Consider the following 141,530-nt stretch of genomic DNA (forward strand, 5'->3'; position numbering starts at 1 on the left):
AAAGGAAATTATCAGAGCCTGATTTGGAAATATTTCAGACCAAGAACCTGACTTGGACAGAAGGTGGGAGATTCTGCTGCGAGATTCTGCTGTGGTGGAGTCTCCTTCTTTGGAGGTCTTTAAGCAGAGGCTTGACAACCATATGTCAGGAGTGGTCTGATGGTGTTTCCTGCTTGGCAGGGGGTTGGACTCGATGGCCCTTGTGGTCTATTCCAACTCTATGATTCTATGATTTTATGATTCATAAGGTTATCAATGACCACTAGTCATGATGGCCATTTTCTACCTCACAGCCAGAGGCTCTATGCCGCACAATATCTTTTGCTGGAAATGGCAAGAGGGCAGAGTGCCCTTGCGCTCAATTCCGGCTTGCTGGTCTCCCACAAAGATCTGGCTGGCCACTGTGAGAACAGGATGCTAGACTACATGGACCATTGGCCGGATCCAGTAGGGCTTCTCTTGTGTTCTTTCATCGTCTACTAGAGTTAAGGATACAAACACTTGCGTTCTACTGTGGGATAACCAGCTTCATGTAACCAACTTGCTAGTGCATGAAGGCGTTAATACTATAGAGTAAGCTGTCCTGCCTGGCTTAGCTAAGTCCACTCCCTCTCACCTTGGAAGGAACTAGACAATCAAGCCTTTGTTTCCCTTCCAGTCTCCCTGATGAGCTCAGCTCTCTCAAGCCATTCTTGTGTTCCTATGCCCATAATTTAGGATCTTTTACCACTTTCCGACTAGGTCAGGTTTTATTGCCTGTGCAACTTTTCTGACTGATGCATGGAAAAGCACATGAACCTGACCTTTGAAGAGTTTGTAAGTAAAACATTTTTTAAACTTGCAAAACGTGTGGTCTTTTCCTGTGGGAAGAGGGAAGTTTTGGAGCTCACAAAGGCATAGTTTAAAGGTCTAACAACCTATAGTTCCACACTTTGTGATTTTAAATCTCTGCTGGGGTTCTCTCACCATAGAGTACTTGCCCTAAACCGGGATCTTGTCACCCAGGGAATTCTCCTTTTTTATATATGTATAATACATTTCCCCCTCCTCCTGCACCAACACCTACAACCTCTTGTTAACTTGATAACTTGTGGGTATCTTCAGGCAGATAACCATTGCACAGCCTCAAAAGTACAGCTTACCGCTGTTGGGGGAGCGTCTCGAACCCTTCCAGACTCTTTCCTGGTGACCTTCCACAAGCTGGTTCTTGCTGTTATAAAGACACCGGACCCCAGCACCGTACTTGTTTGGGGCAGAGGAATACAGCATGGTTAAGCGAGAGTCCGGCAAACCTGCAAAGGTTAAAGATGTTAGTTCTGTGTTACAGATCTTCAGGAGGGGGTGGGTGTGCAGGAAAAGAAAGGGACCGTTCTTAAACCCTTCAAATTTCCCCAGCTGAAAAGACCCCTCTTGTACACCTCTATCCTTACACCATGGATGACTGCTTCAAACATCCCCCAATTCCATTATTACACAACACTGATAGGCCATACCTTCAGGTATATTGGGCCTCAGCCCAGTATACCTGAAGGAGCGTCTCCACCCCCATCGTTCTGCCCGGACGCTGAGGTCCAGCTCCGAGGGCCTTCTGGCGGTTCCCTCACTGTGAGAAGCAAAGCTACAGGGAATCAGGCAGAAGGCCTTCTCGGTGGTGGCGCCCGCCCTGTGGAACGCCCTCCCATCAGATGTCAAGGAAATAAACAACTATATGACCTTTAGAAGACATCTTAAGGCAGCATTGTTTAGGGAAGATTTTTATGTTTGATTCTATTTTGAATCGTCTGCTGGGAACCGCCCAGAGTGGCTGGGGAAACCCAGCCAGATGGGCCAGGTTTAAATAATAAATTATTATTATTATTATTATTATTATTATTATTATTATTATTATTATTATTTACAAGGCAGGAGGACCCATGTAGGGGCATCAGAAATTATGACAATGCAGAGAGAAATTGATTAGGTCCAGTCGTGGCCGACACTGGGGTTGCGGCACTCATCTCACATTACTGGCCGAGAGAGCCGGCGTACAGGTCATGTGGCCAGCATGACTAATTCGCTTCTGGTGAACCAGAGCAGCGCATGGAAACACCATTTACCTTCCCGCCGGAGCGGTACCTATTTATCTACTTGCACTTTGACGTGCTTTCGAACCACTAGGTTGGCAGGAGCAGGGACCGAGCAACGGGAACTCACCCCGTCATTGCGGGGATTCGAACCGCCAACCTTCTGATCGGCAAGTCCTAGGCTCTGTGGTTTAACCCACAGCGCCACCCGCGTCCCTAAAGCTGCCTTACACCAAGCCAAAACACTGGTCCATCTCACTCAGCATTGTCTACAGTGGTTCTCCAAGGTTTCTTGCACTTCGCAGGGGTGGACGCTGCACGAAAACATGCTTCGCCATGGAGCTATGGGGTCGACGTCATTTGAGCCACACAGCAACCGAACTGGAGAGCTGCTTTCGATGCATTCAGTGGTCCGAGATTGGCTTAAATCCAAGCAGTGTGTCCGAGTCACAGGGCTGGCCACGCACCTTTTTTGCTGCGGGAGAAGCGATCGTCCGACAGCCCCTGTTGCAGAGAGCAAGGGCAGGGAGGCAGGTCCTTGTTCCAGGCAGATGGCTGCCCCTCATGGCTAAGCCAGTCGAGGCACCGCTGCCTGTAGTTCACCCGGATGCGGCTGTCCAACTTGTATACCCAGAGACCACGCACACCTGGAAGGAGGGTGCAAGAAAACGGGAGGGAAATCAAGGGCGTGAAGCTTAATTTACTTACCGTATTTTTTGCTCTATAAGACTCACTTTCCCCCTCCTAAACAGGGGAACTGTGTGTGCGTCTTATGGAGCGAATGCAGGCTTGGGCAGCTATCCCAGAAGCCAGAACAGCAAGAGGGATTGCTGCTTTCACTGCGCAGCGATCCCTCTTGCTGTTCTGGCTTCTGAGATTCAGAATATTTTTTTTCTTGTTTTCCTCCTCCAAAAACTAGGTGCGTCTTGTGGTCTGGTGCGTCTTATAGAGCGAAAAATACGGTGCATCCCCACCTAGCGGCCCTAAGTCTATCAAACTCCTTCCTGATCTCTGCCATCATCCTGGTATAACGTAACGGAATAATCTAAGTGTGTGTTGGGACTCCCGTCCTGACCTGGACCACGATTTTAGTGAGAAGCTTTTAACCGCTCTGAAAAGTTTCAGAAGACGCCAGCCATAATGATCAAGGGGGTGAAGGAATTCCCCTTCGAGGAACAGTTGCAGCATTTGGGACTTTGTGGTTTAAAGAAAAAGGGAGCGAGAGAAGACATAATAGAAGTTCACGAAATGATGCAAAGCTTTTTCTATCTCTCTCTCTCACGATGCTAAAATTTGTGGGCACTCAAGGAAGCTGAATGTTGGAAGGACAGAGAAAAGGAAGTCCTCCTTCACGCAGCTTGAGCGTTTCCCTTAGGGGCATCTTTTGGGTCACTGTGGGGACAGGATGCTGGACTAGGTGGGCCATTGGCCTGATCCAGCAGGCACTTCTTATGTTCTTAAAGGCCAATGGTTGCAACTCTGCACCCCAATCCTAGAACCAGAAAACAAAAGCACATTTGAAAGAGGCCGTTTAGAACAGGGGTCAGCAACCTTTTTCAGCCGTGGGCCGGTCCACTGTCCCTCAGAGCATGTGGTGGGCCGGACTATATTTTGGGGGGGCGGGGGGGGGAATGAAGGAGTTTTTATGCCCCACAAATAACCCAGGGATGCATTTTAAATAAAAACACACATTCTACTCATGTAAAAACACCAGGCAGGCCCCACAAATAACCCAGAGGTGCATTTTCTACTCATGTAAAAACACGCTGATTCCCGGACCATCCGCCGGCCAGATTGAGAAGGCAATTGGGCCGCATCCGGCCCCCAAGCCTTAGGTTTCCTACCCCTGGTTTAGAAGCTTCTAGTTTTCAGACCCTCTAAATGTCCCTATTTTCCAGGGACAGTCCTGGATTTACAGAAGCTGTTCCAGTTTCTGATTTGGTCCCAGAATGTCCTGCTTTTCCTTAGGACATCCCTATTTTCATCTGAGAAAAGTCGGAGGGCACGGAGTTACACGACCCCTGAACCAAGGAGATAAATAACTCTCCAATCTTTAGAAGACATCGGAAGCCAGCCCTGTATAGGAAAGGGTTTTTTTTTTAATGTTTAATGTTTTATTATGTTTTTATATGTGTTGGAAGCCACCCAGAGGTGGCTGGGACAACCCAGTCAGTTGGGCAGGTTATAAATAATAAAATTGCTATGATGATGTTGATGGAATAGAACATCCCTATTTTCATCAGAGAAAAGTTGGAGGGTATGAGTTTTGCTTTCTGCAAGCGCAAAGGGGCTTTCAGACCCCTGACAGGATATCATGGGGGGCCTTTCTGAGCAACCTTCGGGGGGCCACATGTCAGTTGTGGTCAGTTGTGATTTATCGGCTACTTTAAAATGAGGCTGCATTTTAAATTGCATTTTAACCTGTATTTTAAATTGGTTTCCCCCCCTCCCTTCTCTTTTTCCCCTATTATGTTTTTACTGTGATTTTATTGGTGTTAGCCGCCCTGAGCCCAGCTCTGGCCAGGGAGGGCGGGGTATAAATAAAATTTATTATTATTATTAGTATTATGGGCAATGCAAGTATCTTGCTTCTCTTTAACCCCTTTGCAGCCTCGCAGGCGGACAAGAATCTGGTTTGTTTGTGCTAGTGGGTTTCTAGCGATGCGTCGACCGTACCTGTGTTGTAGCCCTCAGTTTGATCTGGCCGGTATTTCTCAGCTGGCGTTTTAGTTATCAGGTCGTCGTTTTTAAAATATCCGTCACCGCTGTGGGAGAAAAGAAGAAGAAGAAAGCGGATTTTTAAATTTTTCCAAGGATACACAATATTTTCCCTTCTCAAACCAGGAGATCGTTCAGATCTCAAGTAGCTGAATGCAATCCTTTCAAAGAAGAGATCATCCCCACATTACATTTTGGGAGAGCTAGCCTTCCACACGCTTGACATCTCACAGTAGTCATAGCCAACTCATCCACCTCCCCCCCCTACTGTTTGTAAAGGTGTAAAAAGCAGCAGTTGGGATCAGGGCCAGATTTAGGTTTGATGAGGCCCTAAGCTACTGAAGGTAATGGGGCCCTTTATATGTCCAGCTGTCCTTTGTCAACAACAAATTGTCGCTGTTTTTTGTGTTGAATATATCCTATATGGTAATTTATGGACCTCATAGGTATCTCAAGCCATTTGCACACACCAAAATATGTATTTTATCAAAGTAATTGTTGAACTTATTTTATATTTTGGAAATGTACATCCAGCTTTTTTCCCCTTTAAATTTTTTTGGGGGGCCCAAGAGAGAGGGGCCCTAAGCTATAGCTTGTTTAGCTTATACATAAATCCGGCACCAGTTGGGACTTTTGACAAGAAATTGGTGAATATGTAGTTTGGCCCCATGATTTCAAGTCCATGTGCAGGAGCCAAAGTCTCCCTCTTCACACACACACACACACACACACACACACACACACACACACACATATATGTAAAGGGACCCCTGACCATTAGGTCCAGTCCTGGCCGACTCTGGGGTTGCGGCACTCATCTCACTTTAGTGGCCGAGGGAGCCGGCGTACAGCTTCCGGGTCATGTGGCCAACATGACTAAGCTGCTTCTGGCGAACCAGAGCAGCACACGGAGACGCCGTTTACCTTCCCACCGGTGTGGTACCTATTTATCTATTTGCACTTTGTGTTTTCGAACTGCTAGGTTGGCAGGAGCTGGGACCGAACAATGGGAGCTCACTCCATCGCAGGAATTTGAACTACCGACCTTCTGATCAGCAAGTCCTAGGCTCTGTGGTTTAACCCACAGCGCCACCTACGTCCCTATATTAATTGGCAAATCTGAAAATTTCCCATTCATTGCAGTGGAGGAAGCAGTTCCAGGTGTACATTCCTTTGCTCTCTCAAGTGGCTACCACTATCCAAAACATACCCATATTTCAACATGCACAGGTCTCTGAATCATGGCAACAGGGGTTTGACCACCAGTGACAAATCCTCCTATTCCTGGCTCGCCCACCCATGTCCCTTTGGTTAAGGAACTGCACATACCTGGTCCACCCGATCAGCACATTTGCAGGAGCGATTCTTCTGTAATCCCATTGCATTCCACCGTTTTGATAAAGGAACAGCGTGTATGTTCTGTATCCATCAGTGGTTAGGATGGCTTGGTACGTGTTGGTCTGGAAGATACACAAATAAGAGGTGAGACAGTTTTCCCACCGTACTATCCAGGTGCACATTCAAGGCTCAGGAAACACTTTTCTTATTCTACCTTCACAAATAAAAAAGGAACAGGGAAGTCTATGCATATTAAGCAGCCACCACAAGTCAAATGCAAATTGCTGCTTTAAAAAAAGTTCTCTCCATCTCCTTTCCACATCTGGAGGGCACTACGTTGGCTAATTCTGCTCAAGAATGACTCTTTTTTTCCACAAAATCTCCAAAGAAGAATGAGGTTTTGAGCTATTTTTTTGGAAATTCGCCAAAGAATCAACATTGGCTGCCATACGACCAGGTTTTCCTAGGCATTTTAACCAATTTTTGAAATTTCCGCCCGGACGCTATTTTCAGTGGACGAATCCACAATATGTCCAGAAAATCCCAGACGTATGGCAGCCCCATGAAATATAAGCGGTGATATGTCCCATGGAAGAGGGAGCAAGCTTGTTTTCTGCTGCTCCAGAGGGCAGGATCTGAACCAAAGGATTCAAGTTACAGGAAGGGAGATTCAGGCTCAACATCAGGCAGAATGTTCTGACTGTAAGAGCTGTTGGACGTTGGAATGGTCAGTGGAATGGAGTCTCCTTCGTATAGGAGCCAACTCCTAGGGGTCGAGGTCCCTTTGAACCCCCCCAATAAAATATTTGAGGGGGCTGCTACTCCAAGTTGATGGGCATCGGCAAGGAGTAGTAGTAGTATTGTAGCTATTATTATTATTGGTTTTTATTGATTTATTGGTTTGCCTGTTGCTTGTACAGTCATACCTTGGGTTACAGACGCTTCAGGTTGCGCATTTTTGGGTTGCGCACCGTGCTGAACCCGGAAGTACCGGAATTGGCTACTTCCAGGTTTTGGCGCTCGCACAGAGACACTAAGTCGCACTTTGCACATGCACAGAAGCGCCAAATCGCAACCTGCACGTGCACAGACACGGCGCTGTGGGTTGCAAACGTGCCCCCCGCACAGATCACATTTGCAACCCGAGTGTCCACTGTATAGGATACCTTTTTAAAAAAATGTTTGGTGTTTTGTTGTGTTTTATATGTTGTAAGCTGCCCAGAGTGTCTTGGGGAAACCCAGCCAGATGGACAGGATATAGATTTAAAAAAAATTATTATTCAAATGGCATATACACCCCCCCCAATATTTTATTCAAATTGGCACCCTTGCTCCTTGCTTGGAGATTTTAAAGCAAAGGCTGGAGGGATGCTTTAGATGAGATTCCTGCATTGCAGCGGGCTGGACTGGATGACCCTTGGGGGTCCCTTTCAACTCTGCACTTCTAGGATTCTACAAAATAATGAAACAAGATGCCACGGAATATATTTGCAAGGCTCCTTAAAATAAGGCACTTCATTAAAAAGCGTTAATTGGATCTTTCTTAGAATACCAAAGTACAGTGATAGCAGTGTTCTACTGCTGGAGACAACTCACTCTGCCGTTCTGTCCCTGCGCTGGGTAAGGTTGCGCTTTCACCCAGGTGATCTTGAGTGTCCAGGTGGCTGAATAGGAACACTTCAAATATTGCTGAATTTTTGCTTCCACATCACGGACAACGGGGTGTTTTGCAGAGGTCTGGGTAACATATTCCTGCATGCAACAGAGCAGTGTATTACAGATGGGAATCTCACACACACGTTTAAACTTATGCCATGGAAATAACACACAAGGACACATGTAGCTCCAGAACCACATCTAAAGTTACAAAGTTTCCACCTATGAACACTTATGAGTATCTTAGTACAGTGGTACCTTGGTTTAAGAACAGCTTTGTTTATGAACAACTTGGATTAAGGACACTGCAAATCCGGAAGTAGGTATTTTGGTTTGTGAACTTTGCCTTGGATTAAGAACATGTTCCGCTTCCTGTTGAGTGTGTTCCTTTTGTAAACTGAGTTCCCCGCTGCTATGGGAAAGCACGCCTTGGTTTAAGAACGCTTTGGTTTAAGCACGGACTTCCGGAATGGATTAAGTTCGTAAACCAAGGTACCACTGTATAGATATAATAGGTAAAGGTAAAGGTACCCCTGCCCGTACTGGCCAGTCTTGACAGACTCTGGGGTTGTGCGCCCATCTCACTCAAGAGGCCGGGGGCCAGCGCTGTCCGGAGACACTTCCGGGTCACGTGGCCAGCGTGACATCGCTGCTCTGGCGAGCCAGAGCCGCACACGGAACGGCGTTTACCTTCCCGCCAGTAAGCGGTCCCTATTTATCTACTAGCACCCGGGGGTGCTTTCGAACTGCTAGGTTGGCAGGCGCTGGGACCGAGCAACGGGAGCGCACCCCGCCGCGGGGATTCGAACCGCCGACCTTTGGATCGGCAAGCCCTAGGTGCTGAGGCTTTTACCCACAGCGCCACCCGTGTCCCTATATAGATATAATAAACCACCCCAAATACTCACCTGGTAAAAGATGGTTCCTTTGCCTCTGGAGAAATCAGCATTGTCCCAAAACACGGCTATCATCGGTACTTTCTCACGGCCATTAAATCCTTCCGGAGGTGGGTTAGGATAGCTGGAAATATCTTTATCAGAAGCTGGGAAAATTATTTGTCCGTTGTCTGTGAACTAAATGAAGGAGAGGTGCAAATGAGGTCCGGCAAGATGCAGCAAAGTAGATGAAGTTCTGCTTTCAGAATTGGGTTTTTCTGTCAAATTCTAATTGTAAATGTCTCACAAATGTAAGCTTCTGCTTTCGTTCTGATTGTTGCTTACATTTTCCCTGTGAAGCACCATGGGCATTCGTGAAAGTTGCCTGATTGTGGCCTAGTTGATCCAAATTGTGTGGATGTATCAAAGGTATTCCATCAACCAGAGCTTGGACCACAGGAAATGTTGCTTATATAAGTTTGTGCTACTGAGACCAGGGATGCACACAGGCAGTTGCAATGCTAAGAAGCATCTCAGCCTAGAATGCCTCGATTTTTGTGTGTGTTTAGTATGTACTAGCGATTGCCAAGTTTATCCAAACTTGGGTTCACAAACCCCCCTGGTGCTACAAAGGTTAAACAGGCAATATATATCTGACAAGGTAAGCAATCTACCACACACACCCTTAAAATATTCTGGCAGTCCTTCCAGGTTCCAAGTGCCAGACTAGCAAATTTGCCAGAGCGCCAAGGAGTGTGGCGTCATCCTGCTTCCTGTCTGCCCATCCAGACCCTCTGCCTCTTTGAAAGAGATAAATGGGGAGGGTGGGTGTTATGTACTGAGTTGAATAGGATCCAAAAGGCAGCAGTCTGATTGGTCCTAGAACAATAGGATTCAGAATGCAGCAGTCTGATTGGTCCTAGAACAATAGGATTCAGAATGCAGCAATCTGATTGGCCCTAGAACAATACGATCCAAAATGCAGCAGTCTGATTGGCCCTAGAATAATGCGATCCAAAATGCAGCAGTCTGATTGGCCCTAGAACAATACGATCCAAAATGCAGCAGTCTGATTGGTCCTAGAACAATAGGATTCAGAATGTAGCAGTCTGATTGGTCCACAGGAGCCACCCAATCCAGCTCCAGGTGGAAGTGAATCCGCAACCTGATTGGCCTACAGGTGAATCCTGGAATTAGCCAATCACGTGGGGCCCATTGTGTAAACGATGTATATAAAGCAGACATTCTGGGGGAACTTCCATTCCTCCTCACCACTATGAGCTGAATAAAGAGCATGAAATCCACTCTCGACTCCGAGTATATTTCATAAAGACTCACATAGAGGGAGTTGCGCAGCGTTTTTCCCAGCGGGATTCCAATCTCGGGCCTGAACAGAGGCGAATTGAAATCCACTTTCCTTTGGACGTATTCTTTGTCGTTCGCACTTGCTCCGTATGGGAAGAGGGACGCCGCTGCACATCAAAACACAAGAACATTACAAGGTGGATCTTTTGACAAGTCCTTCCCATCCCTCCAGAGTCTACCTGCATCCTGTATCCTGGCCCTCACCTGCGACTACTACCGTGTCCATGTCTCTGAGACTGAACTAGACAATTGGTAATATCACCCAGACTCTGTGAGCAGACTCCTCCTGCTCCCCCCCCCCTGCAGATCCACATGAGAGGAACACCCAAGATTTGGGGGAGCGGCAGGAGGGACTGCAAAGTGGGGAGAGGATGCGGGTCCTGTTGCACAAGTGAAAGTCTCTCCCTCGTGTGGATGGCAGTATATCGTGGTGTTTTTCTATTTTGTTAGACACCGCTCACAGTGGCAGGGGCAACCCGGTCGGATGGTTGGGGTGCAATAATAAATTCATTATCATTATAAGTAACAAGATGCCACACATTGTAAGAAGCATGGAACTACCACCAGTCGGAGGGGGCTTACCTGTCACCTCTGCTATAAAACAATACTTGCTGGTGACACCATTGCACTGGGCATCTCCCCAATTCTGTGAACTGCATTCAACTAAGTCACACAAGGACTAATAATAATAATAATAATAATAATAATAATAATATATTTTATTTATACCCCGCCCTCGCCATCCAGAGCAGGGCTCAGGGCGGCTAACACCAATAAAATTACAATAAAACATAATGGGGGGGACAAACAAAACAAAACAAAAACAAAACACCAGTTTATTAAAATATGGGTTAAAATACAATTTAAAATGCAGCCTCATTTTAACATTAATGGGGCTTTTCACCCCCTCTTCTCCTTCTCCTTCTCCCACACACATGCCCCCCCCAAATTGACTTGGGAGGGGTGTCAGGAGATCTCCTGGAACAGCATACAGGGGGAGGAGAGGGCAGATCATCCCATCAGCAAGTGCTTATACTGGTGAAGTCTGAGCAAATGCTTATACTCTGCTTAGTGCTCCGTTGAATCCCCGCCCCCCCAGTAGGCCATCAAATACTACTCCTGCTCAGAGTAAATCCATTGAAAATGACAGGTGTGACTTGGGCCCATTAATTTTAATGGATGTGCTCTGGGTATAACCCGGTTGACGACAACCCTATGCCTCCTGGAATTTTGATCTTCAGCTGTTGGGTTGAGATGCACAGCTTAAGGATTTGCTGAGATAATTAATAATTAGAATACAAAAAAGGGAGGTGTGAGGAGGTCGATGAAACAAGTTAATGAAGATAAGGATATGGGAATATTGGATTTGTTTTTAATTTTTTTTCTTGCTTTTGTTTTTGATTTTGATGTATTGTGTGTTTTGTACTCCTTTTTCTTTTTATTGACTTGTATTGTTTACTTTCTTTTTTCTCTCTCTCTCTTTTCTTTTTTTCTGTAATTTTAAATTCTTAATAAATATCATATTTTTTTTTTAAAAAGAGAGATGCACAGCTGGATCACGCAGCCTTGACCTAATGCTACCACTGTGCACATGTACAGTAAATAATAAATAAATACATGGCATTAAGAAGTGAGCCCCCAAATTCATGGTTGGGCTAAAGACGCTTCCCTGGTCTTGTAAAGGCTGAAGACAACTGACTTAGCTCGTCACAGAGACAAGTATTTGCAGGAGGTTGGGCTAAATGACTATTAGGCTCCCTTCCAACTCCTCCGATCTATGATTTTATGATTCCAGTTTAATAATAATAATAATAATAATAATAATAATAATAATAATAATAATTTATTATTTATACCCAGCCCATCTGGCTGGGTTTCCCCAGCCACTCTGGGCGGCTTCCAACTGCATATTAAAAACAGTACAGCATCAAACATTAAAAACTTCCCTAAAGAGGGCTGCCTTCAGATGACTTTTAAAAGTAAAATAGTTGTTTATTGCTTTGACATCTGAAGGGAGGGCATTCCACAGGGCAGGCGCCACTACTGAGAAGGCCCTCTGTCTGGTTCCCTGTAACCTTACTTCTCGCAATGAGGGAACCGCCAGAAGGCCCTCGGAGCTGGATCTCAGTGTCCAGGCAGAACGATGGGAGTGGAGATGCTCCTTCAGGTCTACTGGACTGAGGCCGTTTAGGGCTTTAAAGGTCAGCACCAACACTTTGAATCGTGCTCGGAAACGTACTGGGAGCCAATGCAGATCTCTCAGAACCGGTGTTATGTGGTCCCGGCGGCCACTCCCAGTCACCAGTCTAGCTGCCGCATTCTGGATTAATTGCAGTTTCCGGGTCACCTTCAAAGGTAGCCCCACGTAGAGCGCGTTGCAGTAGTCCAAGCAAGAGATAACTAGAGCATGCACTACTCTGGCAAGACAGTTTATCACAAGGAGATATTAAATGCACTCACCTGGTGATGATGCAGGAGCTGAAACTGCAGAGACGCGGCCTGACTTGGCTGGGTTTCCATTGGCAGTTGCTGTTTTCCCATCCTTGGAATTCTGGGGTCTTGAATTGGGCTTCTTTGTCTTGCCTTCTGAAGATTTAGTATCTCCTGCGGCGGCAAGGGGGACCTCTGGTTTTCCTTTGCTATTGGCAGGTGCGACTTTGCTCACGCCGACACCCGGCTTTTTCTGCGTGGGGGAAGGAGACAGGGATGAGATGCCGGAACTGGTTGAAGACCCCGACTTGGTGGGCTTAGAAACTGGAGAGTTGCTGCTGGACGTTCCAAGGGCAGAGCTGGGTGCTTTCCCTGCGGAGGAGGTTGCTTTGCTGTTGCCAGATGTGTCTTTGCCCACGCCAACAGCTGGCTTACTCTGGGCGGAGGAAGGAGGCAGGGATGAGATGCTGGAACCAGCGGGAGATGATGGCTTCATGGGTGGTTTTCCTAAAAGTATGGGCTTAACACTTCCTGGGTCTTCAGACTTGGAGGACAGAGGAGACGTCCCTCCTTTGATCTCAGGGCCTGATTCTGCCCCAGAAGGCAGTTTCAGGGTATTCGCTGGACTCAGTTGTGTGCTAGACAGGGAAGGACTTGTTCCACCAGCAGTGGATGTAGTGGCTGGACCCTTGTCAGCTGCCGAAACCGAGCTGTCTGCATCGCCTCTCCCTTCGGATGCTGTGGAAGAGCTCAAAAGCCCGTTGGGTGAGGGTCTGGATTCTTGGGTCTCTGAATCAGAGGGGAAAGAGTCTGTTTTTCCTGCTTCTACGCCAGCTGGTGCCTCCTCTACCTTCTGAGAAGATGAGCCATCAGCAATGACATTTCCTGTGCCTTTGACATATGAGTTGGTGGGTCCAGAGGGCAGTGTGTTACTGGGGGGCGATAAGGCAGAAGGAGATTTCTCTGTATCGAAGGACCCAGGACCAGTCCCCAAATCTCCTCTTAGAATCTCTGCGCTGACTTCTGCCCCTGGAGAGGAAGAATCTGACCCACCCAGGGCATCACTGTTAGAAGGAGCAGGCTGTCCACTTACAGACTTTTCCGAACTTCCTGTGTTATCAAGACCTGCCATGTTGTCACTAACATCTCCACTCCCTGGAGGTGGCTGTGAAGACTCTGTAATGCCAGAGACTTGGTTTGCCCCAGCATTGGTGGCCAAGCTCTCATCAGAATATGCAGAAGCAGAAGGCAAGGTTCCTCCTGAAGCTTTGTCGATCACAGAAGAGGGTTGAGGGAAAGATTCTGCACCAGTTATTGAGCCAGATTTCTCTTCTAGCTCCTCTGCTACGTTTTCTGGGCTCAGGACTGTCTCTGTGGAAGAGGTGGATCCCTTGGTGGCTGTTGATCCCAAACTGGCAGTTTCCACCCCTCCAGTGGGAAGGGAAGGTTCTCCGTCACCAAGTCCTCCAGAAACATCTTCACTTGTCAATGTTCCCGGGGATTGTGATTCTGTGGACAATGGATTAAATGATGCTTCCTTCCCACTCATGCCCTCCTCAGAAGCTCCTGCTGTAGCTGCATTGTCCACAGATGGTTGAGATCCTGCATCTGTTGCTGTCCCCATGCTGGGCGTTTCCAACCCTTCAATGGTGAGGGAGGAATCTCCATCACCAAGTCCTCCAGAAACCTCATTGCTTGCAGATGTCCCAGAAGATTGTGGTGCTGTGGGCAATGCATCCAAAGATGGCTTCTTCCCATTCACAGTGGAAATGTCTTCCGATTCTTCTCCTTCCTCAGAAGCTAAATCCCCGGCTGTATCTGCATTGTCTGCAGATGGTTGAGATCCTGCATTTGTTGCTGTCCCCAAGCTGGGCGTTTCTACCTCTTCAGTTGACAGAGAGTCTGATGGTGACTCTGCAGCCAATGGTGTTGATGATGGTTCCTTCCCATTGGACACTATTGTTGCTGCACCATCTAGTGATGGTTGGGATGCCTTGCTTGCTGCTGACTCTGAGCCGGCTGTTTCCACCCCTTCAGTGGCGAGGGAGGAATCTCCATCACCAAGTCCTTCAGAAACCTCATTGCTTGCAGATGTTCCAGAAGATTGTGAGGCTGTGGGCAATGCATCCAAAGATGGCTCTTTCCCACTCACAGGAGAAACGTCTTCTGATACTCCTCCCTCCTCAGAAGCTACACCCTCTGCTGCACCATCCGGTGATGATTGAGATCCTGTGTTAGTTGCTGAATCCAAAATAGGTGTTTCCACATCTTCAGGGAGGGTGGAAGATTCTCCAAGCCCTCCAGAAACATCTTCACTTGTAGGTGTTCCAGAGGATTGTGACTCTGGTGCCAATGGGGCCAAAGAGGATTTCTTTTCACTTATTATGGATTCTCCTACCTCCTCAGAAGCTACAGCCCCTGTTTCCACACCTTCAGGGAGGGTGGAAGATTCTCCAAGCCCTCCAGAAACATCTTCACTTGTAGGTGTTCCAGAGGATTGTGAATCTGGTGACAATGGGGCCAAAGAGGATTCTTCTCCCTCCTCAGAAGCTACAGCCCCTGCTGTTGCTCCACTATCTATGGATGGTTGAGATCCTGTGTCAGTTGCTGACCCCAAACTGGGCATTTCCACCCCTTCAGTTGACAGAGAGTCTGACTGTGGCTCTGCAGCCGATGGAGTCGATGATGGTTCCTTCCCATTGGACACTCCTGCATTAACTGGTTGAGATCCTTCCCCTGCTGCCTTCTCAAAGCTGGCAGGATCCACCCACTCAGTGGAGAGGGAAGGTCTTCCTTCAGCAAGTCCTTCAGAAACCTCTTCACCTGCAGATGTTTTCGGTGATTCTCCAACCGATGAACCCAAAGGCATTTCCTGCTCACTTGCAGCAGAAGAGTTTTCCCACTGTTCTATGCCTTCAGAAGCTCCAGGTCCTGCAGCATCTTGAGATGGTTGAGATCCTGCACTGGGTTCTGATTCAGAGATGGCAGTTTCCACGCCTTCGGTGGAGGCAGTTGCTGATTGTAACTCTGTGGCCAATGGAGACGATGGTTCCTTTCCACTTTCAGCGGAGATGTCTTCTGATTCTTCTCCCTCCTCATAAGTGACAGGTCCTGCTCTCACTGCATCGTCTGGAGACAGAGTAGGCTCCTCGCTATCGACTGATGGTGATCCATCCATTTGCACCTCTTCAGTGGAAGAAGAGGAAACTGGTGGCTTTGAGGCTGACGGAGCCAAGTATGTTTCCTTGCCGCCGACACTGGAAGAGCCTTCAGATGGTTTTGCTCCCTCATCTGTTGCTGTTGCAGCATCTTCTGGAGAGAGTTGAGACTCCTCACTACCTTCCAAGTCTGAGCCAGTAGCCACTATCCCATCATTGGAGGGGGAGGCCGGTGGTGACCCCATGTCTATTGGAACCAAATCCAATCCTTTCTTACTAAAAGTATCTTCCAATCCCTGGGCCTCCTCAGAGGTTGCAGAGCCTGGATTTAATGCAACATCTGGAGACAGCTGATAGGAGACTGGAGAGCTAGTGGACCCACTAGGCTCAGCTCCTGATGGCTCAAAAACAACGGAAGGAGAGGATTTTTCACTTGGGGTGACTAAGGGAGATTCTTCTCCTGAGGCTGTGTTTCCTACTAATGTCTCGCCATCCTCTACAGGTGGTTGACTTGGGGTTTCTCCACCAGCCACAGCTCCTGGTGGTCCTGCAGGCAGCTCTGATTTTTCAGTGGGGCCAATTTCTGCACCTGAAAGTGGGAGGTCCGTTCCAGCTTGGCCCCCGCTGTTGGTTGTCCCAGCTACTTCATTTTCAACCAATCCAGTGCTGCCCTCACCATCCCTGCTACCTTCTAAAACATCAGTGCCTTGGGGGGAAGGACCAAGGTTGTCAGAAGTTGGGCTTGAGGAAGCTTCGCCTTCTTCGTCTTCCACACTGAAGGACCCAGAAGAAGATGCAGAAGAGGGGGTATTTTCTGATGACTCTTGAGCTTCCGTTGATTTTCCACCACTCTCAGGAAGGGGTGTAAGATCTCCAGATTCTGCATCTGTCACCTCTGCAGAGCTTGGTGGACTGTTCTGTGCTGCACTTCCTGGACCTAGCTGTGGCTCTGGGGGCAGAGTGTTGACTTCGTCCAGAAAGCTGCTGCTATCTGAAGGAGATCCCTCATCAACTGCTGCCTCTGAGGTGGCTCCTACTGTCTCTTCTCTGGAGGGTAAGGCTGATACCTTGCCTGGGTCTTCAGAAACATTTCCATCCTCAGTGGCCTCTGTTTCTGCAGGAGCCAGTTCAGGCTCTCCGGTGGACACTGGGGAAAGAGATGCTTCCTCCCTGTTCACAGCAGCAGAATGTCCTAGTTCCTCTGGCCCCGTGGTGACCTCTGAGCCTGCCCCCATGTCATTGTCTGGGGGTAGGTGGGAGGAAGGTGGAGAGCCAGGTGGTCCATTTGATGGAGCTTCCATTGCATCTGTAGCAGAGGGACCAGAAGGTGACTCATCAGGAGATGTGGAGGGAAAGGTGGCTTGTCCTCCCGATGGATCTGTTACCACCATGTCCTCTGCAGGTGACAGATCTGAAGATTCTTCAGTGTCCAAAATCTCTGATCTTCCCGCAGGTGGGCTAAGCTCCATGCTGGAGAGTGGGGAGCCTGTCTCGCTCTGGCCTTCGCTGCTCGTCTGTGTGACAGCATCAATTGTGGCTGATCCTACTACAACATCTGGTCCTGTAGCTGCCTCACTGCCTTCAGGAGAAGAACCAACAACCTTCCCAGGTGTTTCGCTGGGGGAGATCTCTCCCTCCTCCTGCTGAGAAGGTGTAACACTGAGAGACATAGGAGAGGGTGTTTCTTCAGATGACCCCTGAGCTTCGGATACTGTTTCATCCTCCAGGAGAGAAGGAGGGGATGTTTTGGCGTCGGGCAAAGTCCCTGGTACCTTCTCTGCTACCCCAGCTGAATTTATGGTGGTCATATCTGAAGAGGGCTCACTCTGGGTTGATACTGTGGGCTGCTCATTCTCTGCCACGTCTGAACTATCTGTTTCCACACCAGGATTCAAGGGGGAGGCTGCCCCACTGGCAAGGTCTGCAGAAACTTCTTCTCCAGCAGGGACATCTGTTCCTGAAGAAGCTGCTCCTTGCTCTGGAGACACTGAAGCAAAAGATGCTTCCTTGTTGCTGTCTGGGCTTCCAGAACCTTCCTCTGTCTCTTCGTTAGTTGTGGACGATGCCTGGGTCTCACCATCCTCAGGGAACTGTGAAGCAGAACCCGACCCCAATGGGAGTCCAGCAGGAGAAGACACTTCCATCCTCAGTGAAGGTTCAGAGGGAGCATCACTGGGAGATAAAATGCCGGGTGGACTGTCTAGTGTTGACTCATCTACTGGAAGGGATTCTGCACTCAGCAGGTCTTCTGATTCTCCAGTGGACACATCAGCCGTGTTTTCAGGGCCAACTTCTGGGCCTGCAGAAGAGGGACCTGCAGTTGCCTCCGTATCGCTTCCGGGCTCTCCTGCAGACAGAGAGCTATCTGCATCGCCCCTTCCTTCTCCAGGAGCAGATTCTACATCCAGAGCAGCTTCATCAGCAGGAGGAAGTTGAGTGGAAACTGCAACAAGCTCACCGGGTTCTGATGACTCCGCAGTTGTGTCATCAGATGGCAACGAACCGGATGGGGGCGATTCTGGCAGTGGCGTCACAGCATCTCCCTCTGGAGGTGGTGGAGGAGAGCTTCCATCAGCAGGAGCAGCTTCTTCTTCTTCTACAGGCAGCCCTTCTGTGTGGCTGGAAGGGTCTGCCCCTGGGCTCGAGGACGGGGCTGCAGCCTCACTGCCACCATCTGGAGAAAGATCTGGAGTCTCCTCATCTGCTTCTGGGATGACGTTTGGTGTTTCCTCCCACGAAGCTATGGTGGGGTTGAGCTGGAAACCCACGTCGCTTCCCCCGGTGTCCGCGTCCATTGCCTCCTCGTCTCCAGCAGCTGGTGGCAGAAAACTCATTTCATCAGAAGCAACACTGTTTGCCCCTTCCTCGGAGGGTGATGCCCGTATCCCTTCACCGCCGGTTGCGCTGAGAGGAGATGTGCTCGTTGTGCTGGGCTCCAACTCCATGAGAAGCTCTGTTCCTCCAGGCTGCTCAGAGGCAGAAGCAGAAAGCAAGATGGGCGCCGTGGCTGTTTCTTCGGTCCTCTCCGCGGGGGATTCAGCTGCCTCTTCTTCCTTAGAGAGCAAGGTGACCTGTGTGGCTGCTTCCTTAGACACCACTGCTGCTGTTTTAGCTGTCCCTTCTTCCAAAGAAGAGTTCGTCCTGGCCGGGAAGACGGCCTTTTCTTCGGCATGGACTTCTGTCGTTTCCTTGGCGTTCCCTCCTGCAGGTGTGATTCCTGGGTTCTTGGGACCATCGGTGGAAGAGGCCACGTTTCCTGCAAGAGTGGAGGCCGACGGAGAACCTGACCTTTCTTCCTCCACGGGACTGGAAGAGTTTGCTGAGCTAATAGAACTCAGGTTTCCTTCTGGGTTCCCAAGGAGAGGGCTAGAAGTATAGAATTCTGTGGCTTGGATTTCCTCCGTGAAGACAGGCGCCTGTGTGGTCGGAAGCATGGTGGGGTCAAAATAGTCACTGTCTGTGCCCCAGGAAAGGCCATCACTGGTGGTGGTGAAGTCGCCCAGGTCTCCTTCTTCCCATTCTGTGGGAACTGGGACGGCAACTGTTTTCCCAGGCGCTGCAAGGAGTTGACAAAAGTAAGATGGAAAGTTACACATTTGCATCAACAAAGGACTTGTCTGTCATTCAAGATTGCTTTGTAAAACAGTCAGTGGTTCCAGACCCTACAAGTGTCCCTATTTTCCAGGGACAGTCCTGGATTTACAGAAGCCGTTCTGGTTTCTGATTTGATCCTGGAATGTCCTGCTTTTCCTTAGGATGTCCCTATTTTCATCGTAGAAATGGGAGGGGGTATGGAGTTGTGTGACCCCTGAGCCAAGGAGATAAGGAACTATACAACCTTTAGAAAACACCTGAAGGCAGCCCTGTATATGGAATTTTTAAAATGATTTATTATGTGTGTGTTTTGATAATATTTATTGATTTTTCAATTATAATCCAATGATAGCCTCATTATAACAATGCCAATTTACAATACAATTACTAATATCAATCATTCAAATACCAAATTATATAATTTAGATCAGGTGATCCCCCATGTCCTAGAATTGATTATTTGATGATTTTCTTTATTTCTTCATTCCAAAATCTTATTGATTTCAATGACATTCCAGTCATAATAATAAGCCCTTATACAACAGCTGCAATATTTATAACTTCTATTCATGTTGATACATTAAATGATTTATAAGACTACAAGTGAGGATCTCACACTGTTTCATTGTTCTTCCTGTGTATTACATTTATTCTGTCCATGATGTTGCTTCCTGTCCTTGTAAAATGTTACGTCTAACTTTTCCCGGTTGTTGCTGTTGTCCGTCATGCCTTGAGCAGGGCTGATATCTATTTATTATGTTTTTATCTATGTTAGAAGCTGTGCAGTGTTGCTGGAGCAACCAATTCAGATGGGTGGGGAATAATCATAATAATAGAATAGGACGTCCCTGTTTTCATCAGAGAAATGTTGGAGGATATGTGGTTTTTATTTTCAGATTCAATTTAAATGCAGCTTCCATTTAGCTCAGAGGTTTCCAAGGATGAATCTACGATGAAACTAATGAAGTTTAAGCTTCAGGGACCTTAATCCCAAAGAGCCCCAGAATAATAGTAGTAGTAGTAATAATAATAATAATAATAATAATAATAATAATAATAATAATAATTATACCCCACCCATCTAGCTGGGCTTCCCTAGCCACTCTGGGCAGCTTCCAACAAAATATTAAAATACAGTAGTCCATTAAACATTAAAAGCTTCCCTAAACAGAAGCAACTATAGTCCACATCGCTTAAATTTTTTGGGTCTAGCATACCCAATTTGAGTTGCAACTGTTCGCATCAAACTGAATAATTTTTTGGTTGTATATATTTCAACAATCCCAAAATTTTAGAGTCATTAGCACAGCTGATGCAAAGGTGTGGCAATCTGTCGTGGAATGACCCCTTTGAGGAAGATAACAGCGGTTACCCAGACTCCATTGCTGGTTGCGAATGGGCCCCCATGACAGTCCAAGCTTCTGGGTCCCCCAAATGTAGGTCTGTCACTGGCGGTTGCCAGATTTTTTTCAGGTCAACACCCCCTGGGTTCCATAAGTAAAGGTAAAGGGACCCCTGACCATTAGGTCCAGTCATGGCCGACTCTGGGGTTGCGGCGCTCATCTCGCTTTATTGGCCGAGGGAGCCGGCGTACAGCTTCCGGGTCATGTGGCCAGCAGGACTAAGCCGCTTCTGGCGAACCAGAGCAGCGCACGGAAACACCGTTTACTTTCCTGCTGGAGTGGTACCTATTTATCTACTTGTACTTTGACGTGCTTTTGAACTGCTAGGTTGGCAGGAGCAGGGACTGAGCAACAGGAGCTCACCCCGTCGTGGGGATTCAAACCACCGACCTTCTGATCTGTCCTAGGCTCTGTGGTTTAACCCACAGTGCCACCCACATCCATCATACTCAACCCCAATGTCCCCTACCCTATGAAAATAGCATCATTCCAAACAGCAGTTTGCATGTCCCACTGATGAAGACATTAACACAATAAAATTAAACAATTAATTGCATGGCTATTTAAAATACAGCCCAAACCACTGAGTGCAATTAATTCAACAAAACAGATGAACTTGATCCAGAGACACCAGCTTTTCAAATTCTTGTAGTCATTTACACCCCTAGGTAATCCCCCTTCCCCCTTTGGGAACCACTTGTTGTCAAAGTCATTTAATGTTCCATAAAATGGTGTATAGTTGTAACTGCATTTAAGTTACTGTGAAAAACATGATCATATGATGGAGGCTTGTGTTTTTCCATAGCAACGGTGGGATGGGCTAGATTTTATGACTGAGTCATGGGTTCTCGGATAGGATTCCCAAGGACACAAAACTGTTTTTTTCCAAGGACACACAGATCTCCCTGGGCACTGGCCAAAATTCAAGCAAGCTGTGAATTATTATTATTATTATTATTATTATTATTATTATTATTATTATTATTATTATACTGCTCTTTTCTCTGAAGGTCTCAGAGTGGTGGTTCACAAGATAAAACTACAGGATAAAAAGAAGTGTCAGATTTCTTTTGATTTTTAGCTGAAATACTGGTTTTGGGCAAAGAGATGTTATTGAGGCTCATACCGGGATCAATCTATGCAGGAATGGAAATAAACAACCGAGACGATATATCGTTCATTGTTTCTGCAAGGCTTAAACCAAGTATCTGCAAGCAAAGCTGTAAAACGCTTTTCTTTTGTATTGAGAATTTATTTTTACACAGAAGGTGATGATCCTTAGTGGCTTGTGCAAAGTGCTTTTATGAATAATTTTTGCTAGAGGTTAGGTGACACAAGGGATGTGTTTATGGCAGTGGCTTGAAAATGTTTGGGGACTGCTGGCTTATACCGAATCAGACCCATGGTCTCCTCGCTGGCCCAAATAGGACTAATTTAGCCAGCTATCCCTCGTGATCATCTAATGTTTATTGGATGGATTTTCCCCCAAATGATTTTTGAATTCTGAATTTATTGTTATTCATGTTTTATACTGTATTTTGTTGCATCAATTAAGTGTTTTAATTTGTTGTTAGCCGCCCTGAACCCTGTTTTCTGAACTGGGAAGGGCGGGGTATAAATATAAAAAAAATATTATTATTTATTATGGACCAACCAGATCAGTAGTGTATACTGAGTGTATGATTCGTACCTTGCAGGGGGTTGGACTAGATGACCCTTGGGGTCCCTTCCAACTCTGCAATTCTATGAAATCACAGATTATGAAAACTAAAACAGCAGGAGAAAAAACAACAACATACAAACACACAAACACCCACAATGAGTACCTGAAGCAACACCAGCACCAAACTCACAATCTTGTTCAGAAAGGAAAGTTTCCAATTGTCGGCAAAAAACAGATACAGAGGAAGATTGCCTCCTATTCTTATTACCTTAACATGGTGGGACGTGGTATAACCTGACTTCATTTTATCTTTGCAATAATCTTAGCTTCCCTTCTGACAGCGTATCATCGCAAGAGCTGCTTCCCTGAACAAAGTTGGCAATACACATTCATTTTCATTTAAAACATTAATTGTCAATTCTGAACCCCGGAATACGGATGGATGAGACCTGCCAATCTCAGCTTCTCATTTTTCCAATCTTGAATTCCGGTCTCCAGATTTCCACAGCAGTTTGTGATTTAAACCTCATGAAAACTCATCAGTGCAGTTTGCCCTGACATATATGTTATATGCATTTCTATGTACGCTTTCCTCTGATATATGTACTTTTGTGCACATCACATGGTTGGAGGACGGCATTGTGGATATCGGAGAAGTGTGCATTCCGCAAGGTAATTGTGTTTCACTTCGCGTCTTGGTTCGAGAAGTGAAGTTTAGGTGCTTTCTTGTTAAAATGCAAACAGAATCAAGTTTCTTCCTCCAGCCCTCCCTCGGGCAGCAGTCCCTTGCCTGACTTTCTCCCCAGTCCAAGTCCATTTTCTCCATCTATTTCTATATCAGGTTTGCTAAGTAACTCATAAAGAGTTACTTGGGGAAGGAGGAGGAGGAGAGAGTGTCGTACTGTTGCTCTTAGGCATCTTCTGTTTACTACACAGCCACTGGGTTGAACAACTTCCACCCAAACCAGTGCTTTTCCACAGTGATGCAGAACACTGAAGCTGTCAAGAGGAACTTGGACTTGGCACACACATTGCCAAAAGGATACAAATTTAGCAGGAATTAATGAAAATAATTCTGAGGTCGTAGTACATCCCCAAACCACAGCTATGTGTTTTTAATGAAAGGTGGATCCAGACTGCCACTGCTTTGTAGCAGGGAGTCAAGTGCAAAGCAAATATGACTTTTTAAAGAAAACAACAACAGACTGTTTGCTGGTAGGAAAGTGACAGTGAATGCACTGGAAAGTGTGGGATGGAGAAAGGCAAGCAAACCAGGACGAATGCTCAATGCATTCCTGTATAAAATGGTAAAGAGACCCCTGACCATTAGGTCCAGTCATGGCCGACTCTGGGGTTGCGGTGCGCATCTCGCTTTATTGGCTGAGGGAGCCGGCGTACAGCTTCCGGGTCATGTGGCTGGCATGACTAAGCCGCTTCTGGCGAACCAGAGCAGCGCACGGAAACGCTGTTTACCTTCCCGCCAGAGCGGTACCTATTTATCTACTTGCACTTTGACGTGCTTTCAAACTGCTAGGTTGGCAGGAGCAGGGACCGAGCAACGGGAGCTCACCCAGTTGCGGGGATTTGAACCGCCAACCTTCTGATCGGCAAGTCCTAGGCTCTGTGGCTTAACCCACAGCACCACCCGTGTCCCTTGCATTCCTGTATAATCACCCCATAAACAAACCAGAATGAATGTGCAGTAAAGATCGGACATAGTCTAGACTCCATCCCCTGCATAGGCTTTGTGCAAGCGAATCTAGTGGATGCCGAATAAACAGGAGCCCAAAGAAATTTGGGAGAGAAAGGGGGGGGGGGAAAGGCAGCACCAGTACAGCAGAACCTGTGGCCTGTTATTGCTGGTGTGTGGATGCAAGCAGAAAGTTCTCCTCTTCGCCCAGAGGAAAATGTTTCACTCTTCATCACCAGCTTAATACCTTAAGCTGGCTGAGCTTGCCTCCACCTCTTGATCCTAATTGGAGCAGATTCACAGAGAGCAGCCAAAAGAAGAATAAACTTACCGCACAGAAGCCATGCCCAGAAACCTGCCAGGGCCCAAAGCATCCCTCTCTGTCTCCCCATTTGCCCAGCAAATCGAATTTGTTAAAGGGGGGCTCAGTCCTTTGGCAGGACTTGGCGTGGACTGCCTCTCAGGAGATTCCAGTCATTTATAGGATATGCGTGCGTGGGCTGGAAGCCCTTGACCACTCCCATTCTCTCCCCCCCCCCCACCTTTTGCAGGAAGGCTGGAAGGGGCTGAATTTAATAAGCCAACCTCCTCCCCCTCAGCCCCCCACCTGCAAGACCTTCACTTCCCACTCATATGCAATGCATATCAACCAAATGACACTGTGCCACAAACAAAGAGCTGGAACAAACCAGGTTCACCTTGCTAAAGGTGCCTGGAAGAAACGGAATATGTAATATGAAGTCAGACAGCTGAAACGCAATTGCTCTTAACTGCAAGCCCCTGGGAGATCGGGGAGCAGGAGTACCTCTTTAATTTGGCGAGATGTCTGAGTAATGCCCAAATAGTGTCTTCAGCTAGCATCTTGTTTTTTTAAGAAAAGCACAACATTATTTTATTATTTTCTCACACGTTGTTTAGTCGTTTAGTCATGTCCGACTCTTCGTGACCCCCTGGACCAGAGCACGACAGGCCCTCCTGTCTTCCACTGCCTCCCACAGCTTGGTCAGACTCATGTTTGTAGCTTCGAGAACACTGTCCCACCATCTTGTCCTCCGTCGTCCCCTTCTCCTTGTGCCCTCCATCTTTCCCAACATCAGGGTCTTTTCCAGGGAGTCTTCTCTTCTCATGAGGTGGCCAAAGTCTTGGAGCCTCAGCTTCAGGATGTGTCCTTCCAGTGAGCACTCAGGGCTGATTTCCTCAAGAATGGAGAGGTTTGATCTTCTTGCAGTCCATGGGACTCTCAAGAGTCTCCTCCAATACCGTAATTCAAAAGCATCAATTCTTCGGGGATCAGCCTTCTTTATGGCCCAGCTCTTTCTCACATGTAATGAACATGATTTAAACTACAATAAACAACAACAGTAGCACACCTAGTCCGTTTCTTGGGGAAACGCATAACAGCAGCTTAAAGTTAGACCCACATCAAAGACTCTAATCGAGTCAGTTTCTGCAGAAGTTTCTGTGGATCTGGGGAGTCTGCCTCGGTTGATTGTCGTGTCTCATACGGGAGATGAATGGATGGCAGGTGTTGTAGAAGGATCAAGGCATCGTCCTGACCTGGCAGGTCAGTTTCTCGGCCAGAGCAATGGGCCACATCTGAGCACACCATGAGTCTATTGACAAACCTGTGGCAGAGCTGGCATATTGGGATTTGGCATGGCACATTTCCTTCTCTCCGCATGGATTTCTAAGTTGCCTCAACATGCGTGGGTTAATGCCTGCTGATATAACATCAATTTGCCTCTCGAGAAGGACTTGGAAGCCTCATAATCTCGTGGAGAAAAAGAACTATTGCGGAAATATAATCCTTTCAGGGATGCACGGTCAGAGGTAGCAATGCTTCGAAATGCCCGTTGCTGCAGACCAAGGGAGGGAAAGAGTTTTTGTGCTTGGACTGGCCACTGTAAGAACAGGGTGCTGGACTAAGTGGGCTTGATCCTGCAGGATTGTGCCAGAGAAGTCAGTCTGCTCATGGTCCATAAGCACCTAGAAGTGGCAAACACATCCCTCGTTGGTTCTGGAGCCTTCCATCCCAGACAGGTGTCACTTAGGGACTCTTTGTGCTGGCTTGTGTGTCAAGCGTCAGAAGAATAAAGGAAGCTGCCTTATATGCAAGCCATAGAATCACAGAATGGTAAGACCTGGAAGGGACCTCAAGGATCATCTAGCCCAACCCCCTCCAATGCAATAATATGCAGTTGCCCAGTATGGGGATCGAACCTGCAACCTTGGCATTATCAGCACCACACTCTAACCAACTGAGCTATCCAGGAAGGATATAGTCCCAATGCAGCAATAATCTCACCTGATGTAAAGGTGGAGAAGAAAAAAGCTTGCCGTAACCCAGCCAGATGGGCGGCATAGAAATAATAAATTATTATATTATTATAATGGACGGCTTTTGTAATTCCGGGATGTCCCGGTTGAAACAGGACAGTTGAGATGGGCTTTTGGTTTCATCCAGCAGCCGGGCTCTTCATAGCTTCTTTTGCCCCACTTGTGGGGGTCTTCCCAGAGACGTGGGGTTGGCCATGGTGTGAAATGGGATGTTGGATCATTCAGGAACACCCTTTGGCCCTGATCCAGCAGGGGCTCTTTAGGGAACCCGTGAGCAGGGGCAGACTTTGGAGCCCCGAGTGAGGACCAAATTGGGTGATCCCCCTAAATATTTCTTATTCCCCAGTTTACTCGGAGAGACAAGGCCCCTGTGATTCTGGACAAATAGAAACAATAGAGGATGTGCTTCTCCAGTGCCTATATTATAGAGACATCAGTATTCACCTCATCTCCCCACTACTCCATCAGTACCCAGGGCGCACAGGACAATTCTATACCTCCTTGCTGCTTTGAGATACCAACCCTGCTACAACGTACAGTGTTGCTCAGCAATGTTCAAAACTCGTTGGCTGATGACCTGCGCCACAAACTAGATTTAATGAACAGTCATATTGGAGTGCTTTGTAAATTGATAGCTATACACTTTTATATACTAACCTTTTATGCTCTTCCACATACAGTGGTGCCTCGCAAGACGAAATTAATTCGTTCCGCAAGTTTTTTCTTCTTGCGAGTTTTTCGTCTTGCGAAGCACGGTTTCCCATAGGAATGCATTGAAAATCAACCAATGCGTTCCTATGGAAACCGACTTCAGACCAGGTCCGGGGACAGTCTGTCCCCCGACCTCTTCTGAAGGCTGGGGGGGGGGGCAAGGGCTTTTCTTCCCACCCCCAGCATTTTAAAAAACCCCGGGACAGCGGAGACTTCTGTTTTAATAATCTTAGCTTTCCAAAACGTTTTACGGATTTTAAATGATTGTACCCCAACCTACTTATGCTGGTCTATGACCGTAATAAAGATTTGATTGCTTATTCCCACAATAACTCAGTTTTTTAAATTTCTTTAATATTTTGCACCCCCTGAGCCCTGCCCTAAATCTGTCGCTGCCACAAGATGCTTCCAAGGAATCCAGTAGCCAAAGGTCTCCTAAAGGTAAAGGGACCCCTGACCATTAGGTCCAATCGTGACCGACTCTGGGGCTGCGGCACTCATCTCGCTTTATTGGGCGAGGGAGCCGGCGTACAGCTTCCGGGTCATGTGGCCAGCATGACTAAGCAGCTTCTGGCAAACCAGAGCAGTGCACGGAAACGCCATTTACCTTCCCACCAGAGTGGTACCTATTTATCTACTTGCACTTTGACATGCTTTCAAACTGCTAGGTGGGCAGGAGCAGGGACCGAGCAACGGGAGCTCACCCCGTTGCGGGGATTCGAACCGCCGACCTTTTGACCAGCAAGCTAGGGGTTGGCAAAACCAGTCCCCACCGGGGGTTCAGGGGCACTAAAATCACCTATCAGACTCTGGGTTGTATGACACATATGTGTACCCCACTCTCGTGGAAAGATCAAATGCAGAAGCTTCCCATCCTTCTCACACCACATCACAAAGGTGTGCAATTTTTCCTCCCTTCCTCCTCACCTCACCCTAACTCAGGATGCTTCAAGTACTTGGGTCTTGTAAAATGCAGTAATTTCTAATTTGGCTAGTGGGGTAAAGTGATTTTCTGTGTGTGTCTCTCTGTGTGTGCGTGTCGATACAGCTCCTTGCCAAGGGACCCTTGGCACACCTCTGCCAATAACTCCCCAGGACGTGGTTTCCAAACCACTAGAACAGGCGTCGCATTTTGCTGCGGGACCCTCAAGAATCCCCAAAACGCAGAAGGGGGTCCGGGAAGACGCAGCTTGGCATGCATGCCAGCTGCCAGCCGCCCCTGCTTGCAAGCATCGCCCACTCCAAGAGGGCAAGGAATGTTCGATGGGCCTCTGGTCACACTTGAGGAGCCACAGAGATATAAACATGCTAATTCCGCCACTGCCCACATGGCCCATTAACTCTGCTGATGAGGTCACAGACCGTGGGTCATTAAGGGCTCTCCACTCAGCTGGAACAAACGCCTTGGGTGCGTCTTGCAAAGGGAAAGAGAGGGCATTATGTCACCAGCCAGTAAACGGCAGCATCACTGATAACAGGCACACCTTGTGAGCGGGGTAAACGTCACAGCAGCACCTCGCTGCTATCAAAAGAATTTTGCAAGGTTTAGATCGATGGAGATTGTTATGTACTGAGCTGAATCCTAGATCAATAGGATCCAGAATGCAGCAGTCTGATATAAGAAGGGAAGGTGTGGGGAAGTCAGGGAAATATGTTATAGAAAAATAAGGATTGTAAACTGTATGTGTTTTTAATTTTCTTTTTGTTTTCTTTTTTGACTTTTTAATGTATTAAAGTGGAAAATTTCAATAAATATCTTTTTAAAACAAACAAACAGAATGCAGCAGTCTGATTGGTCTGCAGATCCTACCCAATCTAGCTCCAGGTGGAAGTGAATCAGCGACCTGATTGGCCTGCAGGAGCAGCCAATCAGGCTTCTGGAGGAGGTGAATTGCTGTGAGAGGCCAAGTTACAGGGATCCAGGCATAGGGCCTTCTCGGTGGTGGCACCCTCCCTGTGGAACACCCTCCCACCAGATGTCAAAGAGAAAAGAGAACAACAACTACCAGACTTTTAGAAGACATCTGAAGGCAGCCCTGTTTAGGGAAGCTTTTAATGTTTAATGTTTAATAGACTATTGTATTTTAATATTCTGTTGGAAGCTGCCCAGAGTGGCTGGGGAAACCCAGCCAGATGGGCGGGGTATGTATGTATGTATGTATGTATGTATGTATGTATGTATGAATAAATAAATAAATATTATATATACCCCACCCATCTGGCTGGGTTTGCCCAGTCACTCTGGGTGGCCCCCAACAGAATATTAACAACATGATAAAACATCAAACATAAAAAACTTCCCTAAAGAGGGCTGCCTTCAGATGTCTTCTAAGAGTCAGATAGTTGTTTATTTCCTTGACATCTGATGGGAGGGCATTCCACAGGGCGGGCGCCACCACCAAGAAGGCCCTCTGCCTGGTTCCCTGCAACCTCACTTCTCACAGAGAGGGAACCATCAGAAGGCCCTCGGAGCTGGACCTCAGTGTCTGGGCTGAGCAAGCGGGGTGGAGATGCTCCTTCGGGTATACTCTGAACATCATCATCATGCAATAAAACATCAAACATTAAAAGCTCCCCTGTACAGGGCTGCCTTCAGATGTCTTCTAAGAGTCAGATAGTTGTTTATTTCCTTGACATCTGATGGGAGGGCATTCCACAGGGCGGGCGCCACCACCGAGAAGGCCCTCTGCCTGGTTCCCTGTAACCTCACTTCTCACAGTGAGGGAACCGCCAGAAGGCCCTCGGTGCTGGACCTCAGTGTGCATGTTTTAGAGCCAGACCAGAAGGCTGGGAGAATTCTCCTGAAGGATGGCAGAGAAGATTCTTACTAGGGGGCACCTTCATTGGTTAAATGCAAGTCTCCAATTTATTTTCACCTAGCGCCAGATTGGTTTATTTGTTTGTCATATTCTATGGGGGCGGGGGAGCGATTCATAACAACTTACAACAGGAAAATGCACCTGAATGCAGTTCATAGCCAATATGCCATTTAAAAACAACAATAAAATGTGCCTCTTTTGCTCTCCTTGATAGAATTTGGCTTTTTAAAACTGGTTCATGAAAGAACTGAATAAATAATAATAAATAATAATAATAATAATAATAATAATAATAATAATAATTTTTGCCCACTCTGGGCAGCTTCCAGCATATATAAAAACATAATAAAACAGCAAATCTTAAAAACGGCTGCCTTCAGATGTTTCCTAAATGTGATATAATTTCTCATCTTCTTGCCATCTGATGGGAGGGTGCCACTACCAAGAAGGCCCTCTGCCTGGTTCACTGTAGCTTCACATCTTGCAGTGAGGTTAACACCAGAAGACCCTTGGAGCTGGACCTGAGTGTCCGGGCTGGACGATGGGGGTGGAGACGCTCCTTCAGGTATACAAGGCCCAGGCTGTTTAGGGCTTTAAAGATCAGCACCAACACTTTGAATTGTGCTTGGAAATGCATGGGAAGGAAAAGACCCCATAGCTGTTGATTGAGACAATGAATCTAGGTCCACAGCCCGCAAGCATGTGAGTTTCCCTAGGGAAAATATATCCCATGCAGATATTCCCCTGCCTCTTCCCCATGGAAAACCGTAGGCATCCCATGAGTTGAGGACCTTCTGTGATGATCCTCATTGATTTAGTTTGGGAAGCCTCTCTCAGATATCTTCCCCGAACTTCTTTTCGAAATCTGGAGCTACCACCACAAAGCATTTGACTTTCCTCCAAGGTGACATTTAACCAAATTCAGCTGCACAAAGGTCTATTAGGCTGATTTTACCAAGCTGATTAAAGAGTTAATAGGTGACTAAGCTGTTATGCAACCTGGCATTTGGTGAGGGGGGGGGCACAGGAGGATTGCCTTCAAGCCCTCCAAACAGCTTTCCAAATTAATGAACTGGATACTTGCGGTGGCGTCACAGAGTTAGCAAACTCCTGAAGCGTTGAGCAGGACACTAATGGCCTGAGGTGTTAGAAGGATTTCTAATAAGGAAGAAATTACCAGATGGGACACTGAGCTCTTTGCAGTCCTCCTGGGGCGACTCTTGGGTGGGTGGGTCAGCTGGTCCACACCTGCAATTGTCACAAAAGCACCTCCCCTTGATGGCTTCTAGGGTTGAGGGACGAGTTTGATTCAGTTTGATTTTCCATTCGAAACTACCTAATTTGCAGTCCCTGAAATGCGGGGCTGAAATGCAGCTGCCTTCTGTGATAGGAATTTTGAGGTCTTAGATATATGGTAATGTTCATAAGCGCACCTACATAGATCAGCACAGGAAGACCGACCTGAAGCCATTTTGATTCCTAAACTGAGCAAATGTTTTCTCTGCAAGGTCCAAGTGGAAAAGCCTCCCCATTGTCTTTTCCTTCACAAATCCTGTCTTAAGGGTATGTCTGTCTTTGAATAGGGTGTGAGCCTGTGACCTGGCCCAGGAACTAAGTATTTGTCATTACAAAAGACTGGCCAGGCTCCCCAGGGTATCCAATCAAGTGACCATTAACAGGTTACCATCCAGGCAGGAGGTAAACAACACACTCAGATTTCTGTTGTAGACCGCCCTTTCTGTGATGTAGGTATGATGTATCTGAGGGGTGGTCTTAGGTTACACCCCTTCTGTGATGTATGTATCATGTTTCTGGGGGTGGTCTTGATCTACAGGGTGGCAATTTCAAAGTCTTTATAAGGCCTTGCACGCCATTTTTCTAGGTTCCTCCTCCTCTCCTGCGTGTGAGGGAGTACCCTGTTGCAACAGATCAATAAAGATCAAGCTTACTAGCTGCTTTGCTTCTCAATATTCTCTGGTTGGCCTCTGTTATTCTCTCCTACCAATAGGGAACCTATGTAAGGACTCTATATGGGCTCTTGGATACCCCATAAGGGAAAAGGGCAATTTTTGTTTACAACACTTTCAAAATCTGCACCACTCCTAAATTCTCAAACAAAAAAAATGTGCACTTTTTATTTTTATTTTTTTGTTAAAAGTAAGATTCTGGCGTCTGATATGTGAGGCAACATGTGCAGGCGCCATTTTCCTCGTTAGTTTCCCCAGAAACTAGCTTTCCCTCACGTTTCAGCATTTTGGCCAATGGCAAGAGTCACAGCAGTGGCTGACAATTAAGAGAAGGGAATCTAGCCAATTTGAGATCTTGCCATTTAAGGGAAAAGGATCTGGCCAATTCGAGGCAAGAGTGTGGTTGTTTCTGAAGGACCGGCACAACATAGAACCCAAAACAACCAGTACATTAAAGATAAGGGGCTTGCCTCAGGACCCCTGGTGAATTCATGGCAGGAGTGAAATTTGAGCCAACGACCTTCCGGGTACGTAGCTCAGTCTCTTCACCGCAGTGCTATGCCAACCCTCTGGTCCATTTGCAGATAAGCATAAGGAGCAAACTTTGCAAGCAAGGGGTCTGCACTTAGAGATATCCATTTGCATGTGATGGAAAAACAGAATCAGTTCACACTCTTGTATCAGAACTGGAGCTCAGATGCTACAGAATCTCTCCTTCTCCTTTAGTGGGGCTGATTCTGCCTTCATTTCTGATCAGCCAGCGGCTGCCGTGAGTCTTTTAGAGCTTTACTTCATCTGCTCTATCCATTTCACACTGAAGGCAACGCAGGGGAAGTTGGCTCTCAAGTCGTGACTCAGCTGGAGAGGAAAGGACAAACACGGGTGGGGTGGGGAAATGAATAAGATATATGAATTCATGTTAAGGATATCAGCTTTTAAAGATGACGTGGTGGGTTCAGGGTGGGGTGGGGTTCAGTCTGGATGAGGCCCTGAATTCTTTCCAGTTTGGGGGATCCTATACCCAGGGAGGTTACAATCTAATAGAGGAGTTTACTGAATGGGTGAGACAAATTTCTTTGTAAGACAACAACCTTAGCTGGCCACTTACGTGTCCTCATCTTCGTCCCAAAAGAATTGGCTAAATTGAGAGAGCTTCAACTAAGAGCTGATCTTCATGCAGGAAAAAAAATGCTTTAAATAAGTCAGAAATTTAATCATTGCAACAAAAGGGGGGAAAACGCTATGTAAAAAACACATAGAAAATTTATTTGCTCTCTGGTGCCATCTGGTTTTGCGTGTTTATAATGCATCCAAGGGACGCGGGTGGCGCTGTGGGTTAAACCACAGAGCCTAGGACTTGCTGATCAGAAGGTCGGCGGATCGAATCCCCGTGACGGGGTGAGCTCCTGTTGCTCGTTTCCTGCTCCTGCCAACCTAGCAGTTTGAAAGCACATCAAAGTGCAAGTAGATAAATAGGTACCACTCCAGCGGGAAGGTAAACGGCGTTTCCGTGTGCTGCTCTGGTCCACCAGAAGCGGCTTAGTCATGCTGGCCACATGACCCAGAAGCTGTCTGCGGACAAACGCCGGCTCCCTCGGCCCATAGAGCAAGATGAGCGCCGCAACCCCAGAGTCGGTCACAACTGGACCTAATGGTCAGGGGTACCTTTACCTTTTTACCTTTAATGCATCCAAAATGTTTTTTTGACTCATGTAGCTGAGTCCTAAGTGATGGCTTCTGCCAGGCTAATGAGTGGTCCTTTTCTCCACCACGTTCACCCAACTGCTAGGTAAGAGGGCAATAGCCAGAGTGGTATGCAAACAGAGCTGGAAGCAGCCTGGAAGCTGGAGAAACAGCAACCTGCTTGCTCTGTGATGGATCCAAAGCTGTCACTAATGGCAAAGCAAGCTCTGTTGGAGTGTTAATACTGTGAGCCCCTCTCTCTGATCACCAGTGTCGAAGCAATGTTTCTTCAACATCAACTTTGTTGGACTGGTCATGTTGTTCGGTTGCCTGATTATCATCTTCCAAAGCAACTACTCTATTCCAAAAGGAAAGCGTAATGCTGGTGGTCAACATAAGAAGTTTAAAGACTCTCTCAGGTCAAATCTTAAAAAATGTAGTATAAACACCGATAACCGGGAAACATTGGCCTGCGAGTGCTCCAGTTGGAGAACAACCTTTACCAAAGGTGTTGTGGGTTTTGAAGACGCTCAAACTCAGGACGAAAGGGAGAAACGCGCTAAGAGGAAGGCATGCGTGGCAAATCCACACCATGATCACTTCCCACCTGGAAACATATGTCCCCAGAATGGAAGGACGTGTGGATCCAGAACTGGCCTCCGTAGTCACTTATGGGCTCACTATTAAGACCGTGTTCATGGAAGACAATCTTACTCGGCTACGAGGGATTGCCAAAGAAAGAATATATCCTGTAATCTTTTGGCTTGGATGTGATTCCTTACCTCAAAATTGCTTACATCCCACAGATATTTTGAGACGGTTTAATAATAATAATGGCAATAAAAAGCCCTACCAAGTCGGTGGCCATTGGCCGCTCAGATTCAGACTAAATCTTTCAGAAAACATTATCACATTATTACTAAGAGAAGGAATGATGACTGATCCAAACAGAACTGATATTTGGTTACCAAGCACTTAAAATCGCTCCATGTTAAATCAGAAGCTGCCTGGAGGACTCCGTAGGATAATAATGAACCCTCACCTTGTTCAAAACCATCTCTTGGGTCGTGGGGTCTGAGATATTCAGGGAAGTGGTCAAGCCCATTGACAAGATGACCTGGGTCCCACCTGCCAGCAGAGGAAAAAATCACACACAAACCACATTTGTTCCTTTTCTGCACAAGTTCAGCCACAAGTTGCAGTATTAGCAGACAGGAAGAAAAACCTTTTCTTCACATCATGTGTCCTTGTATAAACGCCTGTCATTTAATTGCTTTACTTATTTAAGACATTTATATCCTGCTTTTCATGACGGGAGGCATTCAACTGCCCCACGTCCCGTCAGGGCAAGGAAGCAGGAAGAGAAATTGCAGAGTCAGGTGAGATTTAGGAAGAGCGACACAGGATGCTTCAGTCCCTGGATGACAAGAGCTTACCTGTATTTGGAGGTAGAGAAGGGCAGGAAGGCCTTGGCGGGGGCCTCTTGGTTCCACCTGGAGCTGCGGAAGGAGCTGGAGGAGCCACAAGAAGACAAGTCAGCTCTTTCCTTGCAAAAGATCCAGCCCCTCCCACATAAGTTGCCCCATCAACCAGCCCAGGCCCTGCTGAGACTAGGGAGAGGGGCTGCTTGTGGGGAACATGAGTAGACCCTTCTCTGTGGTACTGCCCCAGTTGTGAGACTCCCTCCCATGCAGAAATAATAATAATGATGATGATGATGATGATGATGATGTATGTGTTTGTTAATATATTATAAGTTACTTTGAGTTACTTAAAAAGGTAAAGGGACCCCTGACCATTAGGTCCAGTCGTGGCCGACTCTGGGGTTGCGGCACTCATCTCGCTTTATTGGCTGAGGGATCCGGTGTACAGCTTCCGGGTCATGTGGCCAGCAGGACTAAGCCGCTTCTGGCGAACCAGAGCAGCGCACAGAAACGCCGTTTACCTTCCTGCCGGAGCGGTACCTATTTATCTACTTGCACTTTGAGGTGCTTTCGAACTGCTAGATGGGCAGGAGCAGGGACTGAGCAACGGGAGCTCACCCCATCGTGGGGATTCGAACCGCCGACCTTCTGATCGGCAAGTCCTAGGCTCTGTGGTTTAACCCACAGCGCCACACGCATCCCTCTTTTGAGTTACTCACCTTGGTAAAAAAGAGAAATAATAATAATAATAATAATAATAATAATAATAATAATGATGATGATGATGTATGCGTTTGTTAGGGACGCGGGTGGCGCTGTGGGTAAAACCTCAGCACCTAGGACTTGCCAATCGTCAGGTCGGCGGTTCGAATCCCCGCGGCGGGGTGCGCTCCCGTTGCTCGGTCCCAGCGCCTGCCAACCTAGCAGTTTGAAAGCACCCCTGGGTGCAAGTAGATAAATAGGGACCGCTTACTAGCGGGAAGGTAAACGGCATTTCCGTGTGCTGCGCTGGCTCGCCAGATGCAGCTTGTCACGCTGGCCATGTGACCCGGAAGTGTCTTCGGACAGCGCTGGCCCCCGGCCTCTTAAGCGAGATGGGCGCGCAACCCCAGAGTCGGACACAACTGGCCCGTACGGGCAGGGGTACCTTTACCTTTACCTATGTGTTTGTTAATATATTATAAGTAGCTTGGTAAAAAAGAGAAATAATAATAATAACAATAATAATAATAATAATATCAATTTTGATAAAAACCAGCTGTAGTCTGACCTCTGTTTATGTTCTGTGCAAGGTGAATGTTCAATTATCCCACTTCTTAGGGTTAGGATAACGCCAGCCTTATTTGTTTGTTTGTTAAATTTATATACCGCAGCGTATATATGATCTCAGGGCAGTTATCTCAGCCTACAGATACTTGCATTCCTTCCAGCTCTGCCGCTTAGCTCAAAATGCATGTACTTGTGTGCCTAGGAGCCAACTCCCAGGGGCCGAAGTCCCTTCACACACACCCCAAATGTTTGAGGGGGCTTCCCCTCACAAGGGTTGACAGCCACTGCCATTCAAATGGTATGTGAGAGCCACATCATGTGATCAATTCTGTTGGGCAGAACTTAACTGCCCCCCAATATTGTATTCAAGTCGGCCCCCCTGCTTGTGTGAGCCTTCCCTGTTCAGATGAATGTCAAAGTCAGTATGCTTACCTGGCGCTGAAATTGGAACCTTAATAATTTTGGTCACCTTTGTTGACGATGTGGTGGTACCAGTTGTCCTTGTGACATTTGTAGTTAGTGTAGTACCTTGCCGTGAGGTGGTGGGTTTCCCTATTGTCTTTGGTGCTGTAGTGGTTTTGAGCAGTGAAATGGTGGAAGAAGCAACTGTTGAAGTGACCTTGGCAGTTTTACTGGTGGTAGATGAAGCTTCACCTCTGGAGGTGGTTGCGAAGGTCATCTGTGGTCCTGAGGTGAGGGCAGGGGAGCTTCCAGTTGTGGTTGTGAGCTCAGTTGTGGTTGATGTGGTCTGTTTTGGCGATGTGACAACAGGGATGCTACCTTCACCCTTGGTTGCAGCTAGTGATGGGGACAGGAGTGCTGTTGAAGTGGCTTGATAACTTTGGATAAAAGTTGTGAGCTCAGAGGTGGTTTCACCAGGATGGGAAGAAGGAGCTGTTGTTGGGGTGGAGGTTCCTTCTGCAGATGTGGCTTTTTCTGGACTGTGGGATGCCAGCAGTGTTGACCTATTGTCTTCTACTGCAGTGCTGATGAACACAGTTGGTCGTTGGCTGAGTGTTACGTCTGGAACAGTGCTCCTGGACCTCGCTGTTTGACCTGTGATTTCAGTTGATGGGGTGGTGGAAGAGAGGCCTGTTGACGTGGTCTCTTCTGGCGGTGTACCAGCAGTGGTGGTACTTTCATCCGTGATCTTAGCTAGTGATTCTGTTGGAGTGACTGCACTTCTTTGGATAAAAGGTGTAGGCTCAATGCTCATTTCACCAGGATAGGAAGAAGAATGAACTGTTGTTGGGGTGGAGGTTCCTTCTGCAAATGTGGCTTCTTCTGTGTCGTAGGATACTGGCAGCGTTGAGCTATTGTCTTCTACTGCACTGCTAATGGAGGTGGTGATCTCTTCTGTCGTGCTGAAAGTCACAACTGCTGGAGTGCCGGTTTCAGATGTCGTTTCAGTTGGTGAGAGAGAACTGTGTGCTGCAACAGTTGTGAGCTGAGCTGTGGATTTACCTGGAGAGGAAGACGGACTGGAGACTGACAAAGTGTTGAGCCTTGTGGCAGTCACAGCAGTTTCGGATGTGGAGGGCTCAGCTGACGTGGCTGGCAATGTGCTTAGCAATGAGGTGGTGGGTTGGGCTGCTGAGGTTGCCTTTGGTGCTGTAGTAGTGAGACCGGGGCTGGTTGTTGTGGTTTGGAGCAGTGAAATAGTGGAAGAAGCAACTGTTGAAGTGACCTTGGCAGTTTGACTGGTGGTAGATAAAGCTTCACCTCTGGAGGTAGTTGCGAAGGTCATCTGTGGTCCTGAGGTGAGGGCAGGGGAGCTTCCAGTTGTGGCTGTGAGCTCAGTTGTGGTTGATGTGGCCTGTTTTGGCGATGTGACAACAGGGATACTACCTTCACCCTTGGTTGCAGCTAGTGATGGGGACAGGAGTGCTGTCGAAGTGGCTTGATAACTTTGGATAAAAGTTGTGAGCTCAGAGGTGGTTTCACCAGGATGGGAAGAAGGAGCTGTTGTTGGGGTGGAGGTTCCTTCTGCAGATGTGGCTTTTTCTGGACTGTGGGATGCCAGCAGTGTTGGCCTATTGTCTTCTACTGCAATGGTGATGAACATTGGTTGGTTTTTGGCTGGTTTTTGGCTGAGTGTTACTTCTGGAACAGTGCTACTGGACCTCACTGTTTGACCTGTGATTTCAGTTGATGGGGCGGTGGAAGAGAGTCCTGTTGACGTGGTCTCTTCTGGCAGTGTACCAGTAGTAGTGGTACTTTCATCCGTGGTCTTAGCTAGTGATTCTGTTGGAGTGACTGCACTTCTTTGGATAAAAGGTGTAGGTTCAACACTCGTTTCACCAGGATAGGAAGAAGGATGAACTGTTGTTGGGGTGGCAGTTCCTTCTGCAGGGCTGATGGTCACTTCTGAAAAAGCAGTGGTGGTCTCCTCCATTGAAGTCAGTTCTCTACGCTTTGTGGTTTCGAATGTGGTTATGTCTTGAGGAGTTAGCGATTGGGATCTTGAGCTAGTTTCTACTATCATAGTGCTGGTGGCTTCTGGGATTTCAGGTGTAGGGCTGCTAGCCACATCACCTAAAGCACCAGGGCTGGTGGCCATTCCAGATGTTGAACTGCCAGCGGCAACTGTCCGAGGTGAGTTGGTGCGGGGCTGCAGGGCTGCAGAAGGGAATGTGGATGGAGGGGGAACAGTTGAGAGTGTGGATGCAAGGGCTATGGAGGTGACGTCTACAGGGGTGCTGAAGATCGGTGGATGTTCTGTGGAAGAGACAGACGCATGCATGGATCTTTCTGCTCCAGTGTTGGGGGTGGCAAAGCTTTTGGCTGTGGTCGTGGTATGCAAAGTAGCAATAGATTCTGTGATGGGCGTGGCTTTGTCTTGAGAGGCTGAAGATAGGACTGTAGGGCTTGTTTCTTCTTCCAAAGTAGTAGAATCCGTGATTCCAGCTTCTGAAGTGCCAGTGATAGCTGTCGAATCATGCAGTGAAGAGAAGAGGAACGTTGTTGGTTGTTGGCTGAGTGTTGGCTCAGTGCTCCTGGACTTCGCTGCTTGACCTGTGATTTCAGTTGATGTGGTGGTGGAAGAGAGGCCTGTTGACGTGGTCTCTTCTGGCAGTGTGCCAGTAGTGGTGGTACTTTCATCCGTGGTCTTAGCTAGTGATGGGGAAATGAACTCTGTTGAACGGCCAGCGGCAACTGTCCGAGGTGAGTTGGTGCGGGGCTGCAGGGCTGCAGAAGGGAATGTGGATGGAGGGGGAACAGTTGAGAATGTGGATGCAAGGGCTGTGGAGGTGACTTCTACAGAGGTGCTGAAGATTGGTGGATGTTCTGTGGAAGAGACAGACGCATGCATTGATCTTTCTGCTCCAGTGTTGGGGGTGGCAAAGCTTTTGGCTGTGGTCATGGTATGCAAAGTAGCAACAGATTCTGTGATGGGCGTGGCTTTGTCTTGAGAGGCTGAAGATAGGACTGTAGGGCTTGTTTCTTCTTCTAAAGTAGTAGAATCTGTGATTCCAGCTTCTGAAGTGCCAGTGATAGCTGTCGAATCATGCAGTGAAGAGAAGAGGAACGTTGTTGGTTGTTGGCTGAGTGTTGGCTCAGTGCTCCTGGTCCTCGCTGTTTGACCTGTGATTTCCGTTGATGTGGTGGTGGAAGAGAGGCCTGTTGACGCGGTCTCTTCTGGCGGTGTGCCAGTAGTGGTGGTACTTTCATCCGTGGTCTTAGCTAGTGATGGGGAAATGAACTCTGTTGGAGTGGCTGCACTTCTTTGGATAAAAGGTGTGGGCTCAGAGCTCATTTCACCAGAATAGGATGAAGGATGAACTGTTGTTGGGGTGGCGGTTCCTTCTGCAGATGTGGCTTCTTCTGTGCTGTAGGATGCCGCCAGCGTTGAGCTACTGTCTTCTACAGCAGTGCTGATGGAGGTGGAGGAGTCAGCTACTGTGGTGACATCCATGGTTGGCAATGTGCTTAGCAATGGGCCAGTGGTGGGTTGAGTTGCTGAGCTTGCCTTTGGTGCTATAGTAGTGAGACTGGGGCTGGTTGTGGTTTGTGAAATGGTGGGAGCAACAGAATTGGAAGTGACTTTGGCCGTAGTGCTGATGGTAGGAGAGCCTTCACCTGCGAAGGTGGAATGGAAAGTTACCAGGGTGAACCTGGGTGGCCTAGTATTGGTAGAATAGCTTCCAGGTGTGGGTACAGCTGGTGAGGGGACTGGTAATTCTTCTGCGGACATTTTTGCTTGGGAATGGGTGGTTTCTTCTGCAGGGCTGACAGTCCCTTCTGAAACAGCAGTGGTGGTCTCCTCAGCTGTGATCTGAACAGCGCTTTTACCTGCAGAGGATGATGGGTCAGGGGTAGTCCCTGTTGTTGAGGGGTGTGTGGTGGAACTGCTTAGCAATGGAACGGTGGATTTCTCTGATGCATTTGTCTGTGGTGTGGAGGTGAGACTGGAGCTCATTGTGAAGGCAGAGTGAACTGTGGCTGCACCTGAGGAGGAAGAGAAGCGAGATCGAGTTCTGCACTGTGGCACAGAAAGAGCTCACCTTCTCCAGGAACTGAAAATTTCTTTTAGAATTCCATACTTGGCTAGACAGACAAAAATTCTGAGATGGGATATGGCAACATCCTTCACACAGTTTGCACCCCAGCAACTTTTTTTAAAAAGATTGTTTTCTTTTGAAAATATTTATGGATTATAAGCATCCCTTTGTGTCTCTCACTGGGCTCTCCTGTAGTTTAGCACCTCTCCCCCTTCCTTCAAAACTCCCCTTAAAACTCACATTTCCCTGCATGGCCTTTGGCTTATCCTCAGAATCATCAATCCCTCAGTTTCTCCCCGTTTGTCTGCCTTAAACTGTGAGCTCCTTCTGAGTAGACACCTGTCTGTGTACTTCCTATGAAACGCTCATGGTTGTGTACTGACTTGTTTAATGCTAATGATAAAGATTTCTGCTAGCATAGCTTGGGAACGAGTGCAGCTCAGGGTTGGATCATCTGCTTTGCATTCAGGAGGTCCCAGGATCAATCCCTGGTGTCCCCAGGAAGATCTCCGAGGGATCCCAATCTGCAACCTGGAGAGCCAGTGTAGGCAGTACTGAGCCTCATGGCTCAATTGCTCTCTTAATATAAAGAAACCCCCTATGTTCTTAGTTCAGCTGTGCTACAGCTACTCTTGTTCTTAGGCCATTTGCTGGATCCCAAGGTCAGCAACCAGGGACGTGGGTGGCGCTGTGGGTTAAACCACAAAGCCTAGGACTTGCCGATCAGAAGGTCGGCGGTTCGAATCCCCATGACGGGGTGAGCTCCCATTGCTCTGTCCCTGCTCCTGCCAACCTAGCAGTTCAAAGCACATCAAAGTGCAAGTAGATAAATAGGTACCACTCTGGCGGGAAGGTAAACGGCATTTTTGTGCGCTGCTCTGGTTCTCCAGAAGCAGCTTAGTCATGCTGGCCACATGACCCGGAAGCTGTATACCGGCTCCCTCGGCCAATAAAGCGAGATGAGCGCCGCAACCCCAGAGTGGTCCGCGACTGGACCTAATGGTCAGGGGTCCCTTTACCTTTAAGGTCAGCAACCAACTGAATGCGAGGGCCGCTATTAGGAAGGGATGAGAAGATTGCCCACGGGCTACACCTGGGTTATCCTTCTTGGATTTCTAGCGAATCCTGGTGTCAGCTACTACTCCATCCGCACACCACACTTGTCTTTGCATTGGCAACTGTGCAGCAGGTGGACAAGTGGACGCCTCAGGTGGGGGCTGATTTGGCCCCAGGGCTTCCAGTGGCTGACCCTCAATTTGCATGCCTCCCCTCCTCCCCAGAGACCAACTAGAGAAGAAACTGATATGAAATTGACATCCACTCAACTGTTCAAAAGAGATTCCTGAAGCAAGCCTTAGAATCCATGCCAAAAAGACAAAGCAGCAGCAGCAGTTTCTACACTGCGCAGGGTCCAAACTGCCCTGGGGCTTTGCCTGTTACAACACTCCAGCGTATTTCAACAGCTCCCAGGAAAGGAAAAGGAAAATACAACTCTGGTGCTATTCAATTGCCAAAGTGGCTAAAATCGCTAGGGAGCATGGCGCAGTGGAAGTAAACTATGCCACAGACAGAACTGAGTCAGGAAGGTGGTTCTCTTGTGAACTGGTTTCTTCTCTGCCTATTTTACTCCATGCTGCATTGCAAGATTGCTGTCACTGCAGAAGCATTTCATGCCCCTTCTAGCTGAAAGTTATGAGCTACTCCTTGTGGTACAACGGACAAGCTCCCTAGTTTTTCGCTGATCTTGAGTAATTCTGCGCCCATGTTTTTACACGAGCCACAAAAACACACTTTGGTTTTTGCTTTCTTTGGCCAAAGGTTATTAACAGCTGATTTGTGTATGAACCAACGCAAGGATTTGGCTGATTCTGGAACTCCAGCTTTCCTCCAAAGCCACCTTTCTCCCCCCCCCCCCGCAACACGTTGCTATGCATTAGTCAGTGAGACTTGGCAGCAGTCACTCACCATGGCTCCAGCAGGGAAGGCACAATAATAAAAGGGGCACCACAGGGAAATGATAGCAGCCCATTCCGACAATGCTTCTTGCTTGCCCTTCCAATCTGGGACCAGCAGCCCGGTCCGCTCTGTGTGTTGTAAGTCCACAAGTGGTGCTTCTAGAAATCCTTGCTGTTGGTTTACTTCCTTGGCATGGTTTCCTGGTTTGAAAGACAGTTGGAGGGTGGAGTGCCCAAAACCTGCTCCCTTTTTTTCGCTCCAAAGCCTTTGAATAGCTTTCTTACTGTAAGAGCTGTTTGACAGTGGAACAGACTCCCATGGAAAGTGGGGGACTCTCCTACATTGGAGGTTTTTAAGCAGAGGTTGGGTGGGACACCTATCAGAGATTCTTTAGTTGCAATTCCTGCATTGCAGTGGGCTGGACTGGATGATCTTTAGGGGTCCCTTCCAACTCTACAATTCCATCATAGGGAATTGTCATTTTAAATAATAATAATAATAATAGTAATAATAATAGTAAATTTTATTTATACCCCGCCCTCCCCAGCCAGAGCCAGGCTCAGGGCGGCTAACACCAGTAAAATTACAATAAAAACATAACAGGGGGGAAAAACAACAATTTAAAATACAGGTTAAAATGCAATTTAAAATGCAGCCTCATTTTAAAAGTAGCCCATAGATCAAAACCGTAAGGGGAGGGAAAACATAAGGGTCAGACTGAGTCCAAACCAGAGGCCAGGCAGAACAGCTCCATCTTGCAGGCCCTGCGGAAAGATGTCAAGTCCCGCAGGGCCCTAGTCTCTTGTGACAGAGCATTCCACCATGTCGGGGCCAGTGCTGAAAAGGCCCTGGCCCTAGTTGAAACCAATCTAACCTCCTTGAGGCTCGGGACCTCCAAAGTGTTGTTATTTGTGGACCTTAAGGTCCTCCGCAGAGCATACCAGGAGAGGCAGTCCTGTAGGTACGTGGGTCCTAGGCCGCATAGGGCTTTAAAGGTCAAAACCAGGACCTTAAACCTGACCCTGTACTCCACCGGGAGCCAGTCCAGTTGGTAAAGCACTGGATGAATGTGGCAAGGACCCCGTAAGGAGCCTCACTGCGGCATTCTGCACCCGCTGGAGTTTCTGGGTCAGCTTCAAGGGCAGCCCCACATAGAGCGAGTTACAATAATCAAGCCTGGAGGTGACCGCCGCATGGATCATGGTGCCCAGATCAGGGTGAGAAAGGTAAGGAACCAACTGCTTAATACGGTGGAGATGGAATCCAATTTGAAGATCAAGCACAGCAAATGCCTAGCTTAAGCACGGCCAGGAAACCTCAGAGGTTGTCCTGGTGGAGCAGCTGGTCGCCGAAAAAGAGAGACACCAGTGTTCGAGTCTGCCTAAATGCCATATCATCTCACTAGAAGCCAGTCTCCTAAATCCAGATCTGTGTGGAAGGGCATTGTTATGTACTGAAGTTCTCACCCTGGGCCAGCAGGGGGATACTGTAGATAGTTTTCACTCAGGTCCACATATGCAGATAAGGGATTGAAAGTGACGTTCAGTGATTGGATAGTTACAGAAAGTGGTTACTGTTGCGTTCTAGTGGAGCTCTATCTAAGCAGGCTGGCTGAACCCTTCAGTTCAGTTCTGTTCTGGCCTGTGAATAAAGAAGAGCTGTTTGAAGAATCGCTGTGTCGTCTGATATGTTCACCCACAACTTAACAGGCATTAGCAGCAGTGGTTGCTCAATGCTGAGAGGAAATCATTGAAAAACACGCTTAGAAGCCACTTTGCATTGTTTTTCCCGTTTAAGGGCAAAATCTTGTAGAACTGCTCACACAAGCAGGCGTGGCATTTACTGTTTTATTAAGATTGATTTTTTTCATTGACTGCATACTCTGTTTCAGAACCACTGTAATAGGGTAAATCATACTGCAAAAAAAATAAAATGTATTAGGCAAAATCGCATTCAAAAATGTGTATATGAGAAATTAGCACTCAAATGCTGATTAATTTCCATGAGGATTTTTTCCTTTTTTTAATGCAAACTGATGTTGAAATTTGGAGAACTAGAGATTGGAAAAATGAGAAAACATAAATGCTATAAGGCGTATTGTCCACGTCTTCTCATATTGCTGAATACCAAATCCAGACCCCAGACTTGCGTCTTCAGCCGACAGATACGTCAGCCTTGCCTCTGCTGGGACCTCTTTGCCATTTAGCAGGCTCAGCTGATCTTAAGCTCCGAGTTTCAGGAGATTAATTCTTCACATGTATGCCTGTCACTCAAAAACGGAACCCAAGTCCTATTTGATTAGAGCAGAGAGATTAGCAGTGATGAATCTCCTGAGCTGGCCTGACAGCAGACAAATCTCTTGAAATCTAACCAGGTCTCCAGGGACAAAATTCCTCACTAAGTTGTCGATAGGAGGAACTGGAGTTTTGGTTCAGAAGGGGGGGGGGTGGATTGTGGTGTGCATAGAAGGAAAAGCCCCAGTACTGGATCAGACCCAGGCCATGCAAATCCTCAGCCCCACCCTCTTTTGTCAAATTGGCAGGTAAAAGCAGACCAAAAGCCTGTGGAAAACAGAGGCTGTTTTGTCTGAAGTCTTTCTAGCTATTGGCTGAGAGAGTGCCAGGTTTAGTTGGTTGCTGCCATTGACTCAGATGGTGGGGAGATATGTTCATGGACATTCTAAATTCTCAGAACTTTAAGGGGAGAAATTGTCAATACAGATGGGACGGATGGGGCTGGCGCCAGGAAGGAGAGGCGGTAACAGGATCAGTAGTCGTCTTCTTCTGCAATCCCTGCTTTGTTGTTGTTGTTGTTTAGTCGTTTAGTCGTGTCCGACTCTTTGTGGCCCCCTGGACCAGAGCACGCCAGGCCCTCCTGTCTTCCACTGCCTCCCGCAGTTTGGTCAGACTCATGCTGGTAGCTTCGAAGACACTATCCAACCATCTCGTCCTCTGTCATCCCCTTCTCCTTGCGCCCTCCATCTTTCCCAGCATCAGGGTCTTTTCCAGGGAGTCTTCTCTTCTCGTGAGGTGGCCAAAGTCTTGGAGCCTCAGCTTCACGATCTGTCCTTCCAGTGAGCACTCAGGGCTGATTTCCTTCAGAATGGAGAGGTTTGATCTTCTTGCAGTCCATGGGACTCTCAAGAGTCTCCTCCAATACCGTAATTCAAAAGCATCAATTCTTCGGCGATCAGCCTTCTTTATGGTCCAGCTCTCACTTCCATACATCACTACTGGGAAAACCATAGCTTTTACTATGAAGCAGGCGTCTTTTAATTTCGTGTGCATGTACCAGTTCCCTATTTCAAAATGGCCATCCAGGTTACACTGTGTTCTCAGCAAGGCCTCGGCTGTTAGACTAATGAGCAAAACCTGCACGGCTGGGATTTCCCCTCCTTGGTTTGTTTTTAGAGACCTCACTTCCTCCCCCCCCCCCCACGCTGTGTTCCAGTTCATGCACAAAAGGCCAGCCTTTACTGTAAATCGTGCCCCTGTGCCAGGTTCCTCATTCCAGAGATGGGAGGCATTACAGGCATGGGTGAATATCCATCTCCTTGCCAGACAGCCTGTTTACAATACTTATTTATCACAGCGGATCAGCAGATCTGTAGAATAATCAACTGATACAATGTCCAACGCCGCACCACCTTCGAACTCACGCAATCGTATGCCATGTGGTGGCTGTTTAATAGTTTATCTTAGTATGGTTAGCCTCTGACTACACAGTGTGTGTGTGTGTGAGAGAGAGAGAGAGAGAGAGAGAGAGAGAGAGCGCGCCCACGGTTGCCACTCTCCCACAAACACCGATATTTCAGACAACGGGATGGGGGCTGTGTTATAAGAATTTTAAGGTCTTAGATATGTAATAAATGTTGATAAATGTACCAAGCAAACACGTACATAAATATATTCACCACAGGTCTGAAGCAGCACAAGAAAACAGCCATGAAGCCATTTTGGCTCCCAAACTGACCAAATGTTTTCTCTGCAAAGTCAAAGGAAAATGGAAAAGCCCCCCCATTGTCTTTTCCTTACCCAATCCTGTCTTAAGGGCACATTTAAGATATGACTAGGGTGTGAGTCTGTTGTCTTTGTCCATGGAGTTTTCTTGGCAGGGATACTGGAGTGGCTTGCCGGTTCCTCCTCCAGGTGGATCACGTTTGGTCAAAACTCTCCACTATGACCTGTTCATCTTGGTTGCCCTGCTCAGCATAGTTCATAGCTTCTCTGAGTTATTCAAGCCCCTTCGCCACGGCAAGGCAGTGATCAATGAAGGGGATAACAAATAACAAATAACAAGGCCAGTGGAAGTGATGGTATTCCAGCTGAACTATTTAAAATTTTAAAAGATGGTGCTGTTAAGGTGCTACACTCAAAATGCCAGCAAGTTTGGAAAACTCAGCAGTGGCCAGAGGATTGGAGAAGATCAGTCTACATCCCAATCCCAAAGAAGGGCAGTGCCAAAGAATGCTCCAACTACCGCCCAATTGCACTCATTTCACACGCCAAGAAGGTTATGCTTAAAATTCTACAAGGCAGGCTTAAGCAGTATGTGGATCGAGAACTCCCAGAAGTGCAAGCTGGATTTCGAAGGGGCAGAGGAACCAGAGACCAAATTGCAAACATGCGCTGGATTATGGAGAAAGCTAGAGAGTTCCAGAAAGACATCTACTTCTGCTTCATTGACTATGCAAAAGCCTTTGACTGTGTCGACCACAGCAAACTATGGCAAATTCTAAAAGAAATGTGAGTGCCTGATCACCTCATCTGTCTCCTGAGAAATCTCTATGTGGGTCAAGAAGCTACAGTTAGAACTGGATATGGAACAACTGATTGGTTCAAAATTGGGAAAGGAGTACGACAAGGCTGTATTTTGTCTCCCTGCTTATTTAACTTATATGCAGAATTCATCATGGGAAAGGCTGGGCTGGATGAATCCCTAGCCGGAATTAAGATTGCCGGAAGAAATATAAACAACCTCAGATATGCAGATGACACAACCTTGATGGCAGAAAGTGAGGAGGATTTAAAGAACCTTTTAATGAGGGTGAAAGAGGAGAGCGCAAAATATGGTCTGAAGCTCAACATCAAAAAAACGAAGATCATGGCCACTGGGCCCATCACCTGAAGATGCCCTGTGAGTTTTCCTTCTTCTACGTGGGCTTCCTTCCCAGGTGGACAAGCTCCATTTGCCCCTCACTGCTACAGGTAGTCACGGTCCTATTGCCCCGGGGCATGGACGATTTATGTTCGGGGGAGTGTTGGCAGGACACCCACCTGACGCCATCCTCTGTCTTGCTCTGTGCAGCAGATTCGGAATGAAATGTCTCAATACAACAACAGCTGTTTTAAATGATTTTCTTTTGAACAGGAAAACCTGTTAAAATCTTCCGACAATTTTTAATTTTACTTAAGTATTTGTATTTATTTATTTACTTGATGGGGTGCCCCCCTGCCCCCGCCCATGCCGGGGGGGGGAGGATAAAAGGAGAGAGAGGACGACAAGCCCCGGCGGCCAAGGACCATCAACCCGCTGCAGACTAGCCGTAAGGACACCCTCTTTTTTGGGGGGGGGGGAGCTGGAGTGGCGCCCCCCTCCTGCGAAAGGCACCCATCCTTTGGAGGAAAAGCCAGCGAGATTCAGGCGCCCTCCCGCCCCGCCACGTGCTTCAGGCAACAGCGCGTGACGTCAGAGGCCCGCGAGCGTAAAATGTTGCAACGTTCCATCCGCTCGGCGGTTCATTCACAAAAGCGAGTCTGCCGCCCCGAGCCCGGAAAGCGAGGCTGCGGCGGCCCCTGGCGGGGTTCCGCTTCCCCGATGCTGGGAGGAGGAGGAGGAGGAGAAGCGGCCGCGGGAGGGGCTTCCCGGAGCCCAGCCCGCCTCTGTCCCCGCCCAGCCTCCGCCGCCGCCGCGTTGTGTAAGCGGGGCCTGGCGCGCCAGCGGAGGAAGCCCACGCGGAGAGCTCGGCGCCCGGTGAGTGCCGGCGAGGGGGGCCGCTCGCAGCCCCGGGCCTTGCCCCCTTCCATGGAGGGTCTTGCCGCCGCAGGCCCCCCCCCCGCCCCGTTCCGTGGCTGCACAGCATAACTTGTCCTGTTGTGACACTACTTTGCAGGGCCGTTGTGCGAATGAAGGGGGCAAGAAATGCTTGTTCTGTTACACCCCCCCCCCAAAAAAGTGTGGCCAGGATAATAGGGGCTTAGCATTCTCCCCTTTCTCCCCCAGCCTCAAATCCAGGGAACTCCCCCCCCCCACCCCCGTCAAACCCTACAGTCCGAGAGAGAGAGAGAGAGAGAGAGAGGAAAAATAACAGAGCAAACGAGGAATTGAAGCATAGCTGTCAACTTTCAGATTTGAAAATAAGGGATCAGCAGCCTTCGAAAATAAGGGACCAGCAGCCTCACCTGTCCCGGGGACAGTCTACGGGATATCTAACAAACAGGGGATCAGCTGGAAACAGCACTGGAATAAGGGAATTTTCCGCAAAAAAAGGGAAGGTTGACAGCTAAGAATTGAAGGGGAAAGAGGCAGGGATCAGGAGAGAGAAAAAGGAGGAAAACGGAGGCGCCTTGCAAGGGATGGGATGATACATAGGTTATCCATCCATTGTTTCTTCTCCTTTTTCAGAAGCAGTTCCTTAGTCTGGTCCACGGGCCGGACTGCACAAATCATTCGGGTTGCCCTGTTCTCTCTTCCCTCTAACCCACTGCACAGACCTGGTCTAGCTCTGCTCAAGAATGAGCCTGAGCACTGCAGTCCCATGAAGTGACTGAGTGCCGTGTTTTTGCACCCTGCTCTAGAGCAACTTTCGCCAAACTGGTGCTGTAAGGTTTGAACGCAGGAGCTGCCTTAAGTGCCCAGTATTGCCCACTCTGACCGGCAGCAACTGTGAAGGTTGTTTCTCTTTTTTAAGCCAGGATTCTGTGTTCAAAACATACATGACCACATAGCTAGCTACCAGCCACCAAAGAGCTTAGACAGGGCTGGATTTAGGATCGTGTGGTTCCCGAACACAGGGTGCCAAGCTCAGAGGGCACTAAATAACAACAACATAATTTCTGTTTTTTTGTAATAATGCGAAGTTTCAGTGCGCCTGTTAAGAAGATCTATTAAAAGCAACTGTACCAAAAAGAATGATTGTGAAAATAAGGAATATTGAGGGAGGGGGCCGCCAAATCTTCTCCCCGCTCAAGGCACCCTATTTCCAAAGTTCACCTCGGCTTGGAGAACTTCTGGCCTTCCAGATGCTGCTGAACTACAACTCCCATGATCCCTACCCTTTGGCCATGCTGGCAGGGGCTGATGGGAGTTGTAGGCAGAAGCTGGGAGGCCGCATGCTGGACGAAACCAGCTGATTCTTGCCTCCGTGAGGAAGAGGCCTGTAGCCTTGGATGCTAAATGGAGACCCCCATGCCCAGAGACAGCGTACCTCTGTATAGCAGATACTGGCGACAAACCACAGGGGAGGGCTGGTGACGTCACATCCTGATTCCCCAAAGGTATCTAATCGTTCACTTCAGGGGGGAAAGTAAATAGGATTACAGCGTCCAGATGTTCTAGAGTTGTTGTCTAAAATACCGTATTTTTCGCTCTATAGGACACACTTTTCCCCCTCCAAAAATCAAGGGGAAATGTGTGTGTGTCTTATGGAGCGAATGCAGGCTCCTTGGCTTCAGCGATAACAACGCGAAGCCTCCAAAGCGCAGAGGGAGCACTCCCTCCGCGCTCCGGAGGCTTTGCATTGCTTTCGCTGAAGCCTGGAGAGCGAGAGGGGTTGGTGCACACCGACCCCTGTCGCTCTCCAGGCTTCAGGGATAGCCGCCTGGAGCCTTCGGAGCGCAGTGGGAGCTCCCGCTGCGCTCCGGAGGCTTCGGGTTCTTTTTGCTGAAGCCGGGAGAGCAAGACTCTCCTGGCTTCAGCAGAGAGGGAGAGCTGCGCAGCGCCCCTTCAGCGAAGCGGAAGGAGAAATGGAAGGGGCTCTGTTTCTCCTGCTGCTTTGCTGAAGGAGCGCTGAGCGGAGGGGGGGTTTTCTTGTTCTCCCCCTCTAAAACAAGGTGTGTCCTATGGTCAGGTGCGTCCTATAGAGCGAAAATTATGGTACCCAAAGGGCCAGGTATTTATTTATTTTATTGCTGCATTTCTACCCCACATTTTCTCCCTAGGAGCTCCAGGCGCTGCACGGGGTTCTGAGTTTTCTTTTTCGAATTTCTGTGAGGTGGGTCAGGCTGAGGGGAAACGATCTTCATGGCCGAGTGGGGATTTGAACCCAGGTCTCTCCCAGGTCGTGGTCCAGCCACACCAACATGGGCTCTAGTTGGAGACAGATGGAATGGAGGCCCCCATAGCCTGATCCACCAATGATGTTCTTTTTTTAAAATATAATTTTAATTGATTTTAACATATAAATTATAAAATGTACCACACACCTTTATCACTTATACAGTCTTTTTAGACTTCCATCAACACCTCTGAAAATCCACCATTGCAATCACTTCTTCTGCATTTTATATTAACTTTAAGTCTCTTAACAAATCATCCTCCCCTTTATCCATTTTGGTAATAATTCCAATAATACTCCTCACAAAACTTCTTGCAACCCTACAAATGTCGTCGGATCTTCACAAATACTTTTCAAATAGTCTGTAAATTTACTCCAGTCTTCCGTGAATTTCTGGACCTTCGGGTTTCGAATCCTTCCTGTTAATTTATCTAGTTCTGCATAGTCCATTAACTTCATCCTTCATTCTTCGATCATCGGTAGTTCTTCTTGCTTCCGTTTTTGGGCCAATAATATTCTTGCTGCTGTTATTGCATATAAAAAAAGCTTACATCCCTTTCTGTTTATATCACTCCCCACAAAGCCCAATAAAAATGCTTCTGGTTTCTTTATAAATGTATATTTCAACCTTTTTTTCATCTCATTATATATCATCTCCCAGAAGCTCACCAATGATGTTCTTATGTGCTTGCTTGCAGGCCGCTTCTTCCTTCCAGCCTGCTCCCCGGAAGGGTCATCGCTTGCGTCTCTCCCCATTCCGGCCCCGCCTGGGTCTCGTGGTTGGTGCGCAACCTCTCTGCGGTCCCCGGGGCAAGGCCAGCCATGTCCCAGAAGAGGAGAAAGCGGAAGCCAGCCGAGTCTAAGCAGGAAGGGGCAGAAGAGGGAGCATTAGTCCCTGATGGGTTGGAGAGCAACGGGAGGTTGGCATCCGGGGCACCGCCTGGCGCTAAGAAGGCGGCTGGGGGAGGAGATGTGGGCAGCAGAGGCTCTGCCGCCCTGGCCGAGGCCATCAAGCAAGCCCGCCTGGACGCAGCGCCCTCCGTCGCAGAGTTCAAGTACAACAAGAAGCGCGTCCGTCTCATCTCGCAAGATCCCGATCTCAAGGAAGATGCCCGGGGCATCCTCTACTGGATGTCACGAGATCAGAGAGTGCAAGGTGAGAGCTTGGTCGGTGCCCGGGATCTGCAATCTGTCCTGGCTTATTTTTGGGTGGGGAAACCAAACTACAAGAGGTGCATTAATATTTGCAGTAAAATTAGAGCACCAACAGTTCACTACTTGTAGTTGGTTAGACACTGAGGTCCAGCTCCGAGGACCTTCTGGTGCTTCCCTCCCTGCGAGAAGTGAAGTTATAGGGAACCAGGCACAGGGCCTTCTCGGTGGTGGCGCCCGCCCTGTGGAATGCCCTCCCGTCAAATGTCAAGGAAATAAACAACTATCTGACATTTAGAAGACATCTGAAGGCAGCCCTGTTTAGGGAAGCTTTTAATGTTTGATGCTTTTTTGTATTTTTAATACAGTGGTACCTCGTGTTACATACTTAATTCGTTCCGGAGGTCCGTTCTTAACCTGAAACTGTTCTTAACCTGAAGCACCACTTTAGCTAATGCGGCCTCCCGCTGCCGCCGCACTGCCGGAGCACGATTTCTGTGCTCATCCTGAAGCAAAGTTCTTAACCTGAAACACTATTTCTGGGTTAGCGGAGTCTGTAACCTGAAGCGTATGTAACCTGAAGCGTATGTAACCCGAGGTACCACTGTATTTTATTGGAAGCCACCCAGAGCGGCTGGGGAAACCTGGCCAGATGGGTGGGTTACAAATAAATTATTATTATTATTATTATTATTATTATTATTATTATTATGGACCCCCCGGCCCCCTATTCCCTTCTGTGTAATTGGTGGGATGGAGTGGCTGGGGGTGAAGGCTGGCAAAACACTGGGAAAAAGCATCATTGCCATTTATAAAGCATTGTGGCAAATTCAGAAGAATCCCTTCCTGATACAGCCACGCCCCTTCTAAGATTATACAACCTTCCCAAGTTACACAATAATTTTATAATTACGCAATTATACAGTAATAACAACTATAGAGGTGCATTGCAGTAATTAATGCAGGTCCTTCTGTGTTGCCTTTCGGCTAGATCTAATTTTTTGCGTGCAAACAGGGTCTTTTTTTTGTAAAGTTTATTTATTTATTTATTTCATTTTATAATGTGTATTAAACACATGGGAACAACAGACTTTCCTTCCTTGGAGGTTTTTCAGCAGAGGCTGGGTGGCTACCTGTCAGGGATGCTTGAGCTGAGATTCCTGGATTGCAGGGGGTTGGACTAGATGACCCCTAGAGGTCCCTTCCAACTCTGCAATTCTCTGATTCTAACACTGGATGAAAATAAAAACCCCCGAAAACTATAAAATAGGCATGTGGGTTAAAATGACCAAGTGGCAAGTATCAGGTTATCAGGGGGAGCTGATTCAAGGGAGCGCTGCAGTATTTGCTTTCTGGGTGACATTCCTGTGAAGTCCCCTTGTATGGAGTGGAAGTTGCACACCATTCCCTTGAAGCTGAAGCACCTTTCGCTTTCAGTGTTTAGATTGGGAGCATATGGTGGCTAAAAATATCCCCCATTCATGCTGATTGGGCAGCCCTAGGATGCTGGAGATAGGGACCCTCTGAGACCCTGCTGCAGAAATAACAAACAGGCCTCCAGCCACCTGGGGAGGAAGGGAATCTATATTTTTATTTATTTATTTGTTGAATTTATATACCGCACTATACCTGGAGATCTCAGGGCGGTTCACAAAAAAGATCACAGTACATAAAATCAAAATAAAAACAACAACCCAATAATAACCCCCCAAAAGAGCCACATTTTAAAAGGGTATAGGGTGTTGATCAGGCCTGCCAAAGACCTCCTGGTTAAAAAGGAACGTTTTTGCCTGGTGCCTAAAGGTGTATAATGAAGGCGCCAGGTGAACTTCCCTGGGGAGAGCATTCCACAGACGAGGAGCCACTGCAGAGAAGGCCCCGTTCTCGTGCTGCCACCCTCCGGACCTCTTGAGGAGGAGGCACACGAAGGAGGGCCTCAGAAGATGTTCTCAGGGTCCGGGGAGGTTCATAAGGAAAGAGGCACTCCTTGAGGTATTGCGGTCCTGAGCCACACTGTATGCCACCAGGTATGCCCTGCCTTGCCTTCAGAACTGGGGCACTTGCGCTCATCAAGCTGGCACAGAGGTTTGGAGAAGCCCAAACACTGCATGTCTGTTGCGCCCCCTACACTCCCCGCTGCTGACCATCTGTTGCGGAGCCGTTCCGTTAAGCTTTTTCCTGCTCACCACAAAGAACTCATAACCCACCTACTTTCAACAGCCAGAAGCATCATAGCCAGACACTGGAGAGACCTGTAAGGAGTTAGCATGGACCAATGAGCCAGCGTGGTGTAGTGGTTAAGAGCAGTGGACTCGTAATCTGGGGAACCGGGTTCGCGTCTCCGCTCCTCCACATGCAGCTGCTGGGTGACCTTGGGCCAGTCACACTTCTCTGAAGTCTCTCAGCCCCACTCACCTCACAGAGTGTTTGTTGTGGGGGAGGAAGGGAAAGGAGAATGTTAGCCGCTTTGAGACTCCTTAGGGTATTGATTCACTGCAGATGGTGACAGCAGTCACGAAATTAAAAGACGCCTGCTCCTTGGGAGAAAGGCGATGGCAAATCTAGACAACATCTTAAAAAGTAGAGACATCACCTTACCAACAAAGGTCCGTATAGTTAAAGCCATGGTTTTCCCAGTAGTGATGTATGGAAGTGAGAGCTGGACCATAAAGAAGGCTGATCACCAAAGAATTGATGCTTTTGAATTCTGGTGCTGGAGGAGACTCTGGAGAGTCCCATGGACTGCAAGAAGATCAAACCTCTCCATTCTGAACAAAATCAGCCCTGAGTGCTCACTGGAAGAACAGATCGTGAAGTTGAGGCTCCAAGACTTTGGCCACCTCATGAGAAGAGAAGACTCCCTGGAAAAGACCCTGATGTTGGGAAAGATGGAGGGCACAAGGAGAAGGGGACGACAGAGGATGAGATGGTTGGATAGTGTTCTCGAAGCTACCAGCATGAGCCTGACCAAACTGCGGGAGGCAGTGGAAGACAGGAGTGCCTGGCGTGCTCTGGTCCATGGGGTCATGAAGAGTCGGACACGACTAAATGACTAAACAACAACAACAGGGTATTGATAAAGCGGGATATCAAATCCGAACTCTTCTTCTTCTTCTCTTCAATGGTATCAAATAGTATGGGAAACAGCCCTGCTAGAAAAATTAACCAATAAACTGAAACTGACAAGGGGACAAACAGAAGAAGACGCCTTTACCCTGGTATGGGTCCCCTTTATCACATACACAGCCCAACAAGACAATGACAATAATCCACCAACAGCATACAAATCAATATAGCCTGATCCTAAACACCCACCCACCCCACTCACACACGAAAACAAAGATCACCACAGCCAATCACAAACAAACAACCACACCCTAGGCCAAACCCAATTTCTCTCACCACCAAAGGAACACAAGCGAACAGCACAAGCAACGCTGTCACCAAACCCTACATACATTAAGCATAACAGAAACATCGCCACCCGGCCCCACCCATCTTCCCTCCCTCCACCCCTTTTTTTTTCTCCCCCTAATGTCTCAACAAATGAAACGGATTTGTAAAAATGTTTGTAAAAATACGAGAGACATTACACTTACTTCTGTAAAACAAGAAAATCTTTAATAATAATTGGCTTTTTCCTGCTCTTTCTCTCCCCAGATAACTGGGCCTTTCTCTATGCCCAGCGACTGGCCCTGAAGCAGAAGTTGCCGCTGCATGTCTGTTTCTGCCTGGTGCCCAAGTTCCTGGAGGCTACCATCCGCCATTTCGGCTTCCTGATCAGAGGCCTCAAGGAAGTGGCCGAGGTACCGCCGTTGCGTCAGGAAGATGTTGCATCGGTGTCAGAAGTGGTTGTGCACTGGGGAGAGGTTCTAGTGGGCAAGCCGCCTGCAGCATCAATTTGGGCACAGCAGCCTTGCCACACCAGCTTCTTCCCAAATGCCCATCAACTGCAGACGGCATGCCCTGTGGGCAAGGTTGATGGGAGTCTTTGTCCAAATCACCTGAGGGTGCCAGGCTGCGGCCAGCTGTCATAGATAAAGTCATTCGCAGCTGTGTGCCGGATGCTGTAAATAGTAACCAAACAATTAAACCCCTGTGTTGCAAACAATTATCAGTAATATCCAAGGCAACACAATGACCAAGTACAACAATGCAATATCATAACTTTATGACCACTGCTCCTTAGTTATTGTTATTATAGTGGTACCTCGGGTTATATACGCTTCAGGGTACATACGCTTCAGGTTACAGACTCCGTTAACCCAGAAATAGTGCTTCAGGTTAAGAACTTTGCTTCAGGATGAGAACAGAAATCGTGCTCTGGCGCTGCAGCGGCAGCAGCGGGAGGCCCCATTAGCTAAAGTGGTGCTTCAGGTTAAGAACAGTTTCAGGTTAAGAACGGACCTCCGGAACGAATTAAGTACTTAACCCGAGGTACCACTGTATACAATTCCATTCACCATATTGTTGTTGTTGTTTAGTCGTTTAGTTGTGTCCGACTCTTCGTGACCCCCTGGACCAGAGCATGCCAGGCACTCCTGTCTTCCACTGCCTCCCGCAAGTTTGGTCAAACTCATGCTGGTAGCTTCAACAACACTATCCAGCCATCTCGTCCTCTGTCGTCCCCTTCTCCTTGTGCCCTCCATCTTTCCCAACACCAGGGTCTTTTCCAGGGAGTCTTCTCTTCTCATGAGGTGGCCAAAGCCTTGGAGTCTCAGCTTCAGGATCTGTCCTTCCAGTGAGCACTCAGGGCTGATTTCCTTCAGAATGGATAGGTTTGATCTTCTTGCAGTCCATGGGACTCTCAAGAGTCTCCTCCAGCACCATAACTCAAAAGCATCCATTCTTCGGTGATCAGCCTTCTTTATGGTCCAGCTCTCACTTCCATACATCACTACTGGGAAAACCATAGCTTTAACTATACATTCACCATATAGATGGGTTTATGAAGCATTTCTGGATCCTTCTTCTGTGCTGAAGAAGAATTCTATGAAACAGTGGGTATATCCAGAATCACTGTTCACTACATCTGTTTGCGGACCACTTCAGCAGCATTGGACGTCATAAAACAAAGCTTTACAGCTTGTTATCACCAGATAAGAATCTGACCCATTGCTTCTTTCAAAGACTTGCATAGTCCAGTGTTTCCCAACCTTGGGCCTCCAGCTGTTTTTGAACTACAATTCCCATCATCCCTGACCACTGGTCTAGCTAGCTACAAAGACTTTCAGAGACTTGTAAGACTTACGTTTATTTGGTTCTATGTTTTCAGGAGAATCCATCAAAAGTGCAAGTGCACATTTTCTGACTTTCAGAGATTTAAAAAGATTTCTGTTTATTCGGTTTTTCATATTGTTCAATGTTCCAAATAGATTATATAAAGAGTTTATATTGATATTGCATTGTTGTACTTGGTCATCGTGTTGCCTTGGATATTACTGGAAGCTGTAAATAGCCTGCGAGCCCAAAGCAGCTGTAGGCAGAGGAGTCTCCCACAGCAGCTCTGCCTGATTAACTGCTCTGGCCTTTTGTCTTGGGTCTCTGCGTCAGGTGTGGCTGGATCGTTCACTTACCTGGCAGAGCAACCCATTCTCCAAAGAAAATTGATTTTTGGGTCAATGAAAGAGGCAGCGCTCTGGGCTTTCCTCTTTCCGCTCGAGGGGAGTGCTCAGAACAGAGACTTGTGCAGAAGCGCAAGGGTAGGACTCCTCTCGCAGCACAAATATTTCTGTGCTCTTATTCTTTTGCACGCTAAGTCAGCCTTTTGGTGGGTGTTGGTGAAGTGTGCCAACTTCACATTTTTGATGGGGCAGGGGGGATGACTTACCCGTATTTTTCGCTCTATAACACGCACCTGACCATAACACGCACGTAGTTTTTAGAGGAGGAAAATCTGTAGGCATGCCACCTGTAGGCATTTCCTCCATAACACGCACAGACATTTCCCCTTACTTTCTTGGAGGAAAAAAGTGAGTGTTATGGTGCAAAAAATACGGTACACTTTCTGTCTGGGAAACCTAGGAGAGCTTTGGAAAAGCTGGGATTTTATTCGGAGGATGTGGGTGGCGCTGTGGGTTAAACCACAGAGCCTAGGACTTGCCAATCAGAAGGTCGGCGGTTCGAATCCCTGTGACGGGGTGAGCTCCCGTTCCTCAGTGCCTACTCCTGCCAACCTAGCAGTTCGAAAGCACGTCAAAGTGCAAATAGATAAATAGGTACCACTCCGGCAGGAAGGTAAACGGCATTTCCGTGCGCTGCTCTGGTTCGCCAGAAGCGGCTTAGTCATGCTGGCCACATGACCCGGAAGCTGTACGCCAGCTCCCTCGGCCAGTAAAGCGAGATGAGCGCTGCAACCTCAGAGTTGGCCGCGACTGGACCTAATGGTCAGGGGTCCCTTTTCCTTTACCTTTACTTGTGTTGCCGGGCTGGTGCATGACTGCAGCAGTGCAACAGACTTAAAAGAAACAATTGGTACCTGAATAGTTGCACTCGTAGCCAAGATAGTCATGACACAGGCTTGTATGTATGCGTGCAACTAAAAATCTGCAGCTGCTAGAACTTTGTTCCTTTTTGATAGACACATAGCTCAGTGGAAGAGCATGTGCTTGGGATGCAGAAAGTCCCAGATTCAAACCCTGGTATCTCCAGGTAGGGTTGGGAATGACCCCTGTTTGAAAACCTGGAGAGTCACTGCCAGTCAGTGTTGACAATACTCGATGTGAGAGACCACTGGTCTAGTATAAGGCAGCTTATAACATAACCGGCTTCCTATTCAAATTCACCCTTCGTTCAAAACAATGAGGACTGGAAACTTGTATCTTTTAGGGAAGGACCATTACTCAGTGGGGGAGCACATGCCCAGGAGGTGTCCCCTGCCTGAAACCTTGGAGAGCTGCTGCCAACTGAGCTAGACTAACCGGTAGTCTATGAGTCAATATCATGAGCTTCCTGTGTGACCAGATATTCTCTGCTTCCTTTTCGTGTCTCCTAGGAGTGCAAGGAACTAAGTATCCCGTTCCACCTGCTCATCGGCTTCGCAAAGGACGTGCTGCCCCCCTTTGTGACGACCCACGACATTGGCGGGGTGGTGACGGACTTCGCCCCCCTCCGTGTCCCCATGCAGTGGGTGCAAGATGTCCAGGCGAGGCTGCCACCTGATGTGCCCTTTGTCCAGGTAGGGAGGCCTGGAGTCTGGCCGCTGGGGTGTGATCTGGCAGAGCTATGGGGCAGTGGGGGGTGTCTCCATGGTGACACGGATGTTGTGATTCCAAGGAGCATTTCACCATCTTGCCTGGATTCCTGAGTTCATAACCTCCGTCACGTTCACTGAATCTGACAAAGGAAGCTTAATACAGTCATACCTCGGGTTGCAGACGCTTCAGGTTGCGGTTTTTCGGGTTACGGACCGTCAAAACCCAGAAGTACCTGAACGGGTTACTTCTGGGTTTCGGCGGTCGTGCATGCGCAGAAGCACTACATCACTCTTTGCACATGCGCAGAAACGCCGAATTGCAACCCATGCATACGCAGACGCGCTGCTGTGGTTTGCGGACGCTGCGGGTTGCAAATGTGCCTCCCGCACGGATCACGTTCGCAACCTGAGCATCCACTGTAATAATACCTTTATTGTCAATGTACAACCTGTGTACAATGAAATTAACCAAGCCTTGGGTAGAATAAAGAGGGAAAGAAACTGCTGAGCTAATAAATTGAACTGGAATACAAAAAAGGGAGGTATGAGGAGGTCCGAGAACCAAGTAAATGAAAAATAATGTGATGAAAAGATTGATTGTTTTTAACTATTTTTATTTTGTATTTTTTCTTTTTTCTTTTTCTATTTTGTAATGTAAAAATCTTAATAAAAATTATATATATATATATAAAAAATGAAATTAACCAAGCCTCCCTCCCCGCCCACCCAAACACTCAATCTCATTGCACTCCATGTGCTTATCGCACAACACACCACCTCACAAGTCAATTTCGCTGTATTATTTTCCGTTCAACAGCCTAACAGCCCACAGATAGAAGCTAATTTTTAGCCTGTTGGTACGGCTGATTATACTTCTGTATCTCCTGCCCAAGGGTAGAAGATTAAAGAGGTGATGGCCGGGGTGTGAGTCATCCCTGAGAATTTTTCTCGCTCTCCTAAGGCAACGATCCCTTGCGATGTCATCTAGCGGACTCAAGGGACAGCCCATGATATCATGTGCTGTGTTCACCACCCTCTGTAGAGACTTTCTGTCCGTGGCTGTCAGGCCAGCATACCACACTATGATACAATATGAAAGGACACTTTCTACTGTGGACCAGTAAAAGGAGTTCATCAGTTGTTGTTTAACATTATTCTTTCATAAGACCCTGAGGAAATAGTATCTTTGTTGGGCCTTTCTGATCACCTGAGTTTTGTTGATTTTCCAAATGAGGTCCTCACTAAGGTAAACTCCCAGGAATTTTCTCCACACAACGCCCCCAATATACAATGGGGCAGGTTCCCCTCTCTTCCTCCGAAAGTCCAACACCATCTCCTTTGTCTTACTAATATTTAGGTGCAAGTTACTCTCTATGCACCATGTAGATACTTTTTGAACCTCCCCCCTGCACACTGTTTCATCTCCGCCTGCAATTAGACCCATTATGGTAGTATCATCTGCAAACTTAATAATTACTGTGGATGGATCAGATGATATGCAGTCATATGTGTACAATGAGTACAGGTAGGGACTTAGCACACATCCCTGTGTGGTTCCAGTGCTAAGCTTCAGGGAGGTAGATGTAACAGTCCCAATCCTCATTGTTTGTTTCCAATCCCTCAAAAAGTCTTTAATCCAGTCACAGATGGTAGTAGAAGAAGAAGAAGCTTCATCCCAGAAAAGCTGATGCCACAATTAATTGGTGGCTATTAAGAGAGGTCATGGACCAACAGCATCTAGAGGGCACCAGGTGGGCAAGGGCTGCTGTAGAAGTTCCTAGGATCCTTCTTTCCCCTGTCTCTACACGTTAACACAAAGGTCCCGCTATTCAAATACAATACATTCTCAGGAAATCATGTGTTAGGCAAATGTTTGCATAACGAGTCAATCGTTCCTATTGATTCCTATGGGGAAATTTCTAATCCGTTCCCAACCACGGCATTTTACTCTGAAATGACGAGAAAACCCAGGAAAACCCTCTGGAACCTTGCAAAAGGCAAGTAAAGAAGGAAAACGCTGTCTTATTTGCCTGATCTCTCTAGCTCCCTCTCTCCCTCCCATCATGGTTTTTGGCAAAATGGCTGCCCTGAAGCAGGAATACACAAAAATTAAGGTTTGTTCAAGGCTGCTGATTCGTTTACAGTACTACATGCAGGTCTGGGTGTTTGGATATCTGAATCTGCGGTGTACATAGCAATTCTAGGAGGCTTGGGTATTAATTCCTTGGGTTTGGATAAGTGAATTTTTGTATAGCGAGTGTTAGGATAGTGGGAGCTGTGTGCAATTGTAGTTTCTCTTGCTTTGCTTCTCCAGGTCGATGCTCACAACATTGTGCCCTGCTGGGTGGCCTCCGACAAGCAGGAGTACGGGGCCAGAACTATCCGCCGGAAAATCCATGACCGGCTGGCTGAGTTTCTCACCGAATTCCCACCTGTCGTCAGGCACCCTTATCCCGCGGAGTTCCAGGCAGAGGTAGCAGTCGATATTGGGAGCAGGGATCTGGGTTGTTTTTTGTGTTTTGTTTTTTTGACATTTGTAATTATTGGCAAACTGCTGCAGACATTCCAGCAGGTCTCCCTTAGCCCTTCACTGCAGCTGGGACAGAAAAGCTGTGGAAAGTCTGTAGCTCAGCAGTAGAGCATCTGTTTTGCATGCAGAGGGTGCCAGGTTCAAATCTAGCCATCTCCAGGAAGCACTGAGAGAGACACCCTCTCTGAAACCCTGGAGAGCTGCTGGCAGTCAGTGTGGACAGTAGTGAGCTATATGGACCAATGGTCTGACTCGGGGTAAGGGAGCATCCTATGGTGTAAGGGAGCCAACGTGGTGTAGTGGATAAGAGCAGTGTTCTCGTAATCTGGTGAACCGGGTTCGCTTCCCCGCTCCTCCTTCAGCTGCTGGGTGACCTTGGGCCAGTCACACTTCTTTGAAGTCTCTCAGCCTCATTCACCTCACAGAGTGTTTGTGTTGGGGGAGGAAGGGAAAGGAGGTTGTGAGCCGCTTTGAGACTCCTTAAGGGGAGTGAAAGGTGGCATATCTAGTCCAAACTCCTCCTCCTCCTCCTCTTCTGTGCTCCTTTGACATTTACAGAAGGCCACAGGTATGCAATACTCACCCCACAAATGCGCATTTATTTTTTACCATCCGTATTTTAATAGATTTGCTTTTATCTTGTTTTAACCCTGTTGAAGTTTAATTGCATACTAACTATTGCCTTGTATATATGTTTAGCTTTCTTGTATTTTTGTAAGCTGCCGCGAGTCCTGGGGAAAAAGAGGCGCCAGAGCTCATCAGTGGACTTCTCCCTTGTTCTCTTAGAATAGCAAAAAAAGCCCTGAATAATAGTATGTATTATTTTTATTCCATAAAATTTACGCGCTGCTTGATTGTTACAAATCAATCAATCAATCAATCAATCCTCAAAGCAGTTTACAAAAGAACAATAAAATTATAGGCAACAACAGTTAAAAACTATTTAAAACATTCAAAGGATTAAAATCAGCAGTAAACTCTATGTGTCTGGGTAAGCCTGTCTGGTCATTTTTATTATTTTATTCTTTGTAGACTGCTTCGAGGCCTATAAAATTAAAGCGGTGCATGAATTTAAGAAATGAAATAAAAATAAGATAAATGAAAAGCCGAATGATGCCCACGCTCCCGTGAGCTCTGGGATGTTAAGGATTGCTGGAACGTCCCTCGCCTGGAGAGTTGCTCCTTGCTTCTAGCTTTCACCCCTGTTCCCCCTCTGACTCCACAGCCTGTTGACTGGGACGCCTGCTATGCCAGCCTGCAAGTCGACCGCTCCGTGAAGGAGGTGACCTGGGCGCAGCCAGGGACGGCTGCCGGCCTAGCGGTGCTGGAAGAGTTCATCAAGGACCGCCTGAAGTTCTTTGGCACAGACAGGAACAATCCCAACCGGGCGGCTCTGAGCAACCTCTCGCCCTGGTTCCACTTTGGTGAGTGGGGAGGTGGTCCTCTGCAAGGCCTGGGTCAAACCCTTGGGGGGTTCAGGGGTGGCCAAACCCTGGGTGGGTTGCAAATCAGCTGACCGCTCTGCCCAAAAAGTTTAGGGTTGGTAGCAGCCTTTAGAAGAAGAAGTGGCATCTGAAAGAGATCTCCGTTGGTATTAGAAATTGTGCTGAGATGGGAGGAACAGAGGAGGACTCCAAAACTATTTAGGGTTGTGGCTTTACAGATGTTTAGGTTACTGCAGTGTGCTCCATGTGGGGCTACCCTTGGGGTATGATACGGAGGCTGCTAGGTTGGCTGTGGGACAAACCAGCGCCAGCATATAACACCTTGCTTGCTAGATCTGCTCTGGCTACCAGTTTGCTACAGGGCAAATTCAAAGTTTTAGTACCAACATTGTGGCCCTGATCTACAGCCCCAGAGGAGGGAGTATTTGGGGCAGGGGTACCAAAGAAGGATGTCAAAGATGCCAGAGTGATCCATTAGACTGGCATGGGTAGGCAAACTAAGGCCTGGCAGCCTGATCCGGCCCTATCGCCTTCTAACTCTGGCCCGCGGACGGTCCAGGAATCAGCGTGTTTGTCCATGAGTAGAATGTGTCCTTTTATTTAAAATGCATCTCTGGATTATTTGTGGGGCATAGGAATTCGTTCATTCCCCCCCCCCCCCAAAATATAGTCTGGCCCCCGCACAAGGTCTGTGGGACAGTGGACCGGCCCCCTGCTGAAAAAGTTTGCTCACCCCTGCGTTAGAGTAAGCCAGCCTTCCCATTTTCCCAGCCTTTGCAGACATGGGATGGACACTGCAGCAAGGAGATGGTTTGTCCGTACCCAAGGAAACCTTCATCCATTCTTTATACACCTAGCAGCATAATTCCCTTTGGCCAGGCCTTCCCATCACTTCACCTGCCCACATGAGGGCATAGGTGGCAGGTACCCAAATCTTAGAGATAATTCTCCTTTCTAGGCTCAGCCCAGGACCCCAAACTCCACAGATAAGGAGAACTTTAAAAGCAAGCAATTAGCTTATATCAATGCACATGAATATAAGCATATATGAGCTCGTTGTAACAACTGTCAATTAATAGTGGCGTTACCTTGACTACGAAGATGGCAATTGTACAGCTCAAGACCAGGTTACTTGAGAGAGACCCCTTAGGCACCTAGTAGATAATAATAATAATAATAAATAATAATAATAATAATAATAATAATAATAATAATAAATGTATTTATACCCCACCCATCCGGCTGGGTTTCTCCAGCCACTCTGGGTGGCTCCCAACAGAATATTAAAAACACTATAAAACATCAAGCATTAAAAACTTCCCTAAACAGGGCTGCCTTCAGATGTCTTCTAAAAGTCAGATAGTTGTTTATTTCCTTGACATCTGATGGGAGGGCATTTCACAGGGTGGGTGCCACTACCGAGAAGGCCCTCTCTCTGGTTCCCTGCAACCTCACTTCTCGCAACAAAAAAAATTCCTTCCAGTAGCACCTTAAAGACCAACTAAGTTAGTTCTTGGTATGAGCTTTCGTGTGCATGCACACTTCTTCAGACACACTGAAGAAGTGTGCATGCACACGAAAGCTCATACCAAGAACTAACTTAGTTGGTCTTTAAGGTGCTACTGGAAGGAATTTTTTTTGTTTTGACTATGGCAGACCAACATGGCTACCTATCTGTCACTTCTCTCAGGGAGGGAACCCCCAGAAGATTGCTGTGGCCTGCAGGAGAGTCTCTCTTGCAAGTTCCAAACATCTCTGAAGCCCACTGAACAGTAACTGCCCTCCCACAGGTCAGATCTCTGTACAGAGAGCAATCCTGGAGGTTCGCAAGCTCCGTAGCCGGTACAAGGAATCGGCGGAAGCCTTCATTGAAGAGGCCGTGGTGCGGAGGGAGCTGGCGGACAATTTCTGCTACTACAACCCGAACTATGACAAGGTGGAAGGTAAATGGGCTCACCTGTTTTGCCTTTCTCTGCTCTGCAAGGACACCTCTTCTGCGACATTTTATATCATGTGACTATTAGATCATGTGATATAATAATGCAGGGACGCGGGTGGCGCTGTGGTCTAAACCACTGAGCCTCTTGGGCTTGCCGATCAGAAGGTTGGCGGTTTGAATCCCCGCAACGAGGTGAGCTCCTGTTGCTCTGTCCCAGCTTCTGACAACCTGCCAGTTCGAAAGCACGTCAGTGCAAGTAGATAAATAGGTACCAATGCAGTGGGAAGGTAAATGATGTGTCCATGCGCTCTGGCTTTCATCATGGTGTCCCATTGCACCAGAAGCAATTTAGTCCTGCTGGCCACATGACCCGGAAAGCTGTCTGTGGACAAACGCCGGCTCCCTTGGCCTGAAAGCAAGATGAGTGCCGCAACTCCATAGTCGCCTTTGACTGGACTTAACCGTCCAGGGGTCCTTTACCTTTTTACCTTTATGATAATGCTGCATTTTAATAGGGCTCAATTACTTTTTAACCATAATCTTTTATGCCTTATACCATTCAAAGGGGCTTACGACTGGGCCAAGACTACTCTGAAGCTGCACGCCAAAGACAAGCGACCACACCTGTACAAACTGGAACAGCTGGAGGCAGGAAAGACACACGACCCTCTCTGGAACGCTGCGCAGGTAAACCTAAACTCCAAAGGTGTGTGAGGACCTGTCTTTGGATGGGCATGTGCTGGCTTCTGAGCACGTGTCTGTCACGTGCTTGGAGATCTGCATCTCCCTCTCCAATAATGCTAAAATTCTTTGGAGCAGCAGCTCGACCGGAATGGAAAAGTTACACCCTACCTTGTTAAGTGGTACAAATCTCTGCTACCGGATGTTGTGATGGCCGCTGGATTAGATGGCTTTAAAGGGGGATTAGGGTTGGAAATTCCCAGGTGTCAAAAAAGTTATTTATGTGTGCCACTACTGTGGCCCGTGTTTCGTTAGCCCCAAAATGGAAAACGAGCGAGGTCCCAGCTAAAGAAGAATGGCAACTAAAGTTGACAGAATATGCGCAGCTTGCAGATTTTACGCACAGAATAAGAGAACAAGAAGAACATACGTTTAGAGAAGATTGGAAAACGTTTATTGAATATATGGGAAATAATTGTGTACACTTGAAAACGTTGGCAGCATTAAGATAAATTCAGCAGTGTAAATAAGTTTTGATGGATGTAATAATGGAATACTGAATGGTTTAGTTTTTGTAAAATATGCAGGGATTTATGATATGTAAAATGAACCATGGAAAGAGAAGAAGGGAAGTCGTTGATATTTTAAGGATGTTTAAATGCGTATTTTAAATTCTGAAACAGAAAATTAAATAAAAAATTATATACATAAAAATAAAAATAAATATGTTTAGCCATACTAACTAAATGGTGAGCCTCCATGTTCAGTGGCAGCCTACCTTCTGAAGGGCCGTTTCTGAATGTGTACAGTTGTTTTTATTTCCTGCTTGTGGGGTTAAGAGCATAGGGCCCCACTTCATCTCTGTGACTCTCATTAGTTTTAACTCTTTTTGATTCTGAATTTAAAACTGTTGTAACCCACTCTGGGAACTGCTCTTGAAGGGCGTGTGAACAATAGTGATGGAGCAGGAAGAGATGATGGAGAACTTCCTTCTCACTGTGGCCAACCAGCTGCCCCTATGGGATACCCATAAAGTCCCCCCTTTACTCGCCTTTTATCTAAACCAGTGCACCCCACTTTTGGGGGCCACCACCCCTTTGGTTCCATAAGCACATCCCCAGCCACTCTGGGCGGCTTCCAAGAATACACCAAAAGCTTCCTGATACAGGAAGTCATATGATGGTTTATCTGTTTGACATCTGGTGGGATGGCATTCCGCAGGGCGGGTGGCACTTCCCAAGAAGGCCCCATCCGTAGCTCATCCACCTTTCCATCCCTCTTCTTCAGCTCCAGATGGTTCATGAAGGGAAGATGCACGGCTTCCTGAGGATGTATTGGGCCAAGAAAATATTGGAGTGGACCACTTCGCCAGAGGAGGCCCTGAAATTCTCCATCTACCTTAATGACCGCTATGAACTGGATGGCCGGGACCCCAATGGATACGTAGGTCAGTCATGGGAAGAGGCTGGGTGGTTGTATCATAGAGTCATAGGGTTGTAACGGGCCCCAAGAGCCAATCTAGTCCAACCCCCTGCGGAGCTGGAATCACCAGACCTGTGTCTGTGTCTGCGGAGAAAGGTGGGAGGAAGAATGCAAAAGCAGAGACCTGTTTGTTCTTTTTTTCCTCCCATCAGGCTGCATGTGGTCTATCTGTGGGATCCACGACCAAGGCTGGGCAGAGCGGGCTGTGTTTGGCAAGATCCGCTACATGAATTATGCTGGCTGCAAGAGGAAGTTTGACGTGGACCAGTTTGAGCGCAAGTACAGCCCTCAAAAGTTCTCCAAGTAATCCTCAAGTGGCTAAAGGGCAAGGCTTGACGTCGCCTTTTTCACAGCGGCTGAGGCCAGCCTAACGTTACACAACGCCTGTAGTGCAAAAGGGCAGGTTTTGCTCACCCTTTTAAGATGGTGCAGAACAAGAAGTGACAGTAGGTCAAGCTGCGTTCCTGAAGCCTCGCTCTCTACCTGCTATGCAATCCCAAAGCCGCGGGCCACACAGCAGACAGGTTTTTACAATGTTTCTGCATGGCAGAATGGTGGGCAGTGGCAGGAGGAGATAGCAGCCCAGCAAAGCCACAGAGCCTGGAACCTACGAATGAGGAGGCGTTTCACGTTCGACGAAAACAGAGACCACAAAAACAGCATGCTTATTAGTGTAGTTTATTATGGACGGCATTTCTGTGGTTAACAGCAGGTGGATAGCTGCTTTCAAGTCCACCGTTAACTCTTTATAAAGAACTTTCACATACCATTTACAATATGGACAGCAGTCATTCTGCAAAACCGTGGGCATACCAGAAATCAATCACAGCTTCATCAGGGTTGGCCATTTGGCTTCCTAACCATTCAGCTGTGCATTACATTCTCCCTTTGTGCACTTTCCAGGCATTGCAGAAAGGAGACTGCACAATTATCACGTAAAAGGGGAAAAAACCTCCACAAACTACCACCCCCCTTTTGGAACTTAGATCAGTGCATCTAGAACAGCTTTTGCCAACCTGGTGCCTTCAAGATGTTTTGAGCTAGTCTTTCCTCATCAGCCCCCAGGCAGCAGAACTGTACTGCCTGTGGCTGATGGCTATTGTAGTCCCATAGCTAAATGGAGAGCACCAGGCTGGCAGAAGTCTGTCCTGGAAAATAGCTTTTTTAAAGAGGGCCTTACTGACAAACACAAGAAATGTCATCAACAGAAGTGCTGACAATTATATATATAAAAAAAACCCCACCAAATTTCTTCTTAACTGTAAAGGATTGCAGTGTGGATTTACAATCTTTTGAGACTGTTCGTGACACAAGGTTGAGGGCTCGCTCACCTTCGTTTGACGATGGTCACATTTAAAATAAGAAAAAGATACTTTGCCAGGCTGCCACCGTTTGAGAGAGAAAAAAATCACCAGGATTCCATATGACTTTTCTGTTCACGGCACATTTGGGGGCAAATAACCGGGGGGGGGGGTGATATTCAATAGAGAAGACAAATGCCCAGGGGCTGGGTGGGCACTGATCTGGATTGGACGTGTATTTCAGACTGGAGCCCTAAAAACGGGCAAGTCAAGCATGCTTCTTTAAGCACATGATTAGCAGCAAGTGTAGTTGGGCCCTGGAATAAGTAAAAACAATTTTTGAAAGGCAGGGGGGATAGCAAGGGGGAGCTCCAATCCATAAAACAGAGCCATGTAATGTTTTTTGGCAGTCAAGGGAACTGATGTATGTAATCAAGATAAAAGATGTTCTTCTTCAACAGTTATCTATGAGAGAGGCTCTTAATTGAAGCAAGTGAGGGCTTCAGAATGCATGAAATACTCCATGCTGCTGCAAACCTGTCGCTATTGTGTTTTTAAAACCTTAGATCAGGAATTATTTGGGAAGCACTTTCTGTAGAGTTCTGATCTCAAGTAGAGAATAGTAACAGGCTACTGTAGGAATTGTGAAGGCACAGGAAATGGGAGGAGTGGTCCCACAGTTCTCTTTGAGACACAGCAAATCCTGTCTTTGGGGGTGGGGTGGGGTGAGGTGGATGGACTGCCCCACTGCCATCAAACACCAAGAACCCTCTCACGATAATACCCAACCCACAAACACCCAAGGCGTTCAGTCAACAGGGTGCTTGTGGATTGCCCCATCTCCATCTTGCAAGCATCCACCCTGCTGAGTTAACCTGTGTTCCCGGCTCCTTGCTCCTTCACTTCAGCTGGTTCAATCACCCATATTCCAGACTGCTAGTTCACCAAACCACCAACTGTTTCTGAACATACCCCAAGTCAATTATTTCAACATTTCCTTTATAAATTCTGGACGTGGGCATACTCTGAGGAAACTACACGTGGAGCTAAAAAAATAACACAGAGATATTTCAGCCTTGCCAAAAGCAGCAGCAAAAGGCTGAGGCTCTAAGCCGGAGGGCATAAAAAGGGTGCCACTGAATTAAGCAAGTGGAAGCCACAGAGCAACACCTTCCAAGGCCGTGTCTGAGCAGAAGTGGGCAACTTCCTGACACTGCAAACACTCAAATCTTGTTCTTAGAAAAAGCAGATAGAAGGAAGTCTACCTTTATATAGCATTCTTTAAGTAAATCTTCACAGCATCACCGTGTCATTTTGCACGCATGTCAACTGTATGTCCTGCTTATCTAGGTCAGGGTTTTTCTAGTGTATTATGTATAGTTAAAAAAATACAGTAGCCAAAATGACACTGCTATCCATCTTTAGAAAATGGGTCTTGCAGTCTAGGCCAGCACAAAAGGACATATGCTGCCTCCTGCAGGAGATTCTGCTGTGTGCTAGCTGAGTGACCTACGCCAAAAATGCCGCCACCTCCTTCCTCAAGACATCATGCCATTTCTACCTACAGACTACACTGACCCTCACTTACATCCACAAACCAACTGTCCTTTCAGACTGGGCCACTTCAAACGTCCAAGAACCAGCTGACTTTGAAAGTCTGGTCATATTGCAAGGAATACAATCTCCAGCTTCTAGCCAGCAACACAGGAGAGTACTCTGAAGGACCACACCACACAAGGTGCTCTGCTAGGAGGTTGTTACGGAACAGCACCGTATACAGAATTGGGTACACTGCCATACAGTAGCATAGGATAGGAGAAGGCTGCTCTCACCTCCCATTTTATTCTCCCCCTGCACAGGAACTGCCACATAGAGGAGTCTGGGAGAAGTTTGTGAGCACACACCTAGTCGATAAGGGTGTGAAGTGCTTTCACCATAAAAGGAATACCAGCATCAGCGGGGGGGTGAAGTAGCGTAAAATAATCCTGCCAATCACACAGCACAGGCCAGGTCCCAAGTTTCTCCGCCCCTGCAGGCCATTTTGACAAGACGACCCAATGTTGAAAGGGTTCTTTTAAGCGCTCTCAATTGTTTCTTCCTCTGCAGCCTGGCTTTATATCAAAGCCAGACTGCAAAGGGAAGATCTGTGCCAAAAGCAGGGCTGCACCGCAGCGTTCTGGATCCTGCAGGACTTGCTGCCAGTGCTGCCAGCAAGCCCCACAGGCCAGATATTCCCCGATGAAAAAGCCTGGAGATTAAGAGACAAGGTAGACTCCTGGAGATTAAGCAGGGCTGATGAACACCTCTCTGCTGAGGAACAAGGTAGAGGAAGAAGAGGTGGGCAAGAAGGTGCCAGGAAAAAGCGTTGCAAAACAGGAGCAGGGAAGAGACTATATAGACTAGTTGGTGTAGAAGAACCCTACTTGATTATAAAGCACAGCCACATTTCAAGTACCAAATTAAAGGAATCTGACAAAGAGGCTCACCTATTAATATGAGGAAAGGAAGTTTTGTTTGTTTCTGAATGAACCCAAGCCATATTCAGTGCAACAAGTCAGCTAACCCCTAATTCTAGTAGAATGGCTGGTGGTTAACAAGAGAGCACCACCTCACCAGCATGCTAGAAGCCCGTCTTCTCCAGTTTAGCACCCCTTCCAGGACTGCAGCTCCCACTGAGCCTAAACATCAGGAGGATGAAGGCTGCTTTAAGCTCTGCTCCTAGGGACCCTGCCATGCTTCTGCAAGAAGGAGGAAATGAACTTGCAATCTTCAGCACCGTTTTCTGCCCCCCATCCTACTAAATAATTGCCCCTTTCTACCCTCATGGCCTGCTTGATCATGAAACATGACCAGTAATGGGAAATCTCCTGTACCCTAAAACAACAAAAGGCACCTACCAATTTACCATCAAAGCCAGGTAAGTACTAGAGTTTAGGTGTCAACAGCAGAAATATCTGCAGGAAAAGCAAATGCATCGTTGCAAAAGTGTCAGAAATCCATCCCCTTCTCTGATCTAAGGAAGAGCCCAGAGGTTAACTCCCACAATAGGAAAGCCCCAGGCTCTGCCCTATGTAGGCTTTAAAGTGGAATCCCTGCCAAATCCAGCATCCTGGAAGGGTACAGTTATTTCTGCAAGCTGCCAACCCACATTTCCCTTGCAAGGAAAAAGACTTTTTAGGCAAATTGGAAGAAAGGGTGGTAGGGAAGGAAGCAGGCGCTAGGTCCTCTCTAACAGGGCGTTGGGGTGTGTGGGCAGATTATTCTGAGAAGAGTTGTGGGGACCTTGAGTTTGCCAACTATCGCCCCCCCCCTCCTCCGCTTACCCCGCTAGGTACCAGCAGGTTTTCTACACCCCCAGTATTTATTGTAGCTAGGCAGCTCCCGACAAAATAAAAGGGCAGGCTGAATGCCCCTTTCGGTTCTCTGGCTTCCTTCAGGCACAAAAAATTAGGGCCAGATAAATGACATTCAGCAGCGAAGTAGGCAGTGGTTTTGGCAAAAGAAAAACATAAAAGCTGCCTCTTCTGGCACACAGCAGCCAATACAGAAAATAACAAGTTTCCACGTGGGCGTTTTCCCTTTAGGAGTGTTTTGGAACTCGGCCAGGAGCTCAGCCACACAAGCCCACCAGCATCACCCACCGGCTTCTCCCAAGTGGCATGTGGAGAGAAGTTCAGGCGCTCAAGGCAAAGCCAGCTGCTACTTTCTTTGCGGTGGCAGCGAAGCTGGGCTCCACAGTGCATCGAAGTTGGTGGCGGAAACAGCAAGCAAGTCTCTCTCTCCCTCGTCCTCTGGCTCAGACAGAAGGGAAGCACCAAAACCTCCCAAGGCAAGTGCAAAATAACCCTTTGGGGGACTCCCCCCCCCCCAAAGGCTCCCATCATGTTGGCTTATTAGCTGTGGAAGAGTCAGTCTGAGTTCTCTGTCAGTTCAGTCCCTGGAGGCAGAGGCCACGCACCAAGTCACAGTCTCTCATCTGTCACGTGGCTGCTCCTTCAACGGCTGCCTCCTCCTCCTGCTCCTCCTCGTAGTCCGAGATGTCAGCCTCCATGCTCTGCTTGGCCAGCAGCTCCCTCCGCGCTTGCAGCCGCTCGCATTTGGGGCAGGGTCCTGAGCGGAAGCACACCTTGTGGTAGCAGGCTCTGCATTCTGCATGGGAAGAGGGAAATGAGCAACTAGCAAAATCAACTCGGCGTCGCAAACACCCAGCCGCAGGGGATGTGGCTCCCGTTCTCACCTTCGCACGTCCTGCACTTGTTCAGCTCAAAGGGGAAGAGGATGTCCTCCTCGTTCTGGCAGAACTCGCAGATGAAGCCCTTGGCCTGGCACAGCTGAGGGGGAGAAAAGGAAGAAGCGGAGGGGAGTGAAGGAGAACAGCCCAGCAGAAGCTGCAACCCCACTTCTGAAGGAACAGAGAAGACCTGGATCTGCAGCATGTGCACACACAGAGACACACAAACGCCCTGCCAAGGAGTCCTGGCCTCACCCTCAAGCAACCTCCCTGGGCATCTGTTTAGCGCTGGGCACTGTAGCTCCACAAAAGTGGCAAGTGATCTTTAGCAAAGCTACCTGCCATCTCATTAACTACCATCGCCAAGGAATCACAATCTCCCCAATGAAAATCTTGCCTCAGCCATTGAGGGCTTTAGGCAAGCAATTTTGGCCACCCAATCTGCAGCACAGAAATAATTCTGCCACATCTTAACCAGTTGTTGTTGTGTGTGCCCTTATATATGGGTTACAGGTCGTGAAGGTTGGATCCCAGCAAGACTGTGTACAGTGGTGCCTCGCAAGACGAAAAGAATCCGTTCCGCGATTCTCTTCGTCTAGCGGTTTTTTCGTCTTGCGAAGCAACCCTATTAGCGGCTAAGCGGATTCACTCTATTAGCGGTTTAGCGGCTTAGCGGCTATTAAAGGCTTAGCGGCTGAGCTGCTAAAAGGCTATTAGCGGCTTAGCGGCTTAGAAAAAGGGCGGGGGGAAAGCGGGGGAAAAACGCAAGACTTGCAAGACATTTTCGCCTTGCAAAGCAAGCCCATAGGGAAAATCGTCTTGCGAAGCAACTCAAAAACGGAAAACCCTTTCGTCTAGCGGGGTTTCCATCTTGCGAGGCATTCGTCTTGCGGGGCACCACTGTATGTGATTACATACTGTTGTATCGAACAATGGCACTGCACTAGGATTTGCTGTTGTTGCAGTCAATCAATTAAATTATAATTTCAATTTACTACCCAGGGTCCAAGGCTGGTCACAACAATTTATAATTCAGTATTTACAACAGCTGAAACAAATTCCAGTCCCAGGAACAGGGTGGATCCTGAAAATACTTCCCATGTGTCAAGAGCTAGGATAAAGAGGAGCACCTTCAGAATGCCACAGAAACCATAGAACGAAGGTGCCCAACACACCTCTGTGGGGAGGGAATTCCAATGCCGTAGAGAATGACTTTTCCTGGGCCACCCTCCCTATTACCTATTGCAGTCCTCCACACCATACTGTTCTGCAGGGTCCCCATGCCAACACTCCCATGGTTCTGGTGGGGGTGAGGGGAGATGTGGGAGAAGCCATAACAGGTACTGTGTTTCAAATGAGCTTCATCCCAGCTTCAATTTAGCAGTGCAGGTGGTTCTCTATTACAAGAAGTCTACCAAAGTTACCCTCTCCGCTGTGTGCAAGAGCGATTCTAAGTTCCTCCACCGATGTTCTCATAGAGATTGCAGCTCAAGCTCACTAGGAAGGGTTAAGATAAGCCTCCCTGGCACCCAGACACACACCCAGAATACTGCCTGGGAAAATCCAGGTCTCCCTGCATGGCTTTTGTGCGAAACTTGACCCAGTGGAGAAACAAATATAATACAAATTGGGAGGACGGGAAGGGGCTGAAAGGGGGGGAAAGTAAAAAGGTTACCCACCATGCATTTCTCAACGTGCTGGGTACCTGCCTTGAGGAGCTCTGTCAAGCAAGGAACGAGCTCCCCTTTCTTGATGGCACTCAGGTCATTCAAGGAATAGAGGTGGAGGTCCTCTGTCAAATGACCTGGCACGGTGTCAAAGGCATCCAGGAGCCTGCAGGACCAAGTCAGAAATCAGCACCTTGACAAAGCAGCCTTGTTCTGTTCTGAATGCTCCTTGCCCTTACTTAGTGAATATTGCAGCCAGACCAGCTGATGCAAGTGAAGGCTGCTGGCAGAGCTCTTCAAAAGCTCAAGCCTACACATTTCGCACCTAACATCTCACTGCCCTACTGCTCCTTTCCCTTGCAATGGTTATTTTCCATTTGCAAGTTGTATTGCTTTTAATGTTTTGTCAGGAGCTGCTCAGAGTGGCTGGGGCAACCCAGATGGGTGGCATATAAATAATAAAATTGCTGCTGCTGCTGTTGTTACTAAGGTCCATTCCAACAACCCAGCAAGGTCTATGCATCTCTGATGCAGTGTGTGTGTGTGGGAGGGTGTACATTCACATAGTTAGACCCTTGTGTGAATGTCACGCATGACAGTTTGGGCAGCTGAACACTTGCTGGGAATCTGCTGCCGCTCGCAGCTTTCCAACTGGCAAATATAGACAGCTGTGCAATCTTCACATGTGACAAGCAGACACTGGTACACAATGCGCACCCCTATGCACAGAAGCAGAGGAAATGATCCCACAACCCCACTGACCAGGTGGAGTCGGGGGACAGTTGCAACAGACATCTTGTCTTGCTTAAGCCCAGGCCTAGAGGTTAGCAAGGAGTAGAAGAATGCGTCTTCTGCTCAACAAAGGGAGGGTGGAGGAGCCTGAAAGACTAAAAGTGAGGTACAGAAGTTCATATGCTGGTGGTGGCGGCCCAGGTTCCTTGTGGCTCAAGAGCATGTCCTATAGATGTTCTGTAGGAGGAGATGCAGCTATCTGGGAGGAATGCACTGGGAGGAGTCCACTACTCTTTCTGCGCCCCCCCCTCCACCCGCATTGCTGGGCTTCTGTCGTTTTGCCTGCATCCCACAGCACTTACGCTTTCGCTAGGCGGCAGGTCTTGAACATGTTCTTCATGTGGTACAGCTGGATTCTCAGCAGCTGGAAAAGACCAAGTGGAAGGGAAAACCTCAGGTTGGAAGGAGAGTCAGTGTGGTGTAGTGGTTAAGAGCGTTAGTCTCGCAATCTGGGGAACCGGGTTCGATTCTCCGCTCCTCCACATGCAGCTGCTGGGTGACCTTGGGCCAGTCACACTTCTCTGAAGTCTCTCAGCCCCACTCACCTCACAGAGTGTTTGTTGTGGGGGAGGAAGGGAAAGGAGGTTGTGAGCCACTTTGAGACTCCTTAAAGGGAGTGAAAGGCGGGATATCAAATCTAAACTCTTCTTCTTCTTTCTTTCTTTCGTTTTAGAAGTATTAGGTATGTGTGTCACAGCAAGGAGTTGAACAGAAACCCAGGACTTGGCCCTGCCTCAAAAGGGACTTTGGCGTTTCCCCAACCCAGTGGGATGCATGGTTAAAAAGGAAGAGGAAAATGAAAAAGGGAAATTAAAAAACAACAACCAGGTGCAAGAGCTAGAAACAATCGAACTGCCCCAGGCAGGTTTGGGTATGCTTTGTTGCTTTAGAATTGGCAGTCTGTGTAAGTGGCATGCAAATTTGCTGCATCTGACAGTTTTGGCTTAAGTACTCATTTCTGTAGTTCTGGGGTGGAGCAGAGTATTCTGCAGGGCGCTGTAGCTCCACGCCCCAGAAATCCTGACCTTTCTGTTGCTCTGAGATTTCACCAGGCTTCAACCACACACTTTCAAGGTGATCTGCACAGCCTTAAGGGTTGGAACCTTTATATAAATGTAAAAAGGCACTGAGATTCTGAGGATGCGGAATCCTGTGCTCAGTAACAGTTGCTGCACACACATGATTCTAGGGGAAAAGCTACTATAAAAAAGCAATTTACATCAATGGAAGGTTTTGAGCAGAGGTTTAAAGAAAGAAAATGAAAACGAAGGGCTTCTGCAAATGTGCTTGGGGCAGGATTTCTATACATACGGTTGAAGTGAGTGGCAGAGGCGCAGGCTTGGCTTAAAAAAATGGAAAAGATGGACCTGGAGGTTTGCACGCTTGGCTCAGATTCAAACAGTAATTTTCTCTCTCTCAAAAAAGGGGTGCGTGTGTGTGCAAATTGGCCCTTGCATGTAGAACAATATTTCCAGGGTGGTGGGGAGTGGGGCGTACCCTAAGAGCATGTATCTGCTCCTCTCCCACACATATTGGAACCCAGGGAACTGTGGGATTTGCAGTTCTGAATAGGGATATGTAACAGAATTCTTTCCCACTGCAAACAGGCACAGAAAGTGAAAAGATGCTTATGCAATAATGGCAAATACAATTCAACGTACAGTGGTGCCTCGCAAGACGAAATTAATCCGTTCCGCGAGTCTCTTCGTCTTGCGGTTTTTTCGGCTTGTGAAGCACGGCTATTAGCGGCTTAGCGGCTATTAACGGCTTAGCGGCTATTAACGGCTTAGCGGCTTTAAGAAAAAGGAAACGAACTCGCAAGACGTTTGCGAAGCAAGCCCATAGGGAAATTCGTCTTGCGGAACGACTCAAAAAACGGAAAACCCTTTCGTCTAGCGAGTTTTTCATCTTGCGAGGCATTCGTCTTGCGGGGCACCACTGTATGCATATTAAACTATTTAGAAGAACGATGTTTCTTTCTTAGGTGAAGACAAGGAACTTTGCAGGTCCTCATTTGAAACATAAGCTATAAAGTCCCACCAGGTTTCAGAATGTTTTTCTACTTGTTCTTTGTTACAGAATCCCCAAGCTCTCTCACAAATCTACAGTTCCCGAGACAGCTTTGGCAGAAGCCCTGACACTTAAACAGGTATCAAAGCTACACTTGCAGGGTAGGGATGGCCTCACGGGGCACCTCACGCACAGTCTGCCTTACCCTGACTTGGTTGAGTGGCTTGACCTTGCGGTAGAGGGCAGTGTTGATGTCCTGCACATTGAAGAGGGGGTCGCTCCAGATCTTGCTTAGCAGGTCCTTGGAGAAATTGCTGATGCAATATTTGCTGAAGTCCCACTTGCGCAGGATGCGGCTGGGGATGAGCATCTGAGCGTTTTCATGGCAACACTGGCAGAAGTATTTACCCAGGTACTCACAATAGCGCATGCGCTTGATGTAGTCTGAAGGGATGGGGGTTGGGGAGAGGGAGACAGAAAGAGAAAGAGAGAGAGAGAGAATGAATGAATGTGTTCAGACTCCTCCTGGAGAACGGGGGCTGAGCCTATCCACAAGTCATCCTGAGAACAAAAGGAAGATATCCTGCCCAAGGTGCCAGTTTCAACACCCCCAGTGTAGTGCATGTGTACATAAGTATATGGAATGTGAATTTCGTCCCTACCAGTTCATGATTTGAACCACATCAGTTAGTTAGTTGGTTGGTTATATTCTGCTTTTCTGTTCAGAACAAAGTGGCCAACAGTAATTAATACACAGACGCCCCACTCAAATCAGGTTGATACCACCCACCACCTTTTAAGACAAAATCTTTGAAGGTTCAGGCAGTGTTGAAGAAACTGCACTAGTTGCCAAACAGCTACTGGGCTATGTCCAATGACGACTTATTATGTGAAAGACTGCTTCCCCCTGCATTCAGTTAGAAGATCAATTCAGGCCATCTGGGAAAATTCTACACATGCCATTGCACCCTGCAGAATATCTGAGGGTGCTGACCTGAAAATAAGTATTTTTTGCTATTGTCACTTATTTTGGAATGCCCTTCCCTCTGTCATATGTGAAACAGCAGCTATCAGTTGCTTCAGATGTCTTGTGAAGACTTACCTTTCACCTGAGCTTTCCCCAACCTGCAAGTTCAGACCCTGCATGAAATGCTTTGAATCCTACAATTCCTGTTTTATATGCTCCCATATAGTTGTTTTATTGGTTTTACACTGTATTTTTAATTTTAAAAATTGGGTCTTTAAAAATCTTGTACACTGCTTAAGAGATTTCTAAAACATTAAGCTGTCTATAAAGTGCTTTTTTAAAAAACCAAGTAACATAAAATAACATAAACAGGGCCTCAAGAACTCTGCCAAATCCATCACTCACCAGGGTCTGTCCTGATGCCACATCCGGCACAGCGATAGTTCTGCTTGGCCACTGCCACCTTTCTCCTGCAGACACACAAAACATGTGCTATGTATGTGTGCAGACAGAGGATAGATAGATCTCAACCTCCTATCTTGGGGGGCAGGGAGTGGGCTGCTGAGGAAAATGTTATGAGGATTTAACATGCAGCATTTGAATATGCAATAAAAAAAACCCCTCTACATGGGCATGCAATGTTATTATAAAGGACAGAAGACACCTGTCCGTTTCCAAGCCTGTTCTTAAACCACAAGGAGCACTCGATTTCTGAGAAAAGGCCTGTGCTTGCAGAATGCCACCACCCACCAGACATGAGCTAGGGAAGAGGCCACAGAGAGGACAGTTTCACCAGTCGCTGTATTTTGGCTGGTCATCAAGCAACTCATGAGAAAGCCACCTCCCAGCCACTTTCTCATCCTCTGGTTGATGGTGCAACAGTCTGACTCAGCACAAGGCGGCTTCCTTTGTGAGTAAGGCTTCCATTCTTAAAGACAACTTCTAAGGTTTTGTGAAGAGGGAAAAAATCCTCTTGCTGCTGTTGGCAGATTCTAGCAAGGGCATGAATGGGCATATTAGGAAATAGGAAGGGAAAGACAGAGGACACTGCAGGCTTGAAAACCACCTGTCTCCTTACGTTGGTGCGGGATGGATATTGAAGATTATCTGTGGTCGGGGAGGCGCCCACTCCAAGTTCCCTCGGACCCGGATACGGAGTTTATAGATGTCCGCGTGTTCCCCATCGTCGGGAGAGATGGGCACAGAATCGGGAATTGGCAAGAGCTGCAGGAGGAGAACAAGAAGCACAATGCAAACATGCACCTGGGTCCGGGCACAGAGCTTCCATGGTTAGCCAACAAGCAAGTAGGCAAGATCTGGTTACTGCAGAATCTTCTGGAAATAATTTAAGCACTAAGTCAATGCTGCTAAGTAAATGCTGCTATAGCAATCCCGTGGCTATTCCACAATCCTCTGGTAAACTGCTACGTGTGACTGCGTCCTCCATGTTATTTCTGTTGCACAAGTGCAGAATCTCACGTCACGGTCCCCTTCCTGCTCACCACCCTCGCTTTTCAAATTTCACACGTACGTGAAACTTTGTAATGCCAGAGTGCGCACGACCGTAACAAGAGGGCACTTAGGAATTCCTGGCTGCTGAAAGAAGAGCTTCCTTTTGCCATTACCCAAGAGGAAGTCGACAATCAGTGATCCCTTGTGAATAGAGCCCACTGTCAAACTGAGAATGTGAAGTGGGGAGTGGGTGGAGAGCAACAACAGTCCCAAAACTACGTCAAACGGAACAAAGCAGCATCTTGCAGAGCAACTCTGGAGCAGAACCGCAGGTCACCACTGAAGCGCCTTTGTAAAGCCAGCGCAGAACAGATCTGCAAGGCGACCAAGGAGTGGGAGAACAGCCACAGTTGGGGCTCACACCGGTGCTTGTTAGTCACTTCCAGCAGCGCTGAAATGCTTCACTGTCTCCAGCACAGAGTATCAGCGTTGGGTGGGCCCTTACATCCCACTGAAGTATATAAACAGGGCCATTATGCTTGCTGCAATTCCTCCCTGTGTGAATTGCATGACGGCTGCCTCCCTAAAAGGCCTCACGCTCTCACATACAAGCAAAGCCTGTGGTTTGAAATAGACAAAATTAGAAGAACACACAGAACTTGCTTAAGGAGCGATGCAGAGCTCCGATGTTCCACACCCTGACCACACACTCCTGCCCAGCCTTGGTTTAGATTCTGGGATTTCAACCAGCACAGCCCATGTCTACTCAAGTTCCTTATGGCAGCTTTAAGGGCTGGAGGCTTTTTGCTTTGAAAACATACCAAAATTCTCAGGGTGCTGAATTCTGCATCAAAATGCCCTGCTGTGCCCCAGTGCTGTAGGGCTGTAAGCATGCCTAAGACACCTTTCTTCCTCCTGCCATTGACTTCCCACAAATCAAGAAGCTGTCAAATGTCAGCAAAATCACAGCTGAGGTGGAGGCCGAGGCATGTAGCCTGGACCCACACGTTTAGGTGGCTACTGATTGGTGCCAATCACACTAAGCTGGCTTGTATTTGCAGTCTTTTGGCTTCAGGTGTGGCCAGCCCTGGTTATAAACCTGATTTTCTACTGAGCAGCCACAACAAACCACTCTAAACCAAGGCCTTCCATGCAGAGAGCGCAGCCACAGCACTCACACACCCTGGGCCCCTTCAGATGGGCCATTCATAAAGGCTGTTAGAGCACACAGTAAACACAACACTCCCTGGGCACACTTCCCATTTGGGACATACCAGCAGCAACTTTTTGCAAAGCTGTCTTTTCTTATACCACTTGGGCCGCTTAAGAAGCCTTTTAAGAGACAGTCTCGGGCCCTGAAAACCAACAGCAAACGATCTATCAAGGTGGCTCCCTGAACAAGTCTTCCCTGCTCCTGGGAAGAGAAGCGGGAACAGAGGTGGGCCTGGTGAAAGCTTTTGGAGGCACTTCAGATTGCCACGCTCCTCCTATTGAAACATCCGATCTTTTGCTCCTTTTCTCTGCGTTGGCTGCAGAGCAACCTGTCCCAACGCCACAGCTAAATTTCACAGATCACATAGCTCACTTTTAGCAGCCACAACCCTGGTCAGTGGTCAATGCACATGATAGAAAGGGCAAAACACCAATTCCCAGCCTCCTTCATCCAGAAGTTTTGGACTACAACTCCCATCAGTTCCTTGGCCACGTTGGTTCCGGCTCCCTACCAATCCCAGTGTCACTAGTAGTATCTCCCACTGTGTTGCGCAGACGTAGGTCTTGTTGCCCTTGCCACCTGAGCCGCTGGATGGGCTGGCCACATCACCTGGCCTACCTGAAGTACTGGGACTGCTGCCCTTTGCCCTTTTAATCTAGAGTGGTTGCAACCATGCTTAAAAGCCACCACATCCAGCACATTAAGTGTTTGCTGCCCACCGCCATAAAGTGGCTAAGTTTAAACCACCACTAGAGAGGGGAAGGGGGGGCACAGCACAAAATGACTGTGCTGTTCTGGCCCAGGGTAGGTGGGTACTGAACTCAGGAACCCTACCTTCTGCGGGGCGTCTTGCTCCGGCACAAGCCATTCCAGTTCGGAGGCGGCGGGGAGCTGCATCCCTTCAAACTGCTTCAGCAGGCCCATGGCCACAGCCTCCGCCGAGTTGGAGTTGAGGAAAGAGTGGAAGCTGTTGGACAAAGCAGTGGAGATTAGCACAGATACAAAGCAGCAGGAGAGGAGGTCTCTCCTGTACATCCCCTTCACATTCCTCTTGAAACCCCACATGTCCCATGAAGCCTTGGGCTTAATTCCTCACTCTTCGTCTCTTACTGCAGGGACAGGAAACCCGTGGCCCTCCAGAAATTGCTCAACTCCCCAATCCCTTCAGCCCCAGTCAGCATGGCCAACTGGCCCAGGAGCAGTGGGAATTGTCATCCAGCAACGTCTGCAGAGTGAACATCTGGCTCCCCGTTTCTGCCTCACTTAAAAGTGTCCTTAGGACACTTTACTGCACTTTCTCACATCTAGCCCTCATTTGTTATTTCTGCCCCTGTCCCAACCAAAATATAGACACGGCCAGTTGGAGGAGCTAAAACAGATGCTCCTATCAGTCGTGCCTCTGCCTGTGGAAGCAGCCTCTTGGTTAGTCTCCACTGAAGACCCAAGCTGACACCTTTGACACCTCTCTTGGCATAGAAGCAATAAACCACCATTTCTGGCTCGAACCTAGTTGCTTTTATCTACTTGGAACCTGCCCCTGGAGGCAGTATGCTGCCACCATCTGCGAGACTCAGCCTAGCCAGAACCTCAGCAACCTGCAATCTGGTCCTCACCCATTCCTTCACACTGGGAAGCCAACCCAGATGCAGAGCTTTAAATCCTTGTCATCTCTTGGCCCTGATACTACCAGAAATGGCTCCCAAATGGCACAGATTCTACTTACATTTTGGCCCCCAACACCCTTCAGATATATTACTGTTTAGAGCTTTCTTAAATTTGTCCCCCAATTGTCCCTTCTTCAACATCTCAGCCTAAATCTTCCCAGTGTTTCACCCCTAATGAAATGGAGCAGGGGGAGGAATGAGCCATCATGGTGTTCTTATGCTACATCAGAGATACATACGTGGAGCCTGAGGAGTGGAAGGACTTCTTGCTGGGAGCTGCACTCCTCTTGATGTCTGCATCTAAATCACAGCACAAATTAAGCGGGGGAAGGTGAGACGTGGCAAAGGCCATGCCGAACAGATTCTGGATGGGTTAACGCATATCGCAATTTTACAACAAGGAACTGATCTACAGCAGAGATGGGCAAATTCGCCTATGGGCCAAGGCCTTCTCACAATGGACCACTTCAAAGTCTGCCCACTTTCTGCACCATCCACAGAGAGCGCCTCAAGAAGGGTGTCAGAGCCTGCGTTCGAGGTTTCTAAGACTAAAGTAAACACAAGCCACATCTGGCATCTAACCCAATTTTATCTGATCCTCTCCACCCCGATTTGTGCCTGGTTGGAAACATGAGGCATTGTTTCGTAGCTACTTGCATCCTTCCCATTAGGAAGAGAGACGGCGACAGAGACCTCCAAGGTGGCCTCAGTTCCTGAGCCTGTTGGCACATACCAGGAAGGAAGAGGTGCTTTGTTCACACAAAACTCCCAAGGCATGGCTTGATAGGTGGTTCTCCCATCAGAAAATGAGTAGGTTGTTCCCCACTTTAAGCCACATATTCCCTCACCTAACATCATCTACCACAGAATTCTGTGGGGGGCTGTTATAACGAATGGCTTTAAAAAGCAACTACACTCTATATAACTAAATGGCAGATTAGTTGCCCAGTGGCTATTGACGGCCCCCATTTCAGAGAGGAGGAGTTACAGACTACCAGATATTGTGGGTTATTTATCTATGATGTGGAAGTTCACAATCAGGCCCTGTTTGTAAGCTTCCACAGGGCACCTAGTTGTCCACCATTGGCAGAAAGGCCATCCATCTGACCTGGTCTGCCAATTCTTAAAAGGTCCCCAAAAGTTTTGCTAGCCACAGTTGCTCACACTGGCCTAATCCTTCTATCAACACTAGCAAGCAGCTAAGAGAGCGAGAACCGTAGGAAGTGAACATGGCTACCATGGGGTAAGATGGAAAGCTTATAAGCCATGCAGGGAAGTAGCTGCTAGCTGTTTAGCTTACCCGACGAAACACACACACACACACACACACACACACACACACGGAAATAAGTTGGTTATGATGTGTTAGTCACTCAAGAATGTGTGTGTGTGTGTGTGTGTGTGTGAGAGAGAGAGAGAGAGAGAGAGAGAGAGAGAGAGAACGAACACAGTTCAAACTGGTCACTATGCCAGTCAAAATATGACAGTTTGCATTTGATATCCCTGCTTTTGTAGCCTTCAGTGGACTGCAAAAGAAAGGGCTCAGGAAGTCCCAGATAGATTGTAACAGAAATGTCCCTCCCACAGTGGGGCCATGTATGTTGTACAACTGATAGGTTTTTGATGCTTTGTCAAAACTCCCCGGTTTATACCAGACTTTGGCCCGTACGGTTTTTGCTTTCTTTTGCTCTCACCTCTGTTTATGTTCTCAGCACCAAAAGGTGGAAATATACATTGACTATAGAAGGGAGGGAGGGAATTCTGTAACATGCAAACACTACAGGTAAGCACCTAAGGCATGACATGCAATACACCACAAGGGCGATCTAACTAGTTGTGCCCACGTGACACAGACAGGCAGACACGCACAGAGCGAGGTTACTACCTGAAAACAAGGAAGCCATTGAGACAGACAGGCCGTTCTTGGATATTTGAGTCAGGTTAGATCCATCGTTACCATCTGCATGATACGGTGATGACAAAATATTGCATGTCAGCGGAAGAAGGGGGGAAAGAGGGTGTAAGCACAACCAGAGCAAGGATAGGAGAGACTCCCAATAGTACAGGGCCCTTCAAACCAGACCAGTGGCTTTCAAATTTTCTACCCTGAGGGAATTCTTTCCATGTCAAATTTGTCTGCCAAGTAACCCTTGCACATCACAAATTATTCTGGAGCATAGCCGTGCACACGCGCGCACACACACAGTACTGGCCAGGCCCCCACTGTAATCCAAAATGCAGCAGATAATGCAATTGACACCCCCTCCTTGCAGGTGCAAGCTGACTTCATTGGGGAGCCTCTGAGAGGCTTCTGGGGAGTCCCAGGATAGAGTTTGAAAACCACTGAATTATGGGGTTCAGAAGATCCCACCAACTCTGAGCTCTTGATCCTTTCCCCTCCTCCCTCACCCCAACACACAGTATTCCAAGCACAGCCAGGCCACCCGCACAACTGCTCCTCCGGGTCTTGGCTGCTTAGCTATTCCTTGCTTCAAAGTGAGTTTCCAAGTTTCAAACCAGCAGTGTTTTGTGGCTGATGCCAAAAAAAGGTAGATATTTACTTTTGTTTCTCTGATCTCTCTTAAAAAGTTTGATGGGGAACAAACTTGACTAGGAAGCTTCCACAGGGGTTAGGGAGCATCACCCAGGCTACTCTAGTCTACTTTTGTAAGGCTGTTTGCTGGGCTGGTTTCTCTGCCATGCTCTTCTTTGGCAGGAGCAGGGTAATCATGTACAGGCAGAATAAGGATTGCCTCACTTCCCTAATGGCCAAACTCCACACACACTGTGGTCTCCAGCCCTGGTAATATGTGCACTGGGACTGATCCTGCACTCTGCACAACTAGCTTTGGCTGTTCCAAGTGCAAGTACCTCCTCTACACTTCCCATTTTTAAAATTCGGAACTGATCCTTCCTTTCAAAAGCCAGCCCGATTCTGCCATGTGAACATGCCTTTGGAGGGGGTTCAAACAGTAAGTTTCATGTTGGAATAAGCAAGCATGGGCAAGCCTCCCCCAACTGTAACAACAGCCTTCAAATTTGCATTTTCACTGGAAGGACCGATCAGCAAGGACAGTTTCAAGCTGACAGACTAGCAAATGATAATCACAATTATCCTCCCAAGGCCCATAGTGTGTGCTTTTCCATTCCTGTCGGGCCCACTGTTCTGATACTAGAGAACTGTCTCACTCCCATTTTAAGAGCTGGACAATGCAGGCAAAGATTATTGTCTTCAGAGTCGCACACAGAGTCCTGCTGAGAAGGTGCCAGGTTTGGTCCCTGAAATCTGCAGTTAAAAAGGATCTCGGACTTGTGCCTGGAAGCATTTTTGCCAAGGACCTTGGAGAGCTACTGTCAACCTGGGCAAACAATCTTGGGTCAGATGGACCAACTGTCCCAGTATAAGGGAGCTTCGTATGCATAAGGCTCATTATACCAATTACATTTTACCTCTGATCTCATACTCGTCAACCTCTTCTGCTGAACCTGAGTCAGACAAGTGTGTCGAGTCTCGGGAGCTGAAGTGGGATCCACTGTCTGTTGCCATAAGACCTGGGAGAACAGTGGTAGAAAAAGAAAGACCGCAGTGCATGTCAGAATCTGTCTGGTTCAGCCTTGGCCAGCCTGGCACCCTCCATGCTTTGGACTACAGTTCCCATCACCCTCGGCCAGTACATTAATTCAAGCTGGCCATTAAGCACAAGAAGAAGAAGCACATGACTTCACTTATTTCCTTCTCCATCCCTTTCCCCTCTTGTACCATGTCTATTAGTTCCCGCGGGCAAGGACTGCCTTCTTTTAAAATCTGTGCACAATGCTTAGTAAAGGTTTAGGTGTTTTAAAAAGGAATCATAGAAGTTGCAGGAGAAAGTTCTCTCTCGTCACTCAAGTCACCTCATTGCTGAGTTTTGCATGATCAAAAGTTTAACCCAGTGATGAAACAAGGGGAAAGGAAATGCCTGTGGATAACTAGGGGCTCTCAGATAATTCACAGAACCTCTTATGCTGAGACTATAAATACAGATAAACAAGAAGCACGAAAACTTAGGGCCATCTTTTAAATAAATACCTGCATGTTAATGAAGTATGCAAATGATTAGACACTTGCCCATTTCACAACTGATACACATCCTAATAATCAGGCAGCCCTCAAGACAATAAGCCAAACTAAATACACACACACCCTTAGACAACCACAGAAGCTCTATTGGTTTGGATCCTGTATACCTCGGTCCTGTATACCTGAAGGAGCATCTCCACCCCCATCGTTCAGCCCGGACACTGAGATCCAGCGCCGAGGGCCTTCTGGCGGTTCCCTCATTGCGAGAAGTGAGGTTACAGGGAACCAGACAGAGGGCCTTCTCGGGTGTGGTGCCTGCCCTGTGGAACACCCTCCCGTCAGATGTGAAGGAAATAAGCAGCTATCTTCTCTTTAAAAGACATCTGAAGGGAGCCCTGTTTAGGGAAGTTTTTAATATTTAATGCTGTATTGCTTTTAACACTCGATTGGAAGCCGCCCAGAGTGGCTGGGGAAACTCAGCCAGATGGGTGGGGTATAAATAATAAATAATAATAAATAATAATAAATCCAGGATACACATGTGGTAAGAATTCACTTCTACACCACTTTGTTTGTTACCCAAGTGCGAAACCACCTTTTAAATAAACCACAGAACTAAGGAAACTATTTTCAAGTCCAGCATCCAGGAGGGACCCAACGTTTATTTCTGTTGCAACAGGACAGAGCTCAACTTAAGTGCCAGCTGAGAAGAGTGTAGGGCTAAACCTGCAGAATACGAGATCAGCATGGCCCATGTATAGGTCTTCTTGCCTGCTTGGATTGACCAGTCCCTTCTGAGTTAGTCCCAGAGAAAAACGTTTCTCTTTCTGCCTGAAATGCACATAAAGCCTTTTCCATCTTATCAGACTGCCTCCTTTCGTCCTCATTCACATGAATCTGTTACCATGAGCCTCCTTGCCGACTTCTTTAAAAAGGAGATGAAGGGAGCAAGGATGCCCTGAGTGGGGGAGAGTTAGATTTCCAGCAGGCCACTTCCTCCTCCAGCCACTTCCTGCTCCAGCCATTGACTCCTATGACAAAACTAAAAGGCAAGGCTAAACCCTCTAGGTGTTTTGTGACCCTCAGATGCTGCACACACAAACAAAGCCGTAATCTGCACTACAATAGGGTGGAATTTGGTATGGAACATAGACATTAGTCGCGCGCCCTCCTCGCCCCAGGAGTCTCATTTCTATCTCCTTTTCATTGCCAGCTTCTACCAAGGATAGATCCTGAAAAACAACACCCAGATTGAACCGCACTTCCAGGGGTCAGGAAGGAAAGCTTCAGTGCAACTCATTCATGCTCTGACATGATAAGAAGCAGAAGGCCATCCATTAATCTTGCTGAATTGGCACAAGAATAAAGGTTTCTTTGGCAAGAGGATATCAAGCTGTGGCACTATCCGGGATCTGCACCCTCAGAAATAGCCTCAGGGATCCACAGTCACTTAAATCCCCAAAGAAGCCTTCAACACAGCAAAAGGAAGAGCTGGAAGGAAGCACCCACTGTCTGAGCTGATCTCCGGGTACGCTGGGTGCAGGTGCCGCGTCCTGATCTGTTGTCGGCGGATGCGGATTTTCTGTTTGAGCTCCTGGATCTCCTTATCGCTGTCCTCCTCCTCCTCTTCCAGCTGCCTGTTCGTCATGTTGCACTTCATCAGCTCAATGGCAGCAATGAGCGACTCGCAGATGCTGAAGTGAGCATTTTCCTGGGGTGAAGGGAAGAGGAGAAGCAGCAGAGTTAAGTTTTGCACAAGACTCAAAAGGAGGGAGCAGTTCTCTAGAGAAAGAGACAATGGGCTTGCAGGGGGGTGGGATAGGAGGCATGACAGCTGACTAAATATCTTTCAATACTCAAGCCTGGTAAGAAAACCAAAAACAAAAATTTTGGCAGCCCTGCGCAAAATCTACACTGTTGTAGAATATGGTTGTGCACAGAAATCTGTGGCTTGCTTCATTTCCACCAACCCACTCCCAAATATTTTTTTAGCCCTTATGGTTGGGGGAGCGAGTTTTTAAATGTTGCCAAGGCCAGAACTTGTCTATCAACCGCATTAGTAATAACTTTACTGTTTAGCTCAAAGTCATAACAAAAACAAATGGAACATTCAAAAGTGAGCCACAAAGTTAAGTTTCCTGTCTGCCAATGCAAATAAGGAAACACACAGAACACATAGTTCTCAGAAAATAAACCAACAAAAATAAAATTATTCCCGACATTAAACTCTGAGAAATATTTTTCACAAGGATCCTTAAAAAGAGGGCATGTTTAAAACACTGCTAACTTGGGGGCTAGTGTTGATGATTTTATTGTCAGCCCTTCCCTTAATTGCCTGTATCACATAAATAGATACTTTGGACCACAAAGAAAGTGATCACTATCCTCTCTCCAGCTTACATTTCAATACTGCTGGACTTCAGCCAGCTTATCGACCTAACAGGAATAGAAAGGCCTTGGGGATCAGATGACTGAGATGGTCTGCAGCCCTTCCTCACCCTATTCCATAAGGAATCTTATGAGGTGTAAGGAATTGATACTGCCTGAAATAATTGAGTGCCAAAGACATTCCTGTCATCTTAGACAAGCAAGAGACCCCAAGCATATATATGGTTCCCCGGCAGCTACACTCCCACCCAGGCACGGGCCATATATCTTGGGAGTCACTGCTCTCTGTGCTTTTCTCTCACTATTTCATGCAAGCTCCCTGCTAATCTCACATTTCACTTCTCCTATTGCCTACCTTTTCCAAGTCTGCACAGCTGCCAAAATCTTGCTCTGACAAGTAGCTTATCAGGGACTGGCCTTCTGAGGGCCTCCGGAACATCCCTTCCCCAGAGCTTAGATACTGCCCGGTATCTGTTGGAGAAAGAAAAGTTAAAGGAAAATTACTGTTCCATTCCTATGAACTTTGTCAAGGGGTGGCTCACGCAGGACTAGGGCAGTCAGAATCCTTTGGGAATGGTGGAAGATGCAAAGTCATTTGGAAAATCTCGCCAAGGTCTGTGCTGGCTCTAGCTCCTGCTTCTCTGTCGTCAATAGGCCTTGGGTAGCCAATGTGGTACCTTCCAGATTTTGTTGGACTCCAACTTCCATCAGCTCCAGCCAGCATGGCAAATGGCCAGGGGTGATGGGAGTTGTAGTCTAATGACAAATGGGGGGTGCACCACATTGGCTACCCCTGCTGAAGAACATTTGAAGCTGGAGGGGCACAGCTCTTAGCAAAAACCTGCATCAAAAACTGGAAAAGGCTCACACACCATGCTGATGCCCAACACCAAAGGAGAACTGAGAAACAAGCAAAAAATAACCCAACGAAAGCCCTACAGTGCTCACCGTATTCCATGTAAACAGATCCAGGGGTGCTCATCTGGCTGCCCTGCATTGAGCAGGACATGCTGCCTTGGAACCTGGAAATGTCTCCACTGGACTCTAGGGATAATATAAAGAAAGATGGAGTCAATCGCCATGATCAGAACGAGTCACAGGGCGGGGCATGAACAGAATTGAATGGGACAAAGTGATACATCGTGAAATATATGAAAAAAATAAAGTCAACAAGATGGAAGGTGCGGGAACATTTGGGCAAACAGGAGCCCAGAAGGAACCATTGAAGGCAGGCAGGCTGTGGGGTGAACTTTCATGGACAGGAGCAGAAATCATGCATGTGTTCAAGCAGGGGGGTATTCTAACAAGCTAGTCTTCACAACTGGTGCCAATAGATGTCAGGATTGGATCTTGGAGACAGTCAGGTTCAGTATCCCAATTTAACTTGTGGCCCTCCAGTGTATTTAGGAGACCAGCTTCCATCAGTCTCTGCTAGCCTGATCCATGATTAGGGATGTTGAGAGTTCAGCAGCACCTGACAGGTTCCCCATCCCTCCCCGAGGCAAACATAGGCAAGTTTTTGTCTATTGAGTGCCACAATAAAAGCTTTCCTGTGAGACCACCGTAAAGCACTCTGTTGCAAAGCTTGGCTTGATGATTCTCCAGAAGCTTCAGCTACTTACTACGAAGGCCGCTCCAAAATATGCACTGAATCCTTGGCGCACAATTAAACTATGCTGTTTTACATCTATAAAGTGCTGAATGGTTTGGGCTCAACATACCAGGGACCACCTTCACCCACATGGCCACGTCACATTACCATTTCTGAAACTAGATGTTCCTGGGGATCACCAGTGCCTACCAGCAACTCCCACCTCTTGCTACCCTTGGAGACTCAAAAGCACAGCTCAAAAGCTCAAGATCTTTTTATCTAGCCTTGGCACTGAGGAGGAGGGTTATGCCAATACAGAAAAAGAAGCGTGACCATCAGTTACATTTCACCTGGATAATTCAGTTTTGGGGTGTTTTTTTTAATGTCACTATCCTTGTTTCTTAGACTGTTGCACCACTATAAAATCAACTTACATGCATACTATGGTGGTTATCTCTTCTTGAAACATTCCTATGAAGTCACTGCTGAAACTCTGGACCAGGTCACAAGGCCTTGTCCACAGTGGCCGTTCTCCAGCTTCCTGACCACACACAGAAGTCTGTCCTGACCTAGATTTCAAGTTTAGGAACAAGGCAACCTCTGAGAAACAGCTACTATAGGGAAAGGCTTGCATCACTTGGGCCAGAGCGTGGGCTTGACCTCCCTCAACAACTGAAGTTCCAGGGGCAGCGAAGGCTGAATGGGACGGTTTTAGTGCTTTATCCCAGCTGGTAATGGCATGGAAAGAAGGTGATGGAGGGAAATCAACATTTGAGAGTGTGTACATCCAGAACATGCAATGGCAAAGGAGAGGGTTGAACAAGGCAAGGGAGACACTGGTGTCAACTTCAATAGCTCAGAAGGTCAGGCCCAATTTAGGGGCACTTCACAGGTTATAGTCCTTCCCACCCCTGCCCCCCAATATGAAATGCACTTCCATGTAGGAAGCAATGCAGAACCTGCATGTGACAGCTATGCAATGTGAAATATCACTGTCCGATATAAGCTACAGGGAAGTCTTCCTCATCTAGGAAAAATACAACAAATGAGGCAGTCCTTGCAGAGTAGTTTAGACTGGGTAGAACCACTCTATAAATTGACACTTTTGGCATCATAACCAATTTTGACAAAGCTCCAAACGCAGACCAAAATCTCTTTTATCAAAAAACTTTGCCGTATGGGTTGCACCAAAAAGTAGAAAGCCACGATCTTTGCACTTGGACATCTCAGAGCATGCCAAAAAACTGAGCAATGGTGGCTTCTTGGGTCAAAATGGTGAACTGCAAACTCTGCAGGACACAAAACACTCCCCCAAGACCCTTTCACAAGAGCCCACACATGGAGTAGCACCGAGTAGCTTCAAGTAAGGAAGGCCCATATGTACATAGTGCCCTGAATTCAGGCCAAAAGCCACCAGGAATGAATCTCCTTCCCACCACACCTTAAAAACTAGGCAGGTAGACCTCTGAGCTTGCTCACCTTGCAGAAGAAAGCCCAGTAACCAACAATGGGCCAACAAGAATAGTTTAAAAAAACAGAGAACCTGTCGCCCAGAGAATCTTCATTATGGGGTGAAAAGAAATGTTACAAATCAAAATGCTCCAGTTGTTGGAGGCTTCTTGAGGTTGACACCAGGGGGTTTCTATTTTACAAAGACCTTGCAGTCAGTGCAGAAGATGCTGATGAAGGGGTTTGCAATGTGCTGGCTCCCAAACCTGCAACAGGATCTTCTATTATAATGCTGATATCTCTGTGCCCCCCTAAGGACAGGCAGCATAGCAGAAAAGGGAGCGTGAAGGAAGAGAGAGAAAAAGAGAGAGGAAAGTTACTTACCAAGGCAGAATCCTGTCTGCCACACTTTGGAGACGTTGTATTTGTTCTCCCTTTAAAGACCTCCAAAAGGTTCTGCCATTGCCCATACCATGAACAACACAACAGAGTAGAGATCCCAAAACAAGGCCCCAAATTTGGGAGGCCCAGGGGCACACTTGAGAATCTAAGGAACTGTTGTAGGTACCTGAATCCCTCCCCCACCAAAACCAGGCAAAACACCTATACCCCCCAAAAGCAACCTCCCTCACCCCCACCCCTGCAAAAAAGGCAACTGTCCAAAGCACCATTTAAAACAAAAAGCAAAAACAACAATTAAACCCAAGGAACCATGATGCTAATGAGTGCCATGTTTGGGACCCCAACTTTAGAGTCATTTTCTTCAAAAAGAAAGAAAGAAAGAAAGAAAGAAAGAAAGAAAGAAAGAAAGAAAGAAAGGAGCCTATCAGTCATTTCAGGTCCACCAAGTTCTTCTGCCCAATTGTAATTCCCTTTTTCTTTGCCGCTTGCTGTGGCAGCATTATCGTTTTTCCAGCAGCCCCACACAATCTCACCAATATGCTCATGCAGAATACTATAAAGAAACACGGTGACCAAGACTGGTGATCTTGCAGCCACGCAGGAATCAAGTGCATGACACTGATGGCGGCCTCTAGGGTGGCAGGTCAGGCTCTGTGGCTCCATCTTGCAGAATTTTGAGCATAGGAGCAGCTAACTAGTGTGGGATTAACACCTATGCTAAGCATAGTACAGGCATCCCCCTGTACATAGTACCGGGCCCCTGTGCGCATAAGTGAAATCGCGTAAATTGGACAGCAGCCTCTAAAAAGCTTCTAAATGCCTATTTCCCCCTGGTCTACTGCTCTTTCTCCAATCCAGACCAAAATATCTAGAATTAAAGCTCTGGGGCTGGATGGAGGATGCGTAAGAAAGCAGAAGCAGCTGCTGCTGCTGCGCTACCCCACATGTCAGCTATTAAGCAGGGAGGCTGAGCAGCCTAAACAAAGCCCTGCTGCACCTCAGGTCTCTTCAGGGCTTCCTCTGCCCTCATTGACATCCCCTTCAGGCTCTGGGGAGGGTCCCCTCACAAGCCACAAGGACTCTCCAGCTCTCTTCCGCTATTTGCTGGTATGATTTTATTTCTTTCCAGCGGTCACAGAGCAGGGGTCAAGGAATTGGGCCTGCTATCGTGTGTGTAAATTAATTGAGGGTACCATGCCTATGAATGCGCCTTACTACTTGTAGCTTTACAATCCCTTTCTCAGCATGATATGCACTGTCTCGAGAAGTGCATTTCTAGATGTGGGCAAAGTTAAAATACTACTGGCTGAGTGGTGGAAAGAATAATGGTGTTTTGTGTAGCATGATAGATTTCTGGGGAGGGCTCAGCGGCTCAACAAAAGGCTACCAATGTGACTCTGCATCTCCATGGCTACATCAGCAACTATATGAATGCTGTGCGGAGAAGGAAGTTTGACATACAATTTGTTATTTCTGCAGCCTAAGTGTACATAGCACTTTGCAGGATTTCTTGAGCAAGTGAGAGGGGCTCTGTCTCCAAGGAGCCTATAATCCAAATGCCGGCCAGAAAGTCAAGAGAGGGAGAGAGAAGAGCAGCAAGCAAATGTGACCAAGTGCAATTACCTGTACTCAGGTGTGGTTGCACCTGAGGCCAGGGATCAAAAGGTTAAAACAAATGTTGCACAGGGGGGAAAGGAAGGTTTTGAGGGGGGATGTGAAAGAAGGGAGAGAGATGGCCTCTTGTACTTGTCCAGAGAGGGACTTCCACAACTGGATAGCTCAGTTGGTTAGAGCATGGTGCTGATAATGCCAAGGTTGCAGGTTCGATCCCCATATGGGACAGCTGCATATTCCTGCATTGCAGGGGGTTGGACTAGATGATCCTCAGGGTCCATTCCGGCTCTACAAGTCTATGATTCTATTATTCTAACTGAAGGGCGGGAAAGGAGAACAGGCAAAGTTGTGTTAGAAGCTATGGTTAGAAGACCAAAGTCACAGACAGCTCGGTAGGAAACCAAGGGCTGTGGCCAGCTTTAGAGGCAGGAGAGCCAAGGAATTTCTGCTGGAAATGAAAGGGGATGGGAAGGCAGCCAAAGAAAGCATTTGAGAAGGGGCATCACAGGAGATGGCAGACATGGGCAACAGTGGGTTCATGAAATATGGGTTATTCAGCCATGAATTTTGACCACTTGCTTTGGGAGCTCCCCATCTGCTTTTCTCTGATAGATAATTATAACAGCTCATCTTCCCAGCTTGATCTCCTTCTACCACACTGCTCCCCTAAGACCATCTTTGAAGTATGTCACAAATCAAAGGGAAAGGTGAACCAGGTTGACTGACGGGGGCAAAGTGGGACAAGGAGGGGGGATTTTAAAAGGTATTGAGAAGTGCCACACAGCTGCAACTTTCTGTTCACCAAATTTCTAGCTTCCCCCTCAAGACCTGCTTCTTTAACAAAGCCTTTCAAAACTCAGTTCAGAGTTAGTCTTTAATACAACACCATAGGAAGGGCACCAGTTCAGTGGTACAACCTCTGCTTTGCATGCAGATGTAGGGCTTGGAGAAACCCCCCATAAGAAACCATGGAGAGCTGTCAGTATGTAGACATTACTGAGCTGGATGGACCAATAGTCTGAGTCAAGGTAAGGCAACTTCCTCTGTTCCCATGAAAAGGGCTTCCTATATTCCACCCACAACATAGATCAATCCAGTTTGGCTCACAAAACCATTTTCTCTCAAGCCACGCACCCCTGCCCATCAACTGACACCCCTGATGATGTCAGCTGATGGGCAGGAGAAAAAGGTTTGATGCTACATTGGCTGCACACCCTGTTCCAAGCAGGGAACAGGATCCTGCAGCCAAGGAAGCAGGATTTAACCTCCGCTGATCAGATTAGCCTTTTGCTCTTCGGAGCTAGAGCAAGGTTGAAAGGTGGGTGTGAGGCACTTCAGAGTGCTTTACAAAAACACTTTGTGAAACACCTGCCCTCACCTCCATTTTGACATCGCTCCTGCTAGGGATTTTGACAGGTGGGTGGTTCTGAACACCCATCAAATTTGGCCCACAAAGCCAATTCTGATAAGTACGTTTCCGAGCACAATTCAAAGTGTTGGTGCTGACCTTTAAAGCCCTAAACGGCCTATTCCAGTATATCTGAAGGAGCGTCTCCTCCCCCATCGTTCTGCCCGGACACTGAGGTCCAGCTCTGAGGGCCTTCTGGCGGTTCCCTCACTGCGAGAGGCCAAGTTACAGGGAACCAGACAGAGGGCCTTCTCGGTGGTGGCGCCCGCCCTGTGGAACGCCCTCCCATCAGATGTCAAAGCGATAAACAACTACCTGACATTCAGAAGACATCTGAAGGCAGCCCTGTTCAGGGAAGTTTTTAATATGTGACATTTTAGTGTATTTTCCATCTTTGTTGGAAGCCGCCCAGAGTGGCTGGGGAAAAACAGCCAGATGGGCGGGGTACAAATAATAAATTATTATTATTATTATTATTATTATTATTATTATTATTATTATTAGGACCTGGCTCATGGAACCAACCAAAGAGATCCCCCCCCCCCACCGCTGCAAAAGGCTGAGCTATAGCAAGTATGGGTGGGAGGGTAGGGCTTAGCTGCCTTGTACATCACTTCTGCTATTCATTCATTGTAACACCTTTCATGCAAATCCTGTCTTTTCTGTTAAGCGGGCAGGGACCATTACAGAAGTTGAAAGTTTTCCCAGAGGCAGCTGAGTCTGTGCTCAACAGCAGCAGTCGTAATATATCTGCCAACTCTTTTGCCCACACCTTACCGTGAGTTTTCCCAGAGGCCACATTGGTGTCTGAATGGGAGCGTACGTGGCTCCTCTTGAGCGCCCCATAGGAAGCTGACGTCTGACCCTCTGAGAAGCTGGACCTACGGAAGAGGCTCATCCCTCGGCTGCTGCTGCTGCCGCCACTTGCTCCCTGCTCTCCCAAGGAGGAAACGGACTCCTGCTTTTGGGAGCTGCTGGACGAAAACAGGTTGGAGGTGCTGCTCTCAGCACTGTTGCTAGTGGACGTGCCGGACTGGGCTGGGCTACCGCAAGCCCGACTCTGCCGGCCCAGGTTCCCAATTGCCAGGTATTCTGGCCCGTCTGTGTCATCCTGGCTGGCTGCCCACTGGTCATCGTTGGCCGAGGTGCTGGCACTCATCTCGCCAGGAAGGGAGGCATCTTTTGGGGGAGAGACGGTGAGGTGTGGGAGAGGAGGGGCTTGCCACTGGGGGGACCTGCCCTCCAGCTGCCAATGAGATGAGGCACACTGGGAGTTTTCCTGAGGCTGGCTGGTGCCACTGCAAACCCAAGTGTTTGAAGGTCTCCTGTCTGGAAAGAGGTGGGGAAAGAAGGGGAAGCGGGGACTTGAGTATTTTAAGAAACGGAAATGGCAACAGAAAAGCACAACCTAAACTACTGCACTTTGAGGTGCTGGAGCTTTCACCTTGAATGCTGGCAGAGGCGGAGTAAAGACCTGAGAAGGAGCCAAAATACCGGTGGGTCGTGCATTCAGCTGGAGGGGTACATATGGATCCAGGAAGCGCTGTGAGACTTTGGCTCTTGGTCACAGGCACAGAGGACTCGCTCTTCCTGGCAAACTGAAAGAAGGACCTAGTTAATGCACAAGGAATACACAAGGAAGTAGAGCTATGGAACCAGAAATGGAAGGAATCCAGTGGATTATCTGAATCAATCCATATTCAAGGAACAGGGTCCACATTTATTTATTTAGCCTGTGAACCCCAGATCAGCTGCCGTGGAATCCCTGGGTGTTGCAGAGGGCACATTCTAGGGGCACTAACATATCAGCTGTGCCTCATCAACACTGTTGTCCTATGTTAAGTGTTGCTCTAAGAAAGCTCTCTCTTGCAGGGAAAGGTGGGCAAGCAGCGTTTCAGAGAAGTTTGTGAACCGTTGCTGATCATCTTATTGAGGAACTCCCACTTGACTTCTGGCACCACGGAAAGCCACTCATTAAATCCAACATCTGCCCCAAGGTGACATAGATAAAGCACATTCACTGATCCCTGGCCAAGCTTCTTTTCAAACTTCCAAGAAAGAAGAGTCACCCACAACTTCCCCAGCAGCTATTTCACTGACAGCTATTCTTTAGAAGTAGCCCAGTAATTTCCTCATGTCTCATCCACTGGCTTCAGGAATGGCTCTTTCTGAAGGCAGGCCTGGAAGCTAAGTGGAGCAACTAATAACAAACCCTGAAGCAATGGAGAACATCCCCCAGGGTCCAGTCTACCTGACAGATGCTTCTGAACCAGCACTGCAATCTGCCTTCTCACAGATATAGCTGGCTGAGCAATTTCCTCCTGACCGGCCATTTTGCAGAGCTACAGCAAATGCACTGAGGCATTTAACCTCTGGGGTCAAGCAGTCAAGGCACTTCCTCAAGAGTCCCCTGCTTGCTCCTGAATGAGATATTGTGCGCGGGACAACAGCAGAGCAGCATCTGGGAGGAGGGAAGCAATGAGCAAAAGGGGAGGGGACACCAACAAGAAGCAGTGAGGACCCTTCTCACCATAGATGCATCTATCTGAGCTAGCAGCCGGGGGTTGTTCTGTTCAACAGCCTCCAAGCACTGTAACATGGCTGTCACATGAGCATCACTGAGCAGGAATGCTGAGTCTGCAAAAAGAAAATAAAGGAAAAGAAAAACTCAGGCTGATATAATAATAATAATAATAATAATAATAATAATAATAATAATAATAATTTATTTATACCCCACTCATCTGGGCAGCTTCCAACAGAATATTAAAATACAATAGTATCGGCTTATTGTTCCTTTACATGGTGAAGCATACAGTATTTGCATTCCTAATGCCCCAGTCCTCTGGGCTTCATGCTACAGAAGAGAGGGGATAAGAAGTACCCAAGGGACTTTCAGAATGGAGGGAGGGACTTCCTACAAGCTACGTGTTACTTAGCTTTCTATTCTTCCCCAAGGGTGCTGAGCAATTCTAAAAATAAAAAAAAAAAGTGAAATATAAACCAAAAATAAAAGGATCCCCAGCAAAAATACTGAAGAAGTGGTGGTTTTTTTTAAAAAAGGAGCCCTGAACTACTAAAACCCTAACTTGACTGTCTTACAGTCCTTCTCAGAAAGCATTCAATGCCCAATGAATTCACAGGGGAAAGATTTCTATGGTTGTGTGGCAGTCTTCAGAAGCCTTTTGCAAGTTATAAATGAGATGGCCATCTTGAAGGTGTTGGGGCAAGTGACCTTGCACCTCTGCTTTTCAGTCACTTAGCACTTCCCAGTTGACATACAATCAGGGAGTTGGCCAGGTCAGGTGTCATCGAGTCCAAACCCTGCTGATGCAGCTTCCCTGAACACTGGAAATCTATTGTGTCAAGAAGAATTCTAGGCTTGCCTCCTCCACAACTTAGTAGTTTGCACTGCAGTGCAACAGGGATGGGTTCCTGTGTAAATGATTCTCGTGCCACATCTGTCACCAGAGAGTTCCTACAATTAGACACAGCCAGTGACACGGAAGATGCTACCTTTGCAGGAACAGTCCCCTAGTATGTTCCTCGACAGTTGCATCACCCATGGACACTCCATCTCAACAGAAGAATTGCAGAAACGGACTCTGCAGCTGTGTTACAACAACAAAGGCCTCTTGAATGTCTCCCTTCATGGCATGCCAATTAGGACAAGGGACCCCCTTCCTCCCCAGCCTTCATGGTACAAGCTCTACACACTTAAGGCTTTGTATCAACAGGCTGTGATCATAAGCATGCGGGGGCTGAGGATACAAAAAGGCACCAGCAAGGGTTTGGGAGTTAAGGAAGTAAAGGGCCCATGACTTAGTAGTAGATCACATGCTTTGAATGCAGAAGGTCCCCGGCTCTGTCCCAGTAAAAAGGATTTCAGATACTAGGGCTGGGAAAGACTTTTCCAGATGGCCTTGCAAGAGCCGCTCCCAGTCAGAGCAGCTAACTCTAGCCTAGCTGGAGTAATAGTCTGATGTGGTATAAGGGCAGCTTCCTTTGTTCCTCAGCATTTATTCTTTCTACTCTTTGCCATAAAAGCAGAGCCCCAGAGGCCTAGTTCTCACTTAAGTAGTAAGCCTGCTCCACGTACAGGACTGCAGGTAAGGGCTCATGCAATGGAAATATCCCTTGCACACTGAAAACCAGCATGTCAGGAGAGGGCTAGACTAGAACCCTTGTCTTTGACGCTGTAGTATTCTATGCAGATTTTTGTTCGTTTTTTGGTACCAAATAGTTACAGCTCAGCAAGAATTAAGCCTGGGTCTCCCAAGAGAAGGCCAACAGAGAAGACTTCCTTCTTGACCGAGATGCAGGCCTTTTTCTAAAGAAATTTAGTTACCTAAAAGTGTTCATCTTTAATGCAGGAGTTTGAGGTTTCCATGTCTATCCTGTACTTGACTTTCAGTGTTATCCATATTACGTGCTCTGTACACTGGCTCTTTTTAGGCAATGTGCTGCGCTGCATCTTGACTGCTATCATGCTCACCAGCTGAAAGCACAAGACAATGCACTGTCCCCACGGCTTGGGAAACTGCTTTCCTTTCCTCTCGCCCCAGGAACCTCAGCACACCCCAGACAGTGAGGAAAGAGTATCTGTTTCAACCTCCCTGCAGGCCACAAGATCAGACCAACCAAAGTACCCAAGAGTGGTGAACAACACATACCGTATTTTTCACTCTATAAGACACACTTTTCCTCTCCTAAAAAGTAAGGGGAAATGTGTGTGCGCCTTATGGAGTGAATGCAGGCGGGAGGCTCTGCTCAGCACTCCCTTTAAAGAGCCGCGTGGAGTGTGTGCGCGGCTGTTGGGGGCTTTTCCCTGAGGAGTGAATGCCCTTCTGGGATTCAGAATATTTTTTTTCTTGTTTTCCTCTTCCAAAAACTAGGTGTGTCTTATGGTCTAGTGCAGTGTTCCCCAACCTTGGGTCTCCAGCTGTTTTTGGACTACAACTCCCATCATCCCTTGCTAACAAGACCAGTGGTCAGGGATGATGGGAATTGCAGTCCAAAAACAGCTGGAGACCCAAGGTTGGGAAACACTGGTCTAGTGCATCTTATAGAGCGAAAAAATACAGTAAGTGTCTTTCACGAGAGGTCACTACAGGATTGTTCACACAGTGTGTTCATACATGTCATTCAGATATACCATGGGCTGCCAGAGAAGCTAAGAAGAGCCGGCAAGATCAGGCTAGCAACACATCTAGTCCAACGTTCTGTTCTCACAGTGGCCAACCTGATACTTCTTGGGAAGACTGCAAGAAAGGATATGAGCACAACAGCACTCTTTCCCCTGGGGAATCCCAGTACGTAACTGGTTTTAAGAACATATTGATTATGAGAAGGGAAATAGAACACAGCCTTGCTATCCATGGATTGCCTAATCCTCTTTTACTACCTTTTGAGTCACTGGTTAAGCTCTTAATATATATATATATTTTAGGCCAGTTACGGTATTTTGGCATTTTCCCATTTTTTATTGCTTACTTTTCCAGACATATTTATTAGTTTGCATTTGTATGTGCACATATATAACGTACAGAGCGAAATGAGACATCAAACAAAAATATTAGGCGGAGGATTTGCACTTCAGTAAAACAAATTTAGCCAGGTCATCCATGTTTAAAAGAACATGAATATGAAACACAAAAAGAGGATATGAAAATTGATGAACTGCCAGATAAATAAGGAAGCAGCTTTAATAAAGTGAAAGCAATACAACAGAACAGCTACAAAAGACATGATGTGAAACAACAGACGAGGCAGCACAGCTCATTGCTTCGTCCCCCCCCCCCCCCAGGGATGAGAAACCTTTTTCAGCCTAAGAGGCACATTCCCTCCTGGGAAACCTCCAGAGGAGCACATGCAAAACTCTGAGGATCAACAGACGTGACTTTTTCCTTTACCCTTTTATCCAAAGATCCTGGGGCGGTATTGTAGTATTGTCTACAATGCCCAGCAGTGGCCCTACAGCAGAGGTCAGCAAACTTTTTCAGCAGGGGGCCGGTCCACTGTCCCTCAGACCTTCTGGGGGGATGGACTATTTGGGGCGGGGGGAATGAATGAATTCCTATGCCCCACAAATAACCCAGAGATGCATTTTAAATAAAAGCACACATTCTATTCATGTAAAAACACCAGGCAGGCCCCACAAATAACCCAGAGATGCATTTTAAATAAAAGGACACATTCTACTCATGAAAAAACATGCTGATTCCCAGACCATCCATGGGCTGGATTTAGAATGCGATTGGGCCGGATCTGGCCCCCAGGCCTTAGTTTGCCTACACATGCTCTACAGGGTTTCAGGCCTATGTGGAAATGCTGGGGATTGAAATTGCGATCTTCCACATGCAAAGCAGACAACCTACCACTGTGCCATGACCCTTCCACATCCCTTAAACAACATTTGCCAACATGGCCACCCTGGGACTTTAACCTCAGTTTTGGGGAAGGGGGAGGACGAGAGAAGCTACCTGTGTCTGCCTGAAAGCTGCCTCTTGTTTGCAGGCTGCCAAGTGCAGACCACAGGGTACAAGAAAGAAGACGCATAGTACAAGAAAGAAGAGGAAGAGGCTGGGTTTCATCTTACCTGCATAGAACTTCCTGGTGTACTGTTTGTTCCCAAGCAGAGGCTTCAGCTGAGCTGACAGGCAGTGGAACTGCAGGCTGTGCTGGAGCCACGCCTCTGCAATGGCTCGATCACTGACGCCGTCGGTGTTCCGCTGTCCGTTCTCATACAGGTTGATAAACTGGAAGACAGATGGTACTTCCTCTGACAAGCTGGCAGAGACTAGCAGGTAATGGACAGCAGCATCCCAGAAGATCCCTGATTACATACTCCTCTTAGAATCTCTCTCAATTTGCCACTGTCCCTGGAAGGGTATGAGGGACTGCTGCTTGAGGCACCAGCTGACAAATGAGAGGCAGCATAACCTAGGCTGCCAGAAAGCCAGTCTGTATCAGCATCAGTTCCCCATTCGCACAACAGGGAAAATAATGGCCTCACTTTGCAAGCCTGAGATGTGTTATAACCCTTGGAGAAGGAGGAAGCTGTCTGCCCTTAGCAGACCCCATTTTCTTGCCTGATTGTTCTCTAAATGGAGACTGTAGCCGCAGCCCCAATACAACACACCTACATATGCTTTCCACGACAATCACGCCAATTTTCCCGTTTTATATCACGACTCTCGCCATTGGTCCAGTGTCAGAACTTGAGCTGCAGCAGGCAAAGGGAGCTTGATGGGAATTCAGTTATAGTTCAGTTATAAATCAGTTGTTATTGTTATTATTAATTATTATTATTATTAAACTTTCCTCAGGTCTGAAGCTGCTTGCATTTCCTCACCAACCTTGGGCTGCAGGTAAGAGTTTCCCACCAGCTCCCTCCCTCCTGCCGTCAGCACTTTTTATTTGAGTTACTGGCTTCCTGCAAACAATCCCAGCAAGATTTGCCTTTCAGACCTTCCGTAAAGGTTAAAAACAACGAAGAGGCAAGTGACTTCTGCTCACCTCGACAAACTTGTCCCCCACCCCCTGGCAAAACCAAGATCTTCTTTCCCCAAAACATGAGCTCACCTTTTCAATGTGATGGGCAGCATGTGGACTCAGCCAGCGGAGGTCCTTCACAAACTGCCAATAATCCCTCTGCCTGCAACACACCTGCCCAGGAAATACAGAGAGTTAAAATTCCCCTGGCAGTGCCAGCTCAATATGTGCTCAGAGACCAGATTCATTATGAGGCAGGCTTGGAAAGGGGAAGGAAATTAACTCCTTTACCGCTGTCAATTATGAACTACGGACCAAAACATGTCAGGTGGTCTGAAGTGCTACTTCTGAAATAATCTCTGTTACAGCTTAATTTGCATCTTCCTTCTCTCAAGCAGTTGCAAAAAGTGAGACAAGAACAGTCAAGAATTCAATGCCTTCCTGATATCTGGAACGTGCTGCATTCAGGTTTAGCAAATCAATCACCTGGTTGGTACATAATGCTAAATCATAGTTTATCAAACTATGCTTTAGTGTTATGTGTGTACCCTGCCCTGCAGCTTACCTATTATTTTCTGCCAAAAACCAATGATCTGAAGTCATGGGTTTTTGCTGGCTTATGAAACTTGGCTTGTTTTAAACATGGCTTAACATTATGTGTAAATTCAATACTTTCCCTTACTCATGGTTTGTTTGAAAACACACACACCAACACTCACCAAACTACAAAGGCTTGAGGCAAGAGTAACTGTTGTGCCATCAGCATATTGCTGACAATGTACTCAAAAACTCTAGATGACCTCACTGAGCATATGGGATAAAACTGAACCCTGAGGAACCCCACACTGAAAGCTCCACGAGGCTGAAGAGCACTCCCCAATTATCACCCTCTGGGAATGACCATCCAAATAGGACCGGAAATACCGAAAAGTGGTGCCACCTACCCCTAACTTGGACAGTCACTCCAGAAGGATACCATGATGGAAAGCCGCTGAGAAGTTGAGGTGAATTAATGGGTACACATTTCCCCTGTCTTCCTCTTAACAGAAGTCATACAAGGTGACCAAAGCAGTTTCTGTGCCCAAACCGGGCCTAAAACCCGATTGAAATGGATCTAAAAATACCCACTTCCTCCAACAGCGTCTGGATCTGGTCTGTGACTACCTGCTCAAGAACCTTGCCCAAGAATATAACATCTTAATTACATTGTTATGGCTCAACCTTTCCCAGGCAACAAATTATATATTTTTAAAGCGGGAACAGTTATATCCTGTCTTTCTGATTAAAATTATCAAGGGGGCTAAGATACATTAAGAGCAGCTGTGTGGATGGAGTAGACAATGAATGGTGCAAATACAAATGGAACTAAATTAGGTTAGACAGGAAGGCCAAAGCAAACACCACACTACACCTCCTGACAGCTACAGTTTTATAAACAAGAACACGTTTTCTAGAGCAGCCAACATTAATATAACACTGAACCAAATAAGAATCGGTGTATTTTTGAAGCGACAATACCAAGGCTTTCAAGATACCAGATTTTGCATGGATGTAGGAACCTTAAGGTGTCTGCATTCATGCTCTTATTTAACTGTGCCAAAATTCCCAAGATGTTGATTTCTTCTCTCTATGGAGAAAATGCACTGATCACTAGTAACTTTGGTTACAGCTTATCCACTACAAGCAATGATTGTTCTGTGCATGTTCAAAATATGTGCGACTGTGCACATATGCATCGCCACAACCTAGAAGTGCCCGGGAAAAGGGGCGGGGCGGGGGCATAACAGGGCAGGGGCGTAACAGGGAGGAGAGCACTTACAGAAGCTCCACCAATGCGTGCAAGGGTCAGGAATGCAAACCCCGCACAAAACGGGAGTAGTTGCCTGTATTGCAACCAACAGCCTGATTTTATCTCTGGAGGACTGCAAAAGCCCTACAGAACAGATTATTACTAATTATGATCTCAAAAGGACAATATTCCATTCCACAAGATGATAAAGGCAAGTTAATGATTTATTCTTGCAACTACAGTGGCAGAAGAAACTGTTGGTTGTTGTGGGAGTGAAGGTATTAATGCTGTTTGACATTTAATGGCAGCACAGCTAGGGAACTGGGTGTCTAGACTAGAGGACTGGACCAATTCATAGAGGACAAGGCTATCAATGCCACAATGGCTATATTCCACCTCCACCACAAGAGGCAACATGCCTTGAATAGCAGCTGCTGGGAATCACAGGTGGGCAGAGTGCCATTGTGCTCATGTCCTGCTTGCAGGTTTCCCACAGGCATCTGGTCAGCCACTGTGAGAACAGGATGCTGGACTAGTTGGGCCATTGGCCTGATGCTCTTATGTGCATGCTCAGAAGTACCACTACTCTAAAAAATGTGTATGAATGTGCAGGGGAGGCATGATGGAGCTTCATAAAATCATGAACAGTGTGAAGAGAACAAAACCTTCAAGTTCAGAGAGAACCTATTTCCCAGGTGATCCTCTTCAGGAAAAGCAGGAGCTATCACCCTGGAGACAGGAAGGACTGAACGCTGAAAATGACTGCAGATAGGGAGACAAAAGGGCTTGCCTAAGGTCACCTAGGAAAGGGAATATGATCTAACTAACTATTGGATCATAGCTCTACTATACCTGCTCCCCCCCCCTTCTTTTTCTTTTTTACGAAAACAAACACTAGTTGGCCCAGGTCTCAGTCTTGCCTCACTTCTTCCTTAGCATCTTGTTCTGTGGATGCAACCCAACTACTAACATTCCTATCTATTCTCGTCCAAGACATGACATCTAGGTCAGATTTTATAAAAGATGATTAAGGGATCCATTTTATGGCTGTCCCAGGTAAACACCGATCATGATAACCACCTGCTAAAGCAGCAGTAAGAGTATAAACTCCAGAGAAAGCCGAGAAAAAGCCTACCTTGTCTGGAATGAGCCCATGATACAGAATGCTGTGCATGTCCCTGCAGAGTCGCTCCAAGCCACCATACTTAGACCAGACGTTGGGATTGTTTATAGACACCAAACCTTCCACTGTCGTCTTCAGGTTGCCCAGCAACTTCCAGTGCTCCTTCCTGAAAAATGCAGACCATCAGTTCTGTTGCGCAGGCAAAATTTCCTCGCTGCTTTGTGACCCTTTACAATGTCATCATTGTGGGAAAACAGTAACATAAGCAGGATGTGGTGTCACCAGTTCAAGTTCAACAGAAACCCCATCCATGCTGTTCCAACGCAACTACTTATGCCAGTACAGATGGCGCGACAGCTCCTCTGCTGCAGTCCTGGTTGGAGAGCTTCCTCCCAAGCATTTTCCCTTGTGACAGCCACACTTTAACAAAATTTCTTCTTTTTTAAAGAAAGAACGCTTAAAAGGGTAAATTATAAATTATAAACTTATCATGGTCTGGAGAAAAGCAGACACAGAAATTCCTTTGGGAGGTAGGGCAGGATAGAATCATCAACGTCTCTTACACAAATTCATAGAGGTCGAAGGGGCCACGAGGATCATCTAGTCCAATTCCCTGCAATGTAGTAATCTTTCACCCAATGTGGGGCTCAAACCCACAGCCCTGAGATTCGAGCCCCACACTGGGCGAAAGATGCTCTACCAACTGAGCTATCCCCATACCCATTGACAGGTAAGAGATTCAGGAGAGTCAGAAAAAAGCACTTCTTCACACAGCACATAATTAATTTATAGAATTTGCTCCCACAAGATGTGGCAGTGGCTAGTAGCTTTAAAGAGGAAGTAGCCAGATTCACCAGATTGGGATGCGGGTGGCGCTGTGGGTAAAAGCCTCAGCGCCTAGGGCTTGCCGATCGAAAGGTCGGCAGTTCGAATCCCTGCGGCGGGGTGCGCTCCCGTCGTTCGGTCCCAGCGCCTGCCAACCTAGCAGTTCGAAAGCACCCCCGGGTGCAAGTAGATAAATAGGGACCGCTTTCTAGCGGGAAGGTAAACGGCGTTTCCGTGTGCGGCTCTGGCTCGCCAGAGCAGCGATGTCACGCTGGCCACGTGACCCGGAAGTGTCTCCGGACAGCGCTGGCCCCCGGCCTCTTGAGTGAGATGGGCGCACAACCCCAGAGTCTGTCAAGACTGGCCTGTACGGGCAGGGGTACCTTTACCTTTTTACCTTTTTAGCCAGATTCACAGAGCTTTGGGCTGTCAACGGCTAATAGCCGTAATAGCTAAACAGAACCTTCAGGTTCAGAGGCAGTCTACCTCTGAATACTTGCTGCTGTGCAGGGAGGCCCAAGCCTTCATGACCTGTTTCTGTATTTCCTGGAGACATCCAACAGACCATTGTTAGAACAGGATGAAATGCAAGATGGATCTTTGGTTCCCATTCAACAGAACTTTAGAACCACCATGGGAGAAAATTTTACTGAGTGCATCCTAAAACTGAAGACGATCTTATTTTTAAATAATAATACAAGAGCTGCAATACAGAGGGGCCATTTAAGAACTTGATTATTCTACTGGTTACGTATAACCATCTGTGTACATGGTGCTTTACAAAGGATGATTTTTATTTTATTTGCAGATCTATAAACTGATTCATAGCCAAAAGCTACAAAAGTGGTATACAGCAAGATAACAAAAAGAATAAAATACTAACACAGACTCAATGAACACAATAAAACCAGTTCCTTATTTGTACTGTTAAGATTCCATAAAATGACAGGCTCCCACTTCAAGGAAAGATTTTTTTTTTTTAAAGTCTTCAATAAATGCCTAAATATCATGGTGCTAGATGCTTGCTTAAACACAGTAGGCAACCAATTCTATAAGGCTGGAGCTGCAACACTAAAAGCCCTCTTTCCAATACTTACTAAGTATACCTCCGTGGCAGGAGATACTCTCAGCAGTGTCCATTTGAGAAGTGAACTTGCTGAAATAGAGGGTGAGGCAGTCCCTCAAGCAAGCTGGCACCAAGTTATTTATGGCTTTAAATGCTAAAAGCAGAGCACTGAACTGTGCCCAGTAACATATTGGCTGCCATTTCAGTTCCCTCAGCAGGAGTGGGGTCAACAGGGTGGGCCAAGCAACAACCTACCTGCTGCAGTCTGCACCAGCTTGTGGACTAAGCCCAAGGGAAGCCCGACATAGAACACACTGCAGTCATTCATTCCAGAGGTTACCAGTGCCAGGACCACAGTGGCCAAGCAATGGGGAGTGGGGGAAAGCTTGGGGATGTACCACCATCCAGCTCTCCTAGTGGCTTCCCATACAGGAGCATCTCAAGGACCATGTTTGCCTTGGGTGGGGGGCGGGGTGAGAAGCAGGAGCATCTTCTAAAACGAACTACCGGTAATTGCCTTTTCCTCTTATCATAACGTTTTACAAAAATCTGCTGATTGTGATAAGAATATTATGTAAACCACTTAAGTGCGCCTAATAAGCAGTTAATAAACACCCTTAAATAAATAAATTATTATTATTTTGGTCCAAAAACGGCCACAGCTATCTTACAACGGAAGATAAGCAAGAGTGGTGGTGAATCATTTCTCCAAGCAGCTTATATTCTATGACAGCAAAGCAGAAAGGGGAGGGGTAGCAGCAAAAGTAACATGGAATGAACGTGTGTTTTCTTCTTCCACTGCTTGGTTTGCACTGCGCTCTTTGTGTTTTAATTGTTTATTAGTCTTATGTGAGTAGATACCGATGTTAGGTAGAAGGCCAGCATTTCACATACACAAATAGGTAAAGGTAAAGGGACCCCTGACCATTAGGTCCAGTCATGGCTGACTCTGGAGTTCCGGCGCTCATCTCACTTTACTGGCTGAGGGAGCCAGCGTACAGCTTCCGGGTCATGTGGCCAGCATGACTAAGCCGCTTCTGGCAAACCAGAGCAGCGCACGGAAACGCCGTTTACCTTCCCGCCGGAGCGGTACTTATTTACCTACTTGCACTTTGACGTGCTTTCAAACTGCTAGGTTGGCAGGAGCAGGGACCGAGCAACGGGAGCTCACCCCGTCGCGGGGATTCGAACCGCCGACCTTCTGATTGGCAAATCCTAGGGTCTGTGGTTTAACCCACAGCGCCACCCGCATCCCTACACGAATACCATTACATTAAATTGGGGTAAGGAGTCAAGCAAATTCAGTAATGGAAACTGGGAGGGGGGGGGATTGCAAGAGTGAGAGGTCATGCCATGTATGGTGTTCTGGGAGGGTGCCCCAGACAGGGGGCCAAAAGTGTTTAAACGAAGCAGGGAGCTTTGGGGCAACTGAGGGTGGTGGAGTTTAGGGTCGAGGGCTTTGTAAGCCAGAGAACAGAAAAGAGGACTGGCAGGCTCTGAGCCAAGATTATATTTAGAAGCCTCCTCCTGTTTTTGTCTGCACCAGAGAACCTGCCTTGCATATTAAGAATAGAAGTGGACACCCCTGGACACACACAAAAGACCCAACCAAAGCCCAAAAAAACCCCAGAAGGCTGCCCTAGGACAGGAGCTGCATTTGTTCATTGCTTTTATGAATGCTCATAACACCACAGCACACATGTAAAAGACTGTAAAGTAACATAACATTATATGTAATAAAACTGTAATTCCTGATGGCAATAGCATATCATATTACTATTAACCTTGTATACGTAGTATTGTCATAAAGTCCAAGCATTGTCAAGTCTCAGGCTCATGAAAATCAGAGTAAAAACTCAACCGCAGGGAAGATATCATGTCTTCCCTGCAGAGCAGTTTAAAAATTGCAAGAGCATGTTTAGTAAAAGCTTATGCAGACTCTACCACATCCTGAATGACATGAATGAAGCACTCTGGTAATTTGCTACTTTCTTACGGCAGATAGGAATTGCTTTTGAATCAGTCTCTTATCTACAAATGCCACACTCTTATGACATCCTTAACAGTGTTCTCTTTCTCCCCCCCCCCAAAAAAAAAAACCACACACATGGCCACAACAGGGAGAAACTGTATGAACAGGAGGTAAGTTTGGGGTCCAAATGCTCACATCCACAGTTCTGGGCTAGCTGTGCACATTTCTGCCATACACGAGCTTTTATGCAGAATGATCTCAGCCACTCTCCCGTGGATCCCGCAACTCCACCCCAGAACACCTGAACTTCCTTACAAGAGAGCTGCTGTGTTCCAATTACTGCTACCAATATGTGTTCAAATACTGAGCTGGCAATTATCAGCCGGAGAGCCCAGGACAAATGGTGACGAATCAGGGCAGGGTAGCAAGAGAAGGGAGAAGAGCGGCAGGGGGTGGGGAAGAGAATCGCTTCCTCAGCAAGTCCTTGCAAAGCTGGCTTAAAGAACAGCAACAGATCTGTCACATTCCTACAAATGAGTCACTCTACTACACTGGAATGCCACTTTTTAAATTTGTTTTTTGCTTTTTCAAGAAGGCATCCAATGGCCCACTGAGCCAAAATTGTATTTAATGTTCTCTGTATTCCATTTCTACCCTGTAAACCATTTCTACCCTGCATCTTCCACCCAAATTGAGTTCCCAGAATGACTTACAAACCAGGAAGAAGAAGAAGAAGAAGAAGAAGAAGAAGACGAAGAAGAAGAAGAAGAAGAAGAAGAAGGAGGAGGAGGAGGAGGAGGAGGAGGAGGAGGAGGAGTAGTAGTAGTTTGGACTTGATATCCCGCCTTTCACTGCCCTTAAGGAGTCTCAAAGCGGCTAACAATCTCCTTTCCCTTCCTCCCCCACAACAAACACTTTGTGAGGTGAGTGGGGCTGAGAGACTTCAGAGAAGTGTGACTAGCCCAAGGTCACCCAGCAGCTGCATGTGGAGGAGCGGGGAAGCGAACCCAGTTCACCAGATTACGAGTCCACCACTCTTAACCACTACACCATCCTGGCTCTCATGCTGGAAAAGCATAATAATAATAATAATAATAATAATAATAATAATAATAATATCAACTAAGCAGCCTCAGCAGCAAAACAACAATACACACAGAAATGGCAGGGTGGCACACAAAATGTGTGTTCAAGCAAAACAGTTGTCACTTGCTGTCCAAATGTGTTCATGTATGAAGAGCACTGAAGTCCTTGGAATTCACTGTGCCAACATCTGGCTGCAGATGAGAAAACACAATCATGTGCCCCTATAAGCTACATTTCAGAGCAAGAGGGATAAGAAGAGCCTGGAAATGGCTGGGGGGGACAGCCCTGTTGGTCTAGGGTTCTGCTTGCAGGGAGCCCACAGCCATCTGGCTGGCAACTGTGAGAACTGGATGCTGGAAAGACGGGCCTTTGGTCTGATCCAGCAGGAATCTTATGTTCTTAATGCCTGCAATGTGTGGGATACACAAAGTCGGGACATACAGACCAAGTCCACATCCAGAACTTCCCAAGGCCTACGGCTATTTTTGCAGTGAAAAATAACATTATCCTTGTTGGTTCACTTAATTGTTTCTGAAAAGGACTCTCATCCAAAAGTTGCTATTGAGGGACACCCACCAGGAACTCTGAAAGGGCCGTTCCTGCTTGTCTCCCAACTTGAAAAGGTTGCCTAAAAAGCGGAGACTTAAACACAAACCTTTTTGAATGCAAGAGTTTGGTTTCCAAGACAACGAGCAGCAAATTGGCTTATGCCATCAAGCCTATTCCTCCCATAAAGCTGGTTCTCCTGGGAAATGGAAACTAAATCTTAAGGCAATGATCTAAGTTGACAGATGACTCACAATCAGCTCACTTTCCTTCCAACCAAGTTGGCGTGGGGAAAGAGAGAGCTGACAGACTGAGAGAAAACAGACCATAAACCAGCACGCATAATGGCTGTGGCCACAGACACACACTAGGGCAACTTTCACCTTAATAAAACCCTGAAGTTATTAACTAGCACGGTCTTTGGAACAGGGCAGGAGCTGAAGCAAGGAGGGAGTGGGAGAACAGGGTCCTTTCCTTATGAGATGCGCAAATATAAGACCTAGTTATCTAGTCCAGCATCCCATTTCCCACACTGGCCAACCAGATGCCTACAGGAAGCCCTTGAGCCGGGACACGCTGGCCACAGCTATCTCTTGCTCTCCAGCAGCTGGAATTTGAAGGTATGCAGCATCTGAACCTCAAGGATGCATTTTGCCATCATTAATAGCAGCCATTGTCATGCCACTATTTCAAAAATGTTGGTTTGGAAGAACATTACTAGAGTAGGACAGTTTTCACATTCCCCTAGGGCTTCTCTCAGTCATGGGCACGAAAAGATGCAGGGCAAAAGTTCACATATCAGTCATCAATAGCATCATCCTCATGATGAAGAACTGGGAAAGGTCCAGAATCATGCCCCATTTTGGGCGATGCTTACTGCATTGTAGGGGGTTGGACTAGATGACCCTCGTGGTCCCTTCCAACTCTACGAGTCTATGAAATGTAGGGAATTTTCACCCCTGTTTTATGAAAGACAGCCCCTTTCCGTAACATCTTTCCTACGCTCCAAAGGAGAGGCTCTTCTCTGTGTTCCAACACAGGCCGAGGTAAAATTCCTGGGGATGTTCAACAGGGCCTTTTCTGTGGCCATGCCACACTTAAGAAAACCATTAGAGTCTGGTTGCTGGGTCAGGATACAGTGCCTTCTAGCCCAGCAAGCAGTGGACAATTATGGAAGCCTACAAAACAGGATGTGAGTGCAGCAGCACTCTCCCCCCTTGTGATTCCCAGCAATCAGTATTCAGAGAAATAATGACTCCAACCCTGGAGGCAGAAGAACGCAAACCATTCTGACTGGTAGCCATTGACAGCTACTCTTTTAAAGCCATTCAAGTTGGTGACCATCATTATGTCTTGTGGGAGTGGATTCCATGCAAAAAGTATGCACAAGTGGAATTCCTTTCTACAGGTGGTTTGTCTGACCACCTTCTTTTGTACTTTGTGCTGCCTAGTTTAGCCTATTTAAGCAAGTTTTCCACTCACCTATATGCTAGCTATTATGCTGACTGGTTTTTAGTCTGACATGCTGCCTTTTACACCTTTTTTGCTTTCACTTGTTTTGTTTTTACTTGTTTTAATGAAAGAGTTATTCAGCACCTCCTATGCGTTTAAAATTTATTTTATACCCTGCTGTCCTCAATATCTCACTCCTATTGCCACTAATTGGCCCAGATGAGGAGATAGGTATTTAGCTAGTACTGAAGGATGTCGGCCCCTTCATGGATCACTGCCTGTTGGGAAAGATGGAGGGCACAAGGAGAAGGGGACGACAGAGGACAAGATGGTTGGACAGTGTTCTTGAAGCTACCAACATGAGTTTGACCAAACTGCAGGAGGCCGTGGAAGGCAGGAGTCCCTGGCGTGCTCTGGTCCAGGGGGTCACGAAGAGTTGGACACGACTAAACAACAACAACAACAAATGATGTTGGTGCCAGCTGCAGTTCAGGGAGGAGAGCATGCCATGGTTCCCCCGTTTAAAAAAAATGGCAAGGAAAGATTCAAATTATCTTAAAACAATTAAAATATTTCACACACCCGAAGTACGCAAGAGGCATGCATTAGGTTTATCTATAAATTGGCTAGGTTTATGATTTAGAGATATTATACACCTAGGAAAAAATCCAAACTAGTCACTAAAGCCGCAATTCTTTTCACACTTAACTGATCCAGGCGTAAGCATCACTGAACTCAATAGGGGATAATTCTATGTAAACAATGAATATTGCATTGTAAATTGTCTAAATTGAGCTAACAGAGATGCAAAAGGTCTCTGTACAAACAAGTTCTGACGTCTGTCTTCACCTGCACAGATTATGCCAGAGCTTGACAGCATTGGTGTCATGGGTAGATATAAAAGTCATCAAGCTTAGCAATGCAAAGCAGGTGGGTTTCAAGGGAGGAAGCACTGCAAACAGTCTCTTAATAGGCAGATCCAAGCTAGGTCCAGCTCTCCCCCACCCCCTTGTCCCTGAAATGCACAAATGACCACCCGAACTAGGTAACACAACAGCAGCCTTTGATGGGCCTACCTTCTGTTGGCCTGTAGCCCTGTGCAAAATTTTGAGTTACACATAACTCAGAGCACAGTTTTAATTAGGCAACTGTTGGAAATGACTAAGCCCTTATCTCTTTTATCAAGATTTAGGAGCGCTTCACATTTTAGTGTATACCTTTGACACGCAGGTGTCAGGGAGGGGAGAGAAACAATAATAGCCATTGAAAGTGCTTCCTAGTGTTCTGTATTACTCAAAAGCTGACACCCTATTGGCCTACTTTTTTCCTCTTATATTCTGAGAAGAGTTTTCACTAAAAGCTATATTCATACCTTGCAACGTAAGTCTGCTCTTTCCCAAATCAATCTTCTATCTCTCAGAAATATTCCACACACATATTCTACTGATCACCAACCTTGTTTAATGCAGGAGATCCTAACAGACTACCCTGAGGTTGTCCATAAAGGCTTTTTTTAATGGTGCCTTTCCAACAAGTTGCCCAAGTCAGAGTACAGTGGTACCTCGGGTTACATATGCTTCAGGTTACAGACTCCACTAACCCAGAAATAGTACCTTGGGTTAGGAACTTTGCTTCAGGATAAAACAGAAATTGTGCAGCAGCGGCGCGGCAGCAGCGGGAGGCCCCATTAGCTAAAGTGGTGCTTCAAGTTAAGAACAGTTTCAGGTTAAGAACGGACCTCCAGAACGAATTAAGTACGTAACCAGAGGTACCACTGTACAACTATTTGAAACTAACAGCCACCAAATTTCTACCCTCCTGTGTCTTCTTGTGTTCCACTGCGTGACTAAGATAGCAAGTTTCTAGTCCTTAAGCATGCAGAAAAGCATGAAAAGAAAATTATCTAGTAAAAGTCAGATGATGAGACTGAATTTCCACTGAGCAGCAAAAGAATACCCTTTGATATTACTTCCCACCCACGTACACACAAACCCTTTGCTAGTTCCTCTTATATCTATTATTGCCTGGTCCTAATCCCTGTTCCTAAATCCCACTGATCCAAATTGCAAGACCCCACAATTCAGGGGTTAGGCATATGCTTTGCAATTGCTATTATCTCCAGTTAAACAATCTCAGCCTGCAGGGCTTGAAATAACCCCAGCTTGAGATCTGGGAAACCTGATGCCAATCAGAACAGACAATTTTGGACCAATGAATCTATTATCTGACTCTATGTAGGGCAGGAATATATGTTCAAAGTATCTTTTGTACACTCCTTTAGTGACTTCACCCCTCCCCATGAAAGTCAAGTTCTTTGACAACTCAGCTACCAGAAGCAAAATATTCTGGTCTGCACAATTTATTGTTAACGGCATGAGATTTGCATACTGCACAGCAAACACCCAACACATATTGGACATTATATAGATGTTAAAATGTACAACAGTAAATAAGCAACATCATTTCTGCCCCCCAAAAGAGATGTAAATAAACTAAGTATTTATGTGACTGATGTCCTTTTGCAATGGGCCTCAGTGGCTGCCCTGTCATCTACATACCCAGTGAACTTCACATCATGTGGGAGTTCTACAGAACTCTTCTTCAAGCTAGATTCCAAGAATCTGCCGGAGAGGCACAGAGTGTTTTTAAAATGTGTTTTTTTTGTTTGTTTTTTAATTCTTTGGATTTTTTGTATGTGCGGGGTGGGGGTGGGATGGATGTTGGTTGGGCTTGGGGAATTATTTTATTTTTTATTATTATTTTGATGTTTTTGTAATTTTTACATTTTTCGTTTGTATTGTTTTATTGGTTTTGTTTGTTTGTTTAAGGTGTTATTTTGTTTTTAGGGGGAGGGTTCAGGGCTGCCGGGGAGTGGGCCCCAGCCCATAAAATGGCTGGGGCATGTTCCACAGGGCGGGATGCACTGGGACAACCGATCTCAGTGATCACGGGTAGGAGGAGGAGTTACGCTAAGACCAGACCCTATCATTACAGAGGAGGCAGGTTTAGTCGTTGTCTGAGGACTATCCCTGCCTCCGGGTCTGGTCCTGACCGGATGGATACTAGAATCAGCAAGGGATACCCACATGACCTGAAGGTGCTGCTGTGCAATGCCAGGTCAATGATTCATAAGACCACTGCCATCCATGACTTGATCATGGATGGAGGATTTGACCTGGCATGTATAACAGACACCTGGTTGGATGAAGCAGATGGGCCTGTCCTTGCCGCTGCTTGTCCACCAGGTTTCTCTTACGCACAGCAACCCAGGTCATGTGGGCGGGGAGGGGGGGTTGCAGTGATTTTTAGGAAGTCATTAGTTTGCACCAGGCGTCCTGTTGGGAAGACCCAGTTTTCTGAGTGCATGTTCTGGAAGTTGGGCAATAGGGGCAGTACAGGATTCCTTTTGGTGTACCGACCTCCCCGCTGCACCAAGGATTCCCTGCCCGAGCTGCTTCAGGTCGTGGCGGATGTTCTCCTGGAGACACCTAGCTTGGTCGTCCTAGGGGATTTTAACATCCATGCCGACACGACCTTACAAGGGGCCGCTCGGGACTTCGTGGAAAGCATGGCCTCCATGGGGCTGTCCCTGAATAAGTCTGGCCCAACCCATAGCCGTGGACATGCCTTGGACCTGGTGTTTACCTCTATGGATGTTGGTGATCTGACACTAAGTAAAAGCGAAACGAAAGAAGTGCCATGGTCAGATCACTTCCTGGTGCAACTGGACTTCTCTGCGACCCATCCCCTCTGCAGGGAGGTGGGACCAATTCGGATGGTCCGCCCCCGCCACTTAATGGATCCAAATGGTTTCCAGAGAGTGGTAGGGGATGCTTTATCCCATGTTGATGGCCTTTCAGCTGATTCCCTGGTGGCCCGCTGGAATGTGGAGTTAACCAGGGCTATTGACTGTTTGGCTCCGAAGCGCCCTCTCCGATTGCATGGAGCCCGGACAGCCCCATGGTTTTCCACGGATCTGAGGGCAATGAAACAATCGTTGAGACGGCTAGAGCGCCGGTGGCGGAGAACTCATTCCGAATCTGACCGGACACAGGTTAGAGCTCAACGTCGAGCCTACCAAGTGGCGATAGCGACGGCGAAGAAGAATTTCTTCACCGCCTCTATTGCATCTGCAGAAAACAGCAGCAGGAGACTTTTTCAGGTGGTTCACAATTTAGCGGAACCACCTGCAACATCGGGGCCCAGTACGGGCCACATGTTCTCCTGCAATGATTTTGCAAAGTTTTTTGCAGATAAAATCGCTCAGATTCGGGAAGAAGTAGACTCCACCGTGGGAGCAGGGCCGGGGCGGGAGAGTGCTAGAGTTCTGTCTAGTCAAGTTGAGTGGGATCAATTCCAATCTGTTACCTCCGAGGATGTGGACAGGCTGCTTGGACGAGTGAAACCAACCACCTGTCTCCTGGATCCTTGCCCATCCTGGCTTATAAAAGCTAGCCGGGAAGGACTGGGCAATGGGCTTCGTGGGGTGGTGAATGCTTCCCTCCGTGAGGGAGCCTTCCCAGACCCGCTGAAAGAGGCGGTTATTAAACCGCTTCTTAAAAAACCATCTTTAGGTGCGGCCACGATGGCCAACTATCGCCCAGTCTCAAATCTTCCATTCCTGGGCAAGGTGATTGAGCGAGCGGTTGCCGAACAACTCCAGGCACGCCTGGAAGAAGCGGACCATTTGGATCCCTTCCAGTCGGGATTCAGGCCTCATCATGGGACTGAAACTGCCTTGGTCGCACTGGTTGATGATCTCCGGCGGGCTAGGGACAAAGGTGAGAGCTGTTTCCTAGTTCTGCTGGATCTCTCAGCGGCGTTTGATACCATCGACCATAGCATCCTTCTGGACCGTCTTGAGGGGCTGGGAGCTGGGGGCACTGTTATACAGTGGTTCCGCTCCTTCCTCCTGGGCCGTGTTCAGAAAGTGGTGGTGGGGGATGAGTGTTCAGACCCCTGGGCTCTCACTTGTGGGGTGCCTCAGGGTTCTGTCCTCTCCCCCATGCTTTTCAACATTTACATGCAGCCGCTGGGAGAGATCATCAGGAGGTTTGGGCTGGGTGTTCATCAGTATGCGGATGATACCCAGCTCTACCTCTCTTTTAAATCAGAACCAGTGAAGGCGGTGAAGGTCCTGTGTGAGTGTCTGGAGGCGGTTGGAGGATGGATGGCGGCTAACAGATTGAGGTTGAATCCTGACAAGACAGAAGTACTGTTTTTGGGGGACAGGAGGCGGGCAGGTGTGGAGGATTCCCTGGTCCTGAATGGGGTAACTGTGCCCCTGAAGGACCAGGTGCGCAGCCTGGGAGTCATTTTGGACTCACAGCTGTCCATGGAGGCACAGGTCAAATCCGTGTCCAGGGCAGCTGTTTACCAGCTCCATCTGGTACGTAGGCTGAGACCCTATCTGCCTGCGGACTGTCTCGCCAGAGTGGTGCATGCTCTGGTTATCTCCCGCTTGGACTACTGCAATGCACTCTACGTGGGGCTACCTTTGAAGGTGACTCGGAAACTACAACTAATCCAGAATGCGGCAGCTAGACTGGTGACTGGGAGCGGCCGCCGAGACCATATAACACCGGTCTTGAAAGACTTGCATTGGCTCCCAGTACGTTTCCGAGCACAATTCAAAGTGTTGGTGCTGACCTTTAAAGCCCTAAACGGCCTCGGTCCAGTATACCTGAAGGAGCGTCTCCACCCCCATCATTCTGCCCGGACGCTGAGGTCCAGCGCCGAGGGCCTTCTGGCGGTTCCCTCATTGCGAGAAGCAAAGCTACAGGGAACCAGGCAGAGGGCCTTCTCGGTAGTGGCGCCCACCCTGTGGAACGCCCTTCCAGCAGATGTCAAAGTGATAAATAACTACCTGACATTCAAGAGACATCTTAAGGCAGCCCTGTTCAGGGAAGTTTTTAACATGTGATATTTTATTGTATTTTTGGTTTTTATGGAAGCCGCCCAGAGTGGCTGGGGAGGCCCAGCCAGATGGGCGGGGTATAAATAATAAATTATTATTATTATTATTATTATTATTATTATTATTATTATTATTATTATCAGCTTTGTTTTGTTTTTTAATGTGAAATAAAGCATGGTTCTTTACTTACTAGCATGAATCTTGTTTGGCCCCAACAAAGTGTTTCCCCCCTCCTTTACAAAAAATTAAAACATGAGGTCTGACAAATAGTTCTGTGTAAGAAGCCCTACTCAATTAGGTCAATGGCCCATCTAGTCCAGGACTGCCCTCATAAGCGGCCAGTGAGATATCCAAGGATGGCCTGGAAGCAGAATGGGAGCATGACAGCACACTCCCCAATTAAAATTCCTAGCAAATAGAACATGGTCATCAGGGTTAGCAGTCACTGATGACCTTATCCTCCATTAATTTGTCTAATCCTCTTTTGAAGCCATCCAAGTTGCTGGCCATCATTGCCTCCTGTGGCAGTGAGTTCCACAGGTTTAACCAGGCGCCATGCGAACAAGTACGGTAGTTTCTTTTATCTGTCCTGAATCTTCCAACATTCAGCTTCTAGTAATTATTATTATTATTATTTTATTATTTATACCCCGCCCATCTGGCTGGGTTTCCTCAGCCATTCTGGGCAACTTACAGAATATATAAAGCATCAAACATTAAAAACTTCCTGATACAGGGCTGCCTTCAGATGTCTTCTAAAAGTTGTATAGTTCTTTATCTCCTTGACATACTAGTGTTCTAGTATTACGAGAGGAGAAAAACCTCTCTTCACACTTTCTTCACACCATGCATAATTTTATACCTCTCTGCAATGCTCACCCGCCCTCTTTCATTTTCCTTTTCTCTAAACTTGTGAGCTTGCAAGGAAATTCCCGCCTCAGTAAGTAAATCTGGGTCAGTCCTACACAACCTTTCCGTTGTTCAAACATAAAAAGCCCTGCTGAAGAGACTCCTAGTCACACCTCCTAGTGACACAACCGAACTCCCTTCTCCATCCTCCTCCTCCCACACCTCCTCCTCCGCCCCATACAATATACAGTGGTATCTCGGGTTAAGAACTTAATTCGTTCTGGAGGTCCGTTCTTAACCTGAAATTGTTCTTAACCTGAAGCACCACTTTAGCTAATGGGGCCCCCCGCTGCTGCCATGCCGCCGGAGCACGATTTCTGTTCTCATCCTGAAGCAAAGTTCTTAACCTGAAGCACTATTTCTGGGTTAGCGGAGTCTGTAACCTGAAGCGTATGTAACCCAAGGTACCACTGTACTGTAATACAGTATTGCTTCAATACAATGTAACATCAAGACATGTCATCGAATTCTTTGCCCTTTTCTAAATAAGCATTCGGAGATTAGCATGATAAAGAGATACGGCTTGTAGCCATGGTCAGCTGTTTACATTTTGAATTTGGAAGGACAAATTATCCTTTTTAGCTTAGTTTATCTTTATACCATTGATGATGTCACTCTTGGATCACACCATCTCCACCCTTACTCTTGAGGTAATTCTTATACAGTGGTACGTCAAGTTACATATGCTTCAGGTTACAGACACTTCAGGTTACAGACTCCCCTAACCCAGAAATAGTGCTTCAGGTTAAGAACTTTGCTTCAGGATGAGAACAGAAATCGTGCTCCGGCAGCGCGGCAGCAGCAGGAGGCCCCATTAGCTAAAGTGGTGTGCTTCAGGTTAAGAACAGTTTCAGGTTAAGAACGGACCTCCGGAACGAATTAAGTACTTAACCCGAGGTACCACTGTATCTGGTAGGGAGATCCCAGACTATACACAACCTCTTCAAGACGTCCATAGAGGCATTACGTGTTTTCATCTCCTAATCACTTGAGGCTTACAACTCCTGCCCAGTGGCGTAGCGTGGGGGGTGCAGGGGGGGCCGGCCACACCGGGCACAACATCTGGGGTTAGGGCAAATCCACGGGTTAGGGGGCGCAAATCCACGGGTTAGGGGGCGCAAATTACTTGCCTTGCCCCGGGTGCTGACAACCCACGCTACGCCACTGCTCCTGCCCCAGTGTCACCCAAGGTCCCATCCCAAAAAGGGCTATTTCCCATGGCAGGGTAGCCATGTAACTCCCCACCCCGCCCGCATTGCCCTCCCCGCCTCAGCAAACTCCCCACAAATAGCCCCCCACCACCACCATCATGGGCTCCTTCCCGGCCCCACAACTCACTCCCCACCCGCAATGCCTCAGCAAACTCCCCTCCCGCCACCCCATCGCCTCAGCTCCCCCTATAACGACCCACACCCCACTCACTAAACCCCCCATTAAGTCCCCTCCCCCCCAAATATCTCCCCTCAGCTCTGACCCCCAACTGACTCCCCCCCCCCACGGCATGTCATTTCATTTCCCTCAGCGCTCACACCCCTTTTCAGTTAATTAGCTCCCCCCTCCCCGCCCCACTGCCTCGCCTCCCTCCCGCCCCCCAACCAGCCCCCCCCCGGTTACCTCAGCCCCCCCCCCTTCCCGGCCCTGCTGCCCCCCCCCTTCGCCTTCTGACCTGCTCTCCTCCTGCCCCGCAACCTCCATCCCTCGGAGGGCGAGGCGGCGGTCAGAGCCCGGCGGCCTCACTCCAAGCCTGGACGGCGACGCCCACTCTGAGCGCAGCCCCGTCTCCTCCGGCCATCTCGCCCGGGACAGCGCCGCCTTCTCTCGCCCTCAGAGGCGGGGAACTACGAGTCCCAGCGGCCCCCGCGCGCGCCTCGACAACGCAACTTCCGGCGCGCTACGTTCCCTGCCCCGCCGCATAGGCAAGCACGCCTCCGGAAGCCCCGGAATCCTTCGGGAACTACGACTCCCAGCGTGCCCCGCGCTGAACAGCTGCTCCCAACCCTGTTCTGCCTCTGCTTGGATGAGGGCGATTTGGAATTTAGACTTTTCTTTTCGGGGGGAAACGGGGCTAAAGAGGGCGGGCAATAATATGCCTTGATAATGTTGGAATTATCTGCACGGCAATTGGGCGTGTATGCACTTAATGGCTCCGGTGATTATAAAAACTCTGCCGATCTATAAGGGCAGCAAGAGTACTATTGGCACAGAAATGGAAACAAGAAGAACTACCGATGGAAGAAAAATGGCAGAGGAAATTAATGGACTATGCAGAATTAGAGAAAACGACAGGAAGGATTCGAAACCTGCGGGATCAGAGATTCTCAGACGACTGGAGTAAATATGTGAATTATTTGAAAAGCAATTGTAATCAACAGATTACGCTAGTAGGACTACAAGACGTTTTGTAAGGAGGACTATGTGAAATATTGCAGAGAAAAGGATGAAGAGAATTATTAGTGGACTATTAAAAGTAATAGTGAAATCAATTAAATGCAGATTAAGTGATAAAGACTGAAAAATCTTCAGACGTGGTTGATGGAAGTCCAAAACATTGTATAAGAAAATATGTTGTACTTTTTTTGGAAACTTTATGTAAAAATTAATAAAAATATATTTTAAAAAAGAGAAAAACTCTGTTGATATGTTATATTTAAATTAATGAGCAAGCGTGATGCTGATCAGGTTTACTCAAGAAACAAAGCTGCAACCCTGATCTCATTTACCTGCAGGTGAACCCAGTTCAATTCTACAGGGCCATGAGGAGACCTATTTGTGATTAGCCAGTTTGCACAATGAGCAGAATCGAGAGGGAAAGCCTTTCCTGAACTGTGCTACAACAGGTTGCAGATAGGTATCATAGAGTACGTCTTCATGTATGGAACTCCCTCATGAGGCAGTGATGGCCACCAACCTTGATGGCTTTAAAAGAGGGCCATGGAGGCTATCAATGCTACTAGCCAGAATGGCTATGCTGTGCCCTCCACAGCTGGAGGAAGCAATGTTTCCAAATACCAGTTGCTGGAAACCACAGGGAGGGAGAGTGCTGTTGTGCTTGAATTCTGCATGCTGGTTTCTGAAGGACATCTGGTTGGCCACTGTAAGAACAGGATGCTGGACTAAATGGGCAATCTAGCAGGCTCTTCTTATGTGGCTTGCATGTATCAACTTCTGTAGGATGGGGGGATCTGTATACAAAACACTAACATGTTAAAGGTAAAGGGACCCCTGACCATTAGGTCCAGTCGTGACCAACTCTGGGGTTGCGACGCTCATCTCACTTTACTGGCCGAGGGAGCTGGTGTACAGCTTCCGGGTCATGTGGCCAGCATGACTAAGCCGCTTCTGGCAAACCAGAGCAGTGCACAGAAACACAGTTACCTTCCCGCAGGAGCGGTACCTATTGATCTACTTGCACTTTGACATGCTTTTGAACTGCTAGGTGGGCAGGAGCAGGGACCGAGCAACGGGAGCTCACCCCGTCGTGGGGATTCGAACTGCCGACCTTCTGATCGGCAAGTCCTAGGCTCTGTGGTTTAACCCACAGCGCCACCCGTGTCCCTTACTAACATGTTAGTGAACCTATTAAACTGTTCCAATATTAGCACACTGCAATCTGTATTATTATCACAACAGCAGCCCTTTCTATCAGTTTTCTCTTTTTTGCAAATGCGTCAGCTGGGGGGAAAGGTTATGCTGATTGTTGCTTTATTTCATCATTGACCCTCAAGTGACTTTTGCCATATGGGGGACACCAAAAGGGTGATGCTTAAATAGTTCTTTTAGATGCTGGTATTTGTTCCATTTTCCTTTGCAGATGTCCAGTTGCAGGCAGCTGCTTTCTTGGCTTGGATAATAAAAGTTGCTGCTGTCTCCTCCTCCACCACCATCTGTCTGTGTTTGGTCTGCTTTGCACCTGCTGTCTGGACACAGAGCATCTGCCATCTTTCATTTTGTTAAATTGGTTGAGGGATTAAGCAAAAGCATTTTAACCTTTATGTCAGTATGCTGACAATATAAACCGGGGCTCCAAACATCATCATTTCCCCATATTAATGCAGGAATCAGGTTTTAAAAACCATCGCAATACATGAGGGACCAGAATTTTATTTGTTATTCAAACATAAGATGCCACTTCCAAATAAGATGAGCCACGATGAATTGGTATCTAGCTACCTATACATTTTTTTGGACGTGGGTGGCACTGTGGGTTAAACCACAGAGCCTAGGACTTGCCGATCAGAAGGTTGGCAGTTCGAATCCCCGTGACAGGGTGAGCTCCCGTTTCTTAGTCCCTGCTCCTGCCAACCTAGCAGTTCGAAAACACGTCAGTGCAAGTAGATAAATAGGTACCACTCTGGCGGGAAGGTAAACAGCGTTTCTGTGCGCTGCTCTGGTTCGCCAGAAGTGGCTTAGTCATGCTGGCCACATACCCGGAAGCTGTACGCCGGCTCCCTCGGCCAATAAAGCGAGATGAGCACCGCAACCCCAGAGTCGGCCACGACTGGACCTAATGGTCAGGGGTCCCTTTACCTTCTACATGCCAAACACTCCTACACTGTGACATATTTGTGATGTATCAATGATGCTGTTGAAAAATGTATTATGGGAAATGGGGAGAGGTCTTAAAAGGTCACACAATCCCATGCTTGGGGTTGCCACTCTTTGTGCGTTTGAACCTTGTTGCAACAAATAAAGACCAGGTCTACTGACCGCTGTTTGCTTCTTTAACTTGGCTGGAGACTCCTCCTCTTGCTGACCAGAGAGACCCGCGGGGAGTGGCACCCTGACAAGCTGGGTAAATCCGCACCCCAGGATTTTTCCTAATCAGCTTCATTTATATTTTATTTTATGTCTTGATCTTTTGCTTTTAACTTGTTCTTATCTCTTTAGGCTTTCGTTGCTTGCTAGGTTTTATATTGCGAAGCGCCGCAGAGCGCATTACGGTACCTCCTCCTATGCGCTCAGCTCGGCGAACTACGGTACTCCCCGGAGCGTCGCCGAAGCCGCTCGGCTCGCGCAAGCGCAGCAACGGGCGAAGGCGGACCCCGCCCCATAATCGGCTCTCGCGCCCGGAGGAGGCGTTGGGTTCAGTCACGCGGGAGGAGAGCGCGAGCGTGGCGCATGCGTCCAGCGCGCCCGGCGCATGCCCAGAAGGGGGGAGAGAGCCAGGAGCTTCTGTGGTGCTGCTTTCCTCGCTCTCGGTCTTGTCTTTTGGGAGCGGCGGCCATGAGCGGCTTCGGCGCCGGCGGAGCCCCGCTGAGGAGCGTCAGCAGCGAGACGCTGGAGAAAATCGACATGTCGCTGGGTGAGGGAGGCCGGTCAAGTGGGCGGCGGCGGCGGCGGCGGGAGGGGGGGTCAAAATGGGGGCGGGGCTTGAGAGCGGGGAGCCGAGCGAGGGATGCTCGGACCGAACCATGTGTGCTCTCTTGGGAGGGGGGAGGAGGAGGAGAAGAGGGGGCCGAACCAAAGCGAGCAAAGAAGGGGGGAGGCAGTTGGGAGAGCCTAAGGAGTTAGCGACCGAACCTTGGGGGCCGCGGCAGGTGACGTGGGCGGGGCCGAGAGGCAGCGCCGGGGAAGATCGGGGGAACCTCCTGCTGCAGGAGCAGAACCGGGAGCATTGGTATTTATTCAAAACAAAACAAAATCCTTCCAGTAGCACCTTAAAGACCAACTAAGTTAGTTCTTGGTATGAGCTTTCGTGTGCATGCACACTTCTTCAGATACACATGATGGACTTCCATTTCATGCGGCTCAATGTGGTGCCTTCCATAGTTCCAGTTACAGATAGGTAGCCGTGTTGGTCTGCCATAGTCAAAACAAAAAAATTCCTTCCAGTAGCACCTTAAAGACCAACTAAGTTAGTTCTTGGTATGAGCTTTCTCATACCAAGACTGGCTCCCTCCCAGCAGTGTATCTGAAGAAGTGTGCATGCACACGAAAGCTCATACCAAGAACTAACTTAGTTGGTCTTTAAGGTGCTACTGGAAGGAATTTTTTTTGTTTTGACTATGGCAGACCAACACGGCTACCTATCTGTAATTGGTATTTATTGGTACCCTGCCTTTTCCTCCTGGCAGGGACTCCGGTAAAAATAAAAGCAGCTTAAAAACCAGAAAAGCGAGTTGAACGTTACCGTAATTAAATAATAATAATAATAATAATTGTTATTATTTATTATTTATACCCCGCCCATCTGGCTGGGTCCCCCCAGCCACTCTGGGCGGCTTCCAACAAAACACTAAAATGCAATAACCTATTAAACCTTAAAAGCTTCCCTAAACAGGGCTGCCTTTAGATGTCTTTTAAAGAGAAGATAGCTGCTTATTTCCTTCACATCTGCTGGGAGGGCATTCCACAGGGTGGGCACCACTACCAAGAAGGCCCTCTGCCTGGTTCCCTGTAACCTCACGTCTTGCAATGAGGGAACCGCCAGAAGGCCCTTGGTGCTGGACTTCAGCGTCCGGGCTGAACGATGGGGGTGGAGACACTCCTTCAGGTATACTGGACCGAGGCTGTTTAGGGCTTTATAGGTCAGCACAAACACTTTGAATTGTGCTCAGAAACATACTGGGAGCCAGTGTAGGTCTTTCAAGACCGGTATTATATGGTCTTCGCAGCCGCTCCCAGTCAGCAGTCTAGCTGCCGTATTCTGGATTAATTGTAGTTTCCGGTTCACCTTCAAAGGTAGCCCCACATAGAGCGCATTGCAGTAGTCCAAACAATATACACTCATATATCTGGTTAAAGTAGCTTCGGGTTGAGCGTTTTTGGGTTGAGCAGCGACCTGGAAGTAACAGAATGCATTACTTCCGGGTTTTGTTGCTTGCGCATGCGCAGACACTCAGCATGACATCAAGCGCATGCACAGACGCGGCGAATCGCAACCTGCGCAGATGCGGGTTGCATTCGCTTCAGGATGCAAACGGGGCTCCGGAACGGATCCTGTTCGCATCCAGAGGTACCACTGTATGTATGTACCTCTGTGTAATAAATGGGACCTATTAAAAACACAATGGATGGTTACAATAAAAACAGCACAGCACCAGCACTTCCATGAAAAGCAGTCGGTTCCCCAAAGCCTGTTGAAACCTGCTGGGAGGGAGCCAGTCTAGCTTCTCTAGGCAGGGAGTTCCAAAGTTGTTGGGGAGCAGCCACCCCTCTCCCGAGTCCCCACCAAGAGTGCCTGTGGGGGTGGCAGGATGGAGAGAACGACCTCCCCTGAAGATCTCAGAGCCTGGGGACTTTCGTATGAGGAAATGCACGTTCATAGAATTGATGACCCCCAAGGGTCATCTCAGATCATGAAGCTGAGGCTCCAGTACTTTGGCCACCTCATGAGAAGAGAAGACTCCCTGGAAAAGACCCTGATGTTGGGAAAGATGGAGGGCACAAGGAGAAGGGGGCGACAGAGGACGAGATGGTTGGACAGTGTTCTCGAAGCTACTAACATGAGTTTGACCAAACTGCGGGAGGCAGTGGAAGACAGGAGTGCCTGGCGTGCTCTGGTCCATGGGGTCACGAAGAGTCGGACACGACTAAACGACTAAACAACAACAAAGGGTCATCTAGTCCAACCCTTTTGTAATGCAGAAATCTAATATTTAGAATACTGTAATATGCTTTCGAATCGGTTTCTGCTGCTGCTGCTATGAGGAGGAGGAGGTAGATTAGAAAGTGCCATCTATTGCTATCATTAGTACTATTTATTGCATGTATATCCTACCTTTTCCTCCAAGAAACTCAAAGTGGTGTACATGGCTCTCCCCCGCCTCTCCTAATCCCCACAACAACCGCCATGAGAGGTAGGTTGGGCTAGAAGTCACCCACTGAGCTTGATGGCCAAGCAAGCGTTTGAATCTTGGTCTCCCAGGTCCTAGGCCAACAAGCTAACCACTGCTCCACACTGGCTTTCTACGTACGTGCCGCTGTTGAAAGTATAAGAAGACAGATCTCTATCATCAGGCACTTAAAATCTGTAAATCAACACAGACAAGAGGAGGAGGAGATGGTGTTGCGTGTAAGAAGAGAATGTGCTTATTTTGTAGCTGTGTGATTAAGGGTGTGTGCCAAAGGCTTCGTGGCACATATATTGTATTTTTTAATATAGATTTGTTTGTTTCTTGCCCAGTAATTACTTAATGATGGGCAGCCCTTTAACCATAATAAATAAGAATAATAAAATCTGAGTGACATTTGCTGGAGGGAGGAACTGGGTGAAGGCTGGCACCTTAAATGCCCCATTTGTATGATTAATAATTATAGATTTATAGGCTTCCTGGAAACACCTGCTTGAAGCTTGTAGCCTGCACTTTAAAATTTAAAGTCAAAATTGGGCCTGGATAGAAAGAAGCAGCCAATGAAAACGATGGGAGTCTCTTAAATTGCTGATAGTAATCAGGAAGCAATTGAACTTCCTGGATTGTCTTTAAAGGCAGACCCACATAAAGAACATTATAGCAGTCCAGCCTGGAAGAACCAGGGCCTGGATAACTGAGGTCAGGTTTGAGTTCTGCTGCTGGGATATCAGCCAAGTCTGATTAAAAGCAGTCCTTGCTATAAACCACCTGGATATCCAACACTGTAGATCTGCTTCTTCAAGGAACAGTATCAACAACATGATGCCTGACCTTGGGTTGCAAGTCTCCTGACCAAGTACCTCCAAACTGATGACTCCTTTGCCTACATAGACTCTCTTACTGTAACTAATACATAAGGAAGGGATTATCAAGCTTTTCCTGAGAGCATATTGGCAAACTGGAGAAACTGTCACGGGTACCACATGGACACAAACACACATACACATTGTAACCAAGCACACAGAACCCGCAACCTTCTCCTTTGGCTGCAGTAGAATGCTTCTTACAAGCGTAATTCCAGCGGGCACAGGAAACCCTGTGGGCGCCAGGGAAGGCGATCTGTGATATACTATGTATGTATGTATGATACAACTGTATGTTTTTGTACATAATGAGATATCTCCATTGACCATCCTAACCGCAAATCTTTTAATGATGCATGCAAATCTGCACATTTGTTGCTGTGATTTTATTATTATATATTAGGGGAGTTGCATAAGTGCATTGAGTTGATGTTCCACCTCTGTTGACCTAGAACTAAAAGCGGAAGATGCCTTTAAAATACGGCATCATCGCTGGCTGTAGTGTCCTGTTCAACAAGTTGCTGGCGTGTGATTATATTCCATCACGGCACAATCTCCTGTTCTGCAGCAAGAAGCTGTGCAGGGTCAGACCAGTGTCCCTCTCACTTCATAGGATTACTTTGCTAATGTCCATATCCTGGTTTTTCAGGATGTGTTTCATGCTGTAAAGTGTGTTAACAGGAGGTGCAGGGTGGGGATGGGGATGCTGAAAGACACGTGGACTTGGGAATGTGAAACTTTCACCAGTGGGGACTTTTAGCTGACGTAGAACCAAGCGCTGCCTTACATGTGTATCCAAACCCTCTGAAGTTTCTGAGTGCCTTCACAAAAATTACACAAAAGAATTTATTATAAAGCATTAAATGTGATTTTTGTAATAAAGTGCAGCAGCATACATTTATACTTCTAACACAACCACACTTCTCAGTTAAAGAAATAGAGAGTTCTATTCTAAAGGGGGAATAGCTCTGAAAGTGGAGATAGGTGCTCCTGAAATGTTGTGTTTGTAGGTGATAGAAGAGATGGGACCCAGGCATTGAGCTCAGGAGTCTATGCAGTGAGTTCAGATCTTTATTAGTAAAATAGGATCACGGGCATAGACCCTTCACCAAGCCTTAGTTCTGAAGTTTAAAGATGTTCCTGGTGTGTGCAGAATGGTTGCTCAGAGGAAGAGAGAGCAGAGGGGAAACTTCAGACAGCATTGTAGAAGGTGGTCAAGGAGCCTGAACTTTAATAAGTGTGTTTTAGGTGAGTTGGCATGATGACCAATGAGAAGGGGTCAAAATGAGGGAATGAGAGTGGATAGGGTACAATTCAGGTAAGTGTGCTTGGTCATAGGGGAGGAGTTTCTGGAGAAGAAGACCTCAGTGATGTAATAGGGAAGGTTCTGCTAAAAGGTGGATTTGGGCATGTAAACAAGGATGACCCATCTGGAAGGTTTCCTTTGTGGATGGTCCTCCCGAATAGGACAATACCTATCAAGGACAATGACTATGGCAACAGATTCCTGATGCGTCATTCTGTCTTACCTGCGGATGTCTTGTGTCCATCACCAGGGGTCCTTTACCTTTTTTACCTTTACATTTCTATAGAATTTCTGGTTGATGGAGGAAGCTTTCCCCTGAGCTACATGTAGAGGCTTTTATGTGCAAAAAGCCAGCCTTCTGGCCTTCTCATTTACCTATCATTTTACTTTATTCCCATTATTGCATCCAGACTTCTTGGTTCGTCACTCTGAACTTTCTGGATCCTCATGATCTCGCTGGCAAGGAGGATTTGCATAGATACAGTAAATCATTTTGTTAGAGGAGGTCAAGGCAAAAAGGTCATTTCAAGTGGCCCTTCACTTTAGCCACACCCATCTTTGGTTGACCACCGAACACAAACTGCAGGCTAGCAGCAAAAGCATCATAAGAAGGGTCATTGCTGTGTTTGATTCCTTACTCCTCAAGACGAGTTAATCTGAAATTCTGCCCTTGTGCCTTGAGTTGCTGTGTGTAGCAACATCCGCTGGAATCCTCCGCACCTTCTGAAACAAACTTTGTGCCGATAGTATACCAGTCAGAGGCTTCCTCCTGCAGTGTGATATGTTCAGCTGGTCTACAGTTTAGAGAGCATGTGTGGTAGTGCAAAATGACCTTAGTGAGAGAGCCAATGAGTTCTCTTGGGAGATGTGTATTTGTCTTGGGGGCTGAGGGTGGAGCTAGTCTCCCTGAATATGATTTTTTTTGCGGGGGGATATTTATGGGGCAAGGAAAGTATTGGCTTTGGGAGCAGTCAGGTTATGCGTGCTTGCTAGCTTCAAATTTGACTTAGATGCGAATTTGCTGAATCCCCTCGGACACGTTCGCTAGACTCTGTTCCTCTTTGCAGGATTATTGTAAGAATGATGCTGTTACACAGCAGTTTCACTGTAGAAGTGATTGCAATGATGGCGACGACTCCTGAACTTTGGGAGTCAGTTTCTCATTTTGAAGTTGAATCAAATGCAGGCTAACAATGTGTTTAGGGATGAAGTAATGGTGCTGAATGAATTATAGCAACTCTTGCGAAAAGAAAACTGGGGCATTCTGAATTACTGGCAGAATTCATTATCTTAGTGCTTGTAGGTGCAATATATGTTCAGAGATGTGGAAGGGCTCTTGGTTTAAATTTTAATGGTCATGCTTTTGCAAAGATTTTTATTTATTTGCTGTTAGATTGCTGTCCTGCAGCCTTCAGCACTTTCAAGGCAAATGAGGATTCAGAACAGCCTCAAATCGAAGAAATATAAGATTCTATTGTGTCACCCTATAGATTCTGCAGTGTACGCCGTGTGTAAATCTCATGGGATTGAAGCAGGCTTCTAAAAGGCGTTCAGCTTATCACAAATATGTGATAAATGCAATTTTCAGAGTGCTATCTGGCTGTGTAGCACTCTGGGCAATACACTGGGCTAAACTCACCTAACCCCATTTGAAAAAGAGCAGGCGTGAAGAGCAGGGATTACAAGACATATGGAGCAGCCTTTCATTGTCAGGTTGCTGACCGTCTGGACCAGACTTGACTGGCAACAGCTCTCAGGTCCCCAGAAGAGCATCTTCCTCTACCTGTGAGATGCCAGAGGTTGAACCTGGGGATTTCTGCATGCAAGGAGCGTGTGGCGTCACTGTACTGTGGCCACTCCTCAGATGGAGAGATTGTGCTCTCCCACAAGCATCATACATGGCAGTGGACGCTGCATTGCAGCTAAACCTAATTTTGTATGTATAAAATCATAGAATAGTAGAGTTGGAAGGGGCCACGAGGGTCATCTAGCCCAACCCCCTGCAATGCAGAAATCTTTTGCCCAACATGGGGCTTGAACCTATAACCCTGAGAGCAAGAGTCTCGTGCTCAACCGACTGAGCTATTTGGCAGGAATAATGTATGTATATAGCACCATCTATGCACATGGCTCTCTACAGGGATGCGGGTGGCGCTGTGGGTTAAACCACAGAGCCTAGGACTTGCCAATCAGAAGGTGAGCGGTTCGAATCCCCGCGACGGGGTGAGCTCCCATTGCTCGGTCCCTGCTCCTGCCAACCTAGCAGTTCGAAAGCACGTCAGAGTGCAAGTAGATAAATAGGTGCCGCTCCGGCGGGAAGGTAAACGGCGTTTCCGTGCGCTGCTCTGGTTCGCCAGAAGCGGCTTAGTCCTGCTGGCCACATGACCCGAAAGCTGTACGCCGGCTCCCTCGGCCAATAAAGCGAGATGAGCGCCGCAATCCCAGAGTCGGTCACGGCTGGACCTAATGGTCAGGGGTCCCTTTACCTTTACGCACATGGCTCTCTACAGAGAAGTGTGACAGACCCAGGGCCCTGTTGAAACAAGGGAGGGAGGCTGGCTGAAGACAAAAACTCAATTAACCCCATTACACAATTCCAGAAAGGTTCTCGATTCCAGAAAAGTTTCTAAAGGTTTACAGATCTCTTCCGGGAGTTTACTTAACAAACTTAAGAGTTTACTTAAGTGAAAACCTGAGGCTTTTTAAAAATAACAAATCATGCACGGGTTCCTGTTTTGGTCCCCCACAGTGAGAAGTGTTCAATACTTAAATTCTCGCTATGTGTTTTGCAGATGATATAATTAAACTGAATAAGAAAGAAGAGAGGAAGCAGTATTCTCCCAGAATGAAGAGGGGGCTTCAACAGGCTGGCAAGCGGCAATTCCGGATGAGGAGAACCAAATGGGGAATCCAGGAGTACACAGGTAGGTAGTTCTGCTTCCTTTTTTTCTGAAACACCAGTGACCTATTTTGTAGCGGGACAGTAAAATGTCAAGGTTGTTTGAGACCTGCCTTTTTTTAAAGGCAGGTGATAAATAACATTTTCCTTAATATATACTCAAAAGTAGAGCAGCCTGTACAGGTTTATGTGCTAAGTAATACATAATGCATTTTGCCCTTTTAAAAGAGTAAAGTATTTTTTGGAACATTTTTACCCTGTCTTTCAGCCAGGGTCTTCCAGAGTGACTTACGCACCATCAGTTAAAACAAGACAGTCTCTTGCCTGCGGGCTTACAATCTGCCCGACACAACACAAAACGAAAAAGGGATGGTTAGGGAGGAGGGGAAAAACAGACCCACGCACCAGTTTTTCAAGTTAAATAGAAGTTATTAAAATGATGAACTGGATTAGAAACAGTGTGGGATCAGGAGGACCCCGATGGAGTTTGTCTTGTTGCTGAACTTACGAAATGGCTCTGCCTCCCATCCCTGTATAAGAATTGTGATGCACTGTCAACCCAAGTTATTTTTTTCAATATTTTTGATACTTGCAGCAGCCAGCCAGATGTTTTACAAAGGTTTACCGGCAAGACTTGAGACATAATCCTCCTTTGGTGTTAAGCCCCAGCATCTGGTATTGGGGAATGGAATCCCTTTGATAATGAAAGCCGTGTTTTTTGGTGTTGTTGCTATGAGATGTGGATGGAGCTGTTCCCCTGTGTGCCAATTTATCCTCTTCAAGTATCTTTGCTAGGGAGCCACAGACCTCTGTGGCAACGATTTCCATATGCTGACTTGCTCCTGGATATGCATACAAGTTTAGATCTGCTAAGAAAACAAGGGTTTTTATTAATTTCCTCCCAGATTTTTTCTAAAATAAATATGGAAGGGGAATCCCTCCCCCAAATATATTTTTAAAAGCTCTGCTGGTGCTCCTTCGCTAGTCTTGACCGAGGCGTGTTTACTTGCTTCTGTGCTACTGGCCCACTTTTTGTCTCCTATTTATGCCATTTCAGGTTTTGGAAAGAACCGTTTAGGACGCAGAAAACGGGTGGCTGGAAAGAGGCCTCCCTATGGAGTCAAAACCGGGCTAGCGGCAAGGAAAGCCTTGGGCTCTCACAAAGGCATCAGCCCCCTCAACAGATCGCCTCTCAGTGAAAAGGTATGTGTGTGGGCTTTGGGGCGAAAATGTACCCATCTTTTTTCTGGGCAGCAGTGTAAGAATGCCTCCGCCTTGAGATGGGATCTGGTGGAGTTCCTCCCCTCTCAGCACCCCCTTTTCCGAGTGTGCAAGGCTTCATCCATGAATGGAGCAGCTGCATTGGGTCCCATTCCATGTATTCCGCTCTCTTTCTATGGGCAGAGGTGCTCTCACCTCCAGTAACACTCTGAGGCAAGTGACTACTCTTTCCAACTGAAAGTATGTGGTTTACACCAAACTATGATGGGGGTTTTTCTGAGCCAAAGGAAATCCAGAGGGGCAAAAGTGAGAGCCAGTTTCCTTTCCTGGAGGGGGGGTGGGGATCTTTGCATTGGGTGGTCCACTTGCTCTGCTGGCAGTAAATTGCAGTTGGGAAGGGGCCGTCCGAGTGGGACAACTTCTCCCCAGATTCACTTCCTGATTAGACTGCAGCAGGAAACCAGAGGGGGTCCCAGCCACACGTGGCACTGTAGGGGACCCCCGAGGTGGCTTAAAACAATCATATGCCAAACATCAAAACAAATAACATTATATATCCAACAGAAAGAAGGAACAATTGAAAAATGCAAAGCAAAAGCAGGACACCCCCCCCCCCAAATAAAACAACCCAGGCTGTTGTGTGGTCAGAAAGGCCCTGTGTTGTGTCCCCACTAATTGCACCTCTGGCGGGCTAGAGTTTTTCTGACCCTTGCCCTGGCAGGTGGAGCTGGGGAGGCAGGACATTTCTGTGTTCTCTAAGTTGTAGGCAACCAATGAGTAATATGGCAAGCGTGAATAGATGGGCTAGAAAAAGCAATATTGTGCCCTAGCAATTCTTTCGGACTAATTTACAAGGGTGACTTAAGCATGACTTTCACTTTCCTCAGCTTTTGTGAGCTGTTGGAGAATCGTTCACATAGTATGTGTCACGCGACACTTTTATTTTTGGACTTTGACCATTCCGTCCCGCACTTGTCAAGGAAGCTTATGAAGTTTACAAATAGTAAAAAGTCGCAGCCAAACCAACATGCCTGGCAGCAGATTAGTAGCAGATGATCTGCAGATTGAGATGCTAAAGCAGCTCTGCTGGCCAGAAGCAGATTTTCGAAAGGCAGACGAAACAAACTTCCATACTTCACCCCAGTATGGAGAAACAGCACATTGAGTGGCTAAACGTAAAGGCACAAAGATGCATCGACTGCACTTCACCCCATCCAAAACAGAAGAGACTTTCTGTGAAGTCCTATATCCAGATGCCCATTCATTATCTATGCAAGGTGCCTTGCTCAAAATAATGAGGTTTCAGTGGTCTAGATGGAGAGCCGAGATGTCCTAAATGCAACTGGAGAAAACATCTAGCAGGCCTTATGAAATGTGTATATACACATGAAGGGCCATAGGTATGTGTGGGGCATAAGCAGTTCAGGTGCCACCACAGAGAAGGCTCTTTCTCTGGCCCCGATCTGCTTAACATCCACCATACTTGGGACACAGAGAAAGACCCTCCTCTCAAATACAGTGGTGCCTCGCAAGACGAAAATAATCCGTTCCGCGATTCTCTTTGTCTTGCGGTTTTTTCGTCTTGCGAAGCAAGCCCATTAGCGGATTAGCGCTATTAGCGGGCTTAGCGGATCAGCTGATAAGCGGCTTAGCGGATCAGCTGATAAGCGGCTTAGCGGATCAGCTGATAAGCGGCTTAGCGGATCAGCTGTTAAGCGGCTTAGCGGATCAGCTGATAAGCGGCTTAGCGATCAGCTGTTAAACGGCTTAGCAGCTTAGCGGATCAGCTGTTTAGCGGCTTAGCGGATCAGCTGATAAGCGGCTTGGGAAAAGCGGGGGGGGGGGGAGGAAAAAAACCCTGCAGGAACTCGCAAGACATTTTCGTCTTGCGAAGCAAGCCCATAGGAAATTCGTTTTGCGAAGCACCTCCAAAACGGAAAACCCTTTCGTCTAGCGGGTTTTCCGTCTTGCGAGGCATTCGTCTTGCGGGGCACCACTGTATTGGGGCAGGGGTAGGCTGGCAGGGGAGAAGGTGGCATTTTTACGCTAACTTTATTGCTCCTGTTTTAAGTTACCCCTCGTTCAGCTGCTCTGTTTGGATATTGCCGGGTTTTTAAATTTAATTGTGTTTGCGTTGTGAGCCATCTCAAAGAAAGGTAGGGTATAAATATATTAATGAAGCAGAGAACCTGGTACCTTTCAGATGCTGGATTACAGCTCCCATCAGCCCCAGCCAGCATGGCAGATGGAGTTTGGAACAATCCATAGTGCATCAGGTGGCAGAGACAGTTTTTGGATGAGAGTTAGCATTTGTCCATAATCCGAGTAGACCCGTTGCAGTCAGTGAACGTAATGGCTCTACCCTATTTGGATATCACACAGAGGCTGCAATCCTAATCCTGCACACCTGGGAGGAAGCACCATTAATTTCTACAGTGCTTGCTTCTGAGTGGACATGATTAGGATTGTGCTTTTAGTTAAGCAGCTTCTGAACGTCTTGGGTTTTTTGCTGCAACAGACTAACACTGCTGGAAATGTGTGGGCCTAATTTTTTAACATATCTCTTCCTGAAGAACATACAGCGGGACTACTCGGTTTTGAAAAGGAAGACCACCGTCCAAAGACAATCTGAGTTGCAGAGAAAGCAAGGAGCCATTCTCAGGAGGCCTACTCTGTTAAACAGAAGGTGAGAGCCATATGCCGTTTGCAAAGGTCTTGTGGTCTGCTCTGCATGTGCCTTGAGTGCTTTGCCTGCCTTTGCCTGGAACTCTGACCGTGCTGCTTCCTTGCCTAGAAAAATGGAGGACGGGGAGTGGCATGTGGGGAAATGAGCATTGCTTGCTCCATCTGCTTTTGTTCCTGATCCTCCCACCGCTGGCATACGGCCCTTGGAAGGTTTCCTGGAACATAACGCGTCCCATCCCTGCTTTAGATTGTGATCTCCTCGGGGCACAGCACTTGCCTGTCCTGGTTGCGTCACCCTGTCACATCGATGGTGCTGACGACTCTTTGTGGATGTTTTACAGAACCAACATACAGTCTCCTTCTGCCCGGATCGGGAATAAGCTCTACCAGCAGAAAGACGCACGCCAAGCCACTTTCCTTTTTAAGAGGGGCCTGAAGGTAATGTAGGAGGCAGAGCGAGAGTGCTGTTCTCTTCCCCTGCACCTCTCTGTTTGACATAATCTGACCATCTGGATAGAGTTTGAAGAAAACTTGGCTAAAGTTTTGTGTTTTATATGTAGCCATGTTCTCCTTCAGATGCTACTTTTCATTAGATCTTAAGGTTTTGGTCATTGGCAGTAATAGAGTTGTGTACATGCCTGTGTGCTATTTGTCGTGACTGAGCCTTCCGACGGCTGTATTAAAAACATTGGTGCAGGAAAAACTCAGCCATGCGCTAGTTTGATAGAGAGCAGAAGCCCTGTTCTCACTGAATCAGGCATCCAGCTCTGATGATAATGCAGACATAATTCTCCCCAGAGATCGTGACTTGATTTCTATGCTTGTGTGAAGCCAGGCTAGGAAATGCCTCTATAGAAGCCTGTGTAATTTATAGGCCTGCAGACCTCACTTTTGTGGGTTCTCCAGCAGCCACTGTTGTTCTGACCGAGTAAAGCTGTCTCCCAACATCACAGTGGTGTGTTTATTGAAGAAATCCATCCCAGAGCCTTCTTCAGCCTAAAGGCGTGATGGAATGCCAGAGATACAGTACCAGGACCAAACTTTCACACTCTTTGTGGGTGCAAACTTGGAGAGTGCAGGGCGTGCATAGACACAGCTCGCAGTTTAACAAAAGTTCTGAGCCCAAAAAAGGAGTACAAATTGGAGTTTCTACAGTCAGCGAAAGACTCGGAGTTCTCTGGAACGCCAGATAAGTTTGCAACAGGAGTGGCTGTTGAAGGGAGCACAAGTGGCTCTCAGCCTGCCCGCTTGGAACAAAGCTGGAGAATTATAAAGTGAGGCAGGGGGTCACATGCAGGGAAACGTGAGTGGTTTGAAGAAGCAGTTCAGGCAGAGAGAACAAAGACGGGGAGGCTCAAAACAGTTTTGGGGCGGGAGAGCATCTTAGGCAGTGAGTTACCAGGCACACAGCTTAGCTACATATAGGTAAAGGTAAAGGGACCCCTGATGACTAGGTCCAGTCGTGACCGACTCTGGGGTTGCGGCGCTCATCTCGCTTTACTGGCCGAGGGAGCCAGCGTACAGCTTCTGGGTCATGTGGCCAGCATGACTAAGCCGCTTCTGGCAAACCAGAGCAGCGCATGGAAATGCCGTTTACCTTCCCGTCGGAGGGGTACCTATTTATCTACTTGCACTTTGACATGCTTTTGAACTGCTAGGTGGGCAGGAGCAGGGACCGAGCAACGGGAGCTCACCCCATCGCGGGGATTCGAACCGCCGACCTTCTGATTGGCAAGTCCTAGGCTCTGTGGTTTAACCCACAGCGCCACCCGCATCCCCATGCTACATATACATGGCTGGAAAGAGCAAGAGGCAGGGATGAAGCCAGTCCTGCTGGCTTGCAGAAGGTGGGACCCACAGTGGCTGATGCTGGCCAGTTGGGCATGTTGATTTTTTTCCAGCTTTCAAATTCCAAAACTGAGGGGTGCTAAGAAGTTGTAACATGACTTGGAAATTCAAAAAATATTTTTGTTAAATCAGTATATAGTCTTATGTGGTAAGTAAAATGTGTGTGAAATTGCATAAAAATAAATAAAATGATTGCCAAGTACTTTCAGTTAAATTATGCAGTAGTAGTAGTATTTAAGCATTATCTGATATTGTCAGAGGGTAATTTTAAATTTATTTGGTTTTTTCCCAAAAGCAGTTTATGTACTTTTTAATCAAACATAGATTTACCAAGCTAAATGTTGTCCAATCACAAAATAATAGCAAATTTGAGTTCCTTGCAACCAAAAATGTATTTTTAAGATCGCTCACTGAAGAAATTTGCAAAAATTAAGTTTCACCCCCTAAAATGACATGCCCTACTGGCCAGGTTTGGGGGCAGAGTGTAGACGGCACTTGAAGAAGCAGCAGCACTTCAGAATGGGATGGAGTGCGGGGAGGGGAATCTCCCACCAGTCGACTGACTTTGGGGTCCACTAAACCTCTTTAAGTGTTCGTTTTGTATCTGTATGTTTTGTGTGTCGTTTTATTTTGAAATCTTTATATTGCATTTTTTGCTATTTGTATTCAAAATGGCTAACAATTTAGTTAAATCCTAATAATAATAATAATAATAATAATAATAATAATAATAATAATAAAAAAATATTATTTATTTATACCCCACCCTTCCTGGTTCAAAAACCAGGCTCGGGGCAGCTAACAACAAATTTAAAACACTTAATTATAAAAGTAGTATAAAATACAGTATAAAAACAAGAATAACAATAAAATTCAAAATCACAAAAAGGAGACGTAACCTGTCATGTCACAGTGCCATCAAGCTTCGTAAATGCCTGTTTGTCATGCAAATCCCTTCATGAATCTCTGTAGAAACACTCACACCCAGAAACCCCAACCTTGTTGGAATGTGTTGGTCAGATTCCAGTGACCTAGACTAAGTCTATAGTTGTCTCCTGAATAACTCTTTCCTCCCCACCAAAAAACATCTTCAGCTTCCTCATTTTCTCTACCGGTATTTTCTTTTCCCCTCCGGCAGGTGCAGGCCCAAGTCCATCCAGAAGATGACCTAAGCACCCAGGTCACAAACAGAAGTCGCCCGTAAGTGTTCCAATTTATTTGGCAGAGCAGTTGTGGTGGCAGTAATGCATGTGTGTTGAGACTGTGGCTCCCCCCCCCCCTTTTTTTTTTTTGCAACCAAATATTCATGGGGTGTATCGAGGGCACTGGATGTCTGATTTGGGAGGTGGCCTTGGGGTGTTGCTGAGCTGGGAGGCAGGAGCAGTGGCCTGCTGCAATGGTGGCAGGGAGCTTCAGAAAGGGTGGGCTTCCAGTGTAAACCAGGGATGGTCTCATATTCTGAATACTCTGTCATAATATGGTCCGTCACCAATTCTGAAAATGAAACTGTTGTATGCCTGCCGCTTGCTTTCCAAGTGGGGAAGGTTTTGTAGATGTCCTCCATACACTTTTACTTGGGAGCAGGCCCCATAGAATTTCTGAAGCATGCATAGGACCAGACAGTGTGCTAAGTAAAGGTAAAGGTACCCCTGCCCGTACGGGCCAGTCTTGACAGACTCTAGGGTTGTGCGCCCATCTCACTCAAGAGGCCAAGGGCCAGCGCTGTCCGAAGACACTTCCGGGTCACGTGGCCAGCGTGACAAGCTGCATCTGGTGAGCCAGCGCAGCACACGGAAACACCGTTTACCTTCCCGCTAGTAAGCGGTCCCTATTTATCTACTTGCACCCGGGAGTGCTTTCGAACTGCTAGGTTGGCAGGCGCTGGGACCGAACAATGGGAGCGCACCCCACCGCGGGGATTCGAACCGCCGACCTTTCGATCGGCAAGCCCTAGGTGCTGAGGCTTTTACCCACAGTGCCACCCGCGTCCAATGACAGTGTGCTACTCATCCTGAAATGTTGGATGAACACCCTCTAAACGGCTGTGGAGAGCTTTGCAGGTTGGGACCGGGCTGCTGGCAGTGAGAAACAGCGCGTTTGTAGGGAGGAAAGTTGGTTGTTTGGGAATTGTAGAAAGCAGAGGTCTTGAATGCCCTGGTTTCTTCTCTGACTGCTCTTGGATCTGTAGCATATGTGCTGTAAGAGTAGCTGGGGAAACCCTGCCAGATGGGTGGGGAATAAGTGTTTAATGGGCAGTGTTGCTCAGTAACTGGTATGTTTCTATCTGAAGAAGTGTGCATGCACACGAAAGCTTATACCAAGAACTAACTTAGTTGGTCTTTAAGGTGCTACTGGAAGGAATTTTTTTTGTTTTGGTATGTCTCTGTTAACTAGATGCCTCATACCCAGCCTTGCGGAGGAATTTTAAGAAACAGAAAAATCAGTGCCATTTTGAAATCAGTAGTTTCATTGTGCTTTGTGGTATACAGGTGAGCAGGTCCCTGCCCCTAGGAGCTTACAATCTATCACTTGCCACAGGACAGGCAAAAGAAGAAGAAGGGGAAGGAAGGAAGAGGCAGTTGTCAGTAGGTAGAGAATGTGGAAGGGGTTGTATCAAACAGTGTTTCTTCTGGTGGCAGAAGAAGAAAAGGGAGGGAAGTAATTTCAGTGATGCACCATCTGCTCTGGAAGATCCCTCAAACCCGTAGAGCAGATTTATGGGGGGTGGGAGGCTGCAAGCGTTAAGAGGAAATCCCAAGAAAATTGCTTCCTGCCCCATTCTGGTGTTGAAAGCCTTATCATAAGCTGAGCAATGCCACCAAACTCAGCCTGAAGGTTTCTGAACTCCTGCTGATCTTGACTACCAACCAGCCTCTTTCACTCAAATGGTGGTAGCTTAAAATTGCAGTCTAATTTGCTTTATTATAAAACAGGGGACTTTTTGCTGTGGCTACTTCTGCATTCTGGATGAAGCTACCTTCCTTATTGGACTTGTTTGCTAAGAGGAAACAGAAGCTGCTTCCAGAAAAAGGAGAGTCCCCGAGTGCTCTGGAGCATATGCACATGCGTGTGTTTAGGGACAGCGGCCTCCCACACAGGAACAGACTGTGCAGAACTGCAGCCTTTTTGAAAGGAGCGTAAGAGCTTGCTGGACCAGGCCAGTGGCCCATCTAGTCCAGCTTCCTGTTCTCACAGTGGCCAAGCAGA

The 141,530-nt window shown here is 47.4% G+C and overlaps 5 protein-coding genes and 1 long non-coding RNA gene across 13 annotated transcripts in view; 3 read left to right on the forward strand and 3 right to left on the reverse strand.

Annotated features, from left to right (window-relative positions):
• Positions 1–24,411, reverse strand: part of MUC4 (mucin 4, cell surface associated) — a 28,263-nt gene extending 3,852 nt beyond the window's left edge. For both annotated transcript variants that reach the window (XM_028731912.2, XM_028731911.2), the window contains exons 1-9: positions 24,285–24,411; positions 12,476–19,159; positions 9,989–10,122; positions 8,684–8,848; positions 7,716–7,871; positions 6,111–6,241; positions 4,740–4,828; positions 2,531–2,710; positions 1,143–1,292 (exon numbers count right to left, since the gene is read on the reverse strand). In XM_028731912.2, the coding sequence (XP_028587745.2) occupies positions 1,143–1,292; positions 2,531–2,710; positions 4,740–4,828; positions 6,111–6,241; positions 7,716–7,871; positions 8,684–8,848; positions 9,989–10,122; positions 12,476–19,159; positions 24,285–24,345 (7,750 nt within the window). In that variant the 5' untranslated portion in view covers positions 24,346–24,411. The remainder of the gene's footprint in view (positions 1–1,142; positions 1,293–2,530; positions 2,711–4,739; positions 4,829–6,110; positions 6,242–7,715; positions 7,872–8,683; positions 8,849–9,988; positions 10,123–12,475; positions 19,160–24,284) is intronic.
• A 7,535-nt stretch (positions 24,412–31,946) lies between these two features.
• MUC20 (mucin 20, cell surface associated) lies at positions 31,947–40,079 on the reverse strand. The gene is made up of 4 exons (XM_077930357.1): positions 36,596–40,079; positions 34,907–34,981; positions 34,513–34,598; positions 31,947–32,645 (listed from the first exon to the last, which is right to left on the reverse strand). Exons 1-4 carry the CDS (start codon positions 40,077–40,079, stop codon positions 32,574–32,576), a joined length of 3,717 nt encoding a protein of 1,238 aa, XP_077786483.1. The 3' UTR covers positions 31,947–32,573.
• An 8,308-nt stretch (positions 40,080–48,387) lies between these two features.
• Positions 48,388–68,089, forward strand: LOC114598189 (deoxyribodipyrimidine photo-lyase-like). The gene is made up of 10 exons (XM_028731915.2): positions 48,388–48,594; positions 51,595–52,052; positions 55,709–55,854; positions 59,043–59,225; positions 61,558–61,716; positions 62,999–63,197; positions 65,009–65,161; positions 65,723–65,844; positions 67,126–67,285; positions 67,473–68,089. Exons 2-10 carry the CDS (start codon positions 51,719–51,721, stop codon positions 67,625–67,627), a joined length of 1,611 nt encoding a protein of 536 aa, XP_028587748.2. The 5' UTR covers positions 48,388–48,594; positions 51,595–51,718; the 3' UTR covers positions 67,628–68,089.
• On the reverse strand, positions 67,983–121,537 carry RUBCN (rubicon autophagy regulator). Of its 7 annotated transcripts, none has more exons than XM_077929617.1 (22): positions 121,375–121,536; positions 105,948–106,101; positions 103,114–103,197; positions 102,128–102,287; positions 98,060–98,166; positions 96,974–97,127; positions 96,307–96,858; positions 92,372–92,416; positions 90,014–90,109; positions 89,421–89,536; positions 88,187–88,388; positions 86,068–86,169; positions 84,503–84,577; positions 82,857–82,917; positions 81,788–81,920; positions 79,367–79,512; positions 78,694–78,758; positions 77,527–77,765; positions 75,614–75,675; positions 74,532–74,685; positions 72,859–72,952; positions 67,983–72,770 (listed from the first exon to the last, which is right to left on the reverse strand). In XM_077929617.1, the coding sequence occupies exons 1-22, from the start codon at positions 121,401–121,403 to the stop codon at positions 72,601–72,603; spliced, it is 3,000 nt and encodes a 999-aa protein (XP_077785743.1). In that variant the 5' UTR covers positions 121,404–121,536; the 3' UTR covers positions 67,983–72,600. The 7 variants fall into 7 exon arrangements, with proteins under 7 accessions (XP_077785743.1, XP_077785746.1, XP_077785745.1 ...); XM_077929622.1 differs by having other exon boundaries at positions 72,631–72,770; positions 74,558–74,685; positions 121,375–121,537; XM_077929620.1 differs by lacking the exon at positions 103,114–103,197 and having other exon boundaries at positions 121,375–121,537.
• LOC144327922 (uncharacterized) lies at positions 102,226–104,207 on the forward strand. The gene is made up of 3 exons (XR_013393091.1): positions 102,226–102,335; positions 102,858–102,899; positions 104,071–104,207. It is a non-coding gene; the product is annotated as an uncharacterized LOC144327922 (long non-coding RNA).
• A 3,292-nt stretch (positions 121,538–124,829) lies between the features above and the next one.
• Positions 124,830–141,530, forward strand: part of FYTTD1 (forty-two-three domain containing 1) — a 21,826-nt gene continuing 5,125 nt past the window's right edge. The window contains exons 1-6 of the mRNA XM_077929624.1: positions 124,830–125,010; positions 132,463–132,594; positions 133,627–133,772; positions 136,364–136,476; positions 136,817–136,913; positions 139,462–139,523. Coding sequence (XP_077785750.1) covers positions 124,932–125,010; positions 132,463–132,594; positions 133,627–133,772; positions 136,364–136,476; positions 136,817–136,913; positions 139,462–139,523 — 629 coding nt within the window. The 5' untranslated portion in view covers positions 124,830–124,931. The remainder of the gene's footprint in view (positions 125,011–132,462; positions 132,595–133,626; positions 133,773–136,363; positions 136,477–136,816; positions 136,914–139,461; positions 139,524–141,530) is intronic.

The sequence above is a fragment of the Podarcis muralis genome, chromosome 6 (assembly GCF_964188315.1).
Source record: "Podarcis muralis chromosome 6, rPodMur119.hap1.1, whole genome shotgun sequence".
Lineage (NCBI taxonomy): Eukaryota > Metazoa > Chordata > Lepidosauria > Squamata > Lacertidae > Podarcis > Podarcis muralis.

Bases quoted from the DNA above. Each gene is read 5' to 3' on its own strand.
- MUC20 (XM_077930357.1), bottom strand. From the start codon at position 40,079: ATGGATGTCACCACAGTAGCTGACTCCTCCACCTCCATCAGCACTGCT. The intron at 34,982-36,595 runs GTAAGCATACTG...TGGCTCCTCCAG, and splicing joins GGTTCCAATTTCAGCGCCAG to CTCCTTCCGCAGCTCCAGGT. The intron at 34,599-34,906 runs GTAAGCTCTTGT...CTCTGCTGGCAG, and splicing joins TTCTCTACCTCCAAATACAG to GTGGGACCCAGGTCATCTTG.
- LOC114598189 (XM_028731915.2), top strand. From the start codon at position 51,719: ATGTCCCAGAAGAGGAGAAAGCGGAAGCCAGCCGAGTCTAAGCAGGAA. The intron at 61,717-62,998 runs GTAGCAGTCGAT...CTGACTCCACAG, and splicing joins CCGCGGAGTTCCAGGCAGAG to CCTGTTGACTGGGACGCCTG. The intron at 63,198-65,008 runs GTGAGTGGGGAG...GCCCTCCCACAG, and splicing joins CTCGCCCTGGTTCCACTTTG to GTCAGATCTCTGTACAGAGA.
- RUBCN (XM_077929617.1), bottom strand. From the start codon at position 121,403: ATGGAGGTTGCGGGGCAGGAGGAGAGCAG. The intron at 96,859-96,973 runs GTGAAAGCTCCA...ACCTCTTTCCAG, and splicing joins CGCCTCTGCCAGCATTCAAG to ACAGGAGACCTTCAAACACT. The intron at 84,578-86,067 runs GTAAAATGTAAT...CGTATCATGCAG, and splicing joins TGACGAGTATGAGATCAGAG to ATGGTAACGATGGATCTAAC.